Below are 144,179 nucleotides of genomic sequence, written 5' to 3'. Positions count from 1 at the left end.
AATTTCTCAAAATTCTAGGTGGATAGAATAAGATCAGAGCCAGAATCCATCCTGATGTGAAATTGTGCTTTCCATTGAATGTAAAGTAACTAATATTTAAGAGAATCATGAATTTGATCCTCCAAAGTTATATGCATCATCACATTAGTCTTTCAAACATTTTAGTCACCAAATTAGTCCTTCAAAGATTCTTTTTGTCACCACTTTAGTCCTCCAAAGATTTTATCACTGAAATGTCTTCAAATATTTAATCTATCACCAAATTTGACCCTTAAAAGAGTTTTTCTTACCCTTTGTTTCTTCATAAGGTCCAGCATGCTGATATTTTAAATCTTTAGAGAATTAGTTCAGTGACGAAGTCTTTGTAGGACAAATACATCAATGTTTTAAATTTTTGAGGGACTAATTTGGTAACCAAATTTTCTGTAAGACGTGATAATAATCATAATACATACAACTTTGGGGGATGAAATTGAGAAGTACCAGTTTATGACTAAGCTTGTTAGTGACTCCAATCATATGAGGGTTTGTCTAATTTCTTTTTTTTTTTCTCATGTTTGAATAGGGATTCTGTTATTAAGTTTCTAAAGGACTTGTGCAATAACACAGGCATTGACTGCACCAACTTGTTGACCTCTTTCACAGGTTTCATTCATGTTCTTATTATGCTATTAACCCTGAGGAACCCCCTCCCCTCAACCACCAAAAGAAATGTCTATATTTAACACGTTGTTTCCTATATTGACAACACTATTATGCTTTCAGGCCAAAACTGCTGCCTGAACCCTTCGATTGTAAATGTTTTTTTGGATCATGAGCCTCAGTCAACAGCAACAAAGAACATGATCCATCTATCTCAGAGTAAGTGGTCATATTTCCCTAATTTAAGTATCATGCAGACACCAATATATCCTATATTTCATGATAAAAAGAAAGCATATAACTTACTAGCATGGATGTTGGAAATTTAACTGATAATAGCTGTTAATAAGAATAGTTTTTGTTTTTCATGAGGTGATATGAATTTTAATCATATATGGATGTTAGTGATCAGAGAAGGAACCACTTCAATGTTTGATTATGAGAACCGAGATGAGAACATGAAACACTATGGACAACCCACTCCTCCAGTATATGACATGACAAGACTTCCAAATGACCTTCCTATCTTCCTGAGTTATGGAGGGGCTGATGCTCTTTCTGATGTTAAGGATGTGCAACGTCTGTTAGAAATTCTTAAAGATCATGATGCAGATAAGCTAGTAGTGCAGTATAGAAATGATTATGCACATGCAGATTATGTTATGGGTGAAAATGCTCACCGAGATGTATATGAACCTCTTATATCTTTCTTTAGGCTTCAGTGATATCAGTGAAGAGTACTCCTTATAGAATATTGTCATTACCTGTCTCTAAATCATAGAATTGAATAGCACAGAAATACCAGCATGTAATTTTACAGAAGATGATATTATTAAAGGAAATTCCTGAAATCTTACTTCAGTGTGTTATCTATAGCTGGATTAAACCGATTTTTGATGTATAATTATAATCATGATTTTACAGTATTTCTTGTGGAGCAATTTCTTTCATTCTTTTCATTTAATTTTTTTGGCATTTTCTTGTGGTTTTTTTTTTTTTAACAATTCTTGTGTGTAGCTTCACAATATCTATAGTTAGCCTAGGCTTGTTACAAAACCACAAACCTTTAGCTTTGTATCACCAAGATTCTACATCATACTGTGAAGCTGATTTATCAACATTACACTTAAATGAATCATCAAGGTAGTAATGTTTTAACAAGAACAGCTTGTCTCTAAGAAAATACATTTCTTGTCACTTGCAATTAGGAACTTATGAATGATGATTGTTTCTAATATGAACGGATGGACCCAAGAAGCTTTAAGAAGAATGTATTATGCAGTTATGCTCAAGACATACTCATATTAGCAAAACAGCATTAATTTGATGATTTGACTCATGGATTCTATTAGACTAGTTCACAGTTTAGTGCCTTGCAAGTTAATCAATGTGATTTTGTGTCATAAATAAATGATAATATCTCACAACCGGCCAGCTTCATCTTACGCAGACACAGTTATTCCATTCCTCTAAAGTGAAGGGTACACTTTAGAAGATAATGTGCAATTAAAGTGGTTGATTAGATAATTAATAGTTGAAATTGTGATTAAATACATGCACATATCTATGAAATTTCAGCATTACTCTGAAAAATGTGGAAACATTATGGTTTTGGAACGGTAAAATATAAATATAAGGCGTTTTTCAACCAACATGACTTCCAAGTGATGAAAAGCTGGATCCATCATATTTAAAAGATATGTTATGGACTTGGAGAATCTAGCTGACTTGAAGCATATAAGTAAGGGTCCCACACGGTGCGTGAGACTCCAAAATCTTGAAAATTTAGAGGTTCGTGAATGGAAATTTAAAATAGATTTCTTGGCATGTAATGCGGAAGGTCCACCTTAGTTAAATGGAGAAATTATTATATGGTCTGATATAATAATTTGAGATTGTTATGGTCTCACTTAATCTCTATATGACTTATAGTTGAGTTTTATGAATTTTCTCGTAAATTAAAATTTTCACCTACATAGTAGAGATTATGGACATATAATTGGTCTAAGACCATGTAATAATTCGTGCTTAACATACCGAGATCAGTTAGAGAAAATAATTAAAATTAGGAACAGAAAAAATTATTGTTTGGAATCTTTTGATCAATTCATCTGCACTTCTAGAACATTCTCCTCATACACACCAAAATGTTACTTCATTAATGGATGCACTTTCTTTTCATAACTCTGATGACAAATTTGATTTGCAAGTTTGATTGGAGGTTTTATAGAAATGGTAGCAGTTAAAATCCAACTGGGTTAGTTCAAACGTCTGGTTCTAGGATGATTATTCAGAAGGGCTTATCTTGGGAAACCTAAAACTGCTAAAGGAAGAACTAGCTGTGTATCTTGACATGCCATTGGAAGCCATCAGGGATTAGGATGTAAATAATAAATTAGTCCCAGAAATTTTTACCATCTGTTGTATAAGAAAGTGTGAAATAAAAATATTACTTGATTCATTACAGAAAAAAAAATGATGGTTCAGGAGCTTGATACACCCGGTCATGGTGGGCCAGAAGTGCTGCAGCCTGTTATCCCTCCACTGTTAAGAGCCGGAGGTGATCGCTGCTCTGTGAAGCCAGCCTCACGCTGTGCCCTCCAGTTTAGGAGCCAGGAGACCCGAGCCTTCGCCTGAGTCCCAGGACCCAACTCTTAACTTGGAGTGGGCAGGCCAGCATTATGCATCTACTAGCCCAACCGAGCATAGCCCAAGCCATGTTCCATCACTTTGATGCCCCTACTTAGGTTACATGCTAGCGTTACCCAGCTCGGCAAACTGACTCATATGTCAGAGACTTATAAAGAATGGTTTGTATTAAAACCTAGTCGATGTGGGGCTTGTCTCAGCCACGAGGTGGGAGTTCTTTATGGTGGAACATAAAACGAGTGGTGTAATGGTTTACTTGAATCTATTCAGACAACTAGTACGAAAGACGTGAAACAAAAATTCCAAAGTGCAACAAATGATGAACCCAAGGTTCAAGGTTGCGTAATCTATCAAAGTTGGAATGTGGTCTGTTCCAATAGTTTACTTTCTCCTCCACAGTTATTTTCTCCTCCACAGTTATTTTCTCCATGTTATATCTTGAAAGGTAATATGTAACCTATAAGTATTGGTGTTGATGTCATGGTTGTACTTGCACAAGTTGCAAGTAAACGATCTTATAAAATACATGGAGATGCATCCTGCACATTCGAATTTAAAGTGGCAGTCTGTGATACTTAATTGAATCAGTATCTTTAGGTATCCCGAACGAATTGATGAAAGTTAGATGAAGCGCAAGTGTGATCTGTTGCTCTCCTTGCTAGCAAGTGTGCAACGGTATTTGCTTGTCTCTTTACAAAGTCTACTCTATAATTTGGAATTTGGATTCTGCACAAGTATGTTTTTACACTCAGCAATTATATCTTATGTCTGTAACATTTGCAGCAAAATTGTTAATTTTATCTATAACTATTTTGCTATCTGACTTCAAAATAACATGAGTAAGGCTGAGATCGGTCATCCAAGTAAAAGCTTCGAGCAATCCCAATGTTTCTCCCTCAACGAGTAACACATTATAGTCAATGGCAGATATATGCATTAATGTATAGGGTTTATCAACTACTCAAGGCGATATTAATACTAAGGAAAAGTCCTTAGAAACACAGAATGGCCAGAGTTGCCAATCTCAAAGTTGGGATAACCATATATATAGGTTATCTTTCCATATCTTTATATATCTTGAGTACCTAGAAAATAAGAACCTTGCTCTTAATTAGAATATGGGTATGTTTCATGTTACTTAATTTATGTTATGAAAAATAAGTAGGAATTTTTTTTTACATGTAAATTATTTATTATGCTTCAACTATTGATATATCTTGTATAGACAAAAGTGTTAAAGAGTAATTACTTTTTAAAATAAACTAGATTTATTGACCTCTATATCATACAGGAATGTTTGCATGCTTTTATTGTGAACATATAAAAAATGTTTATAAGTATTATATAGTAGAAAAAATTATGTGAAATTTCTATTAATATAAACATTTATAATAATTTGCATATTAATATGCTTGTATATAAAAATTAAAAAGAAAAAGAAATTCATGTTAATAAGTTTTTATATTCTTATAAAGTGTATCTCTAGAAAAATAGATCCCTAAATCTTAATAAGTTTTTATATGAATAGTTTTTTATATGACTATAAATGTACTTTCATATAAAATGTTTTTATGCGTGCAATACATTTTTATTTTATCATTTAAGTATATTAATAAGGGTATATGCAAAATATTAGTGTTTTTATGTGGGATTTTTATTATCCTATAATATATTTTTACTCTTATTTAAATACTATTCTTCATGTAAATACTGATGTATTTTCAATGTAAAATATTCTTACCATACAGATAAAAAAATGCCCATGGTTTTAAAAACTTTCCATGGTAATATGCTTCCTTTAATAGATTGAATTAAAGGTAAGATTTTTTTTAACATTAATCAAATTCTTTATTTTAACTTTCAAGTATGCAAGAAAGAAATTTGATTTGCCAACATGGGAGTCTGACGTGTAAATATATGATTGGATGACACACGTAGCAATAGAGAGTCCTCGATCAGAAAAACCAAGAAGGGTTCTTTCTTCCCTGCGAAGATTCAGAGTGCTAAGTGTGAGAGAAAGAAAATGCCAAAGTCTCAATTTCGAACCCCATTTCTTGTTTCTTTTTCTCTTTTGTTATTCATCTTCAACCTCACCCCTTCATACGCACTCTATGGAGCATCCACACCCGTGCTTCAACTCACTCCCTCTAACTTCAAGTCCAAGGTGAATCAAGTTTAATTTTTTTAACCCTTTCTCCAGTGCCCCGTTTCGTGATCTCACTGTTTTTGACACTTTTTTCAAATGGGTATTGCGTGGAAACGTTAAATTTCGCATCTTCGCTCTTGAAATCCATCTGGGCATGTAGAGATATCAAGTTTGATATTTTGTGGTTGTAGTTTTTTTATGACTGAAATCAAGGGTACTTGGCAGGTTCTGAATTCAAATGGAGTTGTTCTTGTTGAATTCTTTGCTCCATGGTGTGGACACTGTCAGGCTCTGACTCCTATATGGGAGAAGGCAGCTACTGTGTTGAAGGGTGTTGTTACTGTGGCAGCAATTGATGCTGATGCTCACCCGTCTTTGGCTCAGGTTTTTCTATTGTTCATTTCTTCATTAATGATGACATTTTTTATGTTTAATGAAATGTTGAAATCTATTAAATGAAGACTATGCTGTATGTGTTCTTTGGTTCTTGTAATTAGCTTTTTTCTGAATTACGAAGATTCTTTATTATATGCTTAACTTTTGTGTATAATGTACACTGGAAATACCTTTTTGTGGATCAAGCATGATGCAAAACACGGCTTTGTTATTCATAATCGTTTGAGCCCTTGGAACTGTTTCAAATAATTGGAATATGATTAATTGGATCTGATCACCTCAGCCATTTTGGATTAGTTGTTTGTTTTATGGCATATCTACATGCAAGAATATTGTATGTGTAAAGTTTTCGTATCTAGCCCCCACTCTGTATGTAAAGCAACCAAAGAATATATTACATGTACAAGATATAATATCTCTTTGGACATTCTTTTTCTGTTTCTTCTTAACATCTGCATATTTACATGAGGTTCATGTACTCCTTGTAGGTATTTTCAGTTATGGGCTGTTTTCTTCAATTTTCATTATAACTTTATATTTGAATCTGGAAGTCTAAAAAACATTTAGATTTTCACATGTGTTTGAGTGTGTAACTTTTTCTTGATTCCGTACTCTACAGGAATATGGAATTAGAGGATTTCCAACTATAAAAGTGTTTGCACCTGGAAAGCCGCCTGTTGATTACCAAGGAGCAAGAGATGTCAAACCAATTGCTGAATTTGCACTTCAACAGGTTTATTGGGATCTCTTGTGGTTTTTTTAACCTTTTTGCCACAAACGTGGTCTAATATTTATGATGTTTTATGAGAAGTGTTATTGCATGTGTCATGTTGGACTTTGGATAGAGTATATGGATGTCTTCTTTTGTAACAAACAAAACAATTTCTTGTATTTCTATGAAAAATTTAATGACTACAAAGTAAATGAGATTCTTATTAAAAATTTGAAAGGGAAATTCTTTTTACACACCACTTGGTAGTGTAGAAAATCTAAGCAGGGTGAGGATTTGGATGTATTGGGATTAGGGTTTGAGCATTGTGTGACTACTTGTAAATGCAGGTCTAAATAAATAATAATAAAAAAATTCACTCACATTCAGTTTTGAGTTATAATTCATGATTTCATGTTTGATTGACTGATGTTTGATACGTTGTTGCTCAATGGAAAGCTTTTTATAATTTTATCAGAATAATAAATAAAAATCTTAATGGGCAGACTATCACATTGTAATTGACCAATTAATTTTTGTGATTTGTTACTCATTGCTAAGTCTTTCTCCCATGTTTCTAATATGCATTTTTTTTCTGGTAGTAAACTTTAATACCATCACTCCAAAATATTGCCTCCTTATACATTCATTATCTTCATGTATAGGTAAAGGCTCTTTTGAAGGATCGGTTAAGTGGAAAAGCAACAGGAGGATCTAGTGAAAAGACAGAAACCAGTTCTTCAGTAGAATTAAACTCTGGCAACTTTGATGAATTGGTGATCAAAAGCAAAGAACTCTGGATTGTGGAATTTTTCGCACCTTGGTAAGTGCTGCCTGTGTTTCAAGATCTAATTTTCGATATCATGATCTATTGCCTGACTGAATCTAAAGTGTTCCTACTTCAGATTTGTAGCTCTAATAACATTCATCCTCTTTTATTTCCCAAAGGTGTGGACATTGTAAAAAATTAGCTCCAGAGTGGAAGAAAGCATCCAATAATTTGAAAGGGAAGGTTAAACTGGGCCATGTTGACTGTGATGCTGAAAAGGTAATCTTATATGCCTAAATAGTTGATAAGAACCAATAATAACTCCTTTGGTGGGGATCAAGATGGTCACTGCATGTTTTTTAATTTATATATTCTTATTTCTTGATAAGGAAGGGTAACAATGTAAGACTCTTAATTGCAGCCTTATTTTTTAATTTTTTATTATGCTCTTTTGTTTATATTATTCTGACAGGATATTTGTTATCAGTCTCTAATGAGCAGGTTCAAAGTTCAAGGATTCCCTACAATCTTGGTATTTGGTGCTGATAAAGATAGTCCTATTCCTTATGAAGGCGCAAGAACTGCCTCGGCTATTGAATCATTTGCATTAGAGCAGCTGGAAACAAACATTGCTCCTCCCGAAGTGACAGAGCTATACAGTCCAGTAAGCATTTTCTCTCCTACCTACTTTACTTGGTTGTGCATTGGTTTAAAAGAGAGGAATACAAGATAACGGATCTTTCTATTAAATGATTTCGATTATTAAAATAGATGCTCTATTTACTGATTTGTGTTTTTGATATAATAAATGCTCTATTTTATTTCCCTAACATGTGCTTTGCCTAAGATAATTTACATGAAACTTCTCTATAGGATGTTTTGGAAGAGAAATGTGGTTCTGCTGCAATCTGTTTTGTTGCCTTCCTTCCTGACATTTTGGATTCCAAGGCTGAGGGAAGAAACAGATATCTTCAGCAGTTATTATCAGTTGCAGAGAAGTTTAAAAGGAGTCCATACAGGCAAGTAAAAAATGAACATTTTGCTTAGATTCCACACCTTAATATCACTCTGTCAGTTAATCTCATCACATCTAAAATTGTTGATTCTGTTAATGTTGCCAATCCTTTATATATGCATATTTTAATAAATCTTTGTTGACAAATTCTTAACATTAATTGAATTTTTGTGTCGTGGACAGTTACGTCTGGGTAGCTGCAGGGAAGCAGCCAGATCTTGAGAAGAATGTGGGTGTTGGAGGGTATGGTTATCCAGCTTTAGTGGCCCTTAACCTTAAGAAAGCTGTTTATGCTCCTCTCAAGAGTGCTTTTGAACTTGACCAAATTATGTAAGTTTGTTCTTCTAGCTATATGCTAAATACTAAACACTCTATTGAGATGAACAAGTGTTTGAATTTTACCTATTTACTTTCTTCAGAGAATTTGTGAAAGAAGCTGGACGTGGAGGCAAAGGGAATTTGCCCATTGAAGGAACTCCAACAATTGTAAAGACAGAACCATGGGATGGAAAAGATGGAGAAATAATTGAGGAGGATGAGTTTTCTCTTGAAGAACTAATGGGGGAAGATGCTTCAAGCAAGGATGAGCTATGATCAATTTAGAAGAAATTTATACCAAATTAAAGTTTCAACCACCGATTTTTACGTTATTGGCAACTTGTTTCTCATGATGATTGTGATCACTGTTCTGTTTTTCCATGTTCCAATTTAAAGACCAGTCTAGTGATGAGTGATCTTATGAGGATTTTGATATGTCATTTAGTGGTACTGATATATCTCAGGAAAATGTTAGCATGTTTTGGTATTTTCTTTTCCCTCTCAATGAGCATTCAGCCAACAGGTTCAACCTTCTTAACAAAGGAATTATTTTTTATCTACCTTTTGTGTACAAATCATTAGTTATTAATAAGTATGGTGAAGATACTATTTTGACCTAAATCTCTGGCGGATCGTAGCCCCTAAGTACTAAGTAGTATATCTTTGCGAATTAGATTGAATTGATTTTAAAGAGAAATTAGGATTAGTTTAAAAGTTAAATTTGATCCAATCTAACTTAATTTAAAGTGACAATAGTTGAACCTTTTGGATTGAATGGTAAAATATATATAATAAATAAATTGTAAGACATGATAAAAAAAAGTTAAAATGTTAAAAATTTAAAATATTTCATCTATATTTAATAGTAGAATAGATTTTCAAATATATAGTAAAATAATTTTGCACAGTTTGATAATTATATTGATATATTTATATTCGAGTAGTTATTAAGGAGTTATATTTAATTAAATATATTTTTTAAAAATGCGTTTCATAATTAAGTTATGATAATTTTACAAATATATAAAAAACAAAATGTAACTGAGTTGTATTAAATTTTATAAAGGTATGTATACGTATAAATTCAATTTAGATTGGATTTTTATTTTAAAATTACATCTGAAATTTGATCCAATTCAGAATTTTTTTTTCAAATTTTTTATATTGATTTTTTTTTTCAAATTTTGTCGGATTAAACACCTCTAAAAGCGATCCCCTTTGCATCCCCACTAGAAATGTATTTATATTGTATGTTCTATGACTAGGTTTTTGGTTCGTTATGCAGTGTTATTTGTTAACTAATAATTGTCTCTGTTAAACCTCCATCCCTAGGTTATGCTGTCTTCCTAAGTCTTCCAATAGTGGTGTAACTGTCATGTAGGAAATTGTACACTGCAACCAAATGCAACATTTTTGACGTAATAATGCGAATCACAAGTCACAAGACCTGAATGAAAAATGCTATTTCCAACATTTGTGCCACAATCGTTTATCTATCAGCATCTAAAAATGGTCTCACTAAATCTGCCTTGTAGTAGTAGCATTACAAGTATATATCCGTGTTTCCTATTAATAAACAACAACTAGGATGCTGTATAATGGAAACGAGGCACAACTCTGCACCAAACCCCTCCCCAGTTTTGCTTTAAACGGAAAAGGATGGAAAAAAGAGACCATTACTTCTTCAGCAAAGACAAAAAAATCTTCATGGGGATGCCTCCTCATCAGAAAATTCATCAGCAGCTCGAAACTGCTTCAAATCTGTACTTTCTGCTATCTGTAATATTTGGAGTGGCAGCTCAAACTCGCATGATTTTTGCCTAGGTGACCGATCATCTCTGACTCTCAAACTCCAGTGTGTTCTTCGTGATTTATAAATTTAGTAGGAAGTTAGATGAATTCTAAATGCTCGCATTTTGTATCCTCCATAAACAATCTTTTCTTAAAGGTGAGTCTGTAAATATAGCTTTTATGAAATCTTCCACCTGCAAAAAAGGTCAACAATCAGATATGTAAGAAACATAGTGAGAATGCATGTGAAGAAAAAGCTTATCAAATACGGTTCTAATACAATATTTTTAAAATTGCATAACATGAATGCATTTTCAAAATCATTTTTTATAGAACAAAAAATACTGGTCAATCATATGTAATAACCCATTCAGTTATTTTTTCCTGTAGTAGCAATTTGGTTCACAATTTTTTTCCCTTTAAAAATAGGAGTATTTGAACTGGAAAGAGAAGGAAAAAAATCAAATAAAGGAAAATGAAGAAAGAATTAGTGTAATAACGAGTCCCATCGCATGAATATACAGTGAAACTCCGGGTGAAACAAATGGGATAAACCTTCTCTAAAATGAAAATGTCTCTAAAGTAAGCAAGGGTGTATTCATCCGTTAATTATATAAAGTTAAATTGCGATTCACTTTAAATTAACTGAAGATAAGCTCTTTAGAGGAGCCTTGTCCAAACAAAGTAGAACGTTATAAGGAATAATGGGAAAGAGAAAATCAGATTGAAGAATCTACATAATGTGTTTGTCAAAAAGATATATAATATATATATTGTCATTTTAGGTCACTGGCTAATTGAAGCTCTGACATAAAATAACAATCCAAGGGCAGTGAAAATAATTAACATAAATGAAGGAAAAATATATATATTGTCCCAATAAGACCAAGAAATAAAGTCATCAATAACCAAATGATACCTCAGTTATTGTAAAGCCACAAGAGAGCAATTCTTTATTCTCCCAATATGCTGTAATGGATTTTAAAGGCATATCTAATAATTCTGAGGCAAATGAAAGATCATGGATGAGTCAATGATAATCAAACCAACATCTTTAAAAGAAATAATTAAGAAGATGCCTTTGCATGCCTGATAGTTTACGGATTTTACGTAAGGATGGGATAAGATCTTCAAGAGACTCTGCAGGGAACTCATGTAAATTCTGTTCTCCAGGGGCCAGAGACTCAAATAATGATGACAAGTTTTCCAGCATTAAATAAATAAGTCTTTGTAGCTGAAAATATGAGTGGAATAATGCTTAGACCAACAAATGAAATACAATGGTGCAACTACAAGCATTAATTAGTTGTATTATGGTATACATTCTACCTGTAAAGTTTCCTCTGCAGCTATGTCATCTAACAGAAGTATATCTCTAGCAATTCTTGAGAAAACTGACTCTAAGACTGTACACATGCTTCTCCTGTAAGTTGAAGGCAGCAAAAGTGGCTCCCATATGATATGTACTTTTTCCAGAATGAAAACAACCTAATCAAGTACACTCAGTCATGTCATTTGTGAAACTAGAAAGACATCAACTAATACTAGTAACCTATGTAATAAATCTCTCCAAAAAAAGGAACAAAGGAAATGAGGCATAAAAAAAAATATGGGATAACAAATGGTAATGTATTGTAGACATATTATACAGACAAGAAAATTACCTGGTCTATGCTGAATTTAGCTGACTCAAACTGTTTCATCTGATGAGTATTCTGAAATCCATCAGCACCATCTATAGCCTATAACATGGGCACATGTGGAAAAGTGCAGGTCAGTAAGGCAAAGTGTCAACTATTAGTAAGATATCGCTAGATGCTTCAAGCATTTCAATAAAGAAAGTACCTCCTTCAAATTATAAATAACAAGGTGAACTTGTCTCTGCAATATTTCTTCTGCCAACAGCTGAAATCTTGGAGCTAAATCAACAAACACAGCATGCTCCTTCATGGAACTTGGAAAGTCTGTTCGATACTGAGAAAAGAGCATAATGCATGAGCCAAGAAAAAAAAAAACCTAACAAAAAATAAACAAGGTATGTTTTCCTTGACTCATTTGAGGCATTGACCCCAGTAATGTTTTAAGCAAATAATACAAACTAACATTAAAATAAACCAGGAATTTAAAGAAAAACTTTTTTTTTTGGTTAAAACTTAAAGAATAGTAAATTATTTAAATATTGTAAATTTACTTCATCCTCAGTTATTCAAGCATGTATACCTCAAATGCAAACCCAAGAATCTCCTGGGAGAGATAAAGACAGTCATTATGCAACAGAATGGCTACTTGATTGATGCCATTGAGCTGCCTCTCTAGCTTCACAAATCAAAAACAAAAGTTATTACTGTAAGCTGACAGTATACACAGACAACAACTAACCCAAATACACTGGTAGCCTTGACATATACAACAAGTTAACATCATAAAGAACATAAATCCTCCACATGTATTGGATAATGGATATCATTTATAGGTAATAGGTAATCTCAACCAAAGATCAGGAAAGGTATTAATATTAGCACAAATGACATTACTCTAGAATTCATAATTATATTGGCCATAAACTTGCATTACTCTAGAATTCACCCCATAAAATCAATCCATGATGAAAGAAATACTAAGTAGTGCCACTGGTTTACATGGACTAACCTTGACAGGGACAACTACTTCATAAAGTAGTACAGCATCTCTAGCTGTGTGATAAAATTCAAAAGCAACTCTTGTAGATGACAGGCAAACATCCTGGGCAAATTTTCATTTGCATTGATCAGCTGCACTATTAATATTAAAATATTTGTAGGCCAATAAACTGAAAATGTTTAAATGGATGTTAATTAAATTAAGAGTATTAGTATGGCTCAATAATCAAACAATTAACATTACAGTATTAGTAACATGAAAGAAAAGAAAAACAAAGAGTGCACTTTGTCATCAACTGTCTAATCCCTATATTCAAAGATGACACCATTGCAGGTTAATAGGTGAGGTGAATAATATTGTTAGCAGGCCCCCTAGTTTTGAGCTACTGGAAGAGCACTATGAACCTCGAACGAAAGTAACAGGTTAGAGACTTTCGGCTGAAACCTAATTGTTATGATAATATTCCATCAGCACCCTTAACTATATACCATTCACAGGTGTTTTTCAGTGGGACCAATTCTAGATCCCTCTTCTAACTATTCTAAAACATGTTAAGAACTAACTGGGGAGGTGGAGTTTATCATTTTGTATACTTTTCTTTCAATTTATCAGCTGTACAGCAATTGTTACAGTCAGGCCGCAATGAGAATGACCTCTATAGGAAATAACTCGATCATGATAGACCTGGTAAAACTAGCGTACATCTACTGATTGAAACAGTATATATATAGTCCACAGTTTATATTTCAAATAAAATATGCTGCATAGTGTAAAATATTTCATTATTCTGGATGGTATACCTGTAGCGTCTGATGAACTAGCTCCATCAATTGTTTGGCTGCTTTGGATACTAGACACCTCTGTGATAAGAAAAGCAAATCTACCACATGGCTGGATGACTGGGCAGAAGTTTCATCACTCTTCCAAACAGAACCATCCCTTGTATACTCCTACAGAAACATTCTTGATAAATAATTAAAAATCACAATAGCAAAAAGAAGAATTTTCCCAGTCAGGAAACTCACTTGAGGAATTGAAAAGTCACATTCTAGAAGCAGATTTCTAGCGTTAGCCAAGATCTCTGTCTTTTTCTTAAATGCAAAGTGAACCTCAACATTTTCAGCAAAATTGCTCAGCCTGTTATCTTTGTCATCTGATTCTGAAATGTACATAAGCTCTTTTAAAGCCATCTCAAATTTAGATGTACAAGCAATGATCTTCTGAAAGTCAGGAAGTTTTGATGCATCTGTTGGGACAACCTGAAATCAGACATCTCGAGTGACTATCTGCAAATTATTAGATACGCACAGCACTTTCCCTCTGGCTTTCAGATACTACAACTAACCACTAATAATTGTTCTAGATCACAAGATAGACAAGATTCAGAGTAATCTTTTTTTGTTGGTAGGGATGGTAGAAATCAAATGCACTTGAATATTATAAGGCAACAACAGCATTCAATCCAATTTCAATTGAAATCAAAGAAATGGTATTTTTATGGATATTGGATACACATCCTTAGAGTTGTTTCAAAGCACAGGATGCATGTATGCGGTCTTCGTTCAATCAAGTTTCTAATGGCATAGGGCTGAAGAGTAAACCTTCGAAAGAAAGCTAGATATTATTAGCTCTGATATCCTAGGCCATGTCAACCGTCCAAAACATCGCATCCAAGAACTTTTCTGGAAGCAAATACTTCTGTAAATAAATTTGATAAACAGCAGAATCCCTGAATAGAGAAACTCTCCATCCAAATATTCAAACTGCAAAATGAAAATTAGATATTTAGAAATAACATACCAGTTAAATGACAATGCTTCCTAATTTATTTAAGAAAATCCCAACTAAAAAATTGAGAATGCTGTCCATGAATAAACCAATAACACAGGAAGGCAACTAGGCAAGCAACACCGTCCCCTGCCAAAGGTGCAGGCGGGTGTCTCTGTCATAAAATGGCAAAGCATGAGCAATAGAATTGATTTTATGACCCTAACATATCATACTCACGGACTCACCTTACTATCTGGTGATGGAACTATCTTCAGTAAAGCCAATTCTTGATGCAGTTCCTCGAGAAATGAAAGAGGTCGTCCATGATTTACAAAAGGAGTAATAACATACTTGATCATCAAATCAGCAACTTTAGCAAGCCCATACTCTAGAATACCAACTACCTAAAAAATGACATAAATTAGAGGACGAACAAATAAATTCAACAGAGCTCATCAATTTCTAACTTTACAACAGCACAACAGGAATAGAATACAATGTTCCAAATAGAGTACGGGAATATAATGTATTAACTTACATCCATTGCCTCCAGAACTGTTTGTAATTGAATCCCATTCACATTCTCAACTTCTAAGTGATACTTGATTTCAACTTGATTCAAATCCCCATCAAATCGTACTGCCTTTTCCATAAAGTTCACGAGGACCTCTTGAATCTACAAACCCAAATCGAATTCCTCTAAAAACAATCACAAACTATCCAACCATCATTTACTATGGCACAGATCACATGAATTGATTGTATTGTCAAACATATCAACGAAAATATAATTCAACCACAAAATCGCATAAAGTGTTTCCTACACAGTTTATCATCACCAATGACATCATTATATGATCATTATCATCATCATTATGTTTAGTTGAAAAATTTCCGAGTAAAATATACTTGGCTGAATTCAAACTTCATAAATAAGTTCCCAGACCAATGGTAACCACAGGATACTAAGCATTTTATTTACATACAACTGAGTACTTAGCCTTGAAATATGAAAAAAAATAAAAATGAACAAAACCATTAGTTATTTTTTTTTATTGCACATTCCCATACATCAATGCTGATTTCCATTCCTTTAACACTCCATTGTCAATGCATTTGAAATTACCACTTACCAAAACCTATTTCAGTTTCAACATTCTGAAAGGCTTTATCTCAATCGGTACACATTCAAAGCACCAAATTCACGCATTAACACATAACTACAAACCTAATGCACCAAACCGAACCACAAAAAACTGCAACAAGAAAGTAGAGCAGCACCTCTTCAAAGCACTGAGACCACTCCTTCCTCAACAAGCCATACACCAAAGGCTCCCTATCATCCTCATCACCAATCCTCAGCGCCACCTTCAACTCCTTCAACCCTTGCGCCGCGAATTCGAATCTTCCACTCTTCAACGCTTCCCTCACACTCTCCAATCTCTGGTTCAGCGCCACAACGGTTCCGACCAATCCCAGCAGCTCCTTCTTCATCTTCAGCTCCTCCTTCTTCGACTTCGTCTCCGACACGATCTCGCGCACCTCGGCATCGATCGGGTGGTCGGAGAGGAGGCCGAGGATGGCGGAAACATCATCGGAGACCTCGCGCGTCTGCGAAACGGTGTCGTTACAAAGAGAGAAGAGGCGCGCGAAGTCTTCGTGGTGCGAGACAAGGTAGGACTGCACCTGAGAACGGATCTGGAAGGACTGCGACTCCAGGCGCTGGATCAGGAGACGGAGATCCGGCGCTGAGAGAGGGGAGTTAGGGTCCGAGAGGTCCTGCGCCGAGAGGAGGTCGCGAACGTTGATCGAGCCGAAGAGAGACTCCATCGACGGCGATGGCACGGTGGCGAAGACGGCGGAGACTGCTAACGTGCGCTTGGAGTGTGTTTGTGTCGGGGTGTTCACGGTGGCGAGATGGGAGCGTTTGGACTTTTGCTTTTGATGTGCCTGACTCAGTATGACCCAACCGGGCCTGGCCCATAGTGGAAATTAACTTCCTCATTAATACTAATGATTTTTGAATGACTAATTATTTTTTATAAAGTTAATTTTGAAATCATCTAATCTTTGTTTGAATATATTTTTCTAAAATAAATTAATAATAAAAATTAACATGCAATTATTTATCCAACAAAAAAAATTAACACGATTGTTGCTTCTCATTTGCGTGCGTAAGCTTTAAAAGTTGTAGTTGGTTGTTGAAGATTTATTTGTGCAATATAACTTGAGTCCCTTATATTAACAGATGGATATCTAATTACCACATTTTCATTCCTTTTTTTTACACAACAGAGAGAGAGAGAGAGGTTGGTTCAGTCCAAGGGTTGCATACACCAAAACATTCCTAAATTCAAATTATAAGCCATATTTGTTAATCATGGATGGTGGGCGGCCAGTTGAGTTTTCAATCATTTAGTCATGTATATGATTCATCACAATTTTGTGAGTTAAGCAGCCTAACTTGATGCAGCATATAAACTCTCATTGGTCACTTTTGTGCTTGCTTGCTAGCAGTTTTATATTTAGTTTTGTTATGAAAGCGGAAAAATTGGCTTTATTAGTTTCATAGTTAGGTGTTGGTTGTACTAATGCACTTTCTCAAAAGTCAAAAGTTGTATGACAGCATAATAAACTTGACAATTACAAGCGATTATGACTTTGAGGAAATGTTCATGTACCGTTTTGGTTTTTAAAGAACATTTACATTTCAAAAGTGATAGATGCCCTAGAAATGGTATCTAATTATTAAGATACTGATAATAAATAATAAAGTGTTAATATGAAGTAATTATCATTCAGCTGTGAAACTGAGTTTGGATGAATTTAAGTTTAACAAGTGAGTTCATGGTAAATTGATTAATTAGGTTTAGATAGTTTCTGTAAAGTGAATTTGGCAATGAGGTAGGCATTTGATTTTGCCTATAAACAATTTCACCTCAAACTAAAAACAGGAAATTATCTCTCTCGGAATCTGACATTTCCAAACCATGGATAGATATTACAACTATAGGCTACAAACTATAGACCCATCATAATAGGACATATATATATATATATATATATAGGAAAACATACATGGAGGACACTGGATCTAGTAAAGTGCCTGAAAAGTATAAATACTATATATATTGTTCAAAACAAAACGACTTATTTCTAATTATCAGCACATCATATCATATGGTGGATGTGCTGTATTGACATTTTTATATATGTACACATCGACATGCAGTCATTCATAGAAAGCCCAAATGGCACTTTATAATGAATGTGCAAACATGAAGAGATACTAGTACATAAATAAAATTTCACTTGTAGTTATTAATTTATTTATTGTAAGAATTGATATAAAACACGCAGCACCACGTACTTTGCAACGATACTATTTGTCATCTCAGTTGGATGGAAAGAGTCCCAAAACACGTATTTGGAAGCATCTGTGCAACTGAACATTTGGCCCCTGCTGCATGCATAACCCATCTCAAACATTCCAGTAGCACAACACGCCACTGAGGTCGATTCAAACCCTGTAGAGAGAAAAATTAATGAATTAATGCACATCTCATAATCAATTTTATATTAAGAGTTTGAGAGATGTCTACTCAGTGTATAGGTTTTTATACAATTAACTAATCAAAACTTGGTAAAAGTTTTAAATTAATTATTTAAAAGTTAACCAATTTAGTTTGTAGGCTTAAATATGTTTGAGGTATCGATAAATGACTCAATTTTGTTCTAGATGCTTAATAAAAGTTTTTGTTATTTTGAGTTTTCAATATATTAAAATTTTTGTTTTGAGTCAGTATCATCATAAGTGATAACGTGTTATCTTATAAGTTAATCTTTCAAACATTATCATCAATTAATAGTATTACGTTATAACTTTACTGATAATTGAAACTTACACCAAAAATTTTAATATATGAGAAGTTTGAAATAATAATTTTTTTATTAGAGATCAGAATAAAATTTCACTTAGGAGATATCTTAAAAATATCTGAACCTAGTTTGTAATTACTAGATGATTATAAAAAAAAATTTACATTCTCAATGCATATTTTATTTATTCATATCTTATTGATTTTGTCATTGTTATTATTAAAGATAGAAACAGTGTATAAAACTAAGAATGAATCAAGTGGAAAATTGTAAGGGGGCATAGTGAAAAAAAAAATATTTGGGAGGAGGAAGGTGCCAATTATCTGAAACAGAAAAAGGGAGAGAAAGAGACAATATTATCTTAAACATGCATGCATGGTTTAGGATAACAACATACCATAAAGTTGAGGTCTTTTTATGATACTCAACATAATGTAATATGGATTAGAAAACACCAATTTGAGTCCAGGGAGCTCTTGGTTGAGCTTAATGGTCAAATTCTTGAGCCTATTATTGAACTCCAATGCTATGTTATTGTATCTTGCAACACAATCATTCCCACCAGCAATACTTGTGGTCCTTTCTAGAGGCAAACATCCCATGGGAGGTAACCCTCCTAGGGAAACCTTCCTAGCACCAAGACCATAGAGGCTCCTTATGAAGTTCTCAGCTATGCCAGCAAGAAAATTTTGGTACTGTTGGGGTGTGAATTGAGATGCTCTACCAGGCATGGTGTAGTAGTTCTCAAGGAAGTCATTTGTTCCAAGACTCATAAGGTGTAATGCTTCAGCTATGGTATCCTTTGCCTTGCTTTCACCAAGATATGCACTTAAATTCTTTTGGTATCCCTTGTAGTACTCTAATTGCTTCCATAGTGGTATCACAGACTGCAACCAAAATTGTGATTTGCATAATTATATTATATGTTGGACAATGGACTCATAAGCTTCATTTTTTAATTTCAGATTTTAACAAAAAAAAATTAAAAACAAAAAGTATTTTTTTAAAAAAATTTCCTATTAGTTTGACAGAGAAGAGAAACATCGGAGACGCAAAGAGGAAGTAGCAGTGCGGAGATAGTTGAAAAGATCGAGAAAAAATTATATGTGATGTAACTCTACATATGTACAATCTTGTATATCAAATTTAAATATATTCTTTTGAAAGTGACATTATTTTTTTAGATTAATTTTACTCAAAAATTAATTTTTTTATATTAGAATTCATTCTTAAATTTAAATATTTTACATAAATTTTAAACATCTTTCTTAAAATGTTAATTTTTTAATCTATATTATTTGTTTTAGATTTTTCTAATCTAAAATGCATATTTTAATCGTAATTGATTTTTTTAACACTTTTAGTTTATAATTTTAAATTTGACTTAACTTTAAAATATATATTTTATTTATTCACTAAAATTAAGTTAAACTAAACATGCTTATATAGAATATAGATAAATAATTTAAACAAACATAAAAATAGCTATATCTAATAAAATGGAAATAAGGGGTTTAGCTTCTCTAAATTATGGATAATGCATTTCAGTGAATAAATAATAATTCCTCTAAAAAAATGATAATTATAATGGTTGATTTTTTTAATAAACGGTCAAAATTTTAATAACATATGTTATAATTTTTTATCATAAAAATGTTGTGATCTATTTGGATCGATGAGAGGAAAGAAAAAAATATAGGTGATGATATTTTTTTTTATTAAAAAGGAAGTAAAATAACAAAAAAAAAGTTAATTTCTATAAAAAAAATTGTTTTAATTTAAATTTCAAAATTTATCTATCTCTCTTTCTTTTCCTTTGAAGCAAAACAAGGGAAAAAATTATGTAATTTGAATTAATTTTATATGTCTCTTAAAAAAACTTCGTGTCTATGTTTTGCTCATTTATTCAAAGCAAACAAAATATTATTTTCTAAATAGAGATCCATAACAATAATAACCATCATGTTATTCACAGAGAGAAAAACATAAAAAGATGATATTATGTGATAAAAAATAATAAAAAAAATGAAAGATATCGACTAACATTTTAAGGAGAATGATCGTAAAAAACAAAATAAAATTAAGGAGAATGGAGTGTCTACAAATCATTACTTTTCAAAAATAATAAATTTGAGACACGGCAATATCCCAGCCACCAAGAAAAAGAAAAGAGAGATATCAAAAATAATAAATTTGAGACACGGCAATATCCCAGCCACCAAGAAAAAGAAAAGAGAGATATTATTGAAAAAGTAAAACATGCATGGTTTCATTCTTGAAAAGAACACGAGTTACCAGCACATCTGAAGTTGCATTATCATAACCAGTTGCTGCAGAAGCAAAAGTGACCCCACTTGCAAAATCTGAAATATTATACTTAGGATCCAAGTATGCTGGCACATAAGGTTTCAGCCCAAAAGACTCTGATATAAAATCCGTAGGTATTCTCCCATTGCAGAACCTCCCAGTGGCTTTTCCACCTTCAAAGTCACGCCCATATGGCTGGAAATTGCTCCGTGCAATGGTGGGGATGAAGTTGTTGTTGCCGGCGTCGACGGAGGAGTCACCGAAGACGATCACCGCGGAAACCTTGGCACTAGTCTCGGCCACTAGGGAGAGCAAATGGAGAACCACAATGTGAGAGCATAGTAGTAGTGGTGTTGTTTTTCTTTGCCCTTTTTCCATTATTGTGTGAGTGTATGTGTTGTTGTAGGGTGACTTCGGAGTGTGCTAGGGAAGTGAGCTTGTGACAAAATAAATATTGGTTAGGACTATTTATGGAACTTTGATCTTTTGGTGTTTGGGTGAAGAAGTTGTTGGAAACCATAATTGCCAAGACATGACCACAGATATCTAGGGATGGGACGAGCATTCAAAGTGGGGTAATTAATGGTTGTTTAAATTTTACATTTCTTTTTTTGGAAAAACAGTTGACGTATTTTTGTAAATATATATAACAAAATAAAACCTTTTTTTCAAAGAAGAGATAATTATATTAAATCATACTGAATGAAATTAAGATACAATTGATACGTAAAAGACGTTGATAAAAAAATTGAGGACAAACATAAAAGATTTAGATGTCCTAAGTAAAGAGTGGAGAACTTAATTAACTTATCTGCTTATGAATTAAATAATACAGTTTTCGAAATAGAAAATTTGACAAACAAAAAATCATTTTTTCAATAAATGTTAATGTTAGCATAGTTGGTAATGAAGATACTCATATATATCTCATAAGTTTAATTTTTGTTATTGATGTAAAAAAGTAAATAATCTATAAATACATTGAGTCTTGATGTTTATTTTGACTCTATCGAGGTTCTAGAATTCAATTCATCTTAATTTTTTTTTATAAAAAACATCACTTAATTTTTTATTTTTCCAACTTAGAAAATTTATAAAAGAAATTGTGCAAATAAAATTTTGTTATTACTAAATTCTTAAAAAAAATTAAGAAACAGGTGAAAATAATATATTTTTATAAGCATTAAAAATATATTAAGCAAAAGAGCTGAATACCACCTACCTATGCTAAATATGACGCGTGCCATCATGTGAATGACCCGGAGAAAAGATGGACTTGTGCAACGTATATCATAAATCTTATAGTGCGGGATTTTACGTGATGAATTTATGTGAGTGGAAAAATAAATACAAACATATTAAATGAACAGATCTTACAAATTCTCACTAGATCCTACAATGTATTGGTATTTCTCTCATGACACCATGTACAAGACTTACGTATAACGTTCAATTCACACGAAAAAGTCTTAATTCCGCAGAGAATAGAACTATCTAGATGCACGAGGATGACCACCCAACGTACAAAATTTACTTAGAGAGTCCATTTATATACACTATATACATGTCACAATTTTGTTAGAGAAATATGCATGATAGAGCTAAAATATTATAGAGATCTCTATTGGGGAACAATTAAATTATATATCTATCATTATTTTAAGACACTATACTTAATTATCACATCTGTATTTATATAGAACAACAGGAAGGTTTCATAGTATCATGGCCAACAGCATTTGGTGTGTTATGTGAAGTAAAACTTTTATGGTATGAAACAAGCTCTAAAATAATGCTACAAAAATTTCGAACTTTCTATGGTCTAACATAATTTTTAGAAGACTTTACCACTACTTTTGTGAAAATCTATAAAAGTGGTGAGTCCATCGAACCAGTATTTACATGTTGGTAATACGTTGATTGTTGAGAAAAATAAAAATGAGGTCACTTGTTCTCGAGAAAACATCGAGCAAATTATTTGTCATAAAAGATCTAGTGCAGTGAAAAAGATTCTTGGAATACAAATATTTCAAGAAATAATAGCTAATTAATATATATCTTCAAAACGATCCTCCAAGACCTAAGGAGAAGAGGGTTAAAAAGCAATGGCACAGTCGCAAGCATGTTCCTACACATATTTACAACATATTTAGAAATATTTTCTTAAAAAATGAATTATTTCATTTATTTGTCATATATCAAAATTTATTTTCTTTTTGGTCATCCTTCTAGATTGTGTCACCTAGTCAGAAAGAGGGAGAGCCTTCTTACAAAGGAGAGTCATTCTGAATTGGTGTAAAGCTGAACATTTATGCATGACTCACCATGCAAAACCATAAATAAGTTTGTGAGTTCGAGTTGTCCACTTCCATTGCATGTGGATTGATGAATTACATTCAACCAAATTCGTACATTAATAAAATGGTGGGAAATAAATGGTAGTAGCTGCACGAGACCGCAATCACCACATTTTTATATTCTTCTATAAAATTTTCAGGTGATCGACAAGAGTCTTTTCTTGTTAATTTCAAGGTCATGATGTATCAGAAAACTCTGCAGCTATTTGTAATTATATTATAACTCGTCTCCTGACAAAGGAAAATCTTAAATTTTTATATATTTTTAAATATCGTATTTTTCATGATTCGTGTTGCTTATTAATTTGTGTATATTATTTGAATTAAAAAGTAATTAATAACTTAATATATTTTTTATTTATAATTATATATAAGTATTTTTTTTATAAAAATTAAAAATGGGGAGATTGCTTGTAAGTTTCTTGACTACATGATTTGATTTGATTTTCGATTTTTGTCTCTTTTAAAATTACTCTCGAACTGGTCCACTCTAGGTCAAGTATGTGGATATTCAAACCAAACCTATCCTTAATTTACTCATCTCGTTATTCCTACTGTATATTAATGAAGTAACTAGGACTCAATTTATACAATTGAAAATGGGGAATCAATTTTGCACATCCGTTATAGTTAATGGAATAATTAAAAGTAGAATTAAGTCAAATAATTAAAAGACTAAATCTAAATTTAAATATGTTTGTATAGATTAAAAACATCTTTAAGTTAATATACATCGCAAATTATATGATAAAATGGCTTTCTTGTTAAGAAATTTATAAGTAATTGTAATTGAAGAGAGATATTAACAAATGAATATATGTTTAGAAAAAAACTACTTTTTATATATTTTAAAATTATAAATATTTAGAACAAAATAAAATACTTAAAGCCATATATAAGATGAGATAAAGGAAGTAACTTTATGGATAAATATTCACTTACTTCTATTTTTTATTCCTCATATTTTTTCACTTTCCTCGTATCAATTATATCATTTAAATTATACTATAAATATAAAATTAATTAATTTATGAGTGATTATATACCTAGCAGTAATTAGCAACTAAATTCAAGACTTTTTGTGTGACGACTATGAAATGGAAAAATATAAGAGATATAGAATGAAAGTACAAAAATATGATAATGTCTATTATAGTAATTTAACTTCATTGTGAGATTTGATTCAAAATTCAAAAATACGTTCAGGGACCAAAAAGACATTTAGTGTGTTTCCTAAACTACTAAAAAAAAGTTATGCTTATTTTGAAAAACAAATCTTATATGTTTCTTAAAAAACATTATATAAAAAACACATATTTTAGAGTTATTTTTTAAACTTAAACAAACTCACATTAAGTAATTAAATTCCGAGATTAACATGTTTTGCAAATGATTAAATTTATGTACTAAAATGATAACAAGTTTTTAAATTTAAAGATTAAATTGAAAAATCAATTTTTAAACATGTGACAATCACGCGAATAACACATGACAACTTATAATTATTAAGTCATCATTGAATGTGTCATGTAGGTATGCATGTTAGAAATAACAAAAAAGAATTAATGACATGATTAATAACTTGTTACACTTTTTAAGTATTCATAGATTAAATTCAAAATTTTCATCTTTAAGGAACTAATCTATTATTCTCTCACACTTTGAGGGATCAAAATTGATATTTACTCAAAAAATCATTCAGCTTACTAAAAAAATCCCACATGTTCATTCATACAAGAGACATTGTTCCAATCTCACATTCCACATTAGGAATGAATGTTTGACTGATTCCAGCACCAACTACCACCGAGAGAGAGAGAGAGACGCGACGGCATTATTAATTAGGCAGCCATGTGTAGTTGCAACTGCCCAAGGGACAAGTTAGTTCCTGATCCGCTCTTGGCCTATATATGCCATTAATTCAATGCTACTCAACGAGAAAGGAGGTCACAAGATTTATGTATACATTGCTCTCAATAAATGAGACCTTGCTTGCTCTTTCTTTTCACTAAAGAAACCACTAACAGTAAGCTAGTGAGTATCATAAATCATGCATAACTCAAGTACATACTAGTATTACGTACGCAGCAATTATGCACAATCCTTTCCTCAATCTCTCTCTCTATATATATATTCTCAAGAGTGACTACAGTTAATAAATTCGTAAATATATTACATGTATAAAGAATTGCATGAAAGTCTTTCCATGATTTCATCAATGTCACTTTTAATATTTAGAGTGGACTTTCTCATTAGTTATTTGGCCATTGGTAATATAGATAGAAAAGTCTTCACCATCATCTGCATGTAAAGAACATGCATGTAAAGAACCAGAAAGAAAAAAGAATTTTCGACATGGTTTATATTACTAATAGAAAACTCCTTGATAAGGTACATGATAAGAATAAGATTAGGAAAATTTTAATTTTTTAAGAGTTTAATTTACATGTATTATTATAAAGATCATTTATTTTTTTATAATACTAATCAATTAAAAGTAATCTAAATATAATTTTTAGAATAATTATATTATAAAAATTAATAAATTTATCATACATAATTATATATATATATATATTTATAATATCAATATACTATAATTGAATGCTATCATGTTTGTATAATAAAAGATTATATATGATTAAGCTGAAAACATTCTTCTCCATAGTGGGATCAGGTCTGAATCAAGCATCCTTAATTTGTAATCCAGTTCGTATGAATAATTTTTTGTTTAAAAAGTTTTTAACATTGTTCAAATGTCGAATTATATTTTTACTTGAATGGCCAAACAGTACGGACCCTACCTTGCTACTAGAAGGTGCTATATGTCAATTTACCGTTGTCATAATAATTCTCAACCATAGCTTTGTTTTAGCCTTTTAGAAGACAACGAGGGTGAATAATAGGGACACTTCGGGGATTGGAGTTGACCTTTTGAACCATTAGAATACATTGTCTTTTTTTTCGTCTCATCTAAATATAAGGATTTTTTTTAATCTTTCCATTTTTTTATTCCTACAATCTTCATTATCACTTTTCTAGTTAGTAATATGTTTTTCGTCTTGTAAATATAATATTTTTCTTCTGCAAAATTTAGTTATTAATTTTTATTTTTAGCATCGGTAAATATAATAATTTTTGTTTTTAATCCATATTATTACAAAATATGATGCACTTTTACTTGACATTACAACTTATCTCTCTATATTCAGTAAAAAAAAAAACTTATCTCTCTATTCTTCTAAATTTTATTAGCAGTGAGTTATTGACGTAGGATTTATGATGAAATTCACGTTAACTTATAAAGCAAACTTATGATTGTGAAGCATTTACTTACTATTGCAGGAACCAAAGTTAAAAGAACGGGTGGAAGAATGATGCACCTTTACATATGTAAAGGTATTTTTATGTATTAACTGTTATTTTATTTTGTATTCGAAGGTTGGTTTTATATATTGTTCATAAATATTAAGTATTACACCATTACTTTACACATTTTTAAATTTAATGGACTAAATTTTATAGGACTGAAATATCATTAAAGGAGTAATTTGCTTTTCCTTTTGGGGGATTATGCAGAATTTTCAAATCAAAACTTGCTTAAATACTTGTGTTGATTTCTTTTAAAAATATCTAGTCGTGTTGATGAAAAAGATTCTATGGTTAGTTGGTAAAATGTTTAATATATCTTGTACACGATCCCTAATTGCTTTGCATTTCTAGCAGATCTCAATTCTTAGATAACCTGTGTATATACACGGGTAGCATACTATTGGAAATTAAAATAGTTGATCGCGGAAAAAAAAAGGAAAATTAATAGTTAGAGCACGTTAAAAATATTATAACATTGTCTCAATCACAAATTTTTAAAATATTCAGACTTAATTCAAAATTGCCAAATATAAGCACCTCAATATTAATTTAACATTTGAAAAAACAAAAAGAGATATGTCATTCATATGCACGAAAATGTCAACAACCCCATCTAGTTGCACATGGCCTTCTAGATAACATTTATATGTATAGGAATCTATCACTATCCATATAATTCAGACATCATATAACGACCAGAGTCTTTGTAAGAAAATATTATTTTAGAGGATCATAAATTGAATTAATTATTAGACAAATCAGGAAATGCATTGAACAACCAGGCCAAAGATAGGTAAACTGATACCCGATCGATCAATTTTATCAATGCTATTAAATTCATGATTATTGTTAGTGGAATACTATTTAGTTGAAATTATAAAATTAAGAAAATTAATTATTAAATAAGACGTGAAAATCAATTTTTTATTATCATTTTTAATAAATTTTAATTAAGAAAAAAGAATATATGGGAGTTTATTCCTAACATTTTTCTAAATTCATTCACTTAAGGGTGTGTTCCTTTCTATCCATTTAATTTCCCATGATGATTTGACTCTTTCCACTCTTGTACTTATGAAATGTACAATGAGATTGGGTTGGGTTTATAAAAAGAGGGAATAATAAATTTAAACCCAACGTCATTGTCATTGGGTTTGATCGCATACAGGAAAATTCGTAAGAAATTAATCTTATATACTTTTTAAAAAAGGTTATATGTTTTTAAAATAAATTATATATATAAATTTAACAAACACATTTTAGTTTAAACAATTTATAAAAATTAATAAATAAAAAAATTAAATATCAAATTATTTTTTTAGTCAAATGTATATACATTTAACTTTGTCACTCAATTATTATAATCATTCAACTATAAAATAATTAATTTATACTTTTAGTAATTATAAAAAAAAATCCTAACTCTAATACACACATGCACAACGAATAGGGTTCGAGGGCAGAGTTTACACTCTCGACTCCAACCTTCCGTTTACATGTTAGGAAAAAAACCAAATCCAACCTGATTAAAACTAACTTTTTTTTGTCAAAGTCAAGACAAGTCAACAGATACCTCCAAATTCATATTTAATTTTCATAATTAGATTTAGTGATAAGTCATTACACACTTAGGCAAGGCTATAGGTTTTCATTAAAGAAATGAAAGAAATTAATAGATAAATTAACAATAGTAATTTAGAGTTTTTTTTATTCCTATCTATCTAGTAGTTATCTCTATTTAATTCGAGTTAAGATGAATGAACCTACATTAAAAAACCTAAATGCTCTTAAAAAAATTTCAAGACTTAAAATTTATTATTTTATCAAAAAACTATCTTCTGAAATTTTATAATTATAAATTAACTAATCTGTGAATATTTAAAAAAATGACTAGTGCAAATATTCTTTACACTATTATGTAATATAAGTTCCGTTTATGTCGTTACATTTTAGGACCATATGTCGCTACCTTTTTGCGTTTTCTTTTTTGGGCCTCAAACCCAGAGCACTGGTTGTAATTGTGGGTGTTTTTTTCTGCACTTATGGAATTGCATCCTGCACTTTTCATCATTCTGAAAGTAATATGGGAAGTGCATGCAATATGGCTAGTACAGTAAGAAATTTGGGAAATGCAGGAAGCAATTGCGTGTAATTGTACCTATTTTGAACTTTGGGCCTACTAAATATTAAATGGGTCTTGTTTGGGCTGCGCACTACTGCCATTTCCAATGTAATGTACCCCTATGTATGACTACTGAGATGTTAAAGGGAAATTAAAATTTAACTCTAAATTTAATCATAATTATTTTTCTTTTTGCATAACTCAATAATACGAATTATTATTCTAAACTAATTCAAATTCTCAGAGAATTGGAATTGACATTATAATTTTAAATTACAATTAAAACTCCATGCGCCAAATTGAATCTAAGTGAAATGTGTTGGCTTGAAGAATGTTTTGTTTCACAAGATATAGGGGACCTTTTTGACATATTTCACCTTACAGTGAAAATTTAAGGTAATTTATAGGAGAGGAACTAACTAGCTTTTTTCAACGAAAATAATGTATGCTGTTCTTCTCAACAATCTGCAGGTATTGCTAGCTAGCGAATCGATCCTTAGATAGTGATAGTGTAAATTATGCTGCCAACGTAAAAAAATTCCTTAAACTCACGATCGAGGTCCTTATTTTTATGTTGCTTCCACGAAAAGAATGGTAGGACTTAAACCCCTTAATCTATACTTTGTCTTAGGTAGAGTTTTTCTTATACATGTTCATGATGACACAGGAAACACTCACTTATAGATGTCTTAGGTAGATTTCTATTTTGAGGTGCTTTGAGCCAGTTTTATATCTAAAATTTAACATAATATAAAAGTAATTTAATTCATATGAATGTGGATGATGGTTTCTTGAGGTCTTGGAGAAGCCTGTTATTCATGCTTAATTTGAGGTAAATGTTGGTTTTGGAATAGTAAACGTCTCTTTTCTGGTGGTACATTGTGTCTTATAATTTTGTGTTGATCAGTAGCCTGTCCATTTGATGGTGGGATATATGTATGTATGTATGTATGCAAGCTGAACAGTTATGAAATTTAATTTATTTGGTAATTAGTTTTCCTCTTGCTTGAAAAGGAATGGTTGCGGTACCTATGTTAGATTCTAAGATGATATTTGATTGGGATCGGAAATGCTTACTTTGAAGATCTTTTCCCTAGATTGCATCGTATTTCTGATTTTAGATGCAAGGTAATGAGAGGTACGTGGTTTGTTGAATATTGAGTTTGGTTGCTTAATTGGAAGAGGCAGGCTCCATCTTTTATAGGAGGAAATCTCGATGTCTGAATTGCTTTACATATTGAGGTATGTGGTCCTATAGCCAGGGATAAGTATGATATGAAATGTGGGTGTGATCTTGGAAATCTGTGGGAAATTTCCATCTAAATGTATGCACATATATGTGGTTGCGAAATGGGTTTTCATACTTGTTCAGCTTTTTTTTTTTTTTTTTTTTTTTCTAATTCTGAGTTTACCATATTTAGAAAGTCTTAGAAATGCTATGCCCCTTCTTGAGTCTTAATTATAAGCTTTCTCTTGGCAAATCATTTGGAATCAAATCCTGACTAGAAGTAATTTACTCAAAAAGGAATGTGACGATTGTCTAGCAGGATTGATCTTGTGTTTTGTTTTTGCCTTTCATAATAAAGTACTACACAATACACATCAATCTCATCATGCTAAATTGCTAACATACACGTACCTTGTTTCATATATGAAGTTTGGTATTCTCAAGGTCAAGTGTTAGGGTTACAATATTGGGTGCATGTGACCATTTTTTTTTCCTTGATTGGGTTGCAAAACAAGCTGGACAAATGCTTTGGCATGCAGTTAGTTGATCTCTTTGTCTTTGATTGCGATCCACTTTTTTACGCTTTTGAGACTAATATAGGTCAGATCATGGTCATGGTTGTTTGGTAAATTGGCCAGATATTTATTTATTTTTTCGTTCATTAGTATTCTATGTGTTAGGCTCACACCGGTTAATTTAATTTCCCTTTTCTGGTTAATTTCTTAGGTTAACCACAAATTTGATTTATGTTGTTTTTTATGCAGGTTCCTATGGTTCTCTTCTTTTATATTAAGATTGTAATACCCCCTTCCACTCTCGTAATATAACTAATTTAGTAATTTGCCTAGAAAAAACAAAAAAATACTTATATCATCAAAAGTTATGCTGAATACGTACATTCTCATAAAATTTGTTTTTAACTTAATGCTAGATAAAAAGGTAAATTATTCAACATTATATAAATAAAATCAACTCACAAATTACATTTATTAAATAATAATACTAAAATTATAAAACTTAGTATTTTCTTAGTAAATTAAAGTTCCTTCAAAACTTTTCTTAATTACTACCCACTAATTATCCACATATAAAAAAAAGCCAAACATCAATAGACAATAGTTGGCAAAGCTAAACAAGAATCAATGGAAGAAAAAACCCAAGCACAGTATAGCATGGGAAGGTACAAAAGGTCAAATGTGGGTGTACATGACTACATGATTTCAGGTGTAAATTTATTTGTTATAACAATTGAACACACAAAAAAAGTATCCATATCAAGCATGGCAACCCGACATTAAATCTCGCTAAATGTATTTTTTTTTCATGTCGCCCTAGGCAAGACTATGTGATTTTTCAAATGGAAAATAATGGATAATCATCATCTAAAGGTTTCTAGAAGCTTTGGAATCAAATAACTTGAGACAATGCGATTTGTCTTCTCCGTAGGATGAAATGCATCCCAAAACACGTACTTTTCGGCGTCTGTGCATGTAAGTGGATTCTTGTCACTGCACAAGTAGCTCATCTCAAATGTTCCTGTCGAACAACACGCCTTCTCTACAACCTCAAATCCTGAAATTAATAATATCCACATCAAGGTCAAGATTTCATGCAGTTTTTGTGGTAGCAATTTCAAATTGAATTAAATCACGAAATTTATATAAATTGAAAGAGGAACAACATTTTACATATTGTTAGTGCATATCTATGTTCTCTTGAAAAAAAATATGCATGTATAGTAACTCTGTTAATAAATGTTGTGTGAACTCTGGGTACAAAATTAAACCTGCGGAATTCGCCACTCTGGTTGGTTGATATGCCTCACTGACACACTGTCCTTGTGTATTGGAGCTTTTCTGCCTCCATAAATTAGTATTAATGATGAGAAGTAAAAGCAAACCTAAAAGTTGTGTATTACACACGAGGTCCATTACTGGTCACTCTTATGAACTTCCACCAGTTAAAGCACGAAATATGTACTGGATGAGCTTCGGCGGCCATAAAAAATTAAAGATTTAGAATTAAATGTTATGTTTTCTTTTAATAAAACTTTAGATAATTAGATGAGTACTCCTAGAGCTCATCATGATCAGTTCTCAAGATTTTAAGAATGCTTTTAAAAATATTTACAGTGTTATCCACTAATAAAGTTAAGTGTTCTCACATCAACAACAATAAAATTTGAACTCGACCAAATGCTTATGAGATATAGTGGGAATTTTTATTTATTTTTTATATTTTTTTGTTTGAAGAGTCAAAATGGAGTTTGAAGAAGGGGAACATCTGCTGCAAACATGCATACCGTTTTGACATGCATTGTCTCAATAAGGAGAACGTCACCGTACCCCTTGTTTGGTACATGCATTAATTATGCAATTAACTGCAGTGCTTTATGTTATTCGCACAGGTAGATACGGAAGTTAAAGCACATCACATGTATGATGCGTAAATTTCATTAATTTAAAAGCTACTACACATTTCTTAAAAAAGGAAGCTACTACACAATAAAAGGAAAAAAAAAAAAGTGTTTTTTTAATATAAAAAAAAGTTATGAATTAGATGCCATTTTTAATTATAAAGATAAAAAATGAGACGGGTAATTTAAATAAGATATTATCAATTTTCTACGGATTTCTGTTTTCTTGTCTTTGGTCGTGGTATTTGACCTACTAGTATTATTTTTATTGATCATATTTCACCTATTAGTTTCAACCATTGTGAGATTTTTTTTTATGAAAGCACCAATGTTTTTTAACTTATTTATTGGATTAAAGATTAATCTTATTTGTAATACGTAATTATCGTTAGGTTAAAATATTTTACATATAATTCATTGAACACAAATTCTTCATGTGATAAATAGATTATTTTTACTTATATGAAGACACAAGGATCTTATTCGATGTCTATCCTTTCAGTTATTTTGTGGAATATTTTTGTAGAAGTCTTGGTTTCAACTTTTTCTACTCTAAAAAAAAGTTGTAAGTTCTAAAAATTGATGGCAAAACGAAAATAGTATAGGAAATAGGCACACCAAGAGGAAGAAATTAAAGAAATGAGCAGCACAAAGCATCATAATATCATCATGCATAGAAGTTAAAAGAACAAGAAAATTAGATAGCGTATGTACCATATGTGGAAGGTTTTGTGATGATATCATTGACGATGGAATATGCATTTGCCGACAACGCTTTCAACCGTGGAAGCTCCCTATTAAGCTTCGTGATCACATTCTCCAACTTCCTATTGAAGCTCAAAGCCACGTCGTTGTATTCCTGATTGCAACCGTGGTCGCCTAAGATGTTCGTGGCCCTCTCTAAGGGGAGACATCCTACGGGAACAAGACCAGTTATGGACAATTTCCTAACTCCAAGTGCGTACAATTCCCTAACGAAATTCTCCGCAATACGCAGTAGAAAATCCTGATATTGTGACACGGTGAAGTGGAGTCTTCGCGTTGGGAACACGTAATAGTTTTCGAGGAAATCGTTGGTTCCTAAACTCATCAAGTACAAGGCTTCGCTTATGATCTTATTGGCTTTTTCTACACCAAGATGGGTTCTTAATTTGGCTTGATACTCCTTGTAATACTCTATCTCCTTCCACAGTGGTATCACATTCTGTGTAAGATGAAACAACACATGTGTCAATTACTTTACAGAAAATAAGAAAAATACATATTGGATTGTCTCCAGCCGTGTCTGTTTCTCCGGCACAAAAACGACAAAAATATTAAGGTAGATGTATATTCACTTTGAGATTCCTCCTAACAACTCCTAATTTATAAAACACAACCCTGTTTAAAACAGTCAAATACTAAATGTAAGTATCTGGGTAGAGAGAAGTTTAAACGGTGAAAAACAAGATGTACAACAAAGTTTACTGACACATTCTAATAAACAATTAAGTGGTTGTTTGTATATCCGTAGAAACTCCATTCAACTGAAAAAAAAAAAAAACACACTTTCTTAAGCATGAACATAGACGTAACAAGGATGTTGTTTTTGACAAAACGACTGTTACATTAGACTTTACTTTAAGTATCGAATTCAGTATTACTCAAAATTAATGACTTGTTGATTATTTTGGGAAAAAAAATCAAATAACTTTTACAATTTCCTGCAACATTTGGAAAAAAAAAGAAGTGATTATTTATAAATCCCCCACAGGTCCTGAAACGTTATAAGATTACTCTATTTGGCGATGATAGAAAAACAGTCAAGGGTCAAAGGCAAGATGAAAAAGTAACCAACTAAGAAGCTACACTTACTAGTACAGCAGAAGTAGCATTATCATATCCAGTTCCAGCAGAGGCAAAGCAAACCCCAGTGGCGAAATCCTGAATGGTATAAGCAGGATCCAAGTATGCAGGAACCGTACGTTTAATGCCAAAAGCCTCAGCAATGAAATCTGGAGGGACACGACCATTGCAGAACCGTCCCGTGGGACGACCACCTTCGAAGTCACGACCATAAGGCTTGAAATTGCTCTTCAAAACAGTGGCTATGACGTTGTTGTTCCCAGAATCCACCGAGGAGTCTCCGAAAACAATCACGGCTGGGACATTGTTCTTGGCCTCCGAAGTAGTCACCGCCACCAGAAGACTTTGGGTCAACAATAATAGCCATGCGGGACTCATGATACTGTGCAGAAGCTTTTGGGTAATAAGTGGAGAAGCTTGGATACACAACAGATCAAGCTTTATAGTAGTAGCTCGAGTTTAGATGTATGTGATTAATTGGCTGAGAAAGTTTGGTTGCGGATTTTAATGAACGCTTTTTTGCATGGGTTTCCACTTTCCATGTTTGTGGGTTTATGCACATTTTTTTATCTACCATATTTCAAAAAGCTTTTATGGAGTAAGGACATATTATTAATCATTTTATATTTTATAATATATCATAAAAAATAATATTTCTCTCCGGTTCTTAAGGCTTAAATTAAAAGTATAATTTGATTCTCTCTATAAGGTTGAATATAAAATGCTTTACGTGGATTAATATTTTTTTTTTCAAAAATCCTTTATTAAAATCATTGCTCTTAGTTCAATAATTAGTTAGTATAATACATTCATTTTAGTTTTTGGATGACAAATTGTCTAATTTTTCAATCAATTAACATTTATATAGTAAATTCATGTTAATTAATTAATTAATAGATTCATGTCAATAAATTATTTATTAATTAGATATTAATTCATAATTTTTTTGATTAATTTTTATTTTACAAATTTATTATTACTATTATATAAAATAAGACTTTGTCACATTGGCAAATGTCAAGTGGCAACACCATAATAATTCCCACTAAATTAATAATATAATTATATATTATAATTAAAATAAAATAATAACATCAATATACATTTTTATTCAAATTAAAGTAATTATTCTAATTATAGTAACTCATTATGATTAAAATATTCTAACTAATAAATAATTATAATTTTTAATTCAAATTAATAAATAACATAAATATATCTTTATTCTAATTTAAATTTAATTAACATTAATACATCTTTTTATAATTATGTTAATTATGATTTTTCTATCATAGTAAATAATTCTATTTTAAATTTTATTGTTTCTACTAAATCTTAAATTATTTTCTATGATAATAATAAATAATCCCCAAAGAAAGGGTGTGTGTTGCACATTTTTAGCAGTTTTACTTATGTTAGTTTGATAACCGTGAAAAGTTGCACATTTATGACTAGGCATTACTAATGTTTTAAATTTGTCATAAATGTATAATAATTTATTTTAAAAAAATTGATCTTCAGAAATAACAATCCACTTTTTGAACAAAAAATTATTAACAAATTATTTTTCTTTATCCTTTTTATTTCTCTATTCTTTATTTTTAATTTCTCCCAAATCAAATATTTCTAAAATTTATTTTGTCTTTCATTTATTTTCATTCATCTTATTTTTCTCTTTCCTAATATTTCTACCTATTTTACTGTTACCCTCGTATCAAACAGTCCGTTAGTGTTTTTGTTTAGGTTTTATCGATCTTGACATGATCGCCATTTTCATTTATTTTAGAAGTCCGTTTTCCATTTTGATTAATATTGTAATTTGCAGGTATTAGTCTACTCATACATGATACATGCACCTGGTGCTTTTAAGAAATTCCTTTCATAATTCAGACTATCGAGACAGTTCACCGGCAAAATTAAAATTTGTCGTGTCAATATAGTTACATTTTTATATGATAGTAATAGCGTGAGTGCGATATGTGCCCAATCAGTATCATATTTATTATGTTCATAGTAGTTAAATTGTTTGTATTGTTCTAATTAAGAAGGGGGCATGGATATCTAAATCTGTACTTAGAGGTGAGAGTCAATCTGCTACTGATTCTAAATTAAATGCTTTGTTCACATCATTTATAAGTTAGATATAACTGAGTTAGATATTGCAATTACTAAATTATACTAGGATGATCATATTACAAGAGTTTAATCCATTCAGTAAAATATGAGTTATTATAAATTTTTTATAATTAATTTTTATTTATTAATATCATCATGCAATTATGCCTAAAAAAGAAAACAATAATAACTATGATCTATAGGTTAAATTTTTTATTCTTACTTGGATAAATTTAAGGATTTTACCTAAAAATTTAAATAAAATTTCCTTTTCTGTCCGATTTAAGATATATATATATATATATATATATATATATATATATATATATATATATATATATATATATATGTGTGTGTTTAAATTTAATGATGATCTTATCGTTAGAGATAATTTTGAAAATAAATTAATGATGATCTTATCGTTAGAGATAATTTTGAAATTAAATTGGTTGGAATGACAAGAACGTATGTCATAAGATCGACCCACCAATTGTAGCTCAATTGGTTCCACTATATAAGTTTGTGAAAATAGACCTGAATTCGATTTAAAAAAAAAATCTTGGAGAGGATCGAACACTTGCTTGAAGATTAATCATAATTAATACAAACAATTTTTGGAAATATATTGATGTCTCATCGAAAAGTTAAAGATTTTTTTAAAACCAAAAAAAATTAAAGATCCTAGTTATTGTTCGCAATAGTTAAAATAATATTTCATTAGATGAATAATAATTTTGAGGTTTCCATTGGAGGTTAATGTTATTGGGTTACAAGTGTGAGGTGAAGTCCCACATCGGGTAGAAGTGGAAAGATTGAACACCATATAAGTGAGGAGAAGACCCATAAACCTGAGCCTTAAGGTTTTGGGTTAGAGTGTGGTGTCAAGCTTTCTTATGTGGTGGCTCGTGGTGTCAAGCTTCCTTATGTTGGGTTACAAGTTTCTATTTTTCTTATTCATTTTCCCTTTAGACTAAGGGATGAATGCTACTAGGATTAGGTTTTTCACCATGGGAAAGTTTATTTAGTTTGTTAGGTCAATTAATTTTTAAAACCAATGGATAAATAGATGGATAGATATAGACAAAATAAAAATAAGAGAAAAAATAGGTCCCTTTTTCTCTGAGGTCACACTAGTGTCATGCGAACGAAGTAACGAGTGGTAGCATCATGTGAACGAATTGAAGTGGTGAGTGACAGTCCGCACGTAGAAAATTCTCTCTTTTTTTGGATCTGCATTTTTCGTCGAAGATGTTATAGTATTGACCATCATTTCTTTGGCTGCAACGCCCAATAGCATGTACATGATTTTCTTGAATCTGGGTCGCTGGGGATTCAAGGATTTTTTTGGTTGGTTGGCCTGGAATAGGAAGCGGTGGAGAGTCCAGGGAGATGACACAGAAGGTGGACATCAAGGGATAATTTCAAAAAGAGACTCAAAAAAAAAAAAAAAAAAGAAAAATCGCACCCTTAATTTTAAATTCATAAGATCTAACAGTCTAAATAAACTTATCCATGGTGGTAGACCTAAGGAAGTTTCCCACCCTATAGCCTCCGTTTCATTTAAGGTCATTTACTTTCTCAACATAAGTGGTATCTGTTCTTTATCACAATCAAGAATTGCAAGAAAAGCATAATATGTGCTAAGGAAAAATTGACAAAATGAACAGTGTGATATTGGGTAAGGTGTAGTTGATGATGGCAACGAAGAAGGTAAATGGTTAGATGAGTTCATCTCCTGAATTGTATGAGTGATAAAATCTCGCAGTCTAATGAATGGAATTTCATTTCTGTCCTTGACCCAATGTCTTAGCAAGTATGATTTGTTGTTTTGTCACTACTTCAACTTCTAAACTTCTTAATTATCCTCTAGGTTGGGTTCACCTAGGTTAGAGAGTGGAGTCTAAGTATGTGAATTTGCGAGTAAGGGAGCTAATGAGCTAGGTCTACAACAAGCTTTTACAATGTACATCGTACATCAATCTAAGGACTATAAATAGTGGTACATGGTGAATTATCTATGATGATAGTCCATCTTAGAATTCATCATAATTGATAATATGGTCTGAGATAGAAGAAAATAGAAAAAAGATGACATATTTTTTATCTTGTAATTTTAGAATATTTATTGACCAAAAATCAAGATATTGATATCAATAAAAATTGATTTTTCTCATTAAATATTTTTTCTTACCGAGAAATCTGAATATAAAATTCTTAATTATACATACTCATAACAAAATTATTTATAAATTATATCACATCATATTAATAAAATATGAAAAAAAAAGTGTTAATGAAATGTTTGATATTATGATGGATCACATATCATTAGTCAATTAATTATGTGAGCATGTGGCGGTTACAAATGGTGTTAATTAATGGTAAATGTTGTGCAAATTTAAAGCCATGTTAGAGAGGCCATTACATTATACTGAATTCCAACTGCCAACATTAAAGCATAATAGATGCAACAAAATCATGAGGTTGATGGAAGACCCAGCCAGCTGGGTGTGGTCACCATATATGGCACACAACTGGGTAGGTACTTTGGTGTCAACTATCAGATAGATATACCAACTGCCTCCTACAGCTTGTAGGGGCATGGATATGAAAAATTATTAAATATATGCAGTAGCTTCCACCTACTTAGTAGTAAGTATTAAGTATTAACCAAACCAACTCCCCGGTCTCTTCTAAATTGGTTATATCCTACAATATAAGTGGCATTGAAAAGCTTTTGGGTCAAAATATAATGAAACATAAATTAATAAAGTTTCCCATTCTTTTTTGGGGTGTAAATGAGGGCCAAAGGCCCAACAGAAAATGCAAAACGAGGGCCAAGGGCCGAAGTTCAACTTTCTACCTACCAAGCCACTATTCTTCTATCCTAACTTAACCAAGTAATAATAACAAATATATAAATGAGATGGGGTCAGCGATTCAATTCGTTGTGACTTTCAGTTTGCTCACTTAGCTGCTATATGTTTATGGAAGGGGGTTCAAATTTGACCAAATTTTGAGTAAAATTGATGCTGGAACGGTGGAACCTAAGTTGGGTATAGGTAGTATTTATATCTAACTTTGTGATCGATGTGATATAGAGGTTGCAAGGACAAAATCTCTGGCACCCGTTTGTTATTCTATTAAAATAAAAATTAAATGAGGTGAATTTATTTTATAAAATAATTAATGAAAACCATTATGTTGCAATTTAATTCTTTTCAACATATAAGACATATACTTAAAGTTTAAATTTTGAAAAATATCATCACAATTATGATTACGGACTAAGAGTGTTTAACTCAAATAGTTTATTTGAACAGAATATGCAAATGTTGCAAATTCTTAGTATCATATTCTACAGGGAAAAAATCATGATCGGTAATATATATATGTAAGAGCTGTGCATCAAAATAATAGTATGGATGTACCAATGGCGATAAGCATTGTTTTCTGTGAGACTATATATTCGTTTACATCCTCAACGCGTATCATTTAATTTAGTTTATTTTGAAAAAAAATAATTTATATTTATCAATCTTCTAAACAAATTTTAAAGTTCCGAAATAAAACATTATTTTTCTCAAATAAATTTTCCCAAACACGTTGAAACAAATATGCAAGTGGCTCAACATGCACACAGTGACACAGTCCTTAGTTCGATGCAACTTCTTCTGCATATTGTTGCAATTTTTACAATGTTAACCATCATAATTATTACACGTACGTTTCAACTAAAAATAGCCGATCTTCACTTCCCACGTTTGTAGTGAGAATTGTACTACGCACACCATAACATGTTTCCAGCTTCAAGTGGATCTACCTTAAGACCAGTTCTAACTCTCTAAACCACAACCTTAAATATTGCTCCCATAATTGTAAACAACATTGCCTTTAAATTGCCCCACATTCTCTTTTCTACCTAGCTTTGTGCATCACTCTCAAAGACTAAACTAACTAAAACCAATATCTTGTGCTAGCAATGGCCGAATATACCAAAGGAATGCTCGTGTTTGGTCTTGGAGTTCTCATTGTTAGCATGTGGTGCATGAAGGGCACTGAGGCCAGCGGCGACGACGACGATGGTCCAACCATTCATGCCGTGAGGCGCGAAGAGCCGCCTGAAGGGTGCGGATCCCACCACTCGGAAGGAGGAGTGGAAGAATGCACAGAGGAAGATGACTCTCTTGGATTGTATGGTGATATTGATGACACTTTCAAGGCTGCAGTGAGGAAAGTTGCTTCTAGTTTCCATCATCATGATGATGATGGCCATGGTGATGACTCTCCAGATGTTGCACACAACAATGTCAATGTCTTGGGACATTGATATGATTCTAGCCTGTTTGATTTCATGTCTCAGATCCATGTTTCCAGATGTGTTTTTCCAAAGCTAATAGTTGTAGCTTTCACGTCCTAAATGTGATTAATTTGTTGTTTCCATCGAATTTCCAAACATGCTAGCTAGAGTAAGTATTTGTTTTCAAGTTCTTGCCAAGTCTAGAGTCCAATTTTTGTTACTTTTTTTTTTGTTCTCATTCATATGCAACAATTATAGATTTTCATTTTAAGACAATGTTATTGGAAACATTTTTACAATATTAATTAGGTGACGTTTTAAGTATGATTTTTAAAATGATTGTTAAAAAAATCATCGATTTAATTTTAATATAAAAATTCATAGTTGATAAACAGTGTACTTTACAGTGCATTGTGAAAGTGGCAGGATTGCTGTGATACGTTTTTTCGTTTTTTGAGCATACTACATGAAGTTATATAGCTTCCCACTCATTAGCTATATATAGTTTTATATCATTTATACTATTTATAGTTTATTTGGCAAGGGAGAAAGTGAATATATGTGGAATTGTTAAGATAACAGCAACCAACAAGATTGTGTGGGTAATGGGTAACCTTTGTTGGGGATGAAACCTTTGTTATATTATATATGTGGGTTTTATTAAGGACAACAAAAATAAAATAAGAAAAGTTGTTCCTTTAATTTTGGGAAATATTATAGGTATAAGACTACTTAATTATATGCATCGTGTACCATGGAACGTGTTTGGGAGGAGGATTTGTTAAAAAATTTACAAGCAAAATTCACTGCTAGAACATCACCTATTTAATATTGATTTTAAAAAAATCAACTTTAAAAAAATATATATTAACATTTTTATAAATAAAATATCATTTTTAACATTAGTTAGGTAACTGATGTCCTTAGCAATAATTTTAATAATTTAACATCAGTTGTTATAAACTCATGATGTTATTAGTATTGGTTAATATCGATTTTATAAAAATTAATATTATAATTGATCCCTTAACATGTGAACCGTACATTTCTAATAATCCTAACCCCTCACCTCTACCTCAAATCTAACCACTCATCGCAACCCCAACCCTAACCATTCACGATTTGGGACCTTTCACCGTCTTCATGAAGCCAGCATCGTCAATGGAAGTTTCGACTCCGTTGAAGATTTGCTCATAGAGCTTCTTCTCACTTGCAGCCAGCATTATGTTCTCTAACCGGTTGTCTCAAGCTCTCCAAACTCTACTCCCATCCACAACCACCTTCTCGACGCTGAGACTATGGCGGTGGCTTCGACGGTGCTCCTCTCCTTGGGCGCTTTGTACCGGTGGAAACGCTCCCCGACGGTGTACCTGGTGGACTTCGCGTGCTACAAGCCGAAGAAAGAACACAAAATATCGATGGAAGGATTTCTAAAGATGACCAAAGAGAGTGAGGGGTTCGAGGAAGAGTCTCTCCAATTCCAGAGGAAGATTTCCACAAGGACGGGTTTGGGCGACAAGACCTACCTTCCCAGAGGAATCACTTCTTGCCCGCCCAAGCTTTGCATGAACGAAGTGCATCTAGAGGAAAACATCGTCATGTTCAATGCCCTGGATGCTCTTTTGGCCAAAACGGGGATTGATCCGAAGGACATTGACATTCCGGTGGTGAATTGTGGTTTGTTCAACCCAACACCATCTCTCTCGGCCATGATTGTGAACCACTATAGGCTGAGAAGCAACATAAAGAGCTACAACACTCGCAGCCACACTGTTTCTGATGATGAGCATTACTTTCCACAAATTCTAGATGTTCAATTCTAATTTGTGTGCATTGAATTTTACGAGATTAATTATTTATGTGACTAGTTGATATATAATTTGTTGTAGGAAATCGTGCAAATGGTAGTACCTAATAGATGTCTAGGTAAAATTTGTATGGTTTTTGTAAATATAACGAAGATCCTTGCAACCTTCATTGTAAGCAAAGTTTTGAATCAAACTACCATGGAGTTTGTAGCATTCAGTTCCATTTTTGTATTTGTTGTAATTGTTAAGTTAATTATTCTATCTATAACAGTCCCAACTTTCACACCTATTAACATTGAATGTGAAAAACAATGTATGGCACAGTCCCATTTGTACCCGCAACATATATATGATTTTGCTCATGATCTCAATTTGGGTATGACCAAAGAACTCCTTTGCAGGTTAAATTTCCAAAGGAAGGGCGTGATAGAATAGATGACTCGCATCACCATCGTGGTAGTCTTTGTTAATTTGCAAGCTATTTATTCCATAATAATTTGAGTATATATATATATATATATATATATATCATTATTGTAAAAATTATCTCGACTAATTCTGGTTTTAATTTATTCATTGTAAAAGCAAACAAAATATTTTAAAAAATTATAAAAATAATATTAATTTTGTCAAAAATTAATATTGTATACGCCTTTAAACATTAACATTTTAAAATCATTATAAAAAACATTTCAAAATATAAAATTTTGGTCACATTTTTATATCGATTTTAACCAGCAATCGATATAGATAATGATTTATAACATCAATTTTAAAATTAATGTTGAAAAATACATACTTTCAATAATGGTCGATTTAATATCGATCCTAAATTGATGTTGAAATCCTTGGGAACCAATATTATTAAAGTTATTTCATGTAATAATGATTGGAGGGTGTACGTCTGACACACAAGGAATTAGTGATGATTGGGTTTGAAAAGGTCACGCCACATAAATACACAATGACTTCTAGATTCTATCAAATTTTCATCATGGTCTTGGCTGGCAGCAAAATTAAAAGGCTTCTATGCTTCTTTTTATGATTGTCATTATCATCATACTAACAATATTAACAACTAACATTGTCAATTAAAAAAATCTTTGTGCTTCAAGTGAGCTTAAGGTTAGCCATTATATTGAGTCACTCCCCTAGTGTTGGTGTAAAATCTTAATGGGGACAAGTCAGTACTGATATACATATCATTTGCTTATAAAAGGAAAAAAAACATTAAATATATAAATAAATTGAGATAAGATTGTTCTAACTAGAAATGATATGCAACACGTAATGTACCATACAAATAACAAAATTGTTTTTAATGATCCTCACTCTTTTTCATATTTAATCATACTAGATTTTCCTCTATTATTTTAGATATAAGACTCTATTTATATGCACGGTTCCCCACTCCCTTCATAAATGTTTTCTCCTATTCTCAAAATGGAAAGACTTTTTGCGAAGATAGACAACCTCGACAAGTATATATTAGCTTCCAACTAAAAAATGATAGCAAAAACAAGTTTATTTTAATGAACTTATTTGATAAGGAGCTATATTTTTATTTTGCATTTTCACAATTTTATAAAAACAATAAGAGCAAAGAAGTTTTCATACAACTTTTTTTTTTTATCAATGATCATAAAAAAAAAACTATCAACTTAGGGTTATTTCTTATGAGCCAAAAGATTACTAAGATTTGGAGAAAACAAATGTACACAACCTTATTATTATTCTTATAAACCGGAAGGTTATTTTCAAGATTTAAACAAATGAGATTCAAATCATAAGATAACAACTTAGGATTAGGATTAGTTTGGTTTAATATTAGAACAGCTACACATTTTCATACATATTTTATGAGAAATAAAAATTCAAAACTTTTAATTCAATGACTATTTAAAAACCTCTCAATGTAAAACCAAACACACTCAATCATTGTATCAAGGGTCATCCTCCCTTGAAAGAAAACAGAGAAATGCAAATTTAGTATTAGAGGAGAAAGAAAACACACTTCAATTTGGTCTAATTTTGAAAAGCTATGTGGACACTAGAATGACTGAATGAGTAAAGGCTGAAAGGACAAGAAATATCTGTTCAAGCTTTAGTGTATGTTTGGTAAAGTAGAAAGAAAAAAAAATGTGAAAGTGAAAAAAAAAGTTTTAAATTAAAATAAAAAGTAAAAATATCACAGAATTTTACTGTTCATCGAACATTAGAGATGAGAGGAGGGAAACCACAGAAAAATGGTGATTGCTAAGTACTATTAAATGAATTGGCAAGGCTTTTGCATGGAACTCAGGTATAACATGACTTTAATGCGACCATAAATTATTGAGCTGGGCCTGATTAAGCATAAGTGAATGATAGAGTACATAATAATGTTGATGTTGAGGGTGAGATGAGACTGAGACATAAGTGGTGAAATGTTGACAGTTCCACGTGAATAACTTAATATGCTTACGTAATAGGACAGAAAGCACGATCAGAAAATCACATTCAGTCGCCAGATAACAAGCATCTTATGGTTTTGGTGAAAAACTTGATAGTGAATTTCAAAAGCTTATCCATGAATTTTTCTATATTTCAGAACAGCGGTTCCACAGCTCGATTGTTTACTATTTTGTAGACTTTATAGACAAGATTTTGCTTGTAATATTAAAAACTGGATATTGTCGCGCAGATCTACTGAGGCCAGTAAGAATATTATGCTGTAACTCAATACTACAACCAGAGATAACTATGAAAAGATTTGAGAAATACAAGGGAAAAAAGAAGTTGGTGTAGAATAGACAAGTCACTTATGATTATTGCAAACTTGACTTGAAATATGGCAGCCTGGTACCTTGCAAGCTTCACCACAAGCCAAATTGTCAAGCAGCTTAATCACACATGTGGCTGGTGAAGGATCAAGAACCATCCATTTGGATATCAGTGCCATTTGGATTTGCTGGATTTGCATTATAGGGGTTTCCAGCCACATTCTTCTGAGTCTGACCGGCACCGAATGTAAACTCGGTTGGAGCAATATCTAGGGGTGCTCGCGCAAAGATTGAAGGAGTTCCAGCAGTGCTGAAGGAAGGAAGCTGAGCTGGATCATTGATCTTTGGGAAACCAAAGCTAATTGAAGGTGCTGTAGGCAAGAAACCAGGCGGCACAGAGCTGCCACTATCAATCGGTCCATAGATCTTTTGCTCAAACTCCTGCAGTTGCTGGTACACACCTACATTAAGAGAGGAAGTATGCATGTTAGAAAGATGATAATTAGCCTCGTGAAAGGCAACCAAACCCTGAAATTATTCACTACTTGATACAGAAAAACATAAATAAGTGGAAACGAGTAATATCACACCAATTCTAACAGAAACTATTCAGAATGGTGTGTTTATTACCAAAGGGCAAAAACCTTGTATTCTATTACTGTAACAACAAACTGAAGATGGCAGCTTCATTTTGAAGAAACAATCATCATGCATGTGAAAACATAGTTGTCATTTGTCAATCCTGGATGATTCCAAAAACAATATAGTGGGACTGGGAAAACAAATATCAGGATTACCATTATACTACACACATATAAATGCTCCTTTTTAATTGTAAAAAGCAATCCAAATTAATAGTCAAAAAAAGACATAGCCCCGACTCCAGACACACACACGGACACCATTTATCTAAAGAGCATAATATAATGGCAAAAGTCAAGAAGTATAAGGGATCAATAAGGGAAAGAAACAAAGTTGATGGAAATTAATAGAAAAACAAAATGGAACAATAAGACCAGACTCATGCAATGTGAGCTTGTGAGCTGTGAAGTGCAGTACATAACACAGCAAAAAAAGAGAAACAGAAACACTGAAACAGTGATGTGCATAAATCAGACATATCACAGAAATGGGCACAAAGAATAAGATTTGTTGGAACCAAACCAACAGCATTAGTGGGTCGCCGGAAAACACATGGCTTAACAAAGGAAAAATACTAGTGAATTGATGGTGGAACAAGTGGACAGATGGAAGTGCAAATGTTTTCCTTTTAAATTTGATCAAGTTTTCCATAATGGTCTTCAAATAAATAACTTGGCCAGATAAAAGTCATAAACTTACCCACACTTCAATCTGATGGCTTTATTGGAGACTGAAAGCAAAAATGAAAACAGTAAACAAACATACCTTGAGTTAATTCAACAGAAGGTCTCCGTTCTTTTACCCACTGATAACTCTGTGCAAGTCTCCACCCTTTGAACTTCATCAAGTATGCAATCACAATAGCTGGAGACCTGCCGTAGAATACATGTGATTCAGAGAAAATAATAACATTTATATACTGCATTCCTCATTTGAAAGGCTGCAGTACAATAACCTATATCAATTCCCTTTTATTTTATGATGGTTATCACTAACTAATTCAAATGAAACTAATCACTGCCAAATGTCACCGTCATGCTTATGATAGCATGTTGCAGCAATATCTTACCTACTCTTTCCTGACATGCAATGAACCAGAACACGCTCCTTGTCCTTCTCACATTGCTCTGCAAAGGAAGCACACAGCACTCACTTCATTATCAAGGGTAATAGGAAGACATATTGGAGAAAAAAGTATTGCCAATAGTAAAATGAAGAAACTAATCAAACTATTGATTACTAGTTAGTTTTAATTAGCCAAATCAAATGTTATAATTCAATGCAGGGAATAACAGCATTTACTCATTTAATAGTGCGTTAATGTTGTCAACATTTTAGGCTGATTATATTGTGGAAAACAAATATATGCAAAATAGAATATAAAACTAAACTTCAACAGGGAATGTTATAATAAATGACAGTCATTTAAACTAAACCAAATGAGAAAAAAATTTAGAGAGCTAGCAACTTCAAATAAAGCTTAATACACTAGAGAATTTTTTCAGAGATTAACTATCCAATGATGGAAATACATTACAATACAAGTCCACACAAACATGTCTCCCCATCCACGATTAACAATATTGGAGGAGAAAAGATGGGAGCAGATTAGCAGAAAGCAGGAGCAGAACATGGTTAGGGAAAAGGTGAAAAACCACAAAAAATTACCAATTTTATCACAATCTAAGGCTTAGACATTTTGAAAGATAATTTAGGATAGCATAACAATTGCCTCCAGGTACTGGTTATCAAATTGTGAATAAAAAGACCTATCTTGGAATCATGAATCAAAACATATCACAAACCATAAGATTCGTGATCAACATAAAAAATATACAGTTAACAACAGAAATTTGTAAAATTATGTATGTAAAATAAATAATATCTTTATTTCCTTTTCATGAACATTAATTTTTGGGGCTCCATAATTTTCTCTCTCATTAATTACTATATATTTCTAGGGTGTAATTCACCTCCTATCAAGTAGAAGAACCAGTATGGTGCTCCTATCTGGGGGGGGGCTCCACACCACTATTCAACATGGTACTTATCTCAGTACAACAACCAGTATGGTGCTCACTGATAAGAAAAATAGATTAGAGCTTTCTCCTTTACTCCAACTCAATAATGCACTGTTGGGAAAGTTTAAGCCCCTGAAAGAATCTTTAATATGTCAAGAACCTGAAGTCATGGGTATAGATGCTGATGATGATGAGGGGAAAAAAATATAACAAATCATCGTGATACACTGATAGATGACACGGATGCTCTCAAATAATCAAATTGCTGAAGAAGCTTTCTTCAACATTAACTTTAAGCAGGTTCTTTTGAAAACACTCACAGATAGGTAAAAGTGGACAACAACAACAACAACGCCTTATCCCACTAGGTGGGGTCGGCTACATGGATCAACTTCCACCATAATGTTCTATCAAGTACCATACTTCTATCCAAATCATTAAGTTCGAGATCCTTCTTGATAACCTCTCTTATAGTCTTTTTGGGTCTTCCTCTGCCTCGAATTGTTTGCCTTCTCTCCATCTGGTCTACTCTCCTCACTACAGAGTCTACCGGTCTTCTCTCTACATGCCCAAACCACCTAAGTCTATAGGTAAAAGTGGACGGAAAGGGAAATTGAAATCATATACTCACAGAAGAACAAACATCCAAGATTCCCAGGTCTATGTGATTCAATTGCCTTTTCTTTCCCATTTACAGCTTATTAATAGTACATAAATTGACTAGATGGTTCATAGAGCAATATATAAAGTAGAAGTGCAAAAATCATCGTAAAAGAAAATGTGTCCATTCCATTCTTTTAGAAGAACAATCAATCACTATGACAGAAATACAACATATCCTGTACCTTTATTTTTTAGAAAAATAAGAAATACCAAATGCAATAAAGGTAAAAAGACCACAAAGCAGATCATTTATTTGTATTAAAGCATGAAGAGTAGACTGACATTCCAATAGTTCCAATAGAATGTGCAAGTATCATGTTTGAGAGGTATTAATAAAAAAAATGCAAATCCATGTTAAAGAAGCACCTAAGCAAGTGAATTTATAAGCAGTATAAATTTTGAATGGACAAAAAAGAACATACCTAGAAACTGAATTGCTTCATCAAATGGCAAAGTTTTGTCATCTGGAAGGCAGTGATAGGTAAACGAGTTCTTGTAGAGATTTTGACAAGAAGGAACAGTCTGCACAGACAGAAAATTCAAAGGTATTAGTATAAGAAAATAAACACTCAAACAACATTTGCCACTAAGAAACCTATTAGAGTATTGTTAAGGAAGAAACCCTTAATAACCTAAACCACACCAACTACAATTACCCAATAAAAAACCGAAACCTCAAACAACAACACGTAATAACCCACAAACAACAACCCCACCCCCCCACACAACATTTAACCAACCGGCATCCGTACATTCATAGATGATCATTGAAAAAATGAAATTGCAAAGATGCCAGATTCAAAAGACAATAACACCCCTCTTACATTGAGGATACGAGAAATCCCCTGAGTCTTGAGAAGCTCGGAGCGGGACGCATTGTCGTAGCTTCCTAGGTAAAGAAATTCCGGCAGGACAACGGAAGGAAAAGCACTGACTTGTATCGAAGTTTTCTCCGATCCAACCGGAATCCGGTGACCGCAAATTGAACACACTTCCCCTTCTTCGTATTTGTGATAGTGGCCACACACGCCACAAGGATTCTCCCTCTCCCTTTTCCTCATAATTGAAACGATAAAAAGCGGTTTCCTTCACACCCCAGATCGAGAAAAGAGGGTTCACGAGGGATTCGAAACAAAAAAAAGGGGGCGAAAAATCAGATCTTTTTCCGAAGTGGAGAGAGGCCCAGAACAAAAAATGATTCAGAAACTGAGAAAACGAGGCACCCTGATCAAGAAAAGTGGAGAAACGGGGATTGGAGAGGGAAAAGATCAGAGCTTTGGCAAAGGGGGAAAGAGGGTGTGATGTAAAGACAAGAAGAGAATAGAAGAGAGGGAAGGAAGAAAGAAAGAAAGAGAGAAAGATAAATTATAAGGAAGTTTCGTTGTTATTGCGAAGTTTGATGTTATCATCTCAGGACTAGTAGTATCATCAAGTGAGGATTACTCAATCGTTGTTTCGTTCCTACTACTGGATCTTGATGAAGGCATTATAGAGAGGGATTTGGATGGGATTGAATCATGGTCATGGATGACACAGCTGTGAATTTTTTAGCTGTTGGATTTTGGGAGCTTCGAGATTCTTGGTTGGCACGTGAACAATCCGGGTTTCTTATTCTCCTAGACTAAATCTCGTAAAAGCACAACTTGCCTCACACTCAACCCCCTTAGTTTCAGATAAATAATCATGATTTCTTTCATCATCATAACTCAAAAGCCTTTTCTCGCCTCTCTCTCTCTCTCTTCTACTTTCCTTTTAAGAATGGGTTTGGAGGAAGGAATTTAGGAATTTTAAATTTTAAAAATTTTAATTGAAATTTTTTATTTTTAATTTTTTATGTTTCGATAAAATAAATTAAAATTGTGAGGGTGAAAGAAAATGAATACAAAGAGAAGAGAAAATATGATTTGTGTGTTTTCAAAACTAAATAAATAATATTGATGCGGCATGAGTAGTCTCACGTGATAACCCAGATACGGCAGCGTACACCACCACATCCGACCACATCATTCAGTCGTGCGCTTGACCCAAGCCCTTCGGGTTGTGATAGGTAGCGACAACTGCTCCCCTGACTTGACAGATACAGTGCTGCGTGTCCCCTTACATCTGCACTCAATCGACGCTTCGCGAGCTCGGATTATGTTTCTTGAAGAAAAGGATATACCTGAGAGAAGAGTTGCGAGTTCGAAAATGAAATTTAGAAACTTTCAAGTAGAAGAGAGGATGAATGTTATAAATGAAATAAACGGATATTTTGGAAAAGAATTTCAATTTCTCAACTTTTAGAAGGAAATTAAAATTTCTCATTTTTAATTATTTAAAATTCTGTTTTAAAATTCCAAAAATTTAAATTTTTCTTAAAAAAACATCCAAACAAATGAATTTTAGATTAAAGAAATTTAAATTCTTTAATAAATTACATTCCTTAATTAAAATTCTCTATTCAAACATGCTCTTAGTAAATTGTGTATAACACAATCAACAAGGGATTTGTTTAGATCTTACTCTCTTCCATCTTTTTTTTCAATTAATTCATGTCTTTAGAAAAAATAATTAATTTAATTAATTATATTCGATCTATTAATTATTTCTATTATCATTTTAATTTTTTTTATCGATTTACTTATTTTTCATTAATGTTTGAAAAAAAATTAAATAAAAATATGTAAAAAAATATTAATGCATCTTAAAATTATTAAAAAAATCTTATAAAAAATGGACAAATAAATTTCTCAAAAAAGTTCTTATAGTGAAAGACGGAAAGTATTAAAGATATTATATGTAAATAAGTAATTCAACACAATTGATACAAGGGATTCAATACTTAATTCTTTTAATCAAAATTTAAGATTCGATTTTGGCTTGCACAGTGAATAAAGATATTTCTTTACTCTAAAATGGATTGGTTCAATAGAAGCCTTGGATCCTTTCCAGTTAAAAAAATAGTATCGTATACTACAAAATGATATAGATTCATGTATTTTCGTATATAAAGTGTATTGTGTGGTAAGTGATAATGGTATGAAGTATATACGAGTTAACAAAATTGGATTTTTCTTTAAAAAATATAGAAAAGGTCTTGCTGTAAGTAGGAAAGAATTGTTAACATTTAATTAATTAATTAATAATATTAATATTGGATAAGGGATAAGATTGAAATCAATGTAAGATATAACGGGTAAGTATTTAGGAATTTTCTTTATTTCTTCTATTATTTCATTCATCTTCTATCTTTAGTTTTTTTGAGAGAGATCCTCTATCTTTAGTTCAAATCTCATGGTTCCATCAAAACTCAAATCCTACATATTGTTACCAGAATTTCAAATCTTTAAACACCATATAACTAACACTCAAATTGAAATATAATAATTGTTTTCACCTCTCTTCAAGTAGCTCTTGCCTCTCATTGATGATGAATGAAACATGATGGATGATCAATGAATAGTGAACTGGGAGGAAAAAAAAGAAGGAAATATTAGTAATTAAGTGGAAAAAATATATGTTATGGTACCATCTTAGGCCAAAAAATGGTCTAAGGACCTAGCCTAATCAAAGAGGGTTCACTTTCATCTCAACACCCTGGATAGCATATCTGTAGTTAATCTTGTTGGTGCATGACTAAATCATCCGAGACACCAAATTGTACAATTTTTTAAGAATGGACTTGGCAATATAATTTATATATAGCATTTTCTCTTGCACATACATGCATTGATGGTCTACTTTTGACTCAAAAGCTAATGGAAAAGCAATAAAAGACTAACAATATGATCTAATGATCTATCTATTCATGTCACTTCCCTTTCCCCATAAGTATCTTCACCCAAGACTTCATATGAATACATTTTTTCCCATCCAAATTAAAGCAAAACTTTATATGATAAAATCACTACTAACTTAATTATCAGAGTGTTTGCATGGGGTTATCATTGTGAGAGAGTCAACTTTGAAGCCAACTAACATCTCATTTCATTACACCAACGTGCACCATTCTAGAAAGACAAAAGAGTATTAGGATTATTGTCTTCCCAAATAGTTTTAATCTATTTTTATTTTTTACAATTTCTTTCAATCGTATTAACCCAATTCAGATCTAATTAATATGCATGTTAAGTGAGTTAAATCAATATTACCTATTTTTGGTGAGTCATTTTTTAACCTAACTACCATTTTAGTGAAATCAGATTAGCTAGGTTGATGTGCCCAATCCATATTAACAATTATGCTGGAAAGAAATTCTCTCCTTCAAGAAAGTTTTCACGGGGCTGAAAGAAAAGTCTCCCCAATTTTTATTGTTTTTTTTTTAAAAAAAACTGTTTGTACTTTTTATTAGAAAAAACAAATTATTTGTGATTTGGTTCTTAAGCAATGATACTTTCGTTTTGAGCATTTTAATAAAGTTAAACTACTTTTGTACCTCTAACTTTGTTTGAGATTTGTATTATGCTTAATTTTAATGTAAAAAGTCTTTTAAGTTTGAAAAGAAATAGGTAATAGTTTGATAATATTAATAATTTATATATTGTTATTCAGATAAGTTTGTTGAATTTTATAATAATAAAGTTAGAAGTCATATCAATGAATTTTTTTTAATTGTAACTGCGTGACAGTTAAATTCTTTTATGTATCTTTAGAAATATAGTTGAAGTAGAAAATAATATATTTTTAAAATAATTACGTAAGATAGTTGTAATTTTTTTTTAAAAAATAGATCCAAATACACGTTAAGTCAATGTTAGAATAATTTAATTTGAAGCACGAGCAAGCTCATTTTGTTTTATACTATTATTATATTATAAAAGCATCTTGGCAATTAGTTAAGCTAAACAAACAAGTTATTTACCTAATATGTTTGGTAAAGCGAATTAGTATTCCAGGTAAACTTTACATGTAACGTCATCGATTAGAATTTGTAAATCCTAACATCGCTATTTCAAAGATTATGTCTATGTGTATTTTAGTCAAAGAAAAAGAAAACTTATGACATCAGTAATATAATCACATTTTCTGTTTAATTTAATTTAAAACCATTAATCTAATAATAATACATATGAATTAATATAGTTAATAGATAATAAGCATATAATGAGTGATTCAGTCTCTAAATTCATGTATATAAAAAAATATATGTTAGATATGACAACCTCTTAAATATAGCACAAAAAGAAAAATATAGTACCAAGAAATTTGACTTATACAAGTTCTAATTTAAAAATATATATTTAAATTTCCTAAAAGTAGATTTTATTTTAGATAAAAATTCCTTTTATATATATATATATATATATATATATATATATATAAATTAATTTTAACTTGATAGAAAAGTTTCTTTTCCAAATAGGTATTTTGTCTCTCCTAAAAAAAATCCTTTTTACATACATAGTCATAGTAAAATGTTAATCAATTCACATAAGATATTGGGTTATCTATCAAACCGACTTTGTGGAGAGGTTTATCCATTTGTGATGTGGTGTTGTTTTTTGGCATATCATAGTCAATTATCTGTTCATTGAGGGGTCAAGTTCGGTGCCTTTGGCCCACAAAAATGACTCCTTAGATTAGATGCGGATGTCTACACGAGTTTGGCGCAGCTTATATAGATAAATAAAAACATTTTTGTCAAATTATGATGATTTTCTTCAATATGAATTTTGAAAGTGCTTGTTAGGTTGAAAATTGAATTTTCCGGAATTACGATTTTTAGCGCATATTCACTTGTTTGATTATAAGTTGAGTATTACTTTTAATTCTAAAACGAATTTTATATTAAAATAACTTTAAATAGTTTTTTGTTAAATAAAAAAGCTATACTGAATTTGTCATTAACTTATTTATAAAATATATTCAAACATAAATTATATAACTTCAAAATTAGTGTTACTAAATTATTTTTATTTAAAATTAATTTTACAAATACTCACCAAAAAATAAGTTATGATTTCATACATATATAAATGATGGAATTATTGCAGTGGAATCGACAGGGTTCAAAAGCGCTTTTTAACATAAATCATAGTCAAACTAATTTTACAGTTTCATAAAAAATAAAATAAAAAAATGTTTTTTTTTTTATAAAAAAAACTATAAAAAATATGAATGAAATTAATGCAGTGGACCAAGAGCAGTCGAGCTTTTCTAAATTTTGGATATTAATTTCCAAATTTAGTTCAAAACTATGTAATTAACTTTACCTACATTCTAATTTTACATATTAAATTAACAAGTATCAAACTTGAAAGTAAAAATAATTTATTTAATAAAAAATACATATTTAATTCTCACCGTGTAAAATGAATATCAATCTTTTTTTAATAGAGTAAAATAACTTCTGAAATATAAGCCTAGATGATTGGAAAGTAACGAAGACATGATTATGACTTCCCTTTTTTCAAAGGGAAGAGATTATGATAACTTTCTCCATACACACTTTAATTGCGTAAGTCGAGTTTGGATTTATCACAAACACAAAAATGGTTTCTCTAAAATAAATATGAATAAAATAATTTGTGTGAATAATAAGTAATTTTAGGTGTTAGTTAAAAATAAAAATTAATATTTTAACAGGGACCGAACTAAATCATCACTTTAATGAGTTAATCAAAGACAATTTAGATATCCAAATCAAACTTATTATTAGTCCAAAAACACTCAATTAAACCAATGCTTTATAGCCATATACATATGAAGCAGATTTTAATGTTGGGCGAAACATAATTTTTAAGGCTTTACTAAATTGTAAGTTACATAAGGGTACTGACTACTCATTCGTGCTACTTCGTTTCTTAGTAATGTATGGAAAGCTTACAAGTTAATTAATAAAAAAAAAACTGAAAACAAATATACCTAATTTACAAGAAACTATGAAACGGAGATACAATGCATAAAAAAAAATGAAACGGAGATACAACTAGTGACATTTTTTTAACACTTAAGAGTACATAGATTTGAAGCCTTCTGTGAGAGGAACCACTTTAGCAGACAACCTGGACTGCAATTTTGATGCAGCTTGACGAATATCCTGAGGATAAAAAATTGTAAATGCCTATTTTATTCACTGACTTATGAAAGAGGCACAAATTTCTTAACATTACTACAAGAACAAAACTTAGATGTGATTTCTTAAGAGATTTTGGTGGTGTTGTCTGATCAGAATTGGAATTTCATTTCAATAATCTGTGATGTCCTTCAACGCAGATGTTTATTATGCAAATTATCAAGGTAAAACTTCAATTCTGATTGAACAACACCAACAAAAACACTTAGGGAGTTGCAACTAAATTTGGCTTTATTATAAAATGCATATATGTTCCTCCAAGTGGAAGGTCAAGACAATTCACAAATCTTGGAGTTTTGCTTCTAATTGGAATTCATGAAAATATGAACCCTTGGGTAATGCAACTTGCAGGTTCAAAAAACTAAAAGGAAAACTATAACATTACCTCTATAGTATATCTTGGTGAAAAATGAGTCAACAGAACTGCTTTGTTGCGAATCCACTGTGCATTTGCAATGATCTACATAATTAACAAAGCTTACTAATCAGGAACTCTTCAATATAATATGCGGTAGAGTCATCATTCTGAGAATCAGTCAAATACAAGAATAAGTGGAGTGAATTTGACTGAGAAGGTAGAGCCATAGAGACTCTAGATTTTCATTTTGAAATGGCATGAGATTGAATCATAAATGCAACATGGCATATGCGTGTAATCAGTTATGTACTTGGTGGAACTATTCTGTAACATTTGGCCACAAAAAAGCTGTTGATGATAAAAAGATTATGATAAACATGAACACTGCATCAGTCTTACAAAAAAAACAGTAACACAAAAGAGGAAGGACAAGCACAAAGCTGCAAAAGTTGACCTTTGAGCATATTTGATTTTGTCAAGCTAACTATAAAGTAGCCATGAAAGGATGAAACATGTCATATACCTCAAATAAATGTGTATGACCATGTTGCCGAGCATGATCAATGCTGAATGAATCATCTAGGAAAGTTGCCTATTAAGAGAGTTTCAACAAGAAAAGCGATCAAACAACAAAGATAAAGTTAAGATAGCAATAAAGAAGTCAGCGCACACTACAAAGAATGGTAATAATATCTTCAAGAAGTTTTAGTTGTAGCCTCTACCCATTCTCTCATCTTCACATTTGCATAGGCAAGCAAAAATTGCTTTCTTGAATATATATATATATATATATATATATATATATATATATATATATATATATATATATATATATATATATATGAGAGGAAAGGATGGCAAGCAGGAAGGAAGAAACCACCTCAATTCATAAACTGAAAACCATAAAAAATTATAATCTCATCCTTTTCACTATTTGTTTTCATTCCTTCCAATTTCATTCTAACCAAGCACAAAAGAATTAACTGAAAATTCCCATTATAATATCTCAAGTTGTAAACATGATCATCTTAAAGAACAAGTTAAGGAACGGTTGAATTAAAGGTCCATTTAATTCATGGAATGAAATACACTTGAAGGCAGTTTTTATAATTTTATGCTAAACTTCTTGCATATATATATTTTAAGACATTGTCCCATACTTGAGATCTGAACCTCTATAGCTATTCTCTATTTCTAAGGATTTCAGCTGATCATGCTGTCAATTCTCAAAGTCCGCTGAACTTGGGAGATGAAATAATTGTACCCATTTCATTAAAATATTGTACCATACCTCAGTTATAAGAATTTTTGCTCTCAATGCATCAGCATTACATGGGTCAAGCATAAAATCTGATGTTGTATCACCAGTGAAGGCCACCTCAGGCGACAATATCATGTCTGTAATCTAGAAAGGAGAGTTCATTAAAGGTAAAGATCAAAGAAGATATAAATCAGAATTGAGTTACAGATATTACAGACCTCAATGCCTGACTTTTTCAATTTCTCAATTTGTTTCCCATTCAGGTGGGCATACTGTTTCCTCAACTTCTTCCTGATTGAGTAGACTACATAACCCTGCATAAAATAAGTATGTGTTTTCAGCAAACAAAGCATGGGAATGGCCAGATGGCATTTCTTCAAAAGAATTCATACTGAAAATATCTAGAAACAGAAGACAATACTATAGATGGCAACAAAAGTATGGTAAGCTGAAACCAGTTAATTTTTTGGACAAGTTTTTGTACAAGGAATGAGGTAACTACTAACACTGATATAATTTAATTTACCCTTCATTTAAAAGACAAGGGCTACAGAATGCTGATCAAAAGATACCTGGCTGGGTATAACATGTTGTGTTCTGAATGGTCGGACAACAAGGTTATTCCGTATCTCATACGTCTCCCCTGAAATGAAGCTTCACACATCATTTCCTTGAAGATATATCCTGATCATCAAAGATATACAAATGACACATACCCACATCCAAAGCGACCACTTCAGCGTTCAATTCAACTTGGCCCATTGTTCTGTGAATATCAAGCAGCTTCTCAACATCCTCTTTGATGCAAGGAGGTACAAACACAGTGGGAGGTTTCAAATTGAACAAACCACGGCTAGCTACATACATTGGCAGCCCTCCCTAAATCATTCAAAATCATCACACCCTTAGGCTAATTTAACTTAACATCTAATTTACAGGATACACAGAATGCGTATAACTTACAAACACATTACTAGGATGCAAAAGCACATTCACAGGTATTTGATGCCTCCCAAAAAGAAAGGCCAGCATTAGATTACGTAAGTTGATTTTAGAGTGTGTCTGGCTTAGTAAAATCCCGTTTTCCAATGCATCTTAAACCCAAACCTCCTCTCACATTGAATTGGCATTCAACATGCCTATGTATGCCATCTAAGTTATCCCTCACAAATAGGCCTAAGTTCTAACATAAAAAACTTAAGGTGCTGTTTGGTTTGAGAAAACATTTTCTATTTTCATTTTCTGCTTTCACTTTCTACTTTCACACCTAATTACAAAAAAATGTCAGTGTCTTGACTTTATTTTCTCTTTTCAAAAGTTACTGTAAGAAACAGCGAAAATAGCTTTTTATTAATTTGTTTTCATTATTTCCTATATATACTTAAAACAGAAAACAAAAACAAGACTCTTTTTTTTCATACCAAACAGCCTTCAGGCCATGTCAATCAACTATGAATTGACTTTGAGTTTAATGTCTATGCACTGCCAGTGTAAACCAATTTTACACAATCATTCAATCACAAATCACCGTTTAAATTATTTTAAGATAATTATTTTAAATTCAACAAACTTATCATACAATATGAGTTGTGATTGAATGAATATGTAAAGCTTTTTCCATAGCGCATAACTTTTTTTCTCATTTACTAATCCAAAACAAAACAAAACAAAAACACCAACACAGAAAACGTTATTGGTGACAAAAGTGGAGAACCTTACAATGTGATCAAGATGAGCATGAGTAATAAAAAGGAAGTTTTGTTGAATAGCCCTACTAGGGCACCTCCCAATGTCAAAAGTGCACTTGAACTCAGGGATTATGATACATGTCTCTTGGCCTCCAACTGAAAGACCCTCTATGGAATAACCTTCCAAGTCCAAAACTTTCCGGTTAACCTGCGACCGGGCTAACCGGTACTGTTCTTCGTGATCAATCGCTTTGCTGATTTCTGACAAATACCCCGACGACCCTTTCAGGACATTGTTGACATGGCTCTGCGTTGAAACTTGGTGGTGGTACAGTGGTGCCTTTGGAGGGAAAATGGGGTGCTGAATTGGGAAGAGTTGAGGGGTCTTGAAAGCTAAATTGCTAAGAGAAATTTGCATTGTTATCTGTGAATTGGAGCAGAGAGAGATAGAAAGAGAGGAAGAGAAAATGGAGGGTTTAATCTGGGTTTTAACAACGTTGGTGTCTGCCTGAACCTTGTGTACGTTTTTGATGGAATTGGAGGATAAGGTTAACTTGCAAAACACTGTCGTTTAACTTCTGAAGAACATTTTTTGTATTCATTTTCAAATTTTGACAATGTATTTATTTAGTACTACTTTTGCATAGAGAGAAAATTAAATAGGATTCTCCCGTCAGATAGATGTTTCCTTGGTGAACATAAGATGCTCTTAATCTTTTTGAGTTGAGATAAAGTTGATAATTTGATATGATTTTTCTTCTGGAATAACTTGATATAGTTATTATTATAATTTATGAATAGTGATATTGTTTAAAGGTCAAGTTACATATTCTATTACTTTTTTTATATATGGTTATTACTTTCTTTTAGCTTTTTATTTTAGAAATAAATAATTTTTTTAAATAGATAATTAATACTGTTGCACAATGTTGTAAGAAATTACCGATGAAGGAGTTTGATACGGCTTTTAAATAGAAGAATTAGTTCTTATATAAGTAACTAGTTCCTATGATTAAAATTATTTTGCAACATAGTATGCTAAATCTATTTTAAGTTATTAAATGATTATATCATTACAATAAAAGTTATTAAAATTCTTAAGAGAAGAAGGATTTTGTACTTATAATATAATTTTTTTACACATAATTCAATTAAAATTTTTAATATAAAATAAATTTGTTAATTTTTAAAATAATTATATTAAAATAATTTAAATAATAATTTATAATTAAATAACGATGTAAAATTATTTTACATATATGTTAAACTCCTTATATATTCCTATAGTAAAGGGAGCCGAAAACAAGTGAAGTAAACAATAATAAAAAAAAAGAGTTACACTTTTACGCTCTATATTCATCAATTCACTTCCATTCCACTTTACCAAAGAGTGTAATAAGACCTTCACTTTTTTTTTTGTTACATAAGAACCTTCACTTTGCCATCGGAGATGCCTGCCTCCTTCTTTTATGGACCCATATTAATGTTGCAATAATATGGTGTATTATGATTTTTTCTTTAAATTTTGTGCTTTCTAGAATGATTTTAATCTACTCAGTCATAATCAAAACCAAGTTTGTAACATCAAATTTATTCAAATACTAACTCTAATCCAAATGTGCACATGCTCTTTTGTAAGGTTTGATAAACCTCTACTTCTTACATGATAACTGGCGGTGCAAGTATTTGAATCAAAGTTTGTACAGATGGTTGCCCAATTTCCTAGCAAGTAGCAATTAACAAATGAAATAAGAATGCACAAGTAGATGCATCATCTTGATTTCTGATTTGAACTATTTACATTCCATGATCAATAACCATACACTCTTTTTATGTACTCAGTTTAATTGAAGAAAACGCTTGTTTGAATCTGCAAAAGCTACATCACTGCAAACTGCAAGTCCTGAAGTTGACAAGATTATCTCTGCGTTTTGTAAGATGAAACCATGAATGATGGGCAAAGGTAACCCCCTACTGAGGCGTGCATTTGCATATGGCAAGAAGATGGTTTCAATAAGTGTCCACACAACTGGCTGCAGTAGGAAAAGAGAACAGCCATCATTCGTGAGAAACTTTAGAATTAAAATTTTAGTATTTTTTATCACGCTTCTTGTACAAACATGAAACAGAAAGACACCTGAATGAGGTACATCCGCAGATTTCCAATGTTGCTCCATTTCGATGACATTTGAAAGTCATTCAATCTGATAGAACCTACGAAGTTGTTTCCTTTGATTTTGACCAGGCCAGTACCTTGAATTACCTGTGTAAACAGGATGCAATATAACAATAGCAGTCATTCATTGTAAAGGAGCAATACATTACAACAACAAACAGGGGCAATACATGATCTGATAAATTTTGGGAATTCGGCAGCTCTGTTAGTGGCAGGATTTGGTCATGGAGGGTGGCACTGCTCCAATGCCAATTTTAGATTATGGGGGTTAGAAGGAAAAGGAGAGTAAGAGATTCTGAATAATTGGCATCTGATGAAAATATAGGCATGTTATGTCATACGTGATGCAAAGCAAGCACCAATACCTATTTATACTTAATAATTCATCAATACTTACATCATAAGATTCCCAACACAATGAGTTTCCTAATATTCTAACATAGTCTACCACACAATGTTAGCTTTAATTATTTTTAAGCTGACTATTCTTCAATTATGTTCCCCCTATCCACCAGTGGTTGAGTAGATACACATAGTATCTGGATAAAATATACCTTGCACAAATATACAAAAACAAAGTAGCACCTTACTAACACTAATCGTGACAAACTTCAGTAATTCATTTGAATAACAATCAGTTGCAACATCACTACAAAACTAAACTGCTAAAATGATTGGTTCTTTAAACTCAGCTTTTCCTGATGCTAGTGTAAGGTAGAGGAAACCAAAATTTGCCTATTTCTTACCAAGCAATCATTGTAGTTGAATACTCAAAAATATATTATTGAGTTGAAGCAATCATTGATAGCAATCCCTTAAACTGATAAATATTCACGAGTCTGACATACAGGGCAAACACAAATAGTCTGCAGCCAAAACAACCTACTATCCTAGCAAGGACTGTTGACCACTTGACCAACAAGCCAATCCACTGGACTGGAAGATTGATTAGCCAAGTATTTTTTTAAGATAAATGACAGTACTAACAAAGACTGATATGGATTAGCTTCCTTATAGAAAAAAGAGAGTATGAAAGAGAGCTTCTCAAAGTTGTACAATTAAGCTTGCTGAACTCCATTTTACATCCACACCAGCCCGTAGAATTTATCATAAAATAATATCTAGTACACCAAGTAATATTCAGAATGGTGATGAATAAAACATACACATAAATAAACTATAATAATAAATGTAGTTAATTTAAATACTAATGATCTTACCAATGATATGCATGCCATTGGTATTACTTCATCTTCTTCCAAAACATCAATTGTCATGTATGCAAATATGTTGGCACCTGCTTTCTGATTTTGAAATCTCCACAACTGGAGGAGAAGATAAAGATAAATTCAAGTTCATGTCATGATTTGGGTATTTCTTGTACAATTTTTAGTTAAGAAAAAAGGATGAAGAGCGGAGATGTTGTGTGGACTATATAGGGCTTTCAATAAAATTATGATACTCAGCAAGTTTCCAAAAGGTGGTCTTCTCAATATCCTCTTTCTCAATGATCCTTCATGAGAATCTAATACGGATATTTCCATACCCTTGATAAAGCCAAGATGCACCTCCATCCAATTTTATTGAAATATCTTTAACATTAGACCCACAGTCCTTGAGTTTCAGCTTCAAAGACTCTTCCTGGTTCTCCAAACCCAATGTAAGTGCTACTTCCATGCCTACAACCTTTCCAGCAGGAGCACTAATCAAATTCCTTTCTGATTACAGTCGTGAAGAAGATGAACAGACAGAAAGAGAAATAATAATTAAAAAAAGAAGATATCATTTTGATCCCATGCAGACAAGAATAATCATATATCAAAATAAGAGTATTTACATTCCATAAAATAAGTAAAACAAGAATACCACATATAAATGCCATAGTGAGGTTTATAATTAAACAAGTTAACATTGTTAGATATACCAAAACCCACAACTGACAATGACATAGTATCCTTCAAATCACAAAGCATACCAGAAAACTAGTTATCACTTATTAACAATCCCATTTACAACAAACACCTCTTAAAATTCCAATGAAACAACAAGCAACAAGTGAACCAAAGAAACTAGCCCTCCCCCATAAAGAGATTATGTTTCAAACAACAACTAACAACACAAATTTGCAACTTAACTAAACATAATTCTGCACACACACATACATCTGAATTTAATTTTAATGCATGTCATTGTCAACTCATGAGAAATCATCTTGATTATGACTTTTAAATTAATTATAATAGAAATCAATAAAATCACTATAACAATCTATAATTGAAATGGTATAAAATACTACCTTTTTTCATATTTTTTAATGTTTTAACTTTTTATTTTTTCTCCACAATATTTGTTGTTTTAGAATTTCAAAGTCTAATTAATGTGTTTTTTTCTCAAATATATTATTATTTAATACCTACCACTAGTACAAGTTTAAAAAATAAAGGTATTAAATAAAATCATTTTAGTTTAAATATAAGAATTTTTAGTTTCATATTTCTTAATTTTGTAGGTAATAACTTTAAACGTAAACATTAAAAGACATGAAAATCGGGTAATAACTTTTAAAATACATTCTAATTAAATTCTCTGTACATATAGTCCTTTCCATATTCATGTATATAAAATTGAATTATCTAATTTATTAAAGTAAAGAAAAATAATTAATTTAGTTGATAAAATAAATTTATCTTAAATTTATAATTTTTTTAAAATTATCATTGTTATTAATATTTTTCTTTTTTTTTAATGATTTGTTGATACATTTCTTTTTTCTTGGTCTTTTAATAAAAAATATTTTTAGTCTAAAAATGATTAATTGAAGGAATGTTATAAATTAGGTTTTTATAAAAAGAATCATCCCTATTTTAAATTTAAATCTTATAAATAAAAACGTCCTGAACAAATAAAAAAAAAATAAAGGATCAATTTCATGCCTGAACTTCTGCCCTATCTCTGTCAGATGTCTTAACAGGCACAAACCATGTACTATAAGAGTAATACCAATTGATGCTCAAATTACAAGTAACCCCAGAAGCTATTATGGAAATTCCAGTCTCCCCTGGCTTGACATGCGAGGAAGGAACATCAATATGATAACTTGAGATGTTAGAGAGCACCATGTAGACACTACCCACTACTGGGATTTTCACAGTCTTTTCAATATTCGGCAATCCAAGTGAGGCCAGTGAGGAAATCGCCTTGTTCACCAGCAACTCCTTCATAAAGTCAAGGCCATTTTGGGTAATCAACAGGGATATAAAAGCTTCGTTTTTGAGTTGAAATTGAGCATACCCTTGAGTCAATGAAGAGGCTAATAGAAACAGAACAAAGAAAAGTGCCATTTTGGTTTAGGGTTCGCGAAAATTGGAGTTGATCATCTGTTGCTGCTGCTGGGACAAAGAGAACATAGGGAAAGCAAAGACGTAAAGGGAGAAAATCTTTCCCAGGACTCAAACACTGGTGAGGGAAGTGAAAAGTCCAAAGTGTCCATTTTGATTGGGAGTTTATCCAGTAGAAAAATAAACGCCGGCTAATTTAAAAAACATGATTTATTCTTTAAAAAAAAATATTTTTTTATGACTTAAATATAATTTTCATATTTATAATATTTTTTTTAGTTTGTTATTTATTTATTTTTTCATTTTATCCGACATCTCAAACTTTTACCTTTAATACATGATATTAGTTTAAGTTCGCTAACTAACTTAATATTCTGTTAATTCATTGTATTATCGCTTAACCGATAAGCTGATATCCTTGTCGTGTCATTATTTAACTTAATGGATCAAGATTAATAATATTAAAAGTAAAAATTTATAAATATAAGTAGTAAAATAAATATAAAAAAATTAGATAGCAAACTGGAAAAAAAAATATGCATTTATTTATAGAATGAATTTATAAAATATTTTTTTTAACATTACTGCTGTACCAATATTCTCATTCCAAAAGAAACCAATTCATGAATTATATTATCATAATAAAATACAACTATTTTATTTATATTTTAGACGGCATGCCTATAGAAAATGCTTACCACTTGAAATTAAATAGACTAACAACAAACGGATAAGGGTTTATAAGGCTCGGTGGTTTAGGAAAAAGAAAGGAACTGTGTTCGAATTTTTTATTTATAAAAATTAACAAATTAAAAACTAATATTTATAGATATAAAAAAAATAAATGAAAAGAAAAATGTGGAACTTAGTATGTTTGGGAATAAGGCTTTCAAGAAAAATAAAAAAGGAGGTGAGTGTAAATTTTTAATTTGTAAGAGATTAGTATAAGTATAAGGATAAATGTTTATTTTATATAATTAAAATTATATTAAATTATATCATAATTAAAAATTGTATTAAATGATTATTCTTGAATTTGTATTTTAGATTTTGTTATAAATATCTATATTGTGTTATAAAATTATTTTTTAAAATAAAATATTAAAATTTATTTTAGAATTTAAAAATGAAAAGAATAATTGTAAGAGATAAGTATACGAGGAATTCAAGGGTAATTGTTTCTATGTGCCGTTTCACAAATTCATAGTCTTTAACATTTTCTTCTAGTGATTTAAACTTAAGCATAAAGAAATATAATTTTTTTCAAGAAAAACTTGAGTTATACTCAACTTGTCTACATCCTCACTGGCCATTAACATTAACTATGTTTTTATAGACATATGATTTTCATTTTGAATTATGATTATTATTTTTAACGTTTTATATTGTAAAAAATTGAGTGATTGGAAAAACCGAAAAAATGATTAAGTTGGTCTAAGTTATACTGAATAAAGCAGGTTCGCATGGTTCTTGTATTATTCAGGAGTAATTTTCAAAAATGAAGTTAATATAATATATGATGCTTCTAAATTAAATAAATACTTAGTTGTCATACGTACAATTATATTCATTAGGCTTAAATAACAATTTAATCCATTTAAAAAAATCTTATTTTTTTGTTTTTAGTTTTTTAAAGATTTTTTTACTCCATCAGGTTGGCCAAAAAATCAGCACTGTATTGGTTCTGCTTAATAATGAATGAATTTTTGGAAAGCAAATCATCAGAACAACCATCTCAATCTTGCACTTGATATTATGTACAATGTACACATATGATTTATGGAATCAACAATCTACTAGACAATCCAACCATTACATCTCAATACTAGACACATAATTTGACTTTATTTGGTTACAAGTTACACATTAGAAGCTTTCGAGGTGCTTAATGTAATTTCATCCCTGTTTCCCACTTGCTTTTGTTTTTGCTTAATTTCCTTGCTAGCATTGCCTGAACCATCTCTCTTGCTTACCTGTGGAAGCATAAGAAATCTATATTTAGAAGATGGTAGAGATACACAAGCAACATGTTCATGCATTCTAATCATATCTTTCGTGATCATGACATTATATAATATAAAAAAGTAAATCATTATTTTCGTCCTTAAAAACCTAAAGAACTATCACATTAGTCTCTAAAATTAAGAAAATTGCGGATAAGTTCATGAAATTTGTATTTGTTATATCCAAGTCTCTAAACTTACTAGGTTACTGTCATTTTAGTCAATAAACATATGTTTCAGGAACTAATATAACAAATTAACAACAGAGGCTAAAATAGTAGTTTGTTTACTCGTGTAAAATCACTGAGACATGATCATGAATATGTTATGCTTGGCTTGGATGGCATGTGAACTAATGAAGAGATTCTGAGTTCTGACCTTTGGCTGCTCTTCATGGAATTGATAACTTGGCACTGTTTTCCTCCTTGAAACAGTTCTCCTAGCTTTGAAGTTGGTCTTTGGTGTATGTGGTTTGAAGCTAAATTTTTCTTCTCGTGAATTGATGGAATAGTTATCAAAATGAAGGGGCACTTCATTTGACCCGCAGCTCTCCTTTTCTTCCCCAGCAGCATCCAAAAATCTTGTCATGATTGTGAATTTGTGACTACCATTAGAAGGGTCATACTGCTTCATGGCATGGCTTTCAACTGATGAGGTCTCAGGAAGGCGTGTTGCCATCCATCGTTCAAGCCAGCTCCAACTCATATTTGACTCCATTCTATCAAATTTTGGAGATCTTCTCTTTGAACAGATTCTTAGCTGCAACAATCAGGAGTGTTTGTTACCAGCCTTGTATCCTTTATCTACATTTAATGTCTATGTACCATCCAGGTAAAGAATTTTACACTGTCAACTAATTAAAAATTATTGTTATGATGACTTTAAGTTAATTATCGTAAAAATCAACAAACTTATCATGCGTAATTGTTTGTAATTGGATGGTAGTGTAAAGTTTGTTTATACTGTTCACTGTATCCGTGCATATATATACTATTTACTCTTTAGTGTTTACCTGTTGTGAGAAAGCATAAGCCAATGCTCTTTCCCTTCTGGTTGATGCCTCCATTCTATTCTGCATCCTCATTTTTGAAACATAGCTACTTACTGTGCTGTCATCCCAATCTTCCTGAAAATGTCTATGTTACTATGCAGCTTAACAGAATTTTGATTGGTTTGAACTTGTAAACTATAGCCAATTTAATGGGTACCAGTTAAAGTTCAAACTCTTAGAAATGCTCCAACAATATGTGCTATGTATAAAATTAGCGAACCTTGCTTGCTTTAGTTGTGACTTTAAATTAAAAACAAGAAAAAACCATGTGTGCCAGAAAACTGGTTGTACGGACTAGAAATACCTTGCTGAGAAGTGAGAATTACCAATTAAGGTGTATCCTGATATATTTAACTTTTGGCTATGTTGGAGAATGCAAACAAGAAATGGGAAAAAAGTGGCCAGGTGGAAGATTAAATTTCAACATCAATATCACACTCAGTCTTGTGGTACTACCAATTGAGCTAGTGACTTAGTTGGCCTAGACCCTAGACACATTTATAATGTGGAACAAATTAACCTAAAAAGATTATTTATTAAGTTAACATGTTGATCTTCTTTACACCCTTCTTATCACTCTTCTGGTTCTTGTTTTTCTTTTTTTGAGAAGAAATTTTTGATTAAATATTAATCACTCTTTTAGTTAATCATCTGAAATTTTAAAATATGTTCTGGAAGATGTCTTAAATGGTACTTCTGTCTAATTTCTTTGTCCTTTTCTTCTGAATTTATTATTCTCTTGAGCATATCTCAATTTTAATTTTTTTTCTCTTTTAACCAAAATCATGGAGTGCTAGTACTTCACAGTGCATCATTGTCTTCTGTTGTACCTTTTGTTTTATTGCTTGAGTTCTGGTCCTGTGCTGAATACGGTGGCAAATGCCCTTTTTTTCTCCTTCAAAAGAGAAAACTTCTGTGGAGTTTGCGGTTTGGACTTCAATTGATGTGCCCATGGACTTTCTGTCTGGACTTTCTGTTGCTAAATTGAACTCATCTTTTCGAGTTTGTGATTTGATTTCTCCATTTTGATGCCTCAACTGTAACGTGCAGCATATTAGTGATGCTAATAAGCCAGATTATATGCTATGATTAATAAACAAACTATGAATCATATATTAAGCATAACATACCATTATATGCTAAGATTCTAAAAAGTAACCATTGGCATTTTTTCATTAAAAATTTAAAAAGGGTTCAGTAATGGAAATGGGAGAAATTATCAAATTGGAAGGGTGAAAATTTACATTGTAGATAAATGGTCATTTAATTTTCCTCAATTCTCTGTTCAGTGTTGCAATTTTCACTCATCTCATGCACTCCTTGAACTTGGTACAAACAACTATTAAGATAAACACATGAATATGTTTTTAACTATTCCCTTCACTTAAAATACAATCTTTCCTTAGACTAAGATATATATATATATTACATGAATAAGAAAAAATGATGCAATTAAAGCTTGGGGAGCTAACCAGGAAGCCTCTAAATGCTGATTGAATAAGAATAGCTGCTTCTTCCTCATTCAATGATTTTTTGGAGTTTGAATCTGTTCTGTTCTGTGTTACATTCTCCACAGTTTCTTCACAACTGGTGTCTCCTTTATCATTCAACAAGTCCTCATTTACGGACTGTGAAACCGTGACTTCAGAGCTCTTAACTGAAGCTGAATCATTCTCTGCAAGCACTGAGTTGAATTCATCGCCACACAAGTATGACCTCACAGATAACCATCTTCTATTTTCAGCACTATTGCGCCTCACCTGTTAATTAGCATGGCATGATTCAAAGCTGGTTAATGCAATACTAACCAATGGACTCTTCTCTGACACTAATTAAGACCAACAAATGTTAAAGAAGTCTAATTCAGTTGGTTGAATAGGGTGCGCGAGTAAATGTAAACCTTCTCACACTCTTGGATATAATAAAAAATTAAGACCAATGAATGAAGAACATTATTGCAACTTAAATTGTGCCAAGACAATTGTATTATGCATTCATTCTTTTTCTATTGTAAATTTGTAGATACTAACTAGATAACAAGTGCAGCATATAGAGAATAGAGGCTCACTTTGTTTTCATGAGACCCATCAGAACGATTTTTGGAGAAGACACTTCTTACCAACTCCCCAGTGAAACCCATCTTCTGTTTTCTAAGTTCCACAAGTAAAAGCCTTCACAAATTCCCCACGAGATGTCCTCAACCATATTAATATATGCCAATGCACGTAGGTGGAGTAGTAAGCTACATTATTATTAGGATTGGATAAAGTATAAAAAGGAAAGTGATACATTCTTACTTGATCAACAATATTAGACATTAAATAAAAATAATATTGGTGGTGTTATTTTAAACGTTACACGAAACTGCTAACTTTTTACATATAGGGAGAGACCACATGTTAGCTAGAAATAAGCTTGATCATGATGATCTGTGTGCAGAGCTGTAAGGGTACCCTCTAAATCAGAAAATAATAGAAGCTGTGCAAAAGTAAAAGAAAGATAAAAAAAGGGGGGGAATGGAGTTGAGTGCATATTTTTTATTGCTTTTGTATATACTTTTGGCACATGGCTTGCAGATGATAGGCTATCATAAAGCTTACTTGTTGCTGGGGTTATGTCTATTATTCCTTTCTGGTTACTGCTTCCTGTCCTAAGGCTGGCTTTTCTTTTTAATTATTTTTTTTATCACTTTAGTTTGATGCCAGTAGCTTTGGGGACAGGTTAGGAAGCCTAGAAATTTTTTCCAAGGATTCTTCCCTATCAATTTTGTAGTGCGCTTTTGCAGGTGAGGTGTGTTTCTTTATTTTAGATGATCTCATGAAATGGCAAAGGTGCAATATGTGACACACATGCTAACTCACATAATAATATAAAATTTTATTATAGTCATATGAAGATAAATAATTTATTTAATGAAAAAATTACATTTAATTTTCTCTAAATATAAAATTTTCTTAATTAAATAATAATCACGCATAACAAATAAAAAATAAAATTAGTCTTTAATCTAATGAATTAATACACATTCATATCTTCTGGCCCTGCATAAAGAAAAATATGACATGCTAATAAGTAATAAGTGATAACTCCTAAGTCATAATTCACTAGTCATATTTTTTTTTTTAATGCGGGGTGCCTTTATGAGGAAGTTGATGGAAAGCCTATAAAAATGAAAATAAAAATTGTCATGACCGTCTTTAGTGAAAATCCCCGGAAATTATATAGTACCCATCAGATCTACATGGTAATTGGAGAATCAGGTATTGCTCCCCTGCTTCCCCATCTCTTGCTCTACCAAAAATAACGGATTTTTTCCGAAGCTTTTGGGAAAGATTGATGACTAAAAATTTAATTACCAATAATTATTTACATAAGTGACACAATTACAAATCATCGTGATATGTTCTTTAACTTATAATATTATATTAAAAGTTATATCAACAATAATTTTCTAATAGGTAAAATATTGTTGGAGTTTATGTAGAATTTGAAAAATATTAATTTTGTTCTCATAAATTTTTTTTATTAATTTGGTACTTATAAAAAGTAAAATAGTTTTTTTTTATTTTAAGTGATAATTCCGTTAGACAACAATTTCACATAACTAACAGATTTACATGTGTGATTTGATTACAAATGAATTTAGTAACTAAAATCCTCCAAAATAAATTAAACAATTTCTTACGGCTAATTCTCCCCCCCCCCCCCAAAAAAATTATAATTTTTTGTCATTTCATAGATGATGAAGCATAAATGTGTTTTGGTGTCTTCGGAGTGTGTTTGAAAAAGTATAAAAATAATAATTAAATCTATTAACTACATCAGGAAATCGTTGAACAAAATTACCATCGAGAATCAAAAAATATATATTTTATTTTTACATGAATCAAATTAATACAAAAAAATTATAAAAGATAAAATTAATACTTTTTAAATTTTACATAAACTCCAAACATATTTTACCCATTTCTAATTGATTAAAAGTATGATAGTCATAAGAGAGAATATCAATCTATATATGAAAAAGGTCATAAAAGAGAATATCAACTATTGAGAATTTTATGTAAATTGACAAAAAAAAAAACTTCAAACTCATATTTAACTAGTCATGTTATAATCTTGAGTAAATTACACTCTCATTTCTTAAAGATGTAAATAATACATTCTTTTCTTCTCTTGTGTTAAACTTTATACTTCCTTTTCTCACATATTAGAGTATATGGCACTTTATTTTATTTTTTTAAAATTTTCATTAAATTCATACTTTTAATTTTAGAGTGAATGAAACCCAAATTTTCTACCAGTAGAAGAGATTTACAATACGTAGCTAGCTATCATACTCTATCTGGAAGTGTATACTTTGGCATGGAAATGGTGAACCGTTGATTATATATTTTACACGAGTGAAAAAAGGTTGAAAAATACATGTACTTGTATTATATTGTGTGTAGAATTGAAGTACTTGTATAATTGTGTGGCAAACAATTCATTCTATTGACACATGCCTTAATGATTATTTCTGAACACATGCATGTGGGCAACACATAAGAGACCATGCAATATGTTGTGCCAATCCATTTTCGAAGGGATGGTTGAATTAATAGTTACTATTATTTAAATACTTAATCGCTACATATAAAAGTGGTGATGAGCATGTGCAGCCCACTAAAGAGCGTGGACTTTGTAGTTGTTTTCCCTTTTAGGGTTAGAGGCTTTTAGGCTTAGCTAAACAGCGTCAAGAAACCCTCGTACATGATTAATATTAGAAGTGCTTCATTCATCCATTTTTTGCTTGGCTAGCTATCTTTTAGCCTATCTTTAATTTGACTTTTCATTTTCATTTTTTTTGTTCAAGTTGTCATTGCTTTGTGAATAATGTTTGATAACATATATATATATATGTATAAGTATAAAAATATACATAAAGATTTTGTACTAAATATAATATTTTTTCAAGGTGCAACAGCTTCATGTAAGTTTTATTCTTTTAAAATTTGGGACTGAAACGCTTCTCAAGAAAAAAAAATTGTAACTGAAACTGTTGTTCGTAAAGCGTCGAGTTGATATTACATGACAGTAGCCATTAGTTGTATAATGGAGCACTTTCTTCAGCTTGGTTGACTTCCATATATTTTCAACTTGATCATGTTCTTCAGCCATTAATTTTTTCTAGGTACAACAACTTCAGGTAAATTTTATTCTTTTAAAATTTGTGACTGAAACTGTTCATGCAAAAAGCGTCAAGTTGATATATTACATGACAGTAGTTGTATGAAGTTAATGGATCACTTTCTTCACCTTGAGTTGACTTTCATACTATTTTCAACTTGATTATGTTCTTCAGCCATTAATTCTTTCCTACCCCCACCCCATATAAAATAAAATAAAAATCATTAAGTATATATATAATATTATGTTGTCCAAAGTTAGGAATAAAACACAATAAATAAGCATAATGAAATTAGGAAGTGGGAGAGGGTGCTAAAAAATATTTATACTTTCATTGGCCATTGGAGAGCTCGAACATATGTGTTGAAACATGTTAGCTGATAAAAAAAAAATGTGTGGAAAGATTCTTATCATTTATGCGAGAATAAATTCAAATATTTTTCAACAGGCAAAATCTTTGTTAGTTTAAGTTGAGTTTTCAAATGTTATAAATCTCAAACTGATTAAAATCAACAACACTTTAGTGATTGCTTTGGTTGAAAGGTGAAGACTTGAATCACACACATTTGATTTTTCAGTTGATGAATGCACAATCACTTTGTAAAATGTTGCTCTTCAAGTGGGTTTACGCATTGATGGAAAATCAGTTACCAACCCAACATATTATGTTTGGAAACAAACTTGCACATAATATATAGGTGTTGTTCCCTAAAAGAATACACCAGTGAGATTAATCCTGAAACTAAAATGGTTAAAAGGTAACATGTTGACTCTCCTAGTGGAACCCACACAACTACAATTAGCAATACATTGTTGAACATACATTTTAAGGTTGATTGGTGGGGTTTTGATGCCAGAAAAGTTAGGAAATAAAGTTCATTTGATGTATTTACCTATGTTAGAAGATCTTGAATGGGCTGGACGGTATAGCTGGGATTTGGCATGTTTACCACATTAGTACAGAGAAATGTGTAGGACAATTTATTTATCATTCAAAAAATGGAAGGATGTATAGTGTTGTTACAATTTTGGGCATGGTATCGCATGTCTTTTATTCAATCAAGGGTTGAGCGCCAACTGTCATATCTATTTGCAATTAAGTAAACAAAAATTTCTCACTTAATCAAAGACCATTTTTTATAATGTATTTGACACTAACATATTACATTTCACTATATGAAGTGGCGGAGGGCTACGATTTTCTGGAATCTCACACAGTGATGTTATAAGCTATAGATTAAGATTCAATAATGTGCGTAACAAGGAGGTTGAACCATTTATTTTTGTTTTATTTATTCAATCTTTAATTACATTGTTTTTAAAATTATTCACACAAAATTATTTTTTCAATTCCATTAGGTGTCTTTATAGAGGGCTTGAGTCATTTTCTACCAAAACATGCATTCAAAAATTTTAAAATATGGAGTGTTTGTGTCACTTTAATTTGTTTCCTAATGGTGCTATGACGGCAAACTGACATGGTCATGCTCCAATTTAGACTTTGTCAAGACATACCAAATTCATTGCATAATCTTGACAAACTCCATCATATTGATATGAGAGGACTCAGTGACACAAATTGGATAAAGGATCATCAATAATGGGTTGAAATTTGAAAGAAAAGACGTAAATATGTGTTAATCAACCAACATATTCAATGACATCTTGAACATATGAGTCATTACATGAACTAGTATTAACCAAATTCAAAAGTTTGTCTAACACAGTTTACAACTCATCCAAATGTTACTGACACATCTTGCTCAACTCTAGGGATGGAAACTGAACAACATCTTCCACAACAAAGCTCATCAATTGTTGCCAACATGTATGCTGAATGACTACAAACACCTCCTCAATCATATGAATTCATGCCACAACAACATCCTCATTAAGATTATGGGTACAATCCGTAGTTCTTCAATGCTATCAGAGAAGATTTTATGAGCAATCTCGTAGGTACAAATCTTCGAACATAGGAATCTATTTATGCATACATGCAAAGTATGCCCATACCTTTATTTGCATCTATTGAAATACTAGTATGAGGTGAAGTTTCATATCGTGTAAGAATATTAATGAAAAGGTTGAGCATCATATAAGTGAAGACAAGACCCATAAACCAGAGCCTTAAGGTTTTGGGTTAAAGTATGATATCAAGTTCACTTATGTGGTTGCTCATAACCCATTGGTATAAATCTCTCCAATATTTACTCTCCTTGCATTACACAACAATTGGTATCAGAGTAGTGGATCCCTTGTATCGAAAGTCTTCTTGACAGTGGGTTCAAGCGGTGTGTCCCGTGGTTGGAGCAGCGATGAAAGTATCTAGAGCATGTGGGCTCTGATGGCCATCATGGAATACTCGTAGCTTCTGTTCAAAGGGGAGACTACCATGTGAAAGAGACTCATACTTGAGAGGGGGATTGTTGGAGTACAACTGTGAGGTGAAATCCCACAACATATTGCTTAAAACATGCAAAGTATATCCACTCTTGTGTATTATGATGGTGACATGATTTCATCATATGAAATGATAGTTTTTGACACTTAATGCCTTAAGGAAAATAATTTTTAACGCCAACGGAGGTTGCATAATTTTACTTAATTTTTTTTACCATCAACCAATTTACGTAGGTGATGGTTGTGTTGAATACGATCGCATGGAGCTCAAGCGTGACGATGATGTGAGAAAAAATGTTTTTCATTTATTCAAAATTTAGTAACAGAGGTTTGATTGAATTGAATATAACTTTTGGATATTCTTCAGATAAAACCTTTGCCTTGCTACACAAACCAAGAAAACCTTTCATGTATTATGTTATTAAATGTTACTAACCTTTATTTTTTCTACTTCCCTGATTTCTATAAGTTTAAAAATAAATAACTATTAAAAACACATTCATTCATTCTTAAAAAAATACACACATACATATATATATATATATATATATATATATATATATATATATATATATATATATATAAAGTGTGCTTTAGCATAAATTTCAGAGACATCTTCTTGAAATTAACGCAATGTGCATAGCACACCTTTCAACTCGATATCTAAATGCCTCTTGGATGTTCTCGGCTCTAACTACTTTCACTTTTCTATACTAATCCTATGATTCCAAAGCATGTAAGTGATCGCGTTCATATCGAACATATTGTAGTTGAAATTGGCTGGGATTAGCATATTGATATAGATGTGTGTGGATGGAATGAATAATGAGGGTGATTGCGGCTCTAATGGGGAGGAAATATATAGAAGCACTGTTAATGATTGCGAAAATTGCTGACTTTGAGTCTTTGATGAGTGTAATTAAGGGAATTTGAATTATGTTAATTCATTATATCAAATACAGCTTGCATTGGGTAAATGGGTTAGAAGCCTTAATGTACACCTTTTTTTCATGCATTTTGCATAACATTGGCCCAACGTTGGCGAAAGTGATGTGGTCCCCGTTGAAACCGCGGGGACATAGTGTTACAACTTACAATGTGTACGAAGAAGGGCTGAAAAGAAGAAGAAGAAAAAAAAAAAAGCTGTCAAAGAGACAAGAAGAAGAAAGTGGCTGTGGTCCGTTTATCTAGAAACACTCGGTAGGATGTTACACATGAAGATACCTAGTTCACTATTTGAGACTTGAATTTCTGATAGCACCGTGAATAGGAGGAATTGGACGAATAAAAAGACTTATAGAGGCAACGTTGAAGGAGTGGCAGGTTGGAAAATTGATGGATAGGGCTAACCAAGGAAATGATGATGAAATATTGACCTATTATGTGAGTATTAAGCATAGGAAAAGCATCGCAACAGGGAATTTGGAGGGACAAAGTCAGGGATTGGGAGGATGGAGGGATGTGAAGGGATCTCTATTAAAAGTTATGATGATTATTTTATATAATATTAGAAGTAAAAAATTGAATAGAGCACAACGCTGTGTTTACAAGAAGAAGAAATTAAAAAAAGTTCTATGAACAAGAAGTTATGCTTTCAATTATGAGATAATGATAATTTTGTAATTTTATCACGTTTAGTATAGAAAAGTTTCTATGTTGAGACGTTTAGAATATTTTTTTTTCTTAACATTGGTATGAAGTAATTCTGATGAAAAGTGATGATTAATTTTCGTTGAAAATCATGAGCACAAAATATGAATATTTTTCTCTCAATGATTTATTTTATATTCAACAACTAATCAAGATTCAAATCCTAAAATAATTGATTAAGAGATATAATTTCTTACCACTTGTGTCAATTATGGTTTACCTTAAGGAAGTTTTAATGCATTCTCACAGTCACATCACATGTACACAAGCGTTTCAATTTCCCATTTCTTAATTTTTTGTTGACATTGGCACACCCAAAATGAGGCCAGTGTTTCTTGCACTATTTTAACCTTCCAGAAATTTTAATTTGGAATATAATTTTAAATTAAGGATTAGGCTTTTCGGAATGTAATCTGGAATGTAAATTTTTACATTTTGAAATGGCTAATCTGAAATATGTTTCAGATTAGGATGCAGAAAGAAAGATTGGAGGTGCAGGAAGCAATTGCCCAAAAAAATATAATAATCAATCAATTTATCTCTATATATACTCAATAATGATAGACTTGGTTCAGAATTGCCGTGTTATAGCTTGGTTCAGTTGGTTCAGAATATCTCTATCCACCTCAGGCAAGGTGCAATCTTTACACCGACCATGCATACATGAAATTTTTATTTTTATTTTTTCTGTATAATTTTGTTGACTCAAAGTAGATGTCTTGTGCACCATGCCATGGAAACTAGCTAATTTCTATATTTTTAGTTTGAAATCCTTCTTCCATTTTACGCTTGTGATGGGGAATTAGGTTACGTTTAGCGTTAAAATATTGTGCTTGGTTAGAAATTGAAAATAGTATTTAAACGTAAGGAAAGCAAATGACTGAAAAGTCGACAGGTGAAACCGAAGAACGCGCGTGGACTGACTATACTCTCTTTGAAAGACTTAACCTCATGTTTTATATTCGATTTAATTTTTTTAAGTATAAATATATAAAATATATTTTGGCTCCCTTACTTCTTTTGCTAGGTCCACCCCTAGTATTATGTCAGCACTAAAAAATCATGTTTAAGCCAACTTTGACTTCAGATGACTTTTTTTTTCTCTTTACAATTTAATTTTCTGTCTAAAATTTGATGATTTATAATGTACTTTTATTAATTCAAAATGTAATATTGGCAAGGATGGTAGTGCGATGTGGGTTGAAAAACAAGAAAAAATGATAGGTCAAGTTCACTTGAGAAGTGACTCCCAAATTGATAGAAGACACGGACACGATATATAACAAAGTTCCTTTTCTGTTTAATTCGCGTGCATGCATGGCTTAAACTCTCTCCTCTCCATGACAAAAAAAGAAGAAAGAACCAACAAAAATAATATTCCAGGGGATTTTAGTTTCTCATTTCTAATTGATCGATGACATTGACCAGTTAAGCACAAGTACCCAACTGGCCAACAACTACAATAAAATAAAACTAATAATCAAAACACAAACTTACAATAAACCACTGAATTAATGACACAAAATTAAAACGTAACAAAGCGTATAAATGATGAATAGTAATAATTATCTTCTATTAATTCTTAATTAAGCGGCAATTTTGGGAAAGTACTCTCGTTGAACGGCTTTCATGAGGAGGCTATCATGTTCAAGGGCCATTTGAACAGGGAGAGATCCAAGTCCATTCGCCATGGCAAGCATTATCTGCTTCGTTTCCTCTTTAAATTCTTGGAGATCAACCCTTCCATTCAAGTCGTGGTCGAATTGCACAAACAGGGACTCGTACACACGTGCAAGTTCATCTGGGTCACGCTTCACGTCGACGCCGAAGTGGGTCTCGAACACCCTCAGCCTCTGCAACTCCTTCAGCATCTCCGCGTAAGAGAGAAGACCGTCCTTGTCGGTGTCCAGTTGAGAAAAGAGGTCGCTCACGCACACGTTGAAGACTTCCTCGTCCTCCACGAAACCTACGATGGTTGCACCGTCAAGAATTTCCACACTCATGTTTTCTTCTCTTAAGGGGACAAACAACAACGGAAAGAGAAATTAGTAGTACTGAGTGGAATTTGATGTGATTGGTTTTGGATCGATGAGACTTGTGTTGGTTAATTAGGGTTTATATATAGCAATGGGTAGTGGTTGTTTATTTTGAATGAGTGAGAAATGGTTTAATTTCTTTCGCTTTTTGTGACAGTTGTTTGCTTTTCAGTCGTAGATTTTGAATTCAAATGCTTGCCAACCAAGTTGGTTTGTTGGTAATTTATGTGGTCTTTATGAAGTTGAATAATGGGTTCTTTTATTTGGCACGCATGCCAATAGGAAAATGTTTATTCTAGAACACTAGGATTCATATTGCTTTAACATTAAATTTTAGGTATATACTGCTTACAATAGAATAATATGCATGTGTATAAGTGTATGTATATTTTATTATTCATTTAAATTGTGGATAGATTATTGTGTGCTTCAGCATACACGATTTCTGTAATTTATGATAAATCAACTAACAATTGATATATCATTTACAAAAATATAAAATAAGTCTTTGTAACAGAATAAACTTAATTTTTATATCCTGTTATTGTAAAAAAACAAAAAATAAATAATTAGATCAAATTTTAAATACTCCTAATAAGTTCAACTGGTCAACTTCAAGTATTTAATTAATTGTGCTTATGACCATGGTTTATGAATTATGATCCTCCTTCCTTGAATGTAAATAACAATACAGTTGCATGAATATAATAATAACTAAAAGAAAAAAGTATATGCATACTAAAAGTATTAATCAATCAGAAATTGTCAAGCACAAATAAACCATTCAAGCTTATAATAGGCACTGTATTACCAAAACAGTCAAATGGCAAAGACTATTTCTGAGTCAGTGGTTTTCTTCAAAACGGTTGGCCAACGCATAGTTGAACTTTGTTGGAAGTCTTCTAAATATAAAAAAAGGACCCTTAGTCTTCGGAGAAAAGCGTGGGCAAATTCAAGAGTGAAACGCGGAACGAAACGAGTTTAATTTGTGGAACTAGGAGCACATAAACGATATGCCGTAGTCCAAAACTAGGGTACCCGCCGATTATTTTCACTCATTTATGTTTCACTATAATAATAATTAAGGGTACTGAATGCTCAAAGATTAAGGAAAGTATATGCTTTGGTTTATTCGTATTTTGTTGCTTAGGGACAAAAATTCATCTTGCATCATGGCTAAAATCTATTGGACGAAATTGAGCATAACTGCTTGCCGCTACATTCTTTTTGGTTTCTGTTCCCAGAGTTTAATTTATTCTTTTTCTGAAAATAAAATAATGGAAATTAAAAGAGGGTGGCATTGGCAATCTCAACTATTAGTTGTTTCTAATCATCTTGCCAAATGTTAAACATGAATACCCTTAAATTGAAATGCGTAAAACTACACTATCTTTTTCTGAAAACTAGTATTGCTATCATGATGTTAATATTCATTTTAAAAAATCAATATTGTAAGAATTAAGTTAACATTGATATTCTGAAAATTGATATTGTGAAATGCTATATTAATGTTGGTTTTTACTCAAAATCGATATTGACCCTTTAGATTGAATTTCAACTTTATCACCTTTCATATATCTAAATAAGATTTGTATCTAAAGCTTTTGTTACTGTGTCCACATCTGTTATTAATCAGATGAGACTATTGAGGTTTGCATTACGTCTACTAATTGCCAAATGATAAAATGGAAAGGAAGGCACCTATGAACACTCAACTCTCAAAAACCTCATGATATCCCCTTTTTGTTACCTTGGTGCCAGATATTACAAAATGGAATGTAAGTCATGTAATTAGTGATTCTTTGTCATTTTTTTTTGTTTTGGAATCTCTTGATGCAAAACAGGACCTTTAACCTTGAAATTATATTGAATATCATTCATGAATGATTTTTATTAAATTCACAATATATTCAGAAGGGAAAAAAACATCAAAATAACAGTTTTTTTTTTTTTTTGCTTAAGAATAAACCCACGATTTCATTTAAAAATTAAGTATGCAGGTTAATACTTCAATTTTTTTTTACTATATTGGTCTCTTAAAAATATAGGTATATTCATATTAATTCTTTATATTTTTTAAAAATTAATCTCCTAAAAGTATAAATTTGTATCCAAGTTTTGTCTAAGCACACAATTTTTCTATATTAGCATATTCAGTTATAATTTTAGATCTTGAAGAAAAAATGAGATTCTTCATCTTTGCCGTCTTTTTACCAAAAAATAAACAAACAGAGAGATATCTTTTTAAATATTCACGTGTAAAAAAATGAAATTCCTGTATATAATGACTATGAAAAAAATATGAAGTTGTACATATTGACAAAAAAAATTAATTTGAACTAACACATACATCAATATATAATAAGAAATTATTACAAAATATATATCAAATTTTAAATTTTACTAAAAAAATTGAAAAACACAATCACATATATATAGAGTAGGAAAACAATTAATAAATTAAAACTAACATGCACAATATATAGTAAGAAGTACTGATATGATATTTCACATTTAATACAAAAAAATAATAATGCGAACAGATAAGGAATTGGAAGTTTAAAGTAAATTCATAATTATTTAGTTTAACCTTCACCAAAAAATAATTAATAAATTTAATTTTTTATTGATTTAAAGTCTGTCCTGACATAAAAATTAAAACAGTAGAAGTCCAGCATATTAAACTAGGTTTGATTCCTCATCCTATATATAAATATGTATTCGGAAAGCATAATGCAAGAATACATATGTCAATTTATAATATTTTTAAAAAAATATATATATCAATTTTAACCCCAAAAAAAAATACAACAACATAATAAAAATACGAACATATAAATACACCAATGCCTATGTTTTCACTAATAAAAATAAAATAAGTATAAAAATATATACACAAAAAGCATTCAATTGTCTTTATAGATACCATATCCACTGTTTTTTCTTAATATATATAATTCACAATTGTTAAATTTGGTTTTTTTTATAATTATTACAATATTACTCCACTATAGATGACCGACCCATTGACTCTTATAGCCATATCTTTTTGTTTTTTCAGAAAGTATAGAGCACAAGGGAACCTAAAGCGTAATTAAACCCTAACTAAAATATGGATAACAAACTCTGGATAATATCTTGGCTACACGACTTACAACTACTCGACCCTAACCCAAACCTGTACATATTATCCTTTAGTCTAGTCTGGTCTATATATATAGGAGACTTCCTAGCTTGACATAATCCTTAGCAAAACCAAATCACTGAGATATAGGAGCTGTTTGAATTGTGTTTTATAAAAAATAGATATTTCTAAAAATTAAAATACAAAAAAAGCTTGTAAATATCATGTGTTGTTTGAATAATAATTGTAAGTGATTGTTCTATTATATTTTTTCATGATGTGCCAACTCAATGGACTGTCAACATTATTATTATTATTATGACATGAGTTAATGCTATTACTTATAACAAACTAAGATAAAGAATTTTAAATATTTAAAGTACTAAAATAAAAACTTTAAAGAATTAAAATAATAAATCCTATTTTATGGAACTGATGGTTTATTTAAGCCTTATTTTTGGGATTGTTGTTTCCTGCACATCCTAGTTTTTCTTTCTATACCCAATAGGAAAAGTTAAAACACCCCAAATGAACAAAAATGCCCTTGGTCTCTCTTAAACTCATTAGGCACCCCCACAACCCTAACATGGCCTCTTTTCTTTTTTTCTAATTCTATGTCGCCGAAGCACCTCTCCCATTATCCTTCTCTTCCCTCATTCCCCTTCTCGTCTTGCCCTCCATTTTCCTTTTCCATTTGCTCCTTTGCGTTGTCGTCAACGTCGTTGAAGGTAGAGGAGGACCACTACATTGAAGGTAGAGGAGCATTGTGTTGAAATTTGTCCCCTCCATTTTAGGTAAGGTGTTTTTATTTTTTTCAATTCGGATTAAGTATTGTAGAACATAGCATGCATTTCAAATGACTCAATATGAAATTATGTTACATCATTTTTAGATCAAAAATTCTAGATTTATGCTAACAATTACTCAATTTGAAAGTATGTTAGCATAATTTTGGAACAGTTGATCCAGAAGTGATGCGACATAATTTTGGATTGAGTAATCCAAAATTCATGTTGTGTTTCAAAATACTCAATCCATAATTATGTTATATCACTTCTAGATCTACAGTTTTGAAATTATATTAGCATTATTTTAGATTGAATAATCTAAAACATAACATGCATTTCATATTACTCAATCTGGATATATGCTAACATAATTCTAGAATGGCTGATACATACAGGACCAAGTAATTTTTTTCTTACAAATTAGGCAATCCATAAATATAAGCAGGAAAAAATCCTTATCAGTAGCTTCACCTTCAATAGAAGGAGAAGGAAGACAAAAGGAGGGAGACTGACGGATAAAGAAAGTGAGAGAGTAGGTTTGAGGAGAAAGAGAGAGAGCAATTTATAATAAAGAAGGATAATTTTGATATATTAAAATTTTAGGAGGCGCAAATAGCAAAACTAGGGCTACAGGAAGCAAAGGCATATTCTTGCTTATATTGTGTACTAGTCTGATGCTTTTGTCACGCTGGGCTCGGCCCAGAGCTTTGTTTTCTTCCCTTCATGTTTTGGTTTATATGTGGATCCCACTTGTTTTTAATAAAGAGTTAGATAAAATTTTTTCTTCTTCTGAAACAGTAATATTATTTTGTTTTTCTTACTAATCTTTTGTGCTTATTATTTTTTTCTTAGTTTTTTTATTAAAATAGATTAATAGTGTGAATTAATCCCAAAAACTAAAAGTCCATTCATGCAAAAATAATATTAACATGTTCTCCCTTTTTTGAAGTTTTCATTTTGTTTTTACTATTTTTTTGTTGCGTTATTTATTGACATCCTTCTTTGTAAAATAAACGTTAGTATTAATTGATTTTTTTGTCGGTTTTTGATCTACATGCTTAACCGCTCATTATTTTGTTAATATAGGTTTAATTGTTAGATTATTAATTAAATTGAATGACTTCCACCAAAAATAACGAATAATAAAAATGTTCTATTTAACAGTTCTTGCAATGATCTTTCAACGTTGATGTGTAGTCTGTACTATCGATCTTCATATGTTTATAAGAATCGTAGGAGTACATACCTTGTGTAATCAATAAATGATGAAATATTCTAAGTGGAATCATGCGACGCTTTACAACATATACATGTAATTATATATTAATACCTGTTCTGGGATTACTCCGGCATCAACACTTAACCTAATTTCAACATAAAGAGCATCATTCTAGCCGGTAGGATTAATCCAAAATACAGGGTATCCAACGCGATCATAAAACTCTAAGTAGAAATGACAAGTAACAACAACAAATGGAGTCACGCACTACATTTTTGTATCCGGTGGTGAACACCATAACGTCATTAATTATGATTTTTTTCTATTTAAATAAAAATGTAAAAAATACAGTATAATATAAGAAAATATAGTACAATAATTGTTTATTTAACATGTTATTATTATTTATAATATTAACATTTCCAATTTTATATTTGTGACATTGATTTTTTTAAGACTTTAGCAACTGATAAAGGCGGTTGCAAAGTGTTATATAATTAATACTATATAGTTACTTTCACTGGTTTATTGTCCCCTCTATAAATAAACTTTAGCCACCGATTAGATCCGTATTGAAATATTGTATAGAATTAGAGACCATTTTTTTTAATCGCAAAGTATCATAAATGTTAATTTTAATTTTTTTTGCCAACAAATTAGCGACAAATGTTAGTTAATTTAATTCTTTTGAGACATATATATAGGTCGTTAATACGATCGCTAAAATAATTTTTTCTTGAAAAAGAAATGGTGGCTAAATCCGGTTGCTAAATTGAGTTTTTCTTGTAGTGACTTTTGTCTTTAGTTTTTTATTTTTTTATTTTATGTATTTATAAAAATAGGTAAAATAAATGTTTTAAAGTTATTTTACTTGTGCATATTTAATTAGATGCAACACATATCTATACGTAATTTATTTCTGAATGTAAAATTTAGTTTCAAAGACCCTTTTTTTAAAAAAAAAAATCCAATATTTTTCCTAAAAAACAAACTTTAATAAGAATAGCTTTTTTAATTAAAAGAGATACAGCGTTGGCAAAGCCGTGGAGGATGGGGCATAGCAACCATTATGAAAATTAATTAACAGCCACATATTGTAATGTCATTTGAGGTTAGCACCGCCACTTTGGCAAACAGAGCAACTCAGCCACAATTTTCTACGAAAAATAAAACTTGTGTAGTTGTGTTCTTGACTTTTTCTTTTTTTCTTTTTCTTTTTTAAAAAAATCTTTAAAATGGCGGAGGTAAGACTTCCATTGAGAGTACAAATATAAAATTAATTAGTGGATGAAAGACCCGACATAAGTATTTCCCGTACTGGACTTTGTAGAAATTAATAAAAACTATTTACTGATTAATCTTGATTAAGATTGTGAAATTTTCATATAAAAAATAATTTACCTATAATATTCATTGTTCATAACCATGGTTTTACGTTAAAAAGTTACTATATATAATTCATGAAATTATTAAAGTCCCTTCTAAAAAAATTATTAAAGTTACTGCTCTAAAAATTAATTTTAAGGTTATATACTGTAACAAAAAAATTCAAAAGGGATCACAATGGAGTGAAAAGACAACCTTTGAACAAAATAAATTGTAACGAGTAAAATTAATTGACTTTATGTTTTCTTGTTTTGTTTTCCACTACATTTGCTTCTACGTACCCATTCAGCGGCTGTAATCAATTGCCGTATTTGACGTACGTATAGGTTAAATTACTGCAAAATTTATAGTTTTTTTCTGGTTATTTTAATTATAATTGATATTTTATCTTGATAATCCATCTTATAAAAAGTTGTATTAAAAACTAATATAATTTTTTTTGTTGAAGAAAGGATTAATATAAATGTTACTAATTTTAATTAGAAAATAAAAAATTTAAGAAAATCAATCTACTTTGTCCTTTAAGTTTTTTTATTCTTTATGGTATAAATAAAATAATATTATGATATCAAAATAGCGGTAGGTATCTACATCTCTACTTTTCATTACATAGCATATACACGTAGTCACTTGTATATATATATATATATATATACACACACGTGGTCTGGTACAATAATTGCAGTGGTTCAATTTCACAGCCTACAATTTTTTACGATTGAAAATGTAGAAGGAGATGAAGAAGAAGTCGATTAAAAAAGACCGAGTTAGTACGCTATACGGCGCCAATTAAGAGAAAGGTCCCAACTATTCCCTCATCCCCTCCTATATATAGACTATACATTCCATCTAATTTTTCTCATCCTCCATTACCAAATATATCTTATTTGAGTGGATTTTGTTCTAGTTTACTACTGAAAGATGGGTTTGAAGACGAAGATAACATTACTTATTATTCCATTAGCCATGCTCCTTTTTGTTTCCTCAGAGGTGTCAGCCAGGGATTTTCAAGAGGGTGAGCAATATAATTTGCCTTATACTCATGCTCTCATGAGTAATTTAAAATAAGAGAATATTAATAAATGTTTGAAAAGATATTACTAATGTTTTTTTTATAAACTTGTGTTATATTTTTTTATTAACTTAAATATATTTTTTTATTACTAAGACGTTAGTTCAAGTATAACTGAGTTCGGATTTTATCATCAAGGTCTTGTCTTCAGCCTTGAATATTTAAAACAACAGATTTCATTAAAGATTTTAAAACATATTTTTGATAAAAATTAATTATTGATAAAGTTAGTAAATATTTTTGCATCAATAACATTTTTTTAATCGTTGCAATTACTCTTTTTTGCATCCCTATATTTATTTTGAAATGTTTCTTCTATCTTATTTTTAGTTTTTGTAATTTTGTTTTAGTTTATGTAATATGCCCATTTTCTTTTCTTTTATCCTTATAATATATGAATAATTTGTTTTATTTTCTAGCATTTTTCACACCATCAAATTTAAATTAAGCCAACGAATATAGAAACTATAATAAGAAATAGATACGTTAATAGGGATTACAACAAAATAAATTAAAGGATGAAAATGAAGAAAATTAAAGTTACCAATATCATTTAAAAAATATGCATAATTACAAAACAAACAAAATATGCAAGCCTTTTCTATTTATTAAATTTAAATCAATATCCTAATATCATTCGTCATCCTAACCTTTAAACTTAAAAGATGCTTAGAATAGAAGTTTTTTTTCTTCTTTTAATCTTATTCATTCTATCATAATGGACTCCCCTTCCTGCATTGTGTCTTTTTCCAATTTATTATCACTTAACCTTTTCTTATTTTAAGTTTTATGATCACTTTATATCCTTTTCTTTCTCAGCTCATTGTGAATCTAATATATCATTTTCTTTCTCTTTCCCTCTTATTCCCTATCTTCTCTCACAAAGTAGATACAGATAATGGGTGAGAAAAATTCATTTTTCTATCATAAATATTTCGTGTGTTAAGAGTTAATGGCGTTTGCAGGAAACGTTGTTCAAGAGGCTAATAATGGGGGTGATGCCAAACTATTTGGCGGTGGTAGCTTCTTCCCTGGTGGTGGCATTGGTGGTGGTGCTGGATACTTCCCTGGTGGTGGCATTGGTGGTGGTGGTGGTGGTGGATTCTTCCCTGGTGGTGGCATTGGTGGTGGTGGATTCCTCCCTGGTCGTGGATTCTTCAACCCAAGGTTTTGCTTCAGAGGATGTTGTTTTGGGAATCCATTCAGAGGTTGCCTTAGGTGTTGCCCTATATTCTGAAGATAAGACCCACAAAATGAGACTGTAGAATTTCTACGTATTTAGTAATATTATATATTTCATCAATAAAATCTCATGTCATGAGAGGCATGGATAAGCAAGGAAGCCCATCTTTTCTTCCGACCTTTCTTAGCACTAGAGATATTTCAAAATTTGAATAATAAGTCATATTGTGCCTGCAGTGTGATAAGTTTTATAGAAAACTGAAATATCAAATATGTACTGTACAAATAGTTTGTCATATATCGTGGGTTTTACTTGTATTGTTACAATACATTATCATCATCATTTATATCATCCTCTCCGTTGTTAAGCTTTTACTTCTCTATATAATTATTGTTATTATAAATAATATATCCGTACAACCATATCTATTTATTCAGAAAGCAGAAACCGAAGCTTAATTGAACAAGGTCAATGCTGCATTATTATATTTAATTTTCCCTAATTAACAATACCAAGTTAATAAACTATGAATAATATATATAACAGCCACACGTACAAGTCAATCCTAACCTTTAGTCTATGTATAAGAGCCTTTTTATATTTCTAGTTAAGAGTTAGCATTCTCTTGCAGTAAACTTTGAGCAAGCATTTACAAAACTCGTCCGTCATTCAAAACATACTCTCTGGACTCAATTACAAGCAACAGCAGAAAAAGTTATAACGAACTTAATTATAAATAAATTTTAATTATTTTTACTAGTTATATTTAATGATTTCATTTTAATTTTTTTTTTCAATTAATTGAGATTCTATTTTTAATGATTTTATTTATTTTTGATATCAAGTTTCAAATAAACTTTAGGAAAAAAAAATTAACTTTTAACTGTAATTAATAAAATTAAATGATATTAACCAACTTTTTAAATTAGTTCTCTTCCTATTACTCTTATTTGCGCTTCCATGACCATTTAGTTTGCAGTTTCCATTATTTTCGTTAGAAGTAACATCCTCTAGGACCACTATATACGCTTAAGCTTGTTGCAAGCAAGAGAGCCAATTGTAATTCCTTGACTCATTGTTCCAATTTTTCAAACTACAACTAGTTATTAATATCATAACCTTTCTAAATATATTTCAAAGGTGAAGAGGTATTTACTAAACCATAGAAGTTTCTCACCAGATGTTTTAAATAGATTTAACATGTTGCCAAAGAACATTGACTTCAATCCAGTTGCCATCACGACTATATAATTTCTCAATTAGAGATCATAAATTAAATATATTATTATTATATATAGAATTTTCACCACATTTTTCTACTATAGGTTTCAATTTAGGGTGAAGATAGACAACGCTGCATGCAAATGGTATTTTCCTTTTAAAAATTGTGTCCTTTTGTAAAGAGTAATTAACTAAATCGAAGAAGTTTCTTATATTAGGACTTAGGTATATGTATTCTACTATGAAATTTCACCACATTCCACATTTTTCTACTGTAGGTTCCAATTTAGGGTGAAGACAGACAATAAGCCTAGACATGCTTCCATCTTTAAAAACTTTGGCCGTTGGGATGGCTTCAATTAAGTTAAAGGAAAGGAAGTGGAATGTGGAGTGGAGGTCTTCGGGAACCTGGGGACACACAAATTAACAAGTTGGTTGATGAAATCTATCGAGTTGACAATATTGTGGCATGTCAGAGGAGTCTGTTGGAGGAAGAGCGAGGTAATTGCCAAGAATAAATATAGGACGCGGTTGAATTTATATCAGAATCTATCAAACGACTCAGCCACAATTTTGTCTTAAAAAAATGAAAATTTAACTTGGGTTCTTATATATATACACACACACTGAGACAAGTATTTTCCGTACTGGACTTCATGTAAAATAATAAAAATTATTTACTAATTAATGTTGATTAGGATTGAGAAATTTCTAATGAAAAATAATTTACCTGTAATATTCATTATTCAAGACCATATATGATTTTGTGTTAAATAATTAGTTTTTTGTGCGTTAAAAAACTAGTTTGAGTCGTATACGTAAATGACGACTTTATTAAAGTAGCAGCTCTAAAATGAATTTTGAAGTTGTACTGTATAAAATATTTAAGAGGAATCACAATGAAGAATATGGAAAAACAACCTTTGAAGAAAATATATTGCAACGTGCGTAAGTTTAATTGATTTTATATTTGGATGAACCACGATTTTAATTCCTAAAAAAAATAAAAAATAATCAAATTAGTCTTTGAAAGTAAAAAAATTCAAAATAAGTGTATGTGCTATTATTTTGTCCTTAAACTTAACTACTTAAATATTTTAAACTAAAATAAATAGCAAATTGTATTTTTGGATTTTTTAATGTTATTGTTTTCCTGGATTAAAATGACAGTGTTTCATACTCTTAAGAACCAATATAAGTCCCCTAAAAAAAGCCAATATAAGTATTTGCAAGCCCAATTGTTTTTCTTTGTTTTGATTGCCCACACCACATCATCTATCCATTCGGTGGTAATTAACAACAGCCTTTTACATATAATTGAAAGAATTATATATTATTTTGATTTTATTAATTATCTTTGTTTTTATTCCCCTAAAATTTGAAATATTTATTTTTAGTCTACGTAAAATTAGTGAATTTTTATTGTGGTAAAATACAAATTCCTTGATTTTAATCTATTTAAAATATAAAACCACTAAGTTTGATCCCTAACGTACACTATTTAAGGTAGATAAATATTATATATGTTAGGAATTTAAATTCGAGTCCCTAAAAGTTTAGTGTTATCACATTAGATCTTCAAAAGTAATAAAATTATATATATAAAAAAAACGTACCTCATAGTGCATCTCAATAATTTTACTCCAAAATTTTAAAAATCTTGTGGTTAGGTGATAATATTAACCTATATTTAAGAACTAAGGTAATAATATGTAATTAAGTTTAGGGTTTATTTTACATCTTAGAGATTTATTTTGATTTTTTAAAAATTTCAGAGACTAAATTATTCATATTTTACACTTTCAGAAATTAAAATAGTGTTTTATCCATTTTAAAATTTCAACATATCATCCAAAGGATCAAAGTAAGATATCTAAAACATATTTACAAAGAAGATCATGCCAACGTACACAACTTAATTTCCTCAAAGAAAAGTTTAAAATTCTTTTAAGAAAATGTTGTCCATCTTGATTTAATGAATTTGGCAAATTGGCAAGTGGTTAGTTCAACAACAATGACAATGAGTCAGCAATTTCAAAACAAGAGATGACTAGATCATAATTATAAGATATCTAAGTTATTTGGTTAGATACATTAAAATTTTGATTTTAACCTATATGTTTTTATCTTTATTATTATTATTTAATTAAATTATTCCATTAATTAAGGATCCAAAATTCACCACAAGATAGTCACCTAACATTACATTAAAATATAAACATTTAACAAATTGAACATGACAATAGGGAAAAATAATGATTTTTTTAAGAAATAAAAATCAAATAGTTTTTTTTACAAGGATCAAAACTAAAATTTTCTTATTTTACAAAGACAAAATATATATTAAAATCTAATTTAAATTGGAAAAAAATTACAATTTTTTTATTTGTAGAAATTAAACTCAAGTGTCGAGGATTTATAACAAGAGTTTAGTAATTGTATATTGGTAGTGTAATTTTTTTATATTATCTTTTAATAATTATAAATTACGATTGATATGATTCTTAAAATAATTATTATAAAAAGTAATAAATTTATCATAATGATAATTTAGGTACATTTTTGACATTATTTAACTAGTTGGGCTAAACCTCATTAATAAACTTACAGTTTTTAAAGTGTTTTCTTTACGTATTTTTGTTAAAATTAAAATTTAACTTTGGTAATCCACCTTTTAAAGACTTCGTATTAATGAAAGGCTAATATATATAGATTATTAAAACAAAATTTTAATCTTAATTAGAAAAAAAAATCGAAAATACTTAAAAAATGTATTTAATTTAGTCCTTTAAATTATTTTATACTTATGGTATATATATAAAAAAATGATATTATATATGACAGCAAACTACAGTATGTAGGTGTCTACTCACATACCAAGTTGATACAAGTAGTTACGTACAATAATTGCTGTGTGCTTCAATTTCATAGCCTACAACTTTTTACCATTGAAAATGGAGATGCATATCGAGCTGGAGATGATTAAAAACAAGGCGGTTCTTAACTCTAGAAAAAACTGAATTAATACATTACGGCGCAAATTAAGAGAAAGGTCCCAACTTCTCCCTCCCCCTCCTATATATAGAGTATACATGCCCACTAATCTTCTCATTACCAAATATATTTCATTTGAGTATATCTATTATAGTTTACTACTCAACTAAGATGGACTCGAAGAGGAAGATAGCATTACTTATTTCAGGCCTTCTGGCCATGCTCATTTTAATCTCCTCAGATGTGGCAGCCAGAGAATTGAAAGAGGGTGAGCTATATATCATTTTGCATCATATTCTCTTCAGTATTTTAAATTAAGAGAATGTTAGTAATTAAACTATAATAAATTTATCTAAAGATATTACTAATATATTTTTGTTATAAACGTTTAATGATTTAATTTCTTTATTCGCTTGAATATGGTTTTTTGTCCTATAATTATATGTTCTTTTCTTTTTTTTCTTTAATTTTGTTCTTATTTCCCCCCCCTAAACTATCCTTTTGCAATTCTATCCATTTTTTTTTATCAAAGAGACCAATTCAAAATACACTAAATATTACCAACCAATTAAAAATTACAGGAAATATAATAAAAAAGTAAAATAATACATATTAAGGGCTAAAACCAAATATAAAGAATCAAAATGAAAAAAAAAATAGGATGACCATTTAAAAAAAAAGTCAGGAATGAAAAACAAAAAGAAGTGTAGTTACATATACTAATTAACAAAATTCTATTATTTAAGACTTTTGTATTGATTAATTTTTATTTGATATCCTTAAAACATTCATTAACCGAGCCTTTGAATTTAAAGGATGTTACGTTTACAATATAAGGGTTTTCTTAATGTTATTCTTTTGATCATAATAATAATTGTTACCTTGGTGGTGGCTTTCCAGTCACTGGTGCTGGCTTGTCTGGTGGTCGTGGGGTCAACTATGGTGGCTTTGGTGGTGGCTCCCCTGGCTTTGGTGGTGGCTTCCCTGGCTTTGGTGTTGGTAGCTTCCCTGGCTTTGGTGGTGGCGGCGGCTTCCCTGGCTTTGGTGGTGGCGGCGGCTTCCCTGGCTTTGGTGGCGGCGGCTTCCCTGGCTTTGGTGGCGGCGGCTTCCCTGGCTTTGGTGGTGGCGGCGGCTTCCCTGGCTTTGGTGGCGGCGGCTTCCCTGGCTTTGGTGGCGGCGGCTTCCCTGGCTTTGGTGGCGGTGGCTTCAACAACCCTGGCTTGGGCGGTGGCTTCAACAACCCTGGCTTGGGCGGTGGCTTCAACAACCCTGGCTTTGGTGGTGTTGGTGGTGGCATCTGAGGAGGAGGATAGCCGTAAAGGCAAGCTGTTGTGAGTTGCAGTGAGAGATGTTGCTTTATTAATGGGCTGATGCCCTAGCTATCAGAGGATACATAACGTACTTATCATAATAACATATTTCATGAATAAAATCCGGTACGTGTTATGAGAGGCACATATGGATAGACAGCAAGTCCTGTCTTTTCTTCTGACCTTTCTTACCGCCAGGGATACTACTAGAATTACTGTTGGATATATATTTTGTCGTTCGTTGCGCTTAATTGCCTCATTAAGATTAAGAGTAAACTCAATTATCTACTGTAAAATAATTTGTCACATAATAAATCTTGCCTATTACTTCTAATGTTACTATCTATATATATGGATTAGATGGTACTGGCATAATTTAAGTAATTATTATAACATTTAATAATTTGAATTGAGTAATATTTTATTAAAATTTATTTTTAAATTGAAATTTATTTGTTATCTTATTTATATAAATTAAAATTAATATAGTATAAATTTTTAAAATATTAAAAAATATGAATCATTTGATTATTTATTTATCAATGTTTAATTTTGATAAAATTTAATAAATAATTTTAATAATATATAAATATAATACAATGATTGAATTTATATAAATCATATTATATATCAAATTACTAAATGAGTGTAGTAATTGTTGAAGTTACACGAATAAAATTTTATATATATATATATATATATATATATAATCAATCTCAATTATTACATTAATTAAAATGAAAGATTAAAATTAAAATATTTTAAATTTAAATAAAAACTTTATTTAACGGTAAAATATCTAAAAAATTTATAAAAACCTACTTGTGGTTTTTTTTTTGTTGAGTTATTAAAAATTTAATTTATATCATTTTAATATACTTCTAACTTAGTAATCACTATTATAAACCGTTACCAACAATATAATCACTGTTATCGATACTTCCATCATTATCATTATAATTGTGTTATGAATAGTGTCATGGTCACTAACATGATATTCGTCATTGCTCTCACTATGGCTAGCATTCCACAATAACCATAAAATCTAGATTGTGAGTACAGAGCTTTTTAAGAAAATCCTGAGCTGGTTGGCCACACCCCTAGCGTTCCAAAATAAAGCTTTCATCATACCAACGAGTGTGAAACAGCGCCGACCTTGGGCTTTGATATCCCGCAAAGAGAAAACCTTCTTGCCCTTTTTCCTGTTAAGTTTTGTGTGCTGTGACTCTGATAAGGAGTAAAGCAGCTATCCTCTTGAGCCATATCGCCCCAGGTCTTAGCCAGGACATGCAAATCTTGCTGGACTTGCACGGCCTCATTGATGGAATCCATCACCAATTCATCTCCAGAAGGCGACTCCGGGTGGAGCGATTCATCACAGGAGGATAAGGGAGCTGCCCATGTATCCACCCTTCTGTTGACTTTGAACAAAGATAGAGTGATCAAAGCACTGGCTCCAGGATAGGAATAGGCAAGTCATGATATGGCTGCCCTTAGGCACGTATTGTTTAGCAATCTGCTTCTCCCCCCTCGAGGAGTTTCGCGTACCCTGTTCTTTACCTTCTTTATTGCTTACTCTAGGCTGGATAAGAATAACCCCGTGCTTATGTCTACATTTATCCAGAGAATGCTCACGTAAAGGGAGAGTTAGGTCAACCTCCACCAAAACTCTAGCAAAGTGACCGTAATCTCTATTGGTGGTGGCCACATCAAGGGCTAGGGGCACACCCACGCCTCTGGCAATGGCAAACAAAATATTGTCTCTCCAATATTCTTGAGGAGGGCCATGGATCCTCAACCAACATTTTACATTGGATTGTCGCACAGTCGTGTTGAAAATTTGGAGTCCACAAGAAAAGACGAAGTGCTCCACGATTAAAAGTCCAAGACTTGGAGTACGTGAAGTCTGAAATGGAAAAGTTGAACATCATATAAGTGAGAAGAAAACTCATAAACCTGAGCCTTAAGATTTTGGATTAAAGTATGGTGTCAAGTTTCCTTATGTGGTTGTTCATGACTCATTAGTGTAAATTTTTTTGGTATTTACTTCCCTCAATTACCCAACAACTGGTATCAGAGTTGATGGTTTGATTAGGTGATCAGTTCAGACGAGTAAGACAATGACGATGGATCCTTTACTTCCTTGGGGATCCCTTGTATCAAAAGTCTTTCTGGTGGTAGACCCATATGGTGTGTCCCGTGGATAGAGTGCAAGTACCGCAAGTACCTAGTGTATGTGAGCTCTAATAGCTATACTCGTGGATAATAATGACTTCCGCCCTAGGAGAAGATTATCATGTGGAAGAAACTCACACTTGAAGGGGAGATTGTTGGAATACAAGTGTGAGGTGAAGTCCGAAGTGGAAAAGTTGAGCACCATATGAGTGAGGAGATGATCTGAATCTTAAGATTTTAAGTTAAAGTGTGGTGTTAAGTTCTCTTATATAATTACTCATGACTCATTGGTATAAAAGGTTTACTCCCCTCCAATTCACCCAACACCCATCGCCAAGACTTTACGTAAATCCTCCACAAAAGCAAAAGAGAACTCAAAGAATCCCTTGCCAAGAGGGATCATTCGCCACCGACCAAGATGCACCCATAACTTGGAAAGTTGTTCGCGCAAAACCTATATCTTGGGAGAAGAATCCCCTTTGGAGAGCAACAACCTACCATGGAGATTGTTCTTACATCTCTCTAGACCTACCTTGTTTTCTTCTTCCAGAATAGTAATTGACAGAGCCTCCCATGTATTAAAAGGGATGGATTTTGTTTTATACAATTATTTTAATATTTAACTTCTAATAAATAGTTATTTAATTAATGATAACTAAGTTTATAAAAAATATTATTATTAATTTTATGTGCAAAGCTAAAAATAGGATCCACCACTAGAATGAATTTTAGCAAATATTGAATGAAAAATCCTATTTTGCTTATTTGTTTTTCTCAATTAGATTTTTTAATTTTAATTTTTCTTTTTCTCTCCTATACAATACAATGTAGTAAAAATTTGTCTGATCATTGACCTAGTCCAACCAGGAAATTACTATTTGACCCAATTTAATATGGTATATATATAAAAAATAAAATTTAATGACCTACTTTAAAAATGGTCCAAAAATCATATCACAAGTTAATATAATTTCACTGTAAAACATGCTAATTTAAATTTTATTCTTTTTTAGTTTATCATATTACATGTTTTGTTTTATTTAGTTTATTTTATTATTATTATTATTATTATTATTATTATTATTATTATTATTATTATTTAGTTTATTATGTTATGTATTATGTTTTAAGTTGTTAACTATTTTTTACTTCCTTTTTTGTTTCTTTTTCTCAAGGACTAATTGAAAATAAACTAAATATATTATAGGGACTAGAAAAAAATAGATATACTAGAGGAGTTAAAACAAAATAATGAGAAAACAGATATACTTGAGGAGTTAAAACGAAATAATGAGAAAAAGAATAAAATTACAATGACCATTCAAAAATAAATTACAAAGAATAAAAAAAATATAATTACATAAGCTACAAAATATTTAAGTTTTTTTTCTTTATTAATTTTCATGTCTAATATGTTTTTAGTTCCTACATAATCCAGAAATTGGATTTTTTTTCCCTTTAAAATAATTTCCTTTATTTTAATCTCTAAAAAGTTATACAATATTATTACTTTTTGTCCTTATTGTCGTGCATGTGTCACTTATATGCTAATTACTTATTTGTTTGACAGATGGTCAATTGACGCTCATTAGTATATATATGTGGTGTTATATTAGCATGTGGCACCTTCAAATTTTTTTTTCTATATCCCTAAACTGAATATTATTTATCTACTTTAAACTTGAATTCTTTTTTCTTTCTCATCAATCTCATTTATCATTTTCTTTTTTTTCCTCTCTTATCTTTCTCTTTCCTAACAAAGTATATACACCTAATATAGTGGGTGTGCATGATAACTGCTAAATAATTGTGAATTTATAGAGTTAAATAGTCAAATTTTGGCTTAAAATTAATTATTTAGCAGTTATTTATAATTAAAAGTGAGAAAATTAATTTAAATTGAATTTCTGGTTGCAGATACGAAAAATAAGGTTGCATTTAGCAAAAGTGGCACAGAAAGGAAGAAAAAAAGAAAAAATTCTGAAGCAGGCCCAATCCAATAGGGGCGCTCAGCGCGCATCAGGCGCTAAGCGAGCAACTAACTGGAGGCGCTGAGCGTGGCAGAAACCGTTACGCGCGCTAAGCCCAGCTAGGCGCCCAGCGCCCGATCCAACAGACGCACAGGCGCCCAGCGCCCGATCCAACAGAAGCACAGGCCCAGCGTGCATGGCGCGCCCAGCGCGCGATCTGAACGCGCTAAGCGCGAGGTGTGGCGCTGAGCGCAACTACGAAGGCCCGTAAGCCCACTTCAGCCACTATAAATAGAGAGGCAGTCCCAAGGAAAGATCATCCCATCTCAGAACATCACTCTCAGTACTCCAAGCCTGAGTTTTCTTCCCTCTCTACATTCTTTGTTTTGTTAGCCTAGCCTTTCTTTCATCCCCAGTTGTAAGCCCTCAATGGCCATGAGTGGCTAAACCCCTAGCTAGGGCCTGGCAGGCCTAAAAAGCCAACGATGTACAATGAGCTTTAAAGAGTTATCAATGCAAAGGAATTTATTCCAGGTTTTTCTGTTCTATTTCTTTTCTTTTATTCTTGCATTCATTCTTAGATCTTTTTTTGGGTTTTAATCGCTCGGGAGAGGGTAATTCTCAATAATATTTAAGATTCAATGCATGCATCAGTTTTAGGGGTTATACGCTTGGGAAAGGGTAACACCTAATAGAACATCTAAAGAAAAGAATCATTGGGTTAGCATTGCTAGGCATAGAATGATAACTCACTGCCCATGCATCTAAGCAACATCTAGAACTTAATCTTAACGCATTTTAATTATTGAATCTTCGCAAAGGCATTTGGGAGATAGGTAGTTAAAATAGGCTTGCTAACGTGAGGCATCAGGGGCAAGTAGTCAACAGATGTGGGTAGAACTAACACCATTTCATTGGTAATGAATATCATACTTACATGCATCATAGGCCAATTGGGTTTGTCTGGTCTTGGCATTTCTATCAATTGTTTTTCCTTTTACTTATTTGTTTTAGTAATAGCACTCTTTACTATTCCTACTTTACTACTTTACTCCCACTTACAAATTGAGAGGTATTGAAAAAGTGCAATAAAATCCCTGTGGACACGATACTCGGACTTCCGAGCTTTACTACTTGTCACGATTTGGTGCACTTGCCAAAGTCATAACAGTGCAAGATTCATTTTTCTATTCAAAATGGTTAGTTAATGTGTGAAGAGTTGATGTGTTTGCATGTGATGCCAAATTAGTTGGTGGTATTCATGATGTTAACAAACTTAGCATCCCAGGCATTGGTGGGAATTTCATTGGTGGTGTTGTCCCAGGCAATATTGGTGGTGGTTATATTGGTGTGGTTCCATCCTACCTAGTCATTGGTGGGGTTTACCTCGGTGGTGCAATCCCAGGCATTGGTGGTAGTGGATTCCCTAATATTGGTGGTGGCTTCCAAGGTCAAGCGTTTCAGAATGCACTGGGAAGATGCTTAAGGTGCTGCTCAATCTCAACATAATTAAGAATCACAAATAAATAATGAGGCAATGTAGTTCTACGTACTTAATAATGTTACAATATATTTCATGAATAAAATCTCATGTTATGAGAGGCATGAATAGATATTTAGCGACGATGCCTGTCTTTTCTCCCGACATTCCATACCACTAGAAACATTTCACAAGTGGAATTCGTGATGATGAATAAAATATGATGTATGATTGACCAATAACCTTTAAATATACAGTTAAATCTGATCTTGAAACGCGTAAGTTTAAGTTTGAAGTTTATTGTTGATAATTGTTGAAATTTAAGTGTAGGATGAAACCTCATCATATAAAGAGATGAGAAAGTTAAACATTAATAAGACTCATAAATATAAATTTTAAGAATTTAAGTTAAAATATAATATTAAATTTATTTTTATGATTTCATGATTGATTGATAAAAATTTTATTGATATAATTAAAATACACCTCCATATTGAGGTCAGCCGGCGGGTTACTATCCAACTCGAATGAGATTATGTCTCAAAAAATATACGTGATCTATATAAAAAAAATTTGAATTTTCACATTATTCCTCCCGTGGTATTAGACCCTCTACTGCATTAATGACGTATATAGCTTGTAAATTTTTTTATAAATAAAATAAGAAAGATACTAAATTAAAGCATTAACTATAAGGAAATATGTACTATTATAAAACTCAAAACTTTCTCGTACACATGAAGGGTCAATCAATTAACAAATTATAATGTAATTGACATGTAAAATGTTCATTGGAAATGAATTATTCACTTAGTCCGAGTATGATCCATAAATATCCTAGTCTGTCAAATATATGACTGATTCTAAAAGTCTTTCCGTAATTAATAGTGTGGTTGTTAATTAAGTAACAAAACAAAATCATCTTTTTTGTTATATTTTATTTTCATATCATGAGACACGGGGTAAATTAATATCAATTATTTAATATTACCCAAATGATCAAATTGATTTTAATCTCCAATACAAAAACTGAATATTCATTATTATTTATTAAAATAAATTCCTTCAACATTCCCTAATATTTGTTACATTATACCTGATAATATTCCTGCATCTGTGGCAATTACAGAAACACCTCTTATATATATATATATATATATATATATATATATATTATTAAGTGATGCTGTACAAAATTACCTCCATTCTCTATTATTGTTTTTGAGGGAGATTTTAGGATTGTAAGGAGAATAGCATTAATTTGTTGCTATAGGGTTTGAGGTGAATGAGGGTACGTGGGAGCGTGTCTTGCATCTCACCTATTATAGGGTATAGGATTTGAGTGGCTGGTTTAGGGATCGAGATTGCGTGCGAGGAAGGGAGTTGGAAGTTGGAACTTATGACAGATAATGTTGGCCCCAAATTGTTACATAGTGGACCAGTAAATTGTAAGGTGGAAACACTGTCGGCCGAACCATGTCGTATGATATGTAATTTGTTATATCCACACACACACGTGTGTGTGAGGACCTATATTGAGTAATTTAGAAATGCCTGTCCATTTTACCGGGAACAATGGCGAACCTGATCAAATTTGCTACTTGGATCCTGATCATTTTACTACTGATAAGTACACGATTCAATAAACATCCAAGTAAAGAACTAGGGTTTGCACCAAAGTAACAATTTCAAGCTTTCGTTTATATGCTTGACGTAATAAAAATGCAACCTATACTCGTTAATTTGTACATTCGCTGAAGTGTAATGAACCCCATTAGGAGAAATTTACTAATGAAAATGCCTTTGCAAATCAGGATTATTTAAATATGTATATTAGCTGACGTAATAAAAATATTATTGATATATTATTTAAATATTTTTTTATTAATTGTAAATAATATTATAATTTAATTTCCAATTAACAATATTACAACATTACTATAATTTTATAATAACAGATATTGTATTATTGTTAATATATCAATTTAGAGAGAATACTAAGACCATCTTTAGTGGTAGATCTCAATTTGGGATCTTAGACAATTTTTTGTGGACCCTATATTTTAATATTTTATTTAATTATTTGTTAAGTTAAATTAACCAATTAAAATTAATAAATATTAAGAAATAGGAGAATGGACATAAGTTTAATTTTTATTTATGACTAAATGTTAAAGAAATGAAAAATGCATAAATTAGATAATAAAAAATTAAAAAACATTAATGTAAAAAAAATTCATTATTGTTATAACGGTAACGTTTCCAAATATGCTACACAAAATCGACTTCAAGTTGATGAATTCCTCTTTTATGCATAACACGTCTTATTTGCAAGTATGTAACAATGTTAGGAGGAATACTACAAGATATTTTAACATTTGAAATGTCATTTTCTACGTGATCATAATCAACATCTACCTTCCCATTGAACATATCTTGTTTGTCTTTGACAATTACGTTATGTAATATTATGCATGTCAACATTATACCCTTCATTATATCTATGTTTCAGGCACGTGATGGACCACATATAATTACAAATCAAGACTTGAGCACATCAAATGCTCGTCCCACATCCTTTCTGGCTGCTTCTTGACATTTTGTAAATAATTTTTTTCTAGGATCTTGTGACATTGTTATGGTCTTCACAAATGTTGACCAATCCAGATAAATATCATCTGCAAGATAGTATCCCATATTATATGGAGTTTCATTAATTGTAAATTGTATTGGAGGAGTTCAACCTTGCAAAATGTCATCAGACATAAGTGACTGGTTTAACATATTAATATCATTGTTTGAATTTGTAACTCAAAAATATACATGTCAAATCCACAAATCTTGTGAAGTTGAAGATTTTGTAAATTTTGAGTTGAAAGAGACATGTTGCAATTTTATAAAAATTTCATATAACTTTGCCAATTAAATTGATTTGGATTCATCGGTAAAAAAAATTGATCCAGAAAAAATTTGAGAATGAATATGAAAAAAAAATTAACTAAGATTGAATATAAAAAAAACTAAGCTTGAATTTTTTTAAAAAAAATTAATTAAGATTGAATTTGAATATTTTTTTTACCTTGAATCTGGAAAATAAAATTAACTGAACTTGAAATTGGATACTAGAGGTCACAAATGAAAAATGAGAATGTCAATTAGTTGTTCAAATTGTTACTATTTGCACAAATTTATAATGTGCAAACCCCTTTCCAACCGTTAAATTTTTGTTCTGTTATACTATTAATTTTTTCCGGCCATTGCATTATGTAATTTGTGTTTTCTTTTCCAGATTTTTAAACGTTACTGTGTACATAATAATGATCTCTTTTTCAATAAAAAAATTACTGAATTCTAATGATTCCTCCTTGTTCAAAAAAAGAAAAAGAAAAAGAAAGCAGTTAACTCGTTAAAAATATTTGAATCCATAAAAAAAAATTGTTAGGAAATAGTAATTAATTATCCTTCGGTCTCTTTGTCATTTCAAAAGCTTGTTTTTGTGTGAGAGAGGGAGTGATGAACATAGAGATGTCTTCTCTCACAACCTCTAGTTCTGTTCTTTTGGGATCTTAGTATTCTTACTATTATTCAACGTGTTTTACTGTTACTTATGGGCCACAAATATATCTTACTTTAATTATAAATTTTTATGTCATGACTAAAATGATATACACTTTTTCTTACTCTATCAAATTACCAATTAAGAGCATATCCATCCTCCTAAACTTGGAGGCTAAGCCATAACTAGCATTGATTGTTTTTATACCACGAGGCATCAAGAAAAGCTGACAACTTAGGAAAATTGCCATTTACCTTAATTTGGAAAATTTCTAAATATTAATACTATTATTTTCGTAGAAAAAAAAGTTGGACTTATGTTATATTTGTATGAACCACATGTGTGAACCATGACCATTGGATTGGCTAATCTAGATGCCCCGCTAGATTATTTTTATTGTATCCCGTATATATCAAGCTAAAAAATGTCTTTTTCAAAACAACAAAAACAATTAATTAGAAAATGATAAATCAGCATTTGTTTGTGCTATCTTGCTCAAACAGTCACATTTTCTCCGAAGCATTTTTGTATGCGTAGACCCTTTTAAAGAAGCAGCAGAAGCAGAAAGAAATGGAGGAGAAAAAAGAGCTCAAAAGTCTAAGGTTATCAAAATAGACTCTCAAAAATCATGGGAACACCACATCTCTCATGCCACCAATAAAAAGTACCCAGCGAGTCTCTTTTCTTTATATGAATTCAATTAGTTTAAATCTCTTTGGTTTCATATATTATTATAATTAGTTAGCTAAGAAATTCAAAGATCATTTATAAACTATGTTTTTTTGGTCCATTTGCAGTTGTGGTTCATTTCTCTGCTTTCTGGTGTGTGCCTTCTATAGTTATGAATCCTTACTTTCAAGAATTGGCCTCCACCTATGAATCCTTTTTTGGTTGAAAGGCATGCTCTTTTTTCCTCCCTCTTCCTTCAACCATTACCTTTTGTGATATACTAATTATTATGCGTTTTAGACAGCTAAAGAAAAGACAGGGAAAGGACAAAAAAGGAAAACCAAGTTAGTGTCAAACCAAGTGATTTTGGTAGGGTGTTTGATATATAGAAAAGAAAATGAATGAAAGGAAAAAATATTTACCTGTATTATATATAAATTATAAAATAACATAAATATCTTTAACAAAAACTGAATTATAAAGAAGTAAGAATGCTTTGGTCTTTTTAAATGTACCAACCTACCTTACTCTCTCACTTTAGGTAGAATATTGCAGCACTGTTAGAATTATCGTGTGCTTAATGTAATCAACTTAAGGAATTAGTTCCCTGAGCTAGTTATGATACGGAGTGAAGTATGACATTTTGACCAATTTGTTGGTTAGTACTTTTCTATGGATAAGAAGGTAGATAGTATTAATGTAACCAACACTTAGATATAACGTTTGTTTATGTTGCAGGGACTGGATGGTTTAACCTGTTGCACTACTCTGTGAAATGGAAGATTCATCATTTTTCGATCGGATGATCAGTCATCTGAGAACAACTGGCAAGTATGACTTCCTCCATATGATGCTTATATGAAAATTTTAGCACACCAACTGTTAGTGTCACTTTGCTGTAACTGGTTGATTTTTATTAATTATTGTATAAAATAATTAGCTATTTGACTGAAGATTTGTTCCGTCATATCTATAAACCTATGGAAGTTAATTTCAAAACTTTGTATATTGCTAATTAGGTTCAGTGGGGATTCACTATGGTAGCATAGTTTATTATTATTATGGAAGCATTTTGTCATAGACCTTTTCAGGCTAATTGTTTATTATTATTCATTTTCAGTAAAATTATATTATTTAAATAAAGAAATAAACATAAATATACGTGCAAATATGTTTGGATAGTTGTAATTAATTTCTAGTCAATTTTTTTAAAATATTCTAATATAATTCTTTGAAAAATCAACTTAAAAAAATTACATTTTAAAATAATTTTTGGAAAAACCATTATAGAATCCTCATTTTTTTTAATATTTTTTTTCAATAAATAATATTGTTAAACGATTCTTTAAAAAATTATCTTAAATGATTTACATTCTAAAACAGTTTTAGAGAAAATCATTTTAGAACCATTAATTTTTAATTTTTTTAAGAAAAAGTCATATTAAGAATATTTTTTGCCAAGTAAAGCCATACCAAATAATCTAACAATTTTTATCCCCAAACCTCCTTGTGGCTTAGGTAAATACACCTTATTCCACTTCACCCGAGCAATCTTTCTCCCAGCCTCCACCCCCACCTCTCAAGAAATTCCTTTCGATACTAATAATTTTTTTTCAACACAAGATGAAATTTTAAGAAAGGACAAAAAGAACAAGGGGAGAGAAGACAAGACTGAGTTGATAAGTGTGATCCGGCCACCCAATCAAAGTGATTTATGTTTCCACTTAGCCAACCTTCCTCTCAATTTATTTAGAATGGGTTCCCAAAAACGCTCCCTCCTAGAATTACCCCCAACGGAATACCTAAATAAGAGAATGGTAAATTCATCAAAATGCCAATTTAAGATCGAGGGCCTACCTATGCAACTCCTCATGTTCAACTCCAATACCTGCCAAGCTACTTTTGAAAAAAAATAAATAAACTTTCAACCCCAAAATAAGTTCAAAGTCTCTCAAGATAGCTTTAATGGAACAAACAAGATATTTAAGCTCCTTTTATTTATTAATTTTTAATTAATATCCTTAAAATGTTATTCGACAGAAAATTAGAAATATTAAATTTAAAATATATTTACAGTACTTGGGTTTCTTAATCCTATTCGTTCGATAATAAAAGACTCCCCTTCTGGCATTTTGTATATTTCTCCAACTTAATTATTATTATTGAAGGTTTTAATTTCATACTTCAATTTTTATGTCCACTTTAGTTCTATTTTTTTTTTTTTATCTCATCTCATCCTCAAACACATTTATTATTTTCTTTCTCTTCCATCACCTCTATTAGATATATAATTGTTTAGAAGTTTATCAGTAACGAGTCATTAGTTTGTTTCCTATATATAATTAAGGCATGATATAATCCTTTTGTACTCGACTTTTCTCATTATCACTTTTTTTATAGAAGTCATAGTAAGCTTGCATTGATAATTACGAGAGTACAAAAGGAATATATCGTGCTTTTATATAGGCAACAAACTAATAGCTCTCTACGTACGTAATCTCCTAAACAAGGGTTATGATTCGTTAACATCAGATATAAAATATTAGACTCATACCAAATCTCAGCCATTCAACTTAAATATTTTAAAGGCTGAAATAAATTTACTTAAAAATTAAAAATGTTAACTATTAAGTAACGTGAGATGATTTTATCATTTTTAATTAAACTAATAGATCAAAATCAATTAATAATTTTCCATAAAAAAAATAAATTAACGACAACACCTCATAATATTTCTTATGATATTTGTCAATCTTATCTTCACTTAATGATATTTTGAATTCAATAAAAAAAACCATCTCTGGATGTCTTTCTTTGCTACAATAAATTTTTTAAGAAATTCTTGACAATTTTACATTGTTAATCTGATATTAGTGAATTGAAATCAATTATTAATTATTACCCAATTGAGATTCTTGGCCATTCAAGATTGATTCAAGCCTTTTCAATGGTGTTGCTTTTTTATTGTTAGAGTCTTTGTTATATTTCAATGAACCACCCCCTAGTTATGTGAATGTCTTGTGGCAAGACAATCTGTAGGGGTCACTTTGCCCCGTTCAGTTAGAAATTAGAGGCTTTTAGCCACGATTTTCATAAGAGAAAAAAAGAAATCTGTCTAGAGATGGTTTTTTTTTTATGGAATTCAAAATATCATTTTGATAAAGATAAAATTAACAAATCTCATGAGAAATATTATCTGGTATTATTGTTAATTGATTTTGATCAATTAGTTTAATTGAAAATGATAAAATTAACTCACATGACTTGCTAATTAACATTTTTTATGTTTTTAGTAAATTAATTTCAACCTTTAGATTATTTAACTTAAGTGGTTGAGATTTGGCGTAAGCATAATATTTTTCATATGGTGCAAACGAATCCTAATCCGTAAACAATTACTTATATATCTAATAGCCTAATACCCTCGTTATATATGCATCTAATGGGTGTGCAAAATTCATTTTTCTATCGTTAATGGTTCCCGAGTAAATGATACGATTATATGTAATTTGGATGTCGTAGAATGGTAGGTTACAATTATTATATAACACCGCCGTTCAAAACAAATTTATTATAAAACACCTTTGATACTCTTCGTTAAGAATAAATCGGTTCTTAGCAGTTGGATAGGCTGAACTAATATGCAACGCCCCAATTATATAAATATATATATATATATATATATATATATATATATATATATATATATATATATATATATATATATAAAGAGAGAGAGAACTGGCTGTTGAAAGATCACTATTAATAATATATTAATAGTCATAATCACGTCGCCTGGAAAACATTATTAGCTTTTATATTGCGACTGCTATTACAACAAAGACGTACAAGATTTGTTCATGCCTTAACAATATTTTAAGCCCATGAACTAATATAATAAGATTATTTTCTGGTAAAAATTGGATATCATTGAATAATTGGTTACAATTAGTATAACACCTTTTGATACTCTTTGAGTCTTTGTTACCAATAAATTGATTCCTTAACTCTTTAAAAGACACTAAATTAATATATGTGCTATACGCGTAATTGGCACTGCCCCTCCTCCCCTCCTATATATAGAGAATACATCCCCACTAATTTTCTCATCTTTCATACCAAATATATCCGAATTGAGTTAATCTGTCGTAGTTTGCCATTGAAAGATGGGTTCAAAGACGAAGATAGCAAGGGTTATCCTAGGAATGTTGGCCGTGATCCTTCTTATCTCCTCAGAGGTGGCAGCCAGGGATTTAAAAGAGGGTGCGCTATATATCATTTTACTCACGAATATTTCAAATAGAGAATATCTATAAATTCTTTCAAATCACTAGTTAAACACTTAAAAATATATTAAATTTATAAAAAAATGTATATTACTATTATATTTTTGTAACAAATGTTCATCTAATTTTTTTTCAAGACTTAAATATTTTTTGTCCATGTAGTTATACATTTTTTTAAAAAATTTATCCGTGTATTATTTTTAAGATGATCCCTTTAAAATTTTCTTCTTTTTTTGTTGCTTAATTTATGCACCACTTTGAAAAAAGAAAATTGTAGGGAAAAAAAGCCTGACTGAAGAAACTAACAAGATATTAAATCCTTTTTATTTATTATTGATAATTAATATCCTTAAATTGATGTTTACATTAATCCAAGGGGTTTCCTAATCCTATTTGTTCGATCTTAAAGGGCTCCATCCCCCTGCCGGCATTTTGTATCTTTTTTCCAATTTATTATCATATAACCATTTTTCATACTTCAATTTTTATGTTCACTTTAATTATTATTTCTTTCTCATCTAATCCTCAATCGCATTTACCATTTTATTTGTATCATAAATGGTTCATGTGTTAATTAAGAGTTAATGCATGTGTTCGCAGGTGAGGTTGTCAAAGAGACTAATGAAGAGAATGATGCCAAATTAGTTGGTGGTGGGGATGACATCTATGAAAATATCAATTGTGAGCGTTACAAATTTGTGGATTTAAACCCGACCATTGGTTGCCCCTGTGGCTGTTGTAAGTTGTATATAGTACTGCAGTTAGTTTGCGTACATTGCTGCCCAAAAACTCGGAATTGAGACGGTGTAGTCCATCAATAAAACTAATCTCATGTTGTACGTGAGATGCATGCATGATAGACAACAATGACGGTGTCTTTCTTACCACTAGAGATATTTCACAAGTAGCAAATTGTTAAAAATTAAGCTTCTCACAAATAAAATATCCACATTTAAATATGTCATAAATCTGGATCACTTTTACTTAATCTATTACTATATATCATACTCTCATAATATATTTTTTTTATCATTCTGTTGTTAGGTTTGTCTTATATAATAAGATCCTTACAACCATATCGATCTATTTATTTTAAAAGCGGAGAACTTAACTAGCAATCCCAAGCTTAATTGAACTTTTTTGGTCGATGTCTTTGAAGGCTATATTTTTGCCAACATTGGTTGTGGTTATTTTTTGCAAACATGGACTAAAATTTTTTGTAACATTGGTCATGGTTATTTTTTGGTGACATAGATTAGGATTTTTGATCAACATTAATTATGTCTAATTTTTGTTCACATTCACAAGGTTATTTTTTGTTGATGTTAGTTGAGACTTTTTTACCGTTAATACTAATTAGGATTTTTCTATCGACATTAGTTGAGATTATTTTTTGTTGATATCGACTAACAAAATATTCTTAGTCGACTTCAACAAAAAAATAATTTGAGTCAACATCGGCAAAAAAATGTTATGAGACGAGAATTGACTAAAAAATAGTTTTGACTGATATCAACAAAAGATTAATCTTGATCAAGGTCAACCAAAACAATTATGTTTTAAATTTTTAAATTAAAAATAATTAAATTTTAGATTTTTTTTTTGTGTAAATGGAATGGATAAATATCAATCTATGAAAATAGTGTTAATGGATCAAAATGAATTAATGAATTATTTTAATTCAATTCATCAGGATATACAGATTAGGATTGATCAAATTCTTCCATTTGTCGCTGCTAAATAAAATCCCAAAACTTCAATTTTTTACCGTCCCGCACCTTCCATACAATATTATTATCAAACCATTTATTGCCTACGGACATCAACCCCACAAACATCAACTAAATCTTTCCATCAAGTAGAATCTCTCCCGGATCTCCTCTTAACAAACTTCGATTTCAGCACTATTAGCCATAAATCATTTTGATAAGAAGCTAACCTCCATCTCCATTTGCCAAGTAAAACCATATTGAATAATCTATTTTTTTTAATCCTCAAACCTCCTTGTGCCTCAGGTAAATACACCTCATTCCACTTCACCCAAACAATCTTTCTCCCACCCTCTACCCCCACCTCTCATTCCTTTCGATACTAATGATTTTTTTTTCTCAACACAAGATGATTTTTCTTTTAAAAAAAAGGACAAAAAGAACAAGGGGAGAGAAGACAAGACTGAATTGATAAGTGTGATCCGGCCACCCAATGAAAGTGATTTATGTTTCTACTTAGCCAACCTCCCTCTCAATTTATTTAGAATGGGCTCCCAAAAACACTCCCTCCTAGAATTACCCCCAACAGGCATACCTAAATAAGAGAATGGTAAATTCATCAAAAGGATCGAGGTGTACCTATGCAACTCCTCATGTTCAATTCCAATACCTGCCAAGCTACTTCTGAAAAAAATTACTTTCAACCCTGAAACAAGTTTAAAGTCTCTCAAGATAGAACTCAAAGTTTGCATTGATAATTACGAGAATAGAAAAGGAATATATAGTGCTTTTATATAGGTAACAAACTAATAGCACTCTACATAATCTCCTAAACAAGGGTTATGATTCGTTAACAGCATATATAAAATATTATACTCATACCAAATGTCAGTCATTCAAATTAAATAGTCTAAAGACTTACTTAAAAATTAAAAATGTTAACTATCAACTAAACTAAAGTGAGATGATTTTATTGTTAGAATTTTAGGGATGGTAATAAAATACTAATAATTACTAGGAATAAATTATGTTAGATTATCAAAAAAAGTTTTAGTAATGATTAATGAAATAGATGCAGCAGAATCCAAAGAACAATTATAAATAATTGGTTTGATGACCTTCCTCGATCAAATCTCTTTATTTCTTTTGAGACCTTTGTTTTTTCTTCAAATGGGAGAATAAAAGGCTGTTTATGCTTTGATATATTAGGGACCATAACCGTATCTCAGATTTTAAACTTATTAGGGTTCTTATTATCCCCTAATGGGTGAAATTGATTTCCGCTCATTAAATTCATATCAATTTTTTGTATCCATAAAAAATATAAATAACTAATATAAAGGTTATAATGTAATATGTAGCTCACATTAATTAATTAGAAATTATAAAATTTCTAACATTTATCATTTTTAATTAAACTAATTGATCAAAACCAATTAATAATTTTTCATAAAAAAATTAATGACAACACAAATAATATTTCTTATGATATTGGTCAATCTTCGTTAAATGATATTTTGAATTCAATAAAAAAATAACCATCTTTGAATGTCTTTCTTTTGCTATAATAGTTTTTTTATAGAAATTTTTGACAATTTTACACTGTTAATTTAAAATAAATTATTATTACCCAATTGAGATTCTTTGCTATTAAAGCCTTTTCAATGATATTGCTTTCTTATTGTTTGAGTCTTTATTGTATTTCAATGAACCACCCCCTAAATTTTAAAAATATAATAAAATATTGTATTATTTTTTATTAGTAAATATTAATTATTAATATGTTCATTTTTATTAGTGAAGGTATCGTTCCTCGTACTTTTACCACCAATCTCTCTGGTAATAGGCGTGGATATAAAGAGGACTGTCTTTTCTCCTAACCTTTCTCACCACTAGAGATTCGTAACTATAAATAATGTTGAAAATATAACATGTCAGTGTGGCTGTGCGATATGTTTAAGAGCAAACTCAAATATCCACTGCACCACTATTAGAAAACGTGTATTCTACATCGGTCAAAATTGTGATTCAACAACGGTGTTTGACCATTTTTTATTATAATAATATTAAAACTTAAAAATTTCAACATCAGTCCATAAGCAAACATTGTAGTAAGTTATTTTTTTTCTACATCGGTGCTGATGTAAGCACCGATGTAGTAAGATTAGTTTCTACATCGTTTTTTAATTAAGAAACGATGTTGATCCCCTATTTTATACATTGGTGCTGACGTAGGTACCGATGTAATAAAATTAGTTTTTACATCATTTTTTAATTAAGAAACAATGTTGATCCCCTATTTTCTACATCGGTGTTGATGTACGCACTGATGTAATATGTTGCGCTTTCTAAGTTATTTTTCAAAAAGAAACGATGTTGAAATATGATATTTCTATATCGGTGATGACGTCAACACCGTTGAGAGTTCCTTGCTTTTCTCATTGGTGCCTTCTTTGAAGTGCTGCAGCACCACAACATTTACTGGTTCATTTTGCACACTAGAGTCACAAGCTCCATCAGCAATTTTCCAAAATCGAGTTGTTGAATCTCCAGACCTGAAATAGTTAATAATACAAACATATTGGAAAATTCTTAACTTAAATTGGTCAAGAGAAAGAAAAAAAGAAAAGAAAAAGGATAACACTGGCATCAGAAACTGTGCCACTTCACCATTTAGATGCTACACTAAGGGATACAAAATAAAGTACTGTAATGTTGTCACTGGACCTTTGACAGAAAATCTAATAGAAGTTTATTTATTTATCCAAAATAAAATAAAAAAGTTCTGTACAAACACTGGAAGGCACCTTGTCAGATAACAATGTCACAGGCATTATGGTGATAGCAAAGCCAACAACTAGTTCAGTATAAAGAACACAAAGGAAATTATTTGCAGTAAGCTGTAAGGTTATATCTTTATATCATTTATAGACTGACCTTGGGAACATGATCAGGAAGAACACCCACCGCAAAGCTTAACAGCTTCATCAACGGTAATATATCAACGGAAACCTACATGGCAAGGTGAAGATTTTCAGAACCTGATGCTACATATAAAAAGCAATCTGTCAACATGGTCACTTACTTTTCCTCCCACGAAAATTAATGCATTGGCCTCGAGCTCTAAATCCTTTAGCTTACTCTGCATTTCATTTTGTAAAATTGTACCTTTATATTCAATCCAAGGCCAGGAAACAATAGTTACAATACAATAGCAAGTACGGAGCAAACTTTAGAACTTCTGAACACATTTCAATGGAATACTCATGGGAGTATAACAGCAGGAGATTGATTAGTGAAGGTTAGATCTTTCTTTGAGTAAACCCCTAATTAATTTGGTCTTCCATATATTATTCATTATATTAGTCTTCTAAAGATTATTTTAACCGTGCAAGTCCCCTCAAAGATCTAATTAAACATCACCAAATTCATCCTTATAAAGGACCAGTGAAAAAATCATTACAAGACTAAGGTGTCACCACGCTAATCTTTGGGTGACGAATATAAGGGTTAGACTTCTAGTAAACCCACTCAATCATGATTAATATTATCCTACATCAGCAATGATTTGATAAATACCACATTGCCAGTCAGCTTGGGTATTAAATAGATCACTTTTAAGACTCAACCTGTTCAGATTAAGCGTTCATAGCTAAGCCATTAGTGCAGTACACATAAAAAGATTTAAAAAACAGGAATATGATATACTCATCAGGAAAATGGTAGGCTTTGCCAGGCTCTAAATTTCCCAATCTTATTCTTGGCAAAAAAAATATTAAGCAAATGCCCTGCTGAATGCAATCTACACAAATGAAAAATCAAGAAAATTTGTTATATGAAATTAGTTTAGTTAAGTAATATGAAATTAAACTTTAAAAGAGAAATAATTTTAACATGGCATTCTAGGAAAACCAATTTAAATTCAGTTGGAAGAATGAGACATCTCAACTCAAGAGTCAAGAAATTTTTTCCTAGCTTCCATATACATCAGTTTAGGCATCTTAGAGCTGTCATACAAACTTATGATTACATGGATCTTCCCCATCCCCTTTCTGATCTAAGAGGGATCTCAATTTTTACAACCTTAATTGTTGTAGAAATAATCTATTCTGAAACCAAGCACTTATTATAAACATGAAAATATAAATCTGCAAGAACAGGTTCAAGCATGAAAAAATTTATATAGATTCAGTTCAATCATAAGCGGTCATTAGAATATACTCAGAATTCATAAGAAAACCTTGTTCAGCGAATCAGTATTAATAATATTTTAGTATCAGTATTGTATAAGTTAAATGTTTATTTTTATATAATTGAAATTTATAATAAATAAACATTTTTATATATTAATTATATTATAATTAAAATCCATAATAAATTAATATATTTAAATATAATTATAGTTTAGATTTATAATAAATAGTTTTACAATGAATAATTGAAATTAAAATAAAACTATTGAAATTCAATTAAGAGATATAAATAACTTTTTTAAAAAATAATAGTTTGAAATGGTTTTAAGATCATTTTTTTGGCTAGTTCTTGGGCTAGTATGTAAAATGCACATACAAAAGAGAAGAGAGAATGTCTAATTGAGTGTATTCTAAGTAGATTTGATTTTCTGTCTTGTGTAACATCATCTTTCATAAAATCCTGACTTTTACTTTTACTACATATATATTATCACCTTTTTTATCATGTCTTGTCATTATAGATGATTCTTACAACCATATCTATTTATTCAGAAAGCAGAGAACTTAATTAATTAACAAGCCCAAGCTTAATTTGAACAAGGGTGCTTATTCTGCATTTAATTTCCCCTAACTAAAACGGTGTAATCAACTAAGAACAAGGGTGCTTAGTCTATACTCTATATATTGTAGGCTTCTTTTTCAGATATATAGGAGCCTTCTTAATTAGATCGTTGATGCTAAGAGAAGATGTGTGTTTTAAAATACAAGACATAATTGTGCATTTTAGTACTCAACGATCATCGTTTCGAAAATTTTAGTATTGAAAATATTGTGTATTTTATTACACAATAATGATGATTTGTGAATTTTACAAATTAAGGTTTTCCCCCGCTTATTTTACCATCATATTTCTTTAATTTTCTCATATTTTATCACCCCATGTTTTTTTTCCTCATTTTATCATTATATTGGTATCAAACAATGTCATTTTGCATAAGTTTATAACAAAATAATGTCAATTCTTCTGAACACTTCAACACCTAATTACACATTTAACGAATTGGTAAAATAGAAAAAAGTTTAAAAACATATTAATAAAACGCATGAAAAAATAACTTAGTGATAAAATTTGTAAAAATGATAATAATTGGTAGTACAGTCTCATCTCGGTCCTTTTTCTTTTGTGAAGTATTTTATAATGATAATCATTCGATTGAGATCGAGTTTAATCAAATTTAAGACTCATTATTCCTTTCTCCCTAAAAGTATATTTTGTGATGATTGAACACATGCTTATCATTTTCCACATATTCAACTTATATTTTCAACTGATTTATATCCTTTATACTGTCTCAGTCTTTACTTACATGCAATAACATTATCTTCGGAGGAGACACTACAACCGCACATCAACTGATTGGCCTAACAAAATTTATATCTCGTGGCTAATTATGGTTTGTTTTGAAAGCCTTGTAATATAGGGAATGAGTACCCCCCGCCCCCCCGAATATATATATGACTTTATTAAAGTTATTGCTCTAAAAATGAATGAAAGAATACTTGATACACCAATAATGGAATGAGCTTTTACATTGTTATTCAATCTTAAATTAACCTAAAAAAATAAGTTTTTTATTTTTATAATAACTACCTCAATCATATATACGTATCATACTTTTTGGTTGCTAGCATATAAATTTTATATTCTTAATACATAAAATTAAACTCAATTAGTTTTGAAGTTTTACTGTATAAAATGATCTTTTTGAGAGAGAAAAATATTGTAACTAGTAAAATTAATCGATTATAGTGTTATCTTTTATCTTCCACAAGACCACAGCATTTTACTTCCATCTACCAATTCAGTGGCAATTAATTTCAGTATTTGACGTATAGTTTAAATTTGGTCAAACTTATAGTTTTAAAATATTTTTTTGTTATTTTTTTAATATATGTAGTTTAGTAAAATAAAATTTTCATTTTTATTTGATGAAAACAATATTAAAAATACTTAAAAACTGCATCTAATTTTTTCCTTTAAAATAATTATTTTCTATATACTTTATGGTAAATAAAATAAACTAGTATAATGATATCAAAACTAGCTAGTAGGAGGTGTCTACTTCTCTAATTTTCATTACATAGCATATACACTTAGTCACGTACAATAATTGATGTACTTCAATTTCATAGTGTACAACTTTTTACCATTGAAAGTTGAGAATGAAATTGAGCTAGAGATAAATAAATAAATAAATAAATAAAAACAAATCAATTTTTAACGCTCTAGAAAAGACTCAATCAATGCGCTACGGCAGAAAAATCCATACTTCTCCATCCTCCCCTCATATATATAAAGAGTATACATTATCACTATTTTCTCATCCCTTTATTACCAAACATATAATTAATCTCATTTGAGTAAATCGGTTGTTTGTAGTTTACTACTGAAATATGGAATTACTTATCTCATGCCTGCTGGTCATGTTCCTTTTGATCTCCTCAGAGGTGACAATGGCAGCTAGGACTTTCGAAAAGGGTGAGCTATATATCGATCATTTTGCCTGATATTCTCATGAGTATTTAATGTAAGATAATCTTAATAAATGTTTTCAATAATTTAAAAACATAATAAATTTTGGAAAAGATGAATTATTATTTTTCTTTTGCTGAAGGAAAAGAGATATATTATATATATTAATATTTTTTTGTTATAAACATTTAAATTTTTTAATTGGCTTAATTAAATATCTTTTGTGCTTATAATTACGTGCTTTTTATGCTTTGTATTTATTTAAATAGTCATTATATTTGTTTCAGTCCTTACAATTTTATTTTATTTTTGCCCTTGATCCTATTCATTCGATCATCCGAACTCCCCTTTCCAATTTATTAATTAGTATCATTTAACATTTTTATACTTCAATTTTATGTTCACTTTTTTTTTAATCTTTTTCATCTCATCATCACTCATCAAATTTATCACTTAATTTCTTTCTCCTCCCTCACAAAGTATGTTACCAAATCTTTGTGCAAAATTCATTTTTCCATAGTAAATGGTTCATGTGTTTGCAGGTGAGGTTGTTAAAGAGACAAATGAAGTGGGTAATAATGCCCAATTAGTTGGTGGTGTTAACATTCCAGGCATTATTGGTAACATCCCAGGCATTGTTGGTAGTATTCCAGGCACTATTGGTAGCATCCCTGGAGGTGTTGGTGGCATCCCTCCTAGATATGGTGGCTTCTTGGGTGGTGGCTATGCAGGCCAAGGAGGATATGGAGGAGGACCATATTGCCCTTATAGCTGTTGTGTTTGGGCACTTGGGGGAGTTTGCTCCAGTTGCTGCACAATCTAAGGTTATTTATGAAGTATCTAAAATATTGTGATATTTAAATATTATTACTAAGCACAATATATTTCGTGCATGAATAAAGCTTGAGAGACATGGATAAACAATAAAGAGACACGTCTTTTCGGATTCAAATTATGTGTTTTTTATCACAACATTCATATTACATTATGTCAATTAAAAAATCAAGTATAGATAATATAAGTGGTAGGATAGAAAAAAAGACAAATTTTTGGGACAAGTGATTTAAATCGTGTCTTTTCGGAGGACCTTTTTCTTACCACTAGAGATATTTCACAATTACAAATAAATGTTCAATAATATGTCCTAATGTGCCCGTGTGATAAGTTTAACAATAAAATATATATATATATATATATATATATCAAATATATACTGCACAAATAGTTTTTATAAATCGTGACTTTTACTTCTGTTGTTACTATATATCATCATCTTTTTTATTATCCTCTCAGTTGTTAAGTTTGTTCATCTCTATAATTATCATCATGTCATTATAGATGATACCAAATAGTTTTCAAGTCAGTTCAATATTGCACCTTTTTCTTAGGTTCTTCATGTTGGGAAAAGTCACACTTTTCCGTTTCGTGAAGTTAAGATAGACACTTAATAATTAAAGGTAGTAATGAAAGCACACGATTATAATTCTCTAATATGGAGATTCTTCCACTATATAAAAAGATAGTAGGGTTACAAGGATGTGTTTACAAAATTGACTCACTCTATGGTGGCTCACTCAAGCTTAAGGATAGAGATTTTCCAAGCTATTTATTTTCTCTCTCAGAGAGGCTTTCTACTTGGATTGACTCATTCTACGGTAGCTCACTCAAGCTTGAGGATAGAGACTTCCCAAGCAATTTATCTTCTCTCTCAGAGAGGCTCTCTACTTGGATTGAGTCACCCTATGGTGGCTCACTCAAGCTTGAGGATAGAGACTTCTCAAGCTATTTACCTTCTCTCTCAGATAGGCTTACTCAAGTTTGAGGATAGAGACTTCCTAAGCTATTTATCTTCTCTCTCAGAGAGACTCTATACTTGGATTGACTCACTCTACGGTGGCTCACTCAAGCTTGAGGATAGAGACTTCCCAAGCAATTTATCTTCTCTCTCAGAGAGGCTCTCTACTTGGATTGAGTCATTCTATGGTGGCTCACTCAAGCTTGAGGATAGAGACTTCTCAAGCTATTTATCTTCTCTCTCAGAGAGGCTCTCTACTTGGATTGAGTCACCCTATGGTGGCTCACTCAAGCTTGAGGATAGAGACTTCTCAAGCTATTTATCTTCTCTCTCAGAGAGACTTACTCAAGCTTGAGGATAGAAACTTTTCAAGCTATTTATCTTCTCTCTCAGAGAGGCTCTCTACTTGGATTGACTCACTCTACGGTGGCTCACTCAAGCTTGAGGATAAAGACTTCCCAAACTATTTATCTTCTCTCTCAGAGAGGCTTTTTCTCACTCTAAGAAGTGGATTCACTCTTGTCTTGGATGGATAGGAATGAAGGCTCCTACCCTTATTTATACTACTCCACCTCCACAATAAATGGTGGAGATTACTTGTATCCTAGGGTGGAGACTAATTCTCTAGAATGCTCCACACATTCTAGGAGTCTCTACACTCTTCTACTCTCTTCCATACTTTTTCATAAGGTTCTAAAAGGTTTCACACATCTCTAGAATATTCCAGAGGTTTCCACATTCTTCCACAAGCTTCTAGAGAGTTCTACACTACTTTAGAGTTCTCCAGAACGTTCTAGAAAATTCTACACTTTTCCAGAAAGCTCCAGAATTTTCTAGAACCTCTCCAATTAAGGAGGGATCCCAACAAATCTCCCCCTCCCGACTTAATTGGGGGGTAGTAGCAAATCGACTCCTTGGATACCTTATGTCAATGTGCTTTGGTCATCATGCAAGGATTGCTTCTCCTCTTGCATGGCTCTTCTCCACTCCACCAATTCATAGGTATTATTCTCATGCAAGGATTTCATCTCTTCTTGCATGGCTATTCTCCACTCCACCAATTCATAGGTGTTATTCTCATGCAAGGATTGCATATCTTCTTGCATGGATCTTCTCCACCACCAATTCATAACTGTTATTCTCATGCAAGGATTTCATCTCTTCTTGCATGGCTATTCTCCACTCCACTAATTCATAGGTGTTATTCTCATGCAAGGATTGCATCTCTTCTTGCATGGCTCTTCTCCATTCTTCAATTTTCTAAACACATCCTTGAACATGTCTCCATCATGAGCGACGTTATCCTCTATCTTGAACTGCACGAGCTAATGACGGCTCCGGATGAACCTAACTCTTGATACCACTGTTGGGAAAAACTCGATGGGAGGAAATACCGGAGAGATTCCTAATATGGGACTTCACCTCACACTTGTAATCCAACACATCTCCCCCTCAAGTGTGAGTCTCTTCCACATGGTAGCCTCCCCCTTCGAGCGAAAGTCATCATCCACGAGTATAGCCATTAGAGCCTACATGCTCTAGCTACATGCGGTACTTGCACCGCCGCTCCATCTGCGGGACACGCTGCCTGAACTCACCACCAGGAAGACTTTCGATACAAGGGATCTTCAAGGCTGAGATCCATCACCGCCATCTTACTCGTCAGAGCCGGTCACCAAGTCGAATCATCTGGCTCTGATACCACTGTTGGAAAAACTCAGACTTTCCCGCTTCGTGAAGTTAAGATAGACACTTAGTAATTAAAGGTAGTAATGGGAGCACACGATTATAATTCTCTAATATGGAGATTCTTCCACTATACAAAAAGATAGTAGGGTTACAAGGATGTGTTTACAAAATTGACTCACTCTATGGTGGCTCACTCAAGCTTGAGGATAGAGACTTCCCAAGCTATTTATCTCCTCTCTTAGAAAGGCTTACTCAACCTTGAGGATAGAAACTTCCCAAGCTATTTATCTTCTCTCTCAAAGAGGCTCTCTACTTGGATCGACTCACTCTATGGTGGCTCACTCAAGCTTGAGGATAGAGACTTCCCAAGTTATTTATCTTCTCTCTCAGAGAGGCTTACTCAAGCTTGAGGATAGAGACTTCCCAAGCTATTTATCTTCTCTCTCAGAGAGGCTCTCTACTTGGATTGACTCATTCTACGGTGACTCACTCAAGCTTGAGGATAGAGACTTCCCAAGCAATTTATCTTCTCTCTCAGAGAGGCTCTCTACTTGGATTGAGTCATCCTATGGTGGCTCACTCAAGCTTGAGGATAGAGACTTCTCAAGCTATTTATCTTCTCTCTCAGAGAGGCTTACTCAAGTTTGAGGATAGAGACTTCCCAAGCTATTTATCTTCTCTCTTAGAGAGACTCTCTACTTGGATTGACTCACTCTACGGTAGCTCACTCAAGCTTAAGGATAGAGACTTCTCAAGCTATTTATCTTCTCACTCTACCCTTATTTATACTACTCCACCTCCACAATGAATGGTGGAGATTACTTGTATCCAAGGGTGGAGACTAATGCTCCACACATTCTAGGAGTCTCTACACTCTTCTACTCTCTTCCATACTTTTTCATAAGGTTCCAGAAGGTTTCACACATCTCTAGAATATTCCAGAGGTTTCCACATTCTTCCACAAGCTTCTAGAGAGTTCTACACTACTCTAGAGTTCTCCAGAACGTTCTAGAAAATTTTACACTTTTCCAGAAAGCTCCAGAATTTTCTAGAACCTCACCAAATAAGGAGGGATCCCAACACTTCCTTCCTCACCAACCAAAACCGCCATCACCTCCGACAACCACCGTCACTGTTGTGTGCCGCCACCTACCTCTCTCTCTTTCTCTCTCCTCTGCGAGTGACATCCCCTCCCAGCTCCTCCACCATCGCGCGTCGTTCTTTCTCCCAGATCCGCGCGCACACTGCGCCATCACCGCCCTGACCACCATCGACCTCCGTGCACACCAAACTAGGCCCCAACGTCGCAGTTGCACCGCCACCTGCGACCAGCAGATTGACATTGCGCTCCGCTTTCCCCTTCATATCTGAGCTTACGTGCGACACTTCAGGGACCCAACACTAATGGTAAAAGTGTTATTAGGGTTTTGGAATGGACAATTCTCATTCAGAGAAGAAAAATCATAAAAACAAAACATGGAAACGTTGTTTTTGCTCTTTAGTTTTAAAAACTAAAATTAGAGAACAGTTTTTTAAGAACTAACACTCAAGCAAGTTTTTTATTTTTAAAAAATTGAAAATATCTAGTACGTATAATTTCCCCTAATTAGTTAGCAAGGTCAGTGCTGCATATAATTCCCCTATTTAAAATTTCCTAATAAAGTGAATAATATCCCAGACTCACAGTTACACATACAAATCAATCCTAACTCCACGAAGCTTAGATAATACTAAAAAAACTACCAAAAATAATTTGTGGATAGCATAAATCTACTTGATATCTAGTACGTACGAAAAAGAGATAGAGAAGAGATAAGATAAGATGTACATATAACTATAAGACTTGATTGTAATTTTTATTCAATTTTTTTAAACTTTTATGACAAATTTTATTCTAAACTTTTCATTTTTTTTACTGATTTTTAACCCAATTTTATATATTTTGTGGTGAATTTTATCCTTAATTCTTAAGTTTTATTTTAAAAAATCAAAGGTAAAATATGACAAATTATTTTGTTTACAATAAAATTTATCACAAAGTAAAAATTGAAGGTAAAACTATAATTAAACCCAGGTATAATAGAATAGTTGTTGATAAGATTTGATAGGTATAGAATGATAGAAAAAATTGAGGACCTGACTTTTCAATTGTTTCTTTTCAAGTTGTCTTCTTGTTGTCCCTTCACAACAAGGTCATTTTGAAAGGACAGCATGGAGATAACTTGAAAAGAGACAACAAAGAAATCAATTTCAAAAAATGATGGGTGTTAAATGAAGTGTTTAAAAGGGATATGTCAACTATTCGATATGCTTCAATGTTTATGTTCATTTTTATCTTTTTTCAAAGTTTTTTTTTCTCATCTCATCGTCAATTGCATTTATCCCTTTTTAAAAAAAATCATAAATGGCTCATTTGTTAAGAGTTAATTAATGTGCTTGTGGGTGAGGTTGTCAAAGAGATGTTTGCAATAAGTTGGGCTTTAAGATATGGGCTGTAAATTATCAGGAAAATACAAGTGTGTTCTCTTTTAGAATCTAACTTTAAATAAAAAAAATCATAAATTTTTTATTAGTCTGATCATGTTACAAGTTTAAAAAGTCCTTGGTCATTCACATTATATATGTATGATTACATTCCCTGAGATGAGTTATTAAGTTGAAAACATTAATTTTAGTTGTTAGATTAAAAACACTAATTAAATGATATTTTGAAATCAATAAAAAAAATAACCATCTCTCGATGTCTTCCTTTGTTACAATATTTTTTTTAAGAAATTCTTAACAATTTTACACTGTCAATCTGATATTAGTGAATTGAAATCAATTATTATTACCCAATTGAGATTCTTGGCAATTCAAGATTGATTCAAGCCTTTTCAATGGTGATGCTTTCTTATCGTAAAAGTCTTTATTGTATTTCAATGAACAACCCCCTAGTTGTGTGAATGTCTTGTGGCAAACCTTTGGCCCGTTCAGTTAGAAATTAGAGGCTTTTAGCCACGATTTTCAGAAGAGAAAAAAATTGTCTAGAGATGTTTTTTTTTTTTTATGGAATTCAAAATATCATTTTGATAATGATAAAATTAACAAATCTCATGACAAATACTATCTGGAGTTATTATTAATTGATTTTGATCAATTAGTTTAATTAGAAATGATAAATTCAACTCATGTGACTTGTTAGTTAACTTTTTTATTTTTTAAGTAAATCAATTTTAAGCTTTAAATAATTTAAATTGAGTGGTTGAGAATTGGTGTAAATATAATATTTTTCCATATGGTGTAAACGAATCCTAATCCGTAAACAATTAGGGGCTGTTTGGTTTGATTATTTTTTGTTTTCATTTTAATTGAAAATAAAAAATAATGATGAAAATGCGTTTGGTTGGATATTTGAAAACATTTTCAGTGAAAATATTTTTCCAAACGAATCAAAAACTGGAAACAATAAAATCTCATTTTCAATGTTTTCAATTGAAATCAGGAACCTCATTTTAAGTAAAATGAAAACGCGATGATAAAGAATGTAATTTTAAGCAAATCTAAAAATACATTTTACTTTGAAAACGTATTTTCAATATTTTTATTTCTTGAAAGTAGAAAATAAGAAATCAAGTCAAACATATTTTATGAATTCTTTGAAAATGAAAATAATTTAATATAAATCAAACACACCCTTATATATCTAATAGCCTAATACCCTCATTATATGCACCTAATGAGTTGCAAAATTCATTTTTCTATCGTTAACGGTTCCCTAGTAAATGATACGATTATATATAATTTGGATATCGTAGAATTGTAGGTTATAATTATTATATAACACCGCCATTCAAAACAAATTTATTATATAACACCTTTGATACTCTTTGATAAGAATAAATCGGTTCTTAGTTGTTGGAAAGACTGAACTAATATGCAGCGGTCCAATTAAGAGAAAGGTCCCTACTTCCTGCTTGCCCGCATATATATATATATATATTGCATTGATAGTGTAAATATTCCCAGTAATTTTCTCATCCATCGTATTACCAAACATATCTATTTGAAAGATGGGTTCGAAGATGGCAATAGTGATCGTAGCCTTGTTCGCCGTGCTCCTTTTCATCTCCCAAGAGGTGGCATGCAGGGATTTCAAAGAGGGTGAGCTATACATCGTTTTGCCTTATATATGTATTTTGATCATGAATATTTTAAAGTAATGGAATATTATTATACTTCAGTTATATCTTTTTTCTATTTCATCTCATCCTCAAACACTTTTATCGTTTTCTTTTCCTTCCATCCCCTTTATCATATATATAATTGTGTAGGAGTTTATTAGTAGAGTCATACGTTTTCTCCCTATATAAAGGCACGAATCATGATACATAAGTTTTTGGAAATTTAAATTTAAAGGATGTTTACATAAACACGAGGGGTTTCTTAAGTAATCCTATTCATTCGATCATAAAGAGCTACATCCTTGCCAGACATTTTAATGAGAAATATCAAATCTCTTATCGTCTAAAAATAAAATCAAATTAAAATATATAAGTAAAGAACAACCTTTATTCTTTCAGTTAAGTCTCTCACATAATTCATTTTAAAACATTTTGTATTTTTTTTCCGATTTATTATGATATAACCTTTTCATACTTAAATTTTGATGTTCACTTTATCTTTTTCCTATCGCTATTTTTCTTTCTGATCTCATCTTCAATTGCATTTACCATTTTCTTTGTTTTGTAAATGGTTCATGTGTTAATTAAGAGCTAGGTGAGGTTGTCAAAGAGACTAATGAGGAGAGTGATGCCAGATTAGCCGGTAGTGGTGGTGGTGACCTTGATTATTGTCCGGGTTACGACACCATTAGAAAGTGGATAGGACGTTGCCGTTGTGGCTGTTGTCAGTGGACCACAGAGCCGGAAGTTTGCATAGATTGCTGTACAGTAATGCACCACAATTGAGACAATGTATACAGTTCTACGTACTAAATAATATATTTCATGAATAAAATCTGGTGTTGTATGTGAGAGGCATGCATAGACAGCAAGGCCTGTCTTTCTTACCACTAGAGATATATTTCAAAAACAGAAATAATGTTGAATAATACGATTGTGCCGGTGTGACAAGTTTAAGACCAAACTCAAATATATACTGTAATAGTTTGTCATGCTCGTGACTTACTTATATGTTAGTATATGTCATCATCTTTTTTTTATCATTCATTCTATTATATATATAGAGAGAGATGATCCACGATCCTTACAAATCGTTTCTATTTATTCAGAAACCAGAAGACTTAATTAGAAAGCCCAAGCTAAGTAACAAGGTCAATGCTGCATTCATTTTCCACCTAATTAAAAATGCCTAATAAATTATGAATAATATCATAGCTCACATACAATTCAATCCGTATGCCCGATAATCAAATAATTAGATGCAAGTAGTTAATGTACTAAAATTAAGATTAAATCGGATATTAAAAATTAAAAGGAAAATTTTCAGGTATTAATTACAACAACAAAATGGAAAGCTAGACATATTTGGAGGTCTAGAACAAATTTTTAAGAACCAAATTAAGAAAAAAAAAAGAGAATTTTAAAGGAAAGTACTAAAATGATATGCTTTGTCAAAAAAATGAGTACCAAAAGCGAAAAAAATTGCAGAAACAAAAAAAAAAAACACTTCTAATTGAAAAAACTAACAACATATTTAAGGGGTTTCTTAATCCTATTCATAAAAAAAATTCAGAAACAAAAAAAGACACGTCTGATTGAAAAAACTAACAACATATTTAAGGGGTTTCTTAATCCTATTCATTTGATAATAAAGGTAGTACTACATCCCCGACCCTGTCGGCATTTTATATCTTTTTCCCAATTTATTATCATTAAACCTTTTCATATAAACTTAAATTTTTATGTTCACTTTAATTAATTATTATCATTTTGTATCTTAAATCAAATGTATGATTTTCTTTCTTTATGGTAAATGTGGTTCATGCATGTGTTAAGAGCTGATGTGTTTGCAGGTGATGCCATATTAATTAGTTGGTGGTGGGGATAAGCTTGAGCTTGATGATAAGATAATTTGTCCACCTATCAGTAGTCTTGAGGTTTACGATTTTCCTCCAAAGAAAGAATTTGGAAATTGCCGTTGTGGCTGTTGTTTACGGATCCCAGAGTTGGGAGGTTGCAAATACTGCTGCCCAGAAGTTCGTCGTCAACGCGCGCCCTAGAACTGGCCTGTGACAACAACAATCATTGTTGATCAATTTGTACGTCATTGTGCCAGTGTGACGAATAACAAGTTTAAGAACAAAGATTAACAATAAAGAAAAATGTTTCATAAACACCAATTGTATAAGACACTTAAAAAGAGAAGAAAAAAGAAAAGAAAAATATAAGTGTTAAATAGAGTTTATGATGTCATAGGAAAGAGATAGAAAAAAATATGTTGATAAAATATTTAAAATAAATTGGTGTTTGTACATTGCTCAAGAGTAAACTCAAATATCTATTATACAAATAATTTATGAATTATCATTGATAATTATGAATTTGAGTTAATTGGATATATAATTAATTTTGGTTAAAAATGATTGTAATTTTTTTATTTTACTGTTATTTTTATTAAAATAATAAAGAAATTAATCTCTTTGTAGTTGTTGATTAGCTAAGGTTAAAAGAAGAATATTTCAAGTGCTTTGGACGAAAATTGATGTAAAAACTTTAGAAAAAGCCTTGAAGAAAAAAAAATTAAAGATTGGGATAGTTCGATTTATGTACAAGATAAGTCAAACACGTCTCATCGCTTAACAGTCAATTCACCCTTAGAGTGAAGAAAACACAGGATGAAGCCCAAAGACACGCTTAGAGCGAAAGTCCGTGCTAAACGCAATGTGAGTGGATATTAAGTTATCTTAGCCTATAAAAGAAGTAGAAAACAAAGGAGAAAGACATCAATCCCTACACACAGAAACTCGAAACTCTATAATGAATACATCATAATCCTAAGAATCTTTAATAGGGGGAAATCCTCTTTCTGTGTCTATTATTCCCTCCTGTTCCTTTATCCATCACATCCCTTCTTCTATTCACATCAGCTCAAGTGTAAAACCTCTCATTGTGATGAGAGGTTAAACCCTCATTGTCGGGAGCTTTGCAAACCAACTCTTCTAATGTAAGTGTTTCTCTTTTATGTACTTAATTATTTATTATATGATATGGTCATTCATATAGTGTTTAGGGGATAATGGATTGAAAAATTGTTATTTTCTAAAGGACTAGAAAATGGTATTCAAATGAAATCATTGCTAGAAATAGATTGATATTCATTTAGCATATTTCATACATATTTAATCTTAATGTGATTTATTATCTTTATCATTGCATATAAATTTGGGAGAAAAAAATAGATAAATTAGTTTCTTTATGCGATAAACCAAAGGTAGAGTGTTCTAGTAGATGTGGATGGAAATAGAAATATCATTAACATTACATCACATGTATCACAAGTAGTTTTGACATATTAGATCTCAACATATTAACATTCTTAATTATCTTTTTCCTTATCTTTAAATTTGTTATCTATTTTATTTTTTATTTTTTAATCTTTAAATCTTTATTTTTTTTAAAAAAATTTATCTTATCTCTTACAACTATTTATCTTCTATTTTAATTTCCTTATCACTTGTTTGTAAATTGAATTTGAATCAACTTAAGTGCAAACAAAATTAATGTAGATTCAACACTTAAACTTCTAAATATTTTACTACTTGAGACAAGTTGTTCTACTTATCAATGAGTTCATAAATCATGACTCTTACATATACCAATTACTATATATATCTTGTCTTCTTTTTTTACCATCTATTGTTAAGTTTGTCCTTATACAATTGTAACACAAATTCATATTTGTTAAGAAAGACAGCATATATTTTTCAATTAAGGACAACACCATATAATATTTCTGATATTTGTTAATCTTATCTTCATTAAATGATATTTTGAATTCAATAAAAAAATAATCATCTCTCGATGTCTTTCTACGTTAAATTTTTTTAGAAATTCTTGACTATTTTACACTGTCAATCTGATATTAGTGAAATGAAATCAATTATTATTACCCAATTGAGATTCTTGGCAATTCAAGATTGATTCAAGCCTTTTCAATGGTGTTGCTTTCTTATTGTTAGATTCTTTATTGTATTTCAATGAACCACCCCCTAGTTGTGTGAATGTCTTGTGGCAAGACAATATGCAAGGGTAGCTTTGCCCCGTTCAGTTAGAAATTAGAGGCCTTTAGCCACGATTTTCAGAAGAGAAAAAAAAATGTCGAGAGATGTTTTTTTTATGGAATTCAAAATATCATTTTGATAAAGTTCAAATTAACAAATTAATCTCATGACAAATATTATCTGGAGTTATTATTAATTGATTTTAATCAATTAGTTTAATTAGAAATGATAAATTCAACTCATGTGACTTGTTAGTTAACATTTTTTATTTTTTAAGTAAATCAATTTTAAGCTTTAAATTGTTTAAATTGAGTGGTTGATAATTGGTGTAAATATAATATTTTTCAATATGGTGTAAACGAATCCTAATCCGTAAACAATTATATATCTTATAGCCTAATACCCTCATTATATGCACCTAATGGGTGTGCAAAATTCATTTTTCTATCGTTAATGGTTCCCTAGTAAATGATACGATTATATATAATTTGGATATCGTAGAAGTGTAGGTTATAATTATTATATAACACCTTTGTTCAAAACAAATTTATTATATAACACCTTTGATACTCTTTGATAAGAATAAATCGGTTCTTGGCTGTTGGAAACACTGAACTAATATGCAATGGTCCAATTAAGAGAAAGGTCCCTACTTCCTCCTTGCCCGCCTATATATTGCATTGATAGTGTAAATATTCCCAGTAATTTTCTCATCTTTCATATTACCAAACATATCTTATTTGAAAGATGGGTTCGAAGATGGCTATAGTGATCGTAGCCTTGTTCGCCATGCTCCTTTTCATCTCCCCTGAGGTGGCATGCAGGAATTTCAAAGAGGGTGAGCTATATACATCGTTTTGCCTTATATATGTATTTTGATCATGAATATTTTAAAGTAACGAAATATTATTATACTTCAGTTATATCTTTTTTCTCTCTCATCTCATCCTCAAACACTTTTATCGTTTTCTTTTCCTTCCATCCCCTTTATCATATATATAATTGTGTAGGAGTTTATTAGTAGAGAGTCATAAGTTTTCTCCCTATATAAAGGCATGAATCATGATACATAAGTTTTTAGAAATTTAAATTTAAAGGATGTTTACATAAACACGAGGGGTTTCTTAATCAATCCTATTCGTTCGATCATAAAGAGCTTCATCCCTTGCAGGCATTTTGTATCCTTTTTCCAATTTATTATGATATAACCTTTTCATACTTAAATTTTGATGTTCACTTTATCTTTTTCCTATCGCTATTTTTCTTTCTGATCTCATCATCGAATGCGTTTACCATTTTCTTTGTTTTGTAAATGGTTCGTGTGTTGATTAAGAGCTAGGTGAGGTTGTCAAAGAGACTAATGAGGAGAGTGATGCCAGATTAGCCGGTAGTAGTGGTGGTGACCTTGATAAGTCTTATTGTCCTGTCCACTTGCCCTTGATGGAGTATAGAAAGTGGATAGGAAATTGCCGTTGTGGCTGTTGTCAGTGGACCACAGAGCCGGAAGTTTGCCTATATTGCTGTCCAGAAAGTCACGTTCCTGATCTCCCGAGCCGACCGCGAGCTTATTAACAATTGAGACAATGTATACAGTTCTACGTACTAAATAATATATTTCATGAATAAAATCTGGTGTTGTATGTGAGAGGCATGCACAGACAGCAAGGCCTGTCTTTCTTACCACTAGAGATATATTTCAAAAACAGAAATAATATTGAATAATACGATTGTGCCCGGCCGTGTGACTCTTACATATATACCAATTACTTTATATATCTTGTCTTCTTTTTTTACCATCTACTGTTAAGTTTGTCCTTATACAATTGTGTTTCTTGATTATAAGGGGTAAAATAAGCATATTTCACACTTATTAAAGAAGTTAGTTAGTTTCTTAAATTGTGTTATTTTTAATTAATTTTTTTTAAATAACATTTTATTGAAAGTTGATATTAAGCATAAATAAAGTCATTGATCTTATTAAGTGAATAATATTTTGATGATAGTCTCATTAAATAAAAATTCCTTAGTTAAAATTTACTTGTATTTTAGATTAAAAAAATTATTGCTTATATGACCCGATACTAAAAATAAGAAAATTACGGTGTTTTTTGTCAATGGATCTTGGATGGGGTTAAACCCGTTAGATATAGAATTAAGTCCATTTGTTGCTGCAACCAAATTCACGATCTCCATCTTTCATTTTGTCAATTGTTAATCCATTTCTTCAAATGAATTATGGATTTTTTTTGTGACAATCTACTCATTCTTTGAGTTATTTCCATTAATTTCTGATTAATTAGATAATATTCAGAAGGATTAAATATTAAATTAATTTCTGTAAGTTAGCATTTTCAAAAAAAAAAATTATCTCTTTGTAATTTTTTTCCAATTTTAGTTTAATAAGTTGATATTTAATTTTGGACTTTGTCATCAACCAATTTTACAAAACTGATTAATGATAATATCATCATGATGTTATGTTGATGTCATCATATGTCATATAATTAAACAAAAGGAGAATGTCATAATGATATCGATCACATCTCATTTCATCATAATATTATATCATCAATGTTATGTCAATAATTTTTTCATATCACAATTGTTTCACATAAGTAGTGTCATCATAGGGACAATGAAGAGAAAAAAATAAATTTATTATAGGACTAAAAATGAAAATAATGAAACATACAAGACTAAAAAAAATAAAATGACTAAAAATGAATAAAAAAATATCTGCAAATATGTCACTTAATGGTATGTGTATTTCTATCTTCAAATATTTATGTGTTGCAAAAAAAAAAATCTGATGACATCAAGAGAAAAATCTCATCTTTAGTCCAAAACACTTACGCCTATCCTAACTAACCAAAATGAATGTCACATGATTAAAATCATGGGACATACATGCTAGTGACAAAAATCCAATTTTTTTTTCACTAACACTATTGTTTTTAAAATCTTGGATGCAAATTTGTGCATGACATGCATTGAAGTCTACAGTGGATAGGTGGATGGATCATATGATAGACGCATGATTAAGGGATCAAGGCTGGGTTTAAAAAATTCTTTATGATATTTTTTTTTGCTCATAAATTATGTACATGTTGAGAATAATAAAGTTGTAATATGATTTTTTTTTCTATTATTTCAAGACACATTGAATACTATCACTACTAAAAAAACAAGATACAACGTTAGTTCCAATGCCAATACAAAGACGGTTAAAAATTGTCTTTGTAGTCTATGTCGTGAAAAGTAAATACTTTTCACAATAGGTGTTTTTGTATAGGCATAGGTCTACGACATTTTTTAAACTAAATTATCTTAAAATAGGTTTTAAGAAAATTTAAAAGAAACTTTTACCTAAGACGATTTAGAAATTGCACATTTTAAAACGATTTTTATTTAAAATTGTCTTAGAATTTGTAATTATTTAAAAAAAAAAATACATAACTACCTATTTTAAGATGGTCTGCATAGAAAATCATCTTTGTTTAAATGGATTTTATTTTTTTCACTATTTCTAAGACGATTTTGAAAGACAACAATTTTAGAGAATGTTAGTGTTTTTTCTATAAAAAAAAAAAAACAAATTCACCACAGGAGCCCCTTTTTTCTATAAAAAAAAACAAATTCACTAAAAAAAAAATTAAAGATTGGGATAGTTCGATTAATGTACAAGATAAGTCCAACGCGTCTCATCGCTTAGTAGTCAGTTCACCTTTAGCGCAAAGAAAACACAGGATAAAGTCCAAAGGCACGCTTAGAGCCAAAGTCCGCGCTAAACGTGAGGTGAGTGGATATTAAGTTATCTTAGCCTATAAAAGAAATAGAAAACAAATGAGAAAGACATTAATCCCTATACACAGAAAAGTTCTATCACTACTAGAAATTTGTGTTTTTACAACAGGAATCTTACGACAATTCTTCTAGAACTGCTTTAAAAAAACAAGATGATGGCATTTTCATAATTATTTTAACAAAATAGCCTTTTACGATACACATTCTAATGCGGTTATTGAAAATCGCCTTAAAATGTGTGTTGGTCATAAAAAATTATGACACATTTTATTAAACACCCGTCGTTATCTCAGTTGAATTTAAAAGTCCAATGTATGTGTCCACACGCAGCCAGCAAAAATCTCTCGAACCCTTGAGCTTCCACGCAGCCAGCAAAAATCTCTTGAATCCTTGAGCTTCCACGCAGCAAGCTCGATCTCTCGAACTTCCACCGCCACCCTCCGTCAACAAGTTTGCCTTCCCTTGGTGAAGAGCTCCGTCGAAGTGCATCATCTCTCTCTCACTTGTGGCATCGTGTGTCTCATTGGGCAGAAACCCTAGGCCCCAATCCCGTGAAGGATAAGAAGGAATAATGGTTAATCCGCTTAGTTCTGTTATGATGTAGAGGTGCGGTAACTCTCTCTCTCACTCACTCACTCACTGCTTTGATTTTGTGTTGATGATGTTGCAGAAGAAGAAGAATGGCGGCGATAACGGCAACAACAAGGAGAACGAAGACTCCACCATCACCTAAAGCATTCAAGCATGTTTCTTTCTGTGGAGTTGTCTGTGGTATCCATCCCCACATATTCTCATTTCAATTTGCATTTGCATTTCATTTGGCACTTTGTTTCTTTCAGGAAGCTTCGTTTAGGCATCGATGGCCTCGTTCGATGAAACTCCTCCCAGAAACTCCAAGAACGGCGAGAAGATCTTCAAAACCAAGTGCGCTCAGTGCCACACCATCGACAAAGGTGCCGACAACAAACAAGGTATCTATCGTCACTCATCACCTTCGGTTCCTTTTTTTTCTTTACCCTAATTAACAATCAGATCTACGATTTTGATGCTACTTTTACATCAGCTTTTACTTAAATCTCGATACTCCATGCTCTAAGGTTCAGGGTTTTAGTCGAATAGAAAAAAGGATTTGTAATTATTGTTTATTTTAATTAATGGCTATGTGATATACTGTTGTGATTTTTTCGTTGTTTAGGTTCAAGAGTTACTCTGTATTGATGTTGAGGGAAACATTATGCTTGTTGAGGTTGGAAACTCTTTGTCAAATCTGAGGCTTATTTTTATGTGGAATTGGTTTTTGGAAACTTTAAATTGTTTACTTTAGCCTGTTCCAGCAACCATTGTGGAGTTTCCCCCCTAGTTATGTTATGTGGTTTGTGTATTAGAGATTGAACTAGAGAGAATTAAGAGGGGAATGAATTGATTGTATTAGAAATTGATTGGGAATGCTTTCATACACTGTTACTATAAGTATACCATGTTTTGATAAGCTGCTTCATAAATAATTGTAGGAAAAGAAGATAGGAAAGAAAAATGAAATAAGCTTATCCCGTAAGCTTAAATTAGCCAATTGTGTGAGTTAAATCAGCTTTTTAGAGAAGATAAATGATTGTGGCTTCTACAAAAAGCTGTTTTAACTTGTGCATAAGTTAAGTTTTCTGGCACACAAGAAAAGTGTGCTACTTTTGGCAAAATTGCTTATCCATTGGAGAAGGTAGGATTCAAAAATCTCTGAAGTTATAAGGGGATAAATGCAGCATAAAGAAGGTTGGTGTAGAGTGCCTCTTTATGTCCTATTCAGGAAATATTGATAAATTTTGGCTTAAATTACCAGCATTAAAGCACATGTATTAGTTTAACCTATTGCCTTTGTTTTGGTACTCATGATTCTGTGAACTTTATTTTTAATTTGGACCACAAATAGACTTTAGTTTGGCTTCCTTATCTTAATGGGAGATACATGTGCAAAGATAAAAAAATCATATTTAGTTTATGGGCTTGAGATGATGAAAACTATGTTCTGCACTGCAGTTAACCTGAATTAGAATTTCATCTTGGTTTTGTTGTTTATTGAATTTATCATTGCCTCTCTCTGTCTCTCAACTCATCATTTTAAGTTTAGACATACCAAACTTTCTCAGCCTACACCATTGAAGAATGTGGCAGAAAAATTGGAGTGAGTTGACTAGAAATATATTAATATTTTATATTTTTACTAGATATGTTTTGTTGTAAAAATAATTAAATAAACTCAAATTCTGTTTTTATGTGAATTCTGCTTGCAGCTGATGGCGCAAATTCTGCTCCATGGGACTCTTCACGCCACTGTCTATGAAGTCGATAAGCTCAAAATTGGTGGAGGCAACTTTTTAACCAAGGTAAGCTTTCTTAAACTTCTCTCTATTTTTATTTTTATTTGGTTGGTTGGTTGTACACGGTTAGATTTTCTTTTGTAGTTAGTTAAATTAACTCTTAATTAATTTAGCATATTAGTTTATTGATAATCTTGCAATGGTATCCGCGCTGCCTCTGTTACTGCCTTCTCCAAACAGAGAATAAACCTAACTAACCTTCACACGTTAATTTCATGAATGGCGAATTAACTTACCTGATCTATATGGTGCTTTTATATCACCAATATTTTTTGGTTTCTTGATCTATATGGTGTTTTTATATCAAAGTACTGCATTATTTATTATTGATCCCACTGAATGTTATAAAGAACAAATTAAGATAATGAGTATAAATTGTGTTATAATATATCTTATTCATCGTTAAATTTTTTTGATTTGTCTTGTGTAACATTTCTTTATTTCTTTATTTCTTTCATCGTTAACTTACCTTCACACGTGGATTTTAAGCTCCTAGAATCTCCGTTTTTAAGCTCCATATAATTGATCTGGTTAGGAAAACAAAAAGGAGTGAGGCTATGGTTTATTTAAAAGGAGTTCTAGAACCATCAACCTATCATAACTTACGTTTCAAGATGTAGTTTTTAATAAAGCATCATAACTAAATTAACTTATTATAATTTTATAAGAATTTCGATAGTGAAAATGCCAACTGGGAAGTTGCTTTGCAATCTGAATTTCAGGCCTTTTAGCATAACCATATATGGTTTCTAAAAATGAACATTAAAGAAAACGTGAATGGAAATACATATCAATAAATATAAAGTTACCAAAATTTGTTCCATTAAAAAAATAGTTTATTTACTCCCTCCAGATCTTTCTATAAAAATAAAATTAAAGATTTTATTTAGTCATTTTTATAATAAAAAATCAATAAAAAAATGTCTCTTGTATTGTTTTTTTTTACAAAAAATATCCTAAATTATGAGTTATTTCTTTGGGCTCAGTAAATAATAAGTAAAATGTTAGGAATAATTTTGAGAAAAAAAAATAATTTTAAGATATATTTAATATTATTTTCAAATTAAATAATATTTTATAATTATTGCAGATGATAAAACTTTCATTATAAATATTTAACGCAATGGGATATTTAAGACTTAAAGTCAACACTGTTGATTAAGCTGTTGAACTAATTTAATGTCAATAAATCCACGAGCTTGATCGTAGTTTATTAAATGCCTCACTTACCTCACTTACCTTCACACGAAGTTTAATGCCTCACTTACCTTCACACGAAATTCCTTTTCTCGATGCTAATAATTTTAGAGTGGCATATGATGATGCTAGACGATAAATAATGTATAGTTGCTTCTGAGTTTTTTCATAATTTATTGAGTATTTTAAATAAGAATTCACTCCAATAATTTTCATTTTTGTTCTCTTTTATGAATAAATTATATTTTTGTAAACTACTATATAGCTTCAGATGGTGGGAACACCTTTCTCACATAAAATATCTAATCTAGGACTAGGAAAAAAGATAAGTGAGAAGTTTTCAAACTTAAAAAGAAGAATATCATGCTTCAAACAAAGGAAGAACTGAATCCATTTTAAGAGTTATTTAGAAATCATTGCTTGATCTCCTCTATGGACTAACCCTCTATTAGGCAAGTTCTTTGATTCTACCCAGCAAAATACATCACATTGGAGATTATGAAGCTTGTAGAAACCAAAGAGACAGAGATATATAGAGAAAATCCAGCTTGTAGAAACCATAGAAAGAAATAATTTTTTTGAATTGATTTTTTTATTGCTTTGAGTTGCTTACTAATTATAACAAAATTTCACTTCTTTCACATTTGTGCATTTGCTGTCACATGAAGGCTTGTCTGTTTGGCCTTATTGTGAAATATTATGGAGTACACTCGTTGACAGCAATTTTGTGTGTCTGCTACTCTGCTGTCATAAAAACTCTAAAAAGAATTTGGCAAAACACCATGAAGAGTTAAAAGATATGTCTAGCTTTCTACATCGGTTCAGGCCAAAACCGATGTAGAATTCTAGACATTTTACATCGGTTATTAGAATGACCGATGTTGAAATCTGACATTCTACATCGGTTTTCAAGACAACCTAGATTTCTATATCGGTTGTCCTGAAAACCGATGTAGAATGTCAGATTTTAACATCGGTCCCTCAACCATTGTTGTGTTTCAACGACACCGGGTTACAATGACGCGTGATAACCGATGTAAAAAGGCACCGATAACCGATGTAGAAAGCCTATTTTCTAGTAGTGTATAATAAATACATCCTAATCCTAAGAATCTTTAATAGGGGAAAACCCTCTTTCTGTCTATTATTCCCTCCTGTTCCTTTATCCACCTCATCCCTTCTTCTATTCACATCAGCTCAAGTGTAAAACCTCTCATGGTGATAAGAGGTTAAACCCTCATTGTCGGTAGCTTTACAAACCAACTCTTGTAATGTAAGTGTTTCTCTTTTATGTACTTAATTGTTTATTATATGATATGGTCATTCATATAGTGTTTAATTAGGGGATAATGGATTAAAAAATTGTTATTTTCTAAAGGACTAGAAAATGGTATCTAAATAAAATCATTGTTAGAAATAGATTGATATTCGTTTAATCTATTTCATACATATTTAATCTTAAAGTGATTTATTATCTTTATCTTTGCATATAAATTTGGGAGAAAAAAATAGATACATTAGTTTCTTCATGCGATAAACCAAAGGTAGAGTATGGGTGGAAATAGAGATATCATTAACATTACATCACATGTATCACAAGTAATTTTGACATGTTAAGTCTCAACATATTTACATTCTTAATTATTTTTTTCCTTATCTTTAAATTTGTTATCTATTTTATTTTCTATTTTTTAATGTTTAAATCTTTATCTTTTCTTTTAAATTTTTATCTTATCTCTTACAACTACTTATCTTCTATTTTAAATTCCTTATCACTTGTTTGTAAATTGAATTTGAATCAATTTTAGTGCAAACAAAATTAATTTAAAGACAAGTTATTGTACTTATCAATTGCACTAAAATTAATATAAAGACAAGTTATTGTACTTATCAATGAGTTCATAAATCATGACTCTTACATATACCAATTACTATATATATCTTGTCTTCTTTTTTGACCATCTATTGTTAAGTTTGTCCTTATACAATTGTAACACAAATTCATATTTGTTAAGAAAGACAACATATATTTTTCAATTAAGGACAACACCATATAATATTTTCGATGATATTTGTTAATCTTATCTTCATTAAATGATACTTTGAATTCAATAAAAAAAATAACCATCTCTCGATGTCTTTCTACGTTAAATTTTTTTAGAAATTCTTGACTATTTTATACTGTCAATCTGATATTAGTGAATTGAAATCAATTATTATTACCCAATTGAGATTCTTGGCAATTCAAGATTGATTCAAGCCTTTTCAATGGTGTTGCTTTCTTATTGTTAGATTCTTTATTGTATTTCAATGAACCACCCCCTAGTTGTGTGAATGTCTTGTGGCAAGACAATCTGCAGGGGTAGCTTTGCCCCGTTCAGTTAGAAATTAGAGGCCTTTAGCCTCCGACAACCCCCGTCACTGTTGCGTGCCGCCACCTACCTCTCTCTCTTTCTCTCTCCTCTGCGAGCGACATCCCCTCCCAGTTCCTCCACCATCGCGCGTCGTTCTCTCTCCCAGATCGGCGCGCACACTGCGCCATCACCGCCCCTGACCACCATTGACCTCCACGCACACCAAACTAGGCCCCACCGTCGCAGTTGCACCGCCACCTACGACCAGCAGATTGACATTGCGCTCCGCTTTCCCCTTCATATCTGAGCTTACGTGCGACACTTCAGGGACCCAACACTAATGGTAAAGGTGTTATTAGGGTTTTGGAATGTGGACAATTCTCATTCAGAGAAGAAAAATCAGAAAAACAAAACATGGAAACGTTGTTTTTGCTCTTTAGTTTTAAAAACTAAAATTAGAGAACAGTTTTTTAAGAACTAACACTTAAGCAAGTTTTTTATTTTTTAAAAATTGAAAATATCTAGTACGTATAATTTCCTCTAATTAGTTAGCAAGGTCAGTGCTGCATATAATTCCCCTAATTAAAATTTCCTAATAAAGTGAATAATATCCCAGACTCACAGTTACACATACAACTCAATCCTAACTCCACGAAGCTTAGATAATACTAAAAAAACTACCAAAAATAATTTGTGGATAGCATAAATCTACTTGATATCTAGTACGTACGAAAAAGAGATAGAGAAGACATAAGATAAGATGTACATATAACTATAAGACTTGATTGTAATTTTTATTCAATTTTTTTAAACTTTTATGACAAATTTTATTCTAAACTTTTCATTTTTTTTACTGATTTTTAACCCAATTTTATATATTTTATGGTGAATTTTATCCTTAATTCTTAAGTTTTATTTAAAAAAATCAAAGGTAAAATATGACAAATTATTTTGTTTACATTAAAATTTATCACAAAATAAAAATTGAAGGTAAAAACTATAATTAAACCTAGATATAATAGAATAGTTGTTGATAAGATTTGATAGGTATAGAATGATAGAAAAAATTGAGGACTTGTCCCTTCACAACAAGGTCATTTTGAAAAGATAGTACGGAGACAACTTGAAAAGAGACAACAAAAAAACCAATTCTAAAAAATGATGGGTGTTAAATAAAGTGTTTAAAGTGGATATGTCAACTATTTGATATGCTTCAATGTTTATGTTCACTTTTATCTTTTTTCAAAGTTTTTTTTTTCTCATCTCATCGTCAATTGCATTTACCCTTTTTTTTTTAAATCATAAATGGCTCATTTGTTAAGAGTTAATTAATGTGTTCGCGGGTGAGGTTGTCAAAGAGACTATTGTCAAAGAGACTAATATGTTTGCAATAAGTTGGGCTTTAAGATATGGACTATGAGATATGAGCTATAGATTATCAGGAAAATATAAGTGTGTTCTCTTAGAATCTAACTTTGAATAAAAAAAATCATAAATTCCTTATTAGATTGACCACGTTACAAGTCTAAAATGTCCTTGGTCATTCACATTATGTATGTATGATTACATTCCCAGACGAATTATTAAGTTGGAAACATTAATTTCAGTTGTTAGATTAAAAACACTAATTAAATGATATTTTGAATTCAATAAAAAAATAACCATCTCTCGATGTCTTCCTTTGTTACAATATTTTTTTTTTTAGAAATTCTTAACAATTTTACACTGTCAATCTAATATTACTGAATTGAAATCAATTATTATTACCCAATTGAGATTCTTGGCAATTCAAGATTGATTCAAGCCTTTTCAATGGTGATGCTTTCTTATTGTTAGTCTTTATTGTATTTCAATGAACAACCCCCTAGTTGTGTGAATGTCTTGTGGCAAGACAATCTGCAGGGGTAGCTTTGCCCCGTTCAGTTAGAAATTAGAGGCTTTTAGCCACGATTTTCAGAAGAGAAAAAAAATGTCTAGAGATGTTTTTTTTTTATGGAATTCAAAATATCATTTTGATAACGATAAAATTAACAATCTCATGACAAATATTATCTGGAGTTATTATTAATTGATTTTGATCAATTAGTTTAATTAGAAATGATAAATTCAACTCATGTGACTTGTTAGTTAACATTTTTTATTTTTTAAGTAAATCAATTTTAAGCTTTAAATAATTTAAATTGAGTGGTTGAGAATTGGTGTAAATATAATATTTTTCCATATGGTGTAAACGAATCCTAATCCCTGAACAATTAGGGGGTGTTTGGTTTGATTATTTTTTGTTTTCATTTTCACTGAAAATAGAAAATAATGATAAAAATACGTTTGGTTGGATATTTGAAAACATTTTTAGTGAAAATATTTTTTCAAACGAACAAAAAACTGGAAACAATAAAATCTCATTTTCAGTGTTTTCAATTGAAATCAGGAACTTCATTTTAGGTAAAATGAAAACGCGGTGATAAAGAATGTAATTTTAAGCAAATCTAAAAATATATTTCCTTTCGAAAACGTATTTTCAGTGTTTTTATTTCTTGAAAGCAGAAAATAAGAAGTTAAGTCAAACATATTTTTCGAATTCTAATATTTTAAAAATACATAAAAACAGTTTAATACAAACCAAACACACCATTATATATCTAATAGCCTAATACCCTAATACCCTCATTATATGCACCTAATGAGTTGCAAAATTCATTTTTCTATCGTTAACTGTTCCCTAGTAAATGATACGATTATATATAATTTGGATATCGTAGAATTGTAGGTTATAATTATCATGTAACACCGCTATTCAAAACAAATTTATTATATAACACCTTTGATACTCTTTGATAAGAATAAATCGGTTCTTAGCTGTTGGAAAGACTGAACTAATATGCAACGGTCCAATTAAGAGAAAGGTCCCTACTTCCTCCTTGCCCGCCTATATATATATATATATATATATATATATATATATATATATATATATATATATATATATATATATATATATATATATTGCATTGATGGTGTAAATATTCCTAGTAATTTTCTCATCCTTCATATTACCAAACATATCTATTTGAAAGATGGGTTCGAAGATGGCTATAGTGATCGTAGCCTTGTTCGCCGTGCTCCTTTTCATCTCCCCAGAGGTGGCATGCAGGGATTTCAAAGAGGGTGAGCTATACATCGTTTTGCCTTATATATGTATTTTGATCATGAATATTTTAAAGTAATGGAATATTATTATACTTCAGTTGTATCTTTTTTCTATATCATCTCATCCTCAAACACTTTTATCGTTTTCTTTTCCTTCCATCCCCTTTATCATGTATATAATTGTGTAGGAGTTTATTAGTAGAGAGTCATACGTTTTCTCCCTATATAAGGCATGAATCATGATACATAAGTTTTTGGAAATTTAAATTTAAAGGATGTTTACATAAACACGAGGGGTTTCTTAAATAATCCTATTCGTTCGATCATAAAGAGCTCCATCCCTTGCAGGCATTTTGTTTCTTTTTTCCAATTTATTATGATATAACCTTTTCATACTTAAATTTTTATGTTCACTTTATCTTTTCCCTATCGCTATTTTTCTTTCTGATCTCATCTTCAATTGCGTTTACCATTTTCTTTGTTTTGTAAATGGTTCATGTGTTAATTAAGAGCTAGGTGAGGTTGTCAAAGAGACTAATGAGGAGAGTGATGCCAGATTAGCCGGTAGTGGTGGTGGTGACCTTGATCTGTCTCATGGTCCGTGGATAGGAAATTGCCGTCGTGAAAGGCACGTTCCTGATCGCCCGAGCCGACCGCGAGCTTATTAACAATTGAGACAATGTATACAGTTCTACGTACTAAATAATATATTTCATGAATAAAATCTGGTGTTGTATGTGAGAGGCATGCACAGACAGCAAGGCCTGTCTTTCTTACCACTAGAGATATATTTCAAAAACAGAAATAATGTTGAATAATACGATTGTGCCGTTGTGACAAGTTTAAGACCAAACTCAAATATATACTGTAATAGTTTGTCATGCTCGTGACTGACTTATATGTTAATATATATCATCATCTTTATAGATGATCCATGATCCTTACAAATCGTTTCTATTTATTCAGAAACCAGAAGACTTAATTAGAAAGCCCAAGCTAAGTAACAAGGTCAATGCCGCATTCATTTTCCACCTAATTAAAAATGCCTAATAAACATACAATTCAATCCGTATGCCCGATAATCAAATAATTAGATGCAAGTAGTTAATGTACTAAAATTAAGATTAAATTGGATATTAAAAATTAAAAGGAAAATTTTCAGGTATTAATTACAACAACAAAATGGAAAGCTAGACATATTTGGAGGTCTAGAACAAATTTTTAAGAACCAAATTAAGAAAAAAAAAAGAAGAGAATTTTAAAGGAAAGTACTAAAATGATATGCTTTGTCAAAAAAATGAGTACCAAAAGCGAAAAAAATTGCAGAAACAAAAAAAAAAAACACTTCTAATTGAAAAAACTAACAACATATTTAAGGGGTTTCTTAATCCTATTCATAAAAAAAATTCAGAAACAAAAAAAGACACGTCTGATTGAAAAAACTAACAACATATTTAAGGGGTTTCTTAATCCTATTCATTTGATAGTAAAGGTAGTACTACATCCCCGGCCCTGTCGGCATTTTATATCTTTTTTTCCAATTTATTATCATTAAACCTTTTCATATAAACTTAAATTTTTATGTTCACTTTAATTAATTATTATCATTTTGTATCTTAAATCAGATGTATGATTTTCTTTCTTTATGGTAAATGTGGTTCATGCATGTGTTAAGAGCTGATGTGTTTGCAGGTGATGCCATATTAATTAGTTGGTGGTGGGGATAAGCTTGAGCTTGATGATAAGATAATTTGTCCACCTATCAGTAGTCTTGAGGTTTACGATTTTCCTCCAAAGAAAGAATTTGGAAATTGCCGTTGTGGCTGTTGTTTACGGATCCCAGAGTTGGGAGGTTGCAAATACTGCTGCCCAGAAGTTCGTCGTCAACGCGCGCCCTAGAACTGGCCTGTGACACCAACGATCTTCGTTGATCAATATGTACGTCATTGTGCCAGTGTGACAAATAACAAGTTTAAGAACAAAGATATAAAGAATAAAGAAAAATGTTTGATAAACACCAATTATATAATACACTTAAAAAAAGAAGAAAAAAAGAGAGAAAAATATAAGTGTTAAATAGAGTTTATGATGTGAAAAGAAAGAGATAGAAAAAAAAATGTTGATAAAATATTTAAAATAAATTGGTGTTTGTACATTGCTCAAGAGCAAACTCAAATATCTATTATACAAATAATTTATGAATTGACATTGATAATGATGAAATTTGAGTTAATTTGATAATCAATTGTAGCTATGAATGATTGTAATTTCTTCACTTTACTGTTATTTTTAATAAAAAAATAATATCTTTGTAATTTTTTATTAACAAAGATTAAAAGAAAAAAATTTCAAATGCTTTGAAAAACTTAAGAAAAAACCTTGAAGAAAAATTTAAAGATTAGAATAGTTCGCTTAGCGTACAAGATAGGTTCAACATGTCTTCTCGCTTAATAGTCAGCTCACGCTTAGCACGAAGAAGACACAGGAGGAAGCCCAAAGGCGGGCTTAGCACGAAAGCTCGTGCTAAACGCGAGGTGGTGTGGAAATTATGTTATCTTAACCTATATAAAAGTAGGAAACAAAGAAGAAAAACATTAATCCATGCACACCTACATACAGAAACTCGAAGATCTATAATGAATACATCATAATCCTGAGAATCTTTAATAGAGAGAAACCCTCTTTCTGTGTCTATTGTCCTCTTTTATTCCTTTATCCATCTCGTCCCTTCTTCTAGTCACATCAGCCGAAGTGTAAAACCTCTCATTGTGATGAGAGGCTAAACTCTCATTGTTGGGAGCTTTGCAAACCAATTCTTGTAGTGTAACTATTTCTTTTTTATGTGCTTAATTGTTTATTATATGATCTGATCATTCATATAATGTTTAGGGGATAATGCATTGAAAAATTATTATTTTCTAAAGGACAAGAAAATGGTATCTAAATGAAATCATTGCTAGAAATAGATCGATATTCGTTTAGCCTATTTAGTAGTTTATAGTGTTTTTTAAAACATTAATTACTTGAAGTTGTGTTTTCTAATATGCTAGTTTCTAACTTTTTATATTTTCTTTTTTTTTTATCCTTAATTTATCTATCAAATTTTCTAATTATACTTTTTAAATAAATTATGGTTTTATTATTTTTCTTTTATTTTACACTCTTAAACTACTTCAACAATTGATTTTATCAAATACTTATAATTTAATAAGATAGTTTTTCAAGTTTATTCAACTAAATTTTTAACTTTCACTTTTAGCTAATTTTATTTAATTTAAACTCTCATAGTCTTACAACTATACAATATTAATTATTTAAAGGATAAATAGTTATTTTTATCCTTGAATGTGTAATGTGCTAACAAATGTATCCCAGAAAGATGAAAATATAAAGTTTAATCTCCGAAAATGTAAAAAGTGTAACAAATATAACCGACCATTAACTTTCATATGTCATCGTTAATAAAATAGCATGTGTAACATAGAGATATGAATCTCTCAATGAAATGATTGTCAATGTGATTATACTAATTAGATTGGATAAAAATATCAGTAAAATACTATTTTTTGATGTAAATGCCAATAATTTTTTGTTGGACAAAAATATCAATATTTTTCTATTGGAAGAAAATGTAAGTAATTTGTTTTGAAACTAAGTGCAAGTATGTTCCATTGGATCAAAAAAATATCAATAAGTTACCATTATTAGATGAAAATGTTAGAAACTTTTATTGGACCTAAGTATCAGTATGTTTCTATTGGACTAATTTGTTAGACTCAAAATTTTATTTCATTTAAGGGTAAAATATAATTTTATGATAAATTTTTATTTTTTTATCGTTACAAACATAAAATTACAAT

General features: G+C 31.1%; 16 protein-coding genes and 1 pseudogene across 27 annotated transcripts in view; 9 read left to right on the top strand and 8 right to left on the bottom strand.

Moving 5' to 3' along the window:
• The window catches only part of LOC100797741 (triacylglycerol lipase 2), a 2,939-nt gene extending 1,350 nt beyond the window's left edge, over positions 1–1,589 (top strand). The window contains exons 7-9 of the mRNA XM_006575508.4: positions 566–645; positions 766–861; positions 1,048–1,589. Of these exons, the coding sequence (XP_006575571.1) occupies positions 566–645; positions 766–861; positions 1,048–1,367 (496 nt within the window). The 3' untranslated portion in view covers positions 1,368–1,589. The remainder of the gene's footprint in view (positions 1–565; positions 646–765; positions 862–1,047) is intronic.
• A 3,637-nt stretch (positions 1,590–5,226) lies between these two features.
• Positions 5,227–9,204, top strand: LOC100811253 (protein disulfide isomerase-like 2-3). Its single transcript, XM_003519393.5, has 9 exons — positions 5,227–5,455; positions 5,663–5,821; positions 6,453–6,566; positions 7,208–7,365; positions 7,491–7,590; positions 7,799–7,975; positions 8,185–8,330; positions 8,510–8,656; positions 8,746–9,204. Exons 1-9 carry the CDS (start codon positions 5,315–5,317, stop codon positions 8,918–8,920), a joined length of 1,317 nt encoding a protein of 438 aa, XP_003519441.1. The 5' UTR covers positions 5,227–5,314; the 3' UTR covers positions 8,921–9,204.
• Positions 9,205–10,092: 888 nt separating this feature from the next.
• On the bottom strand, positions 10,093–16,866 carry LOC100810708 (centromere/kinetochore protein zw10 homolog). Of its 2 annotated transcripts, XM_006575507.4 has the most exons (14): positions 16,127–16,866; positions 15,384–15,521; positions 15,091–15,249; positions 14,677–14,838; positions 14,101–14,334; positions 13,876–14,025; positions 13,085–13,177; positions 12,656–12,751; positions 12,281–12,409; positions 12,100–12,177; positions 11,765–11,923; positions 11,525–11,669; positions 11,355–11,437; positions 10,093–10,629 (listed from the first exon to the last, which is right to left on the bottom strand). In XM_006575507.4, the coding sequence occupies exons 1-14, from the start codon at positions 16,673–16,675 to the stop codon at positions 10,546–10,548; spliced, it is 2,259 nt and encodes a 752-aa protein (XP_006575570.1). In that variant the 5' UTR covers positions 16,676–16,866; the 3' UTR covers positions 10,093–10,545. The 2 variants fall into 2 exon arrangements, with proteins under 2 accessions (XP_006575570.1, XP_014625564.1); XM_014770078.3 differs by lacking the exon at positions 14,677–14,838.
• A 959-nt stretch (positions 16,867–17,825) lies between these two features.
• On the bottom strand, positions 17,826–21,482 carry LOC100809796 (GDSL esterase/lipase At2g04570). Its single transcript, XM_003519390.5, has 3 exons — positions 21,020–21,482; positions 19,122–19,611; positions 17,826–18,372 (listed from the first exon to the last, which is right to left on the bottom strand). Exons 1-3 carry the CDS (start codon positions 21,407–21,409, stop codon positions 18,176–18,178), a joined length of 1,077 nt encoding a protein of 358 aa, XP_003519438.1. The 5' UTR covers positions 21,410–21,482; the 3' UTR covers positions 17,826–18,175.
• Positions 21,483–31,152: 9,670 nt separating this feature from the next.
• LOC100809260 (GDSL esterase/lipase At2g42990-like) lies at positions 31,153–34,781 on the bottom strand. Its single transcript, NM_001252935.3, has 3 exons — positions 34,381–34,781; positions 33,241–33,730; positions 31,153–31,682 (listed from the first exon to the last, which is right to left on the bottom strand). The coding sequence occupies exons 1-3, from the start codon at positions 34,747–34,749 to the stop codon at positions 31,489–31,491; spliced, it is 1,053 nt and encodes a 350-aa protein (NP_001239864.1). The 5' UTR covers positions 34,750–34,781; the 3' UTR covers positions 31,153–31,488.
• Positions 34,782–45,238: 10,457 nt separating this feature from the next.
• On the bottom strand, positions 45,239–50,442 carry LOC100808721 (protein-tyrosine-phosphatase IBR5). Its single transcript, XM_003519388.3, has 5 exons — positions 49,507–50,442; positions 49,105–49,204; positions 47,068–47,125; positions 46,764–46,870; positions 45,239–45,817 (listed from the first exon to the last, which is right to left on the bottom strand). The coding sequence occupies exons 1-5, from the start codon at positions 49,741–49,743 to the stop codon at positions 45,504–45,506; spliced, it is 816 nt and encodes a 271-aa protein (XP_003519436.1). The 5' UTR covers positions 49,744–50,442; the 3' UTR covers positions 45,239–45,503.
• Positions 50,443–55,381: 4,939 nt separating this feature from the next.
• LOC100808196 (tRNase Z TRZ2, chloroplastic) lies at positions 55,382–59,641 on the bottom strand. The gene is made up of 8 exons (XM_003519387.5): positions 59,075–59,641; positions 58,072–58,234; positions 57,928–57,998; positions 57,574–57,669; positions 57,386–57,499; positions 56,618–56,686; positions 56,122–56,196; positions 55,382–55,700 (listed from the first exon to the last, which is right to left on the bottom strand). The coding sequence occupies exons 1-8, from the start codon at positions 59,459–59,461 to the stop codon at positions 55,611–55,613; spliced, it is 1,065 nt and encodes a 354-aa protein (XP_003519435.1). The 5' UTR covers positions 59,462–59,641; the 3' UTR covers positions 55,382–55,610.
• Positions 59,642–60,658: 1,017 nt separating this feature from the next.
• On the bottom strand, positions 60,659–64,742 carry LOC100797190 (putative BPI/LBP family protein At1g04970; annotated as a pseudogene).
• Positions 64,743–66,275: 1,533 nt separating this feature from the next.
• On the bottom strand, positions 66,276–70,001 carry LOC100807137 (protein IQ-DOMAIN 1). The gene is made up of 6 exons (XM_006575506.4): positions 69,680–70,001; positions 69,084–69,371; positions 68,442–68,648; positions 67,573–67,686; positions 66,939–67,319; positions 66,276–66,530 (listed from the first exon to the last, which is right to left on the bottom strand). Exons 1-6 carry the CDS (start codon positions 69,749–69,751, stop codon positions 66,417–66,419), a joined length of 1,176 nt encoding a protein of 391 aa, XP_006575569.1. The 5' UTR covers positions 69,752–70,001; the 3' UTR covers positions 66,276–66,416.
• An 8,191-nt stretch (positions 70,002–78,192) lies between these two features.
• LOC100500687 (calcium-binding EF-hand family protein) lies at positions 78,193–78,923 on the bottom strand. The gene has a single exon (NM_001251046.3). It carries the CDS (start codon positions 78,834–78,836, stop codon positions 78,420–78,422), a length of 417 nt encoding a protein of 138 aa, NP_001237975.1. The 5' UTR covers positions 78,837–78,923; the 3' UTR covers positions 78,193–78,419.
• A 7,315-nt stretch (positions 78,924–86,238) lies between these two features.
• LOC100796662 (glycine-rich cell wall structural protein) lies at positions 86,239–87,992 on the top strand. The gene is made up of 2 exons (XM_006575505.4): positions 86,239–86,401; positions 87,424–87,992. The coding sequence occupies exons 1-2, from the start codon at positions 86,308–86,310 to the stop codon at positions 87,693–87,695; spliced, it is 366 nt and encodes a 121-aa protein (XP_006575568.1). The 5' UTR covers positions 86,239–86,307; the 3' UTR covers positions 87,696–87,992.
• Positions 87,993–91,965: 3,973 nt separating this feature from the next.
• On the top strand, positions 91,966–93,500 carry LOC102663004 (acanthoscurrin-2). The gene is made up of 2 exons (XM_006575503.3): positions 91,966–92,124; positions 92,757–93,500. The coding sequence occupies exons 1-2, from the start codon at positions 92,028–92,030 to the stop codon at positions 93,155–93,157; spliced, it is 498 nt and encodes a 165-aa protein (XP_006575566.1). The 5' UTR covers positions 91,966–92,027; the 3' UTR covers positions 93,158–93,500.
• Positions 93,501–107,123: 13,623 nt separating this feature from the next.
• On the top strand, positions 107,124–108,261 carry LOC547914 (nodulin-16-like). Its single transcript, XM_014772675.2, has 2 exons — positions 107,124–107,279; positions 107,903–108,261. Exons 1-2 carry the CDS (start codon positions 107,183–107,185, stop codon positions 108,100–108,102), a joined length of 297 nt encoding a protein of 98 aa, XP_014628161.2. The 5' UTR covers positions 107,124–107,182; the 3' UTR covers positions 108,103–108,261.
• A 7,457-nt stretch (positions 108,262–115,718) lies between these two features.
• LOC121174313 (glycine-rich protein 3-like) lies at positions 115,719–116,560 on the top strand. Its single transcript, XM_041013419.1, has 2 exons — positions 115,719–115,743; positions 116,280–116,560. Exons 1-2 carry the CDS (start codon positions 115,719–115,721, stop codon positions 116,558–116,560), a joined length of 306 nt encoding a protein of 101 aa, XP_040869353.1.
• A 6,557-nt stretch (positions 116,561–123,117) lies between these two features.
• On the top strand, positions 123,118–124,427 carry LOC106796780 (nodulin-16-like). Of its 2 annotated transcripts, none has more exons than XM_014770065.2 (2): positions 123,118–123,364; positions 123,980–124,427. In XM_014770065.2, exons 1-2 carry the CDS (start codon positions 123,274–123,276, stop codon positions 124,168–124,170), a joined length of 282 nt encoding a protein of 93 aa, XP_014625551.1. In that variant the 5' UTR covers positions 123,118–123,273; the 3' UTR covers positions 124,171–124,427. The 2 variants fall into 2 exon arrangements, with proteins under 2 accessions (XP_014625551.1, XP_014625554.1); XM_014770068.2 differs by having other exon boundaries at positions 123,974–124,427.
• A 3,698-nt stretch (positions 124,428–128,125) lies between these two features.
• NGM-16 (nodulin-16) lies at positions 128,126–129,183 on the top strand. 2 transcript variants are annotated; one of them, XM_006574310.4, is made up of 2 exons: positions 128,126–128,283; positions 128,779–129,183. In XM_006574310.4, exons 1-2 carry the CDS (start codon positions 128,193–128,195, stop codon positions 129,015–129,017), a joined length of 330 nt encoding a protein of 109 aa, XP_006574373.1. In that variant the 5' UTR covers positions 128,126–128,192; the 3' UTR covers positions 129,018–129,183. The 2 variants fall into 2 exon arrangements, with proteins under 2 accessions (XP_006574373.1, NP_001238498.1); NM_001251569.2 differs by having other exon boundaries at positions 128,167–128,283; positions 128,785–129,183.
• Positions 129,184–131,562: 2,379 nt separating this feature from the next.
• LOC100527563 (uncharacterized) lies at positions 131,563–141,267 on the top strand. Of its 9 annotated transcripts, none has more exons than XM_006575498.4 (8): positions 131,567–131,823; positions 131,920–132,020; positions 132,089–132,220; positions 132,445–132,495; positions 133,372–133,425; positions 133,535–133,627; positions 140,247–140,337; positions 140,830–141,267. In XM_006575498.4, the coding sequence occupies exons 2-8, from the start codon at positions 131,994–131,996 to the stop codon at positions 140,985–140,987; spliced, it is 606 nt and encodes a 201-aa protein (XP_006575561.1). In that variant the 5' UTR covers positions 131,567–131,823; positions 131,920–131,993; the 3' UTR covers positions 140,988–141,267. The 9 variants fall into 9 exon arrangements, 8 of the variants coding, with proteins under 8 accessions (XP_040864989.1, XP_006575561.1, XP_014625546.1 ...); XM_014770060.3 differs by having other exon boundaries at positions 131,567–131,855; XM_041009055.1 differs by having other exon boundaries at positions 131,565–131,823; positions 131,920–132,220; positions 140,836–141,267.
• The last annotated feature ends 2,912 nt before the right edge of the window (positions 141,268–144,179 follow it).

The sequence above is a fragment of the Glycine max genome, chromosome 2 (genome assembly GCF_000004515.6).
Source record: "Glycine max cultivar Williams 82 chromosome 2, Glycine_max_v4.0, whole genome shotgun sequence".
In the NCBI taxonomy this organism is placed as follows: domain Eukaryota; kingdom Viridiplantae; phylum Streptophyta; class Magnoliopsida; order Fabales; family Fabaceae; genus Glycine; species Glycine max.
The sequence above is the reverse complement of the archived record's forward strand: the minus strand, read 5'-3'. Positions and strand labels throughout refer to the sequence as shown.

Coding starts and splice junctions, on each gene's coding strand:
- LOC121174313 (XM_041013419.1), top strand. CDS start 115,719: ATGGCAGCTAGGACTTTCGAAAAGG. Junction 115,744..116,279: donor AGCTAGGACTTTCGAAAAGG/GTGAGCTATATA, acceptor ATGTGTTTGCAG/GTGAGGTTGTTAAAGAGACA.
- LOC100796662 (XM_006575505.4), top strand. CDS start 86,308: ATGGGTTTGAAGACGAAGATAACATTACTTATTATTCCATTAGCCATG. Junction 86,402..87,423: donor AGCCAGGGATTTTCAAGAGG/GTGAGCAATATA, acceptor TGGCGTTTGCAG/GAAACGTTGTTCAAGAGGCT.
- NGM-16 (XM_006574310.4), top strand. CDS start 128,193: ATGGGTTCGAAGATGGCTATAGTGATCGTAGCCTTGTTCGCCATGCTC. Junction 128,284..128,778: donor ATGCAGGAATTTCAAAGAGG/GTGAGCTATATA, acceptor GTGTTGATTAAG/AGCTAGGTGAGGTTGTCAAA.
- LOC100808196 (XM_003519387.5), bottom strand. CDS start 59,461: ATGCAAATTTCTCTTAGCAATTTAGCTTTCAAGACCCCTCAACTCTTC. Junction 58,235..59,074: donor ATGCTCATCTTGATCACATT/GTAAGGTTCTCC, acceptor TGAATGATTTAG/GGAGGGCTGCCAATGTATGT. Junction 56,687..57,385: donor CAAAAATTCTTATAACTGAG/GTATGGTACAAT, acceptor CTCTCTTAATAG/GCAACTTTCCTAGATGATTC.
- LOC102663004 (XM_006575503.3), top strand. CDS start 92,028: ATGGACTCGAAGAGGAAGATAGCATTACTTATTTCAGGCCTTCTGGCC. Junction 92,125..92,756: donor AGCCAGAGAATTGAAAGAGG/GTGAGCTATATA, acceptor GTGGCTTTCCAG/TCACTGGTGCTGGCTTGTCT.
- LOC100527563 (XM_006575493.4), top strand. CDS start 131,930: ATGGCGGCGATAACGGCAACAACAAGGAGAACGAAGACTCCACCATCA. Junction 133,426..133,534: donor AATGTGGCAGAAAAATTGGA/GTGAGTTGACTA, acceptor TTCTGCTTGCAG/CTGATGGCGCAAATTCTGCT. Junction 140,338..140,829: donor ATGCAGGGATTTCAAAGAGG/GTGAGCTATACA, acceptor GTGTTAATTAAG/AGCTAGGTGAGGTTGTCAAA.
- LOC100808721 (XM_003519388.3), bottom strand. CDS start 49,743: ATGAGGAAAAGGGAGAGGGAGAATCCTTGTGGCGTGTGTGGCCACTAT. Junction 49,205..49,506: donor GGATTTCTCGTATCCTCAAT/GTAAGAGGGGTG, acceptor CTGTCTGTGCAG/ACTGTTCCTTCTTGTCAAAA. Junction 45,818..46,763: donor TTCTGTTGAATTAACTCAAG/GTATGTTTGTTT, acceptor CTCTTAATGTAG/GTGTGTACCAGCAACTGCAG.
- LOC100809260 (NM_001252935.3), bottom strand. CDS start 34,749: ATGAGTCCCGCATGGCTATTATTGTTGACCCAAAGTCTTCTGGTGGCG. Junction 33,731..34,380: donor ATGCTACTTCTGCTGTACTA/GTAAGTGTAGCT, acceptor CATCTTACACAG/AATGTGATACCACTGTGGAA. Junction 31,683..33,240: donor CACAAAACCTTCCACATATG/GTACATACGCTA, acceptor TATTAATTTCAG/GATTTGAGGTTGTAGAGAAG.
- LOC100807137 (XM_006575506.4), bottom strand. CDS start 69,751: ATGGGTTTCACTGGGGAGTTGGTAAGAAGTGTCTTCTCCAAAAATCGT. Junction 67,687..68,441: donor CTCAAGCAATAAAACAAAAG/GTACAACAGAAG, acceptor AGACATTTTCAG/GAAGATTGGGATGACAGCAC. Junction 67,320..67,572: donor CTTATGCTTTCTCACAACAG/GTAAACACTAAA, acceptor TGATTGTTGCAG/CTAAGAATCTGTTCAAAGAG.
- LOC100811253 (XM_003519393.5), top strand. CDS start 5,315: ATGCCAAAGTCTCAATTTCGAACCCCATTTCTTGTTTCTTTTTCTCTT. Junction 5,822..6,452: donor CTCACCCGTCTTTGGCTCAG/GTTTTTCTATTG, acceptor CGTACTCTACAG/GAATATGGAATTAGAGGATT. Junction 8,331..8,509: donor TTTAAAAGGAGTCCATACAG/GCAAGTAAAAAA, acceptor TGTCGTGGACAG/TTACGTCTGGGTAGCTGCAG.
- LOC100810708 (XM_006575507.4), bottom strand. CDS start 16,675: ATGGAGTCTCTCTTCGGCTCGATCAACGTTCGCGACCTCCTCTCGGCG. Junction 15,522..16,126: donor GGTCTCAGTGCTTTGAAGAG/GTGCTGCTCTAC, acceptor TTGGGTTTGTAG/ATTCAAGAGGTCCTCGTGAA. Junction 15,250..15,383: donor CAGTTCTGGAGGCAATGGAT/GTAAGTTAATAC, acceptor GTCATTTTTTAG/GTAGTTGGTATTCTAGAGTA.
- LOC100500687 (NM_001251046.3), bottom strand. CDS start 78,836: ATGAGTGTGGAAATTCTTGACGGTGCAACCATCGTAGGTTTCGTGGAG.
- LOC547914 (XM_014772675.2), top strand. CDS start 107,183: ATGGGTTCAAAGACGAAGATAGCAAGGGTTATCCTAGGAATGTTGGCC. Junction 107,280..107,902: donor AGCCAGGGATTTAAAAGAGG/GTGCGCTATATA, acceptor ATGTGTTCGCAG/GTGAGGTTGTCAAAGAGACT.
- LOC106796780 (XM_014770068.2), top strand. CDS start 123,274: ATGGGTTCGAAGATGGCAATAGTGATCGTAGCCTTGTTCGCCGTGCTC. Junction 123,365..123,973: donor ATGCAGGGATTTCAAAGAGG/GTGAGCTATACA, acceptor GTGTTAATTAAG/AGCTAGGTGAGGTTGTCAAA.
- LOC100809796 (XM_003519390.5), bottom strand. CDS start 21,409: ATGGAAAAAGGGCAAAGAAAAACAACACCACTACTACTATGCTCTCAC. Junction 19,612..21,019: donor ATGCAACTTCAGATGTGCTG/GTAACTCGTGTT, acceptor TTTTGGTTGCAG/TCTGTGATACCACTATGGAA. Junction 18,373..19,121: donor AAAAAGACCTCAACTTTATG/GTATGTTGTTAT, acceptor TTCTCTCTACAG/GGTTTGAATCGACCTCAGTG.